The sequence below is a fragment of the Nomascus leucogenys genome, chromosome 23 (genome assembly GCF_006542625.1).
Source record: "Nomascus leucogenys isolate Asia chromosome 23, Asia_NLE_v1, whole genome shotgun sequence".
NCBI lineage: Eukaryota > Metazoa > Chordata > Mammalia > Primates > Hylobatidae > Nomascus > Nomascus leucogenys.
Genome location: NC_044403.1, coordinates 20,691,491 through 20,821,453, shown reverse-complemented (window position 1 = coordinate 20,821,453; position 129,963 = coordinate 20,691,491). Strand labels below are relative to the sequence as shown.

At 42.6% G+C, this 129,963-nt stretch overlaps 2 protein-coding genes across 15 annotated transcripts; one reads left to right on the top strand and one right to left on the bottom strand.

Moving 5' to 3' along the window:
* The first annotated feature begins 45,265 nt into the window (after window positions 1-45,265).
* FAM234B (family with sequence similarity 234 member B) lies at window positions 45,266-83,784 on the top strand. Its single transcript, XM_030804573.1, has 13 exons — window positions 45,266-45,413; window positions 56,030-56,425; window positions 58,944-59,042; window positions 62,053-62,241; window positions 63,345-63,475; window positions 67,137-67,284; window positions 67,653-67,794; window positions 68,796-68,939; window positions 69,122-69,203; window positions 71,678-71,833; window positions 76,366-76,483; window positions 80,100-80,320; window positions 80,932-83,784. The coding sequence occupies exons 1-13, from the start codon at window positions 45,377-45,379 to the stop codon at window positions 80,935-80,937; spliced, it is 1,869 nt and encodes a 622-aa protein (XP_030660433.1). The 5' UTR covers window positions 45,266-45,376; the 3' UTR covers window positions 80,938-83,784.
* Window positions 83,785-83,867: 83 nt separating this feature from the next.
* On the bottom strand, window positions 83,868-104,301 carry GSG1 (germ cell associated 1). 14 transcript variants are annotated; one of them, XM_030804580.1, is made up of 8 exons: window positions 104,081-104,259; window positions 90,854-91,172; window positions 89,550-89,618; window positions 89,073-89,249; window positions 88,243-88,395; window positions 87,483-87,594; window positions 85,489-85,578; window positions 85,097-85,408 (listed from the first exon to the last, which is right to left on the bottom strand). In XM_030804580.1, exons 1-8 carry the CDS (start codon window positions 104,126-104,128, stop codon window positions 85,366-85,368), a joined length of 1,011 nt encoding a protein of 336 aa, XP_030660440.1. In that variant the 5' UTR covers window positions 104,129-104,259; the 3' UTR covers window positions 85,097-85,365. The 14 variants fall into 14 exon arrangements, with proteins under 14 accessions (XP_030660434.1, XP_030660441.1, XP_030660436.1 ...); XM_030804574.1 differs by having other exon boundaries at window positions 83,868-85,578; window positions 104,081-104,301; XM_030804581.1 differs by having other exon boundaries at window positions 83,868-85,578; window positions 87,479-87,594; window positions 104,081-104,283.
* Window positions 104,302-129,963: the final 25,662 nt, after the last annotated feature.

The window sequence follows — 129,963 nt, the reverse complement described above, 5'->3', positions numbered from 1 at the left end:
GATCATCTCAGCAGTAAGCACACTGACAGAATTGAGTTCCAGAAAGGAAGCAGTTTCAGGTTCTTAGCACATATCCAAATCCATGCAAGTGGGAGAAAGTTCCAATGCACACTTTCCATGCTTCCGAGTCTAGGTCTCGTGGTGAATATTCAGTAATCATTCATAAGACAGAATGTATTTTGTTGACAGAAATGTATATGAATGTATTTTGTTGTTCAGCTTATGACAGAAGGGTTTACCAAGCAAACTGTGGTAAGCATAGTATTGAATATGTTGCATGTCCATGTTAGAAAACAGAACCCAGTCATCAGCTAATACAAATGATTTCCCAGAGCAGTGTTTGTTTCAAGCTTCTGTCAAATAGTTTGGCTTTTCTGCAGGGTCCCTGTAACTTCCCCACTAATGTAATTCTTTGTTAATTCACTTATTTTTATGGTGTAGCTCAGGAACAGGTCTCACGATGGAGAGCAGCATACAACCTGAGCAAAGCTTTTTCTTGTGCTCTGAAGGGTCCTGAGACATGAGGGGGATGCCTTCCATGAGGATTTTTATCTCAGTGAAGTGCGAGTGGTACCCAACTGTATTGTCATTAACATGATTATTGGCAGGTTTTTGACTCTCATTTTTCACAAGGGTGCAATGGGGCCACGGACCATCCCACGGGATGGTCCATAACTGTATGTTATATGGAAATAGTGTGGGAATAATGGGTTTTCCATGAAAGGTTGTGATGCTTCTGGAGATGGGGGCATAAACATGTTCATTCTTGTTGAGCAGCATTGTATTAAACCAAATTGTGTGAAGCGGAGGTCACCTGGACCACTCCTGGGAAATGCTCCAGAACACCAGTCTGTTCCTTGTAGATAATTTGTTCTCTGTGTTTATTTTTATTTTTTATTTTGAGACAGTGTCTCACCCACCCTGTCTCTGAGACTGGAGTACAGTGGTGTGATCTCGGCTCACTGCAACCTCCACCTCCTGAGTTTAAGCAATTCTCCTGCCTCTGCCTCCTAAGTAGCTGAGATTACAGGCGCCTGCCACCACACCTGGCTAATTTTTGTATTTTTAGTAGAGAAGGGGTTTCACCATGTTGGCCAGGCTGGTCTCGCACTCCTGACCTCAGGTGATCCACCTGCCTTGGCCTCCCAAAGTGCTGAGATTACAGGTGTGAGCCACTGTGCCCAGCCTGTTCTCTGCATCTTAAATCAACTGTGTGCCAAAGCAGTTCTGTCCCCTGACTCCCACCCCTACCCAGCAAAAAATGGTAGACATGAAGGGCAGGTAAGGGAACAGAAAAGGTCTCTTTGCAGATATATACATTTTAAACCAACTGTGTAATAAGTATGAGCTAAGGAGACAGAAGGACAGTAGATGAGAAGAGTACCTGTACCTACAAGGGGAAAAATGAATGCAATCCTTCATTTGATAAGAGAGAGCTGAAAGAGAATATTGTTTTTCTACAATAAAGCAAGCTGTTCTCTCAGGATAAAGTGGAATTTCAACATGGATTATGGACTTCTTCCAACTCCCATTGACGTTGCTTCTTACCATACATGGGGAAGGGCTGCCTTTCCTGAGAGGGGAAGAAGGCACTGTCCTTTCAGACAAAGCTTATACAAATTCCTGAACTGCAGATTTGCTAATGTGACTGCATATACTTGTATTCATAATTTAAGTGATTATTTATGGTCAGATACATATTGTTAAACTTGAAAATGTTTTATTACATCAAATAAAGTATATTTGTAGCTGAAAAAATTAAAAATAATAAAAAGGAGGAAACTGAAGCTCAAAATAATTAAGTAACTTTCCCAGGCAACAACTAATATGCGGCTTGGTGAGGATTTGAACTCATGTCTGTGGTGTCAGCGTCCATAATGCTTTGTACTCTGTCACCCTGGCTTTTCCTATCTGTGTCTACATCTACATATGGCACTGCTTTCCAAATACTCTCTGAACGTTCAGCTTCCCCCTTGGACTCACTCCTTGAAACTGACTTCCCTGAAAGTGTCCCTCAGACACTGTGTCCATGAACACTGTGTGGTCCTTCTGTTTGAACTCTCTTGTCATCTCATTTGTTCTAATATTCTGCCTGCGTAAGGATTCTTTCTCTTTTCTTTTTTTGATACAAGACCTCACTCTGTTGCCCAGGCTGGAGTGCAGTGGTACGATCTTGGCTCACTGCAGCTTTGAACTCCCTGGCTCAAGTGATCCTCCCACCTGAGCCTCCCGAGTAGCTGGGACTGCAGGTGCACACCTAATTTTTCTATCTTTTGTAGAGACAAGGTTTCTCCATATTGCCCAGGCTGGTCTCAAACTCCTGGGCTCAAGCAATTCGTCCGCCTTGGCCTGTCGAAGTGCTGGGATTACAGGCGTGAGCCACTTTGCCCAGCCTATTTTTCTTTTTTTGAGAGAGGATCTTGCTCTGTTGCCCAGGCGGGGGAGCAGTGGTGCGATTGTAGCTCACTGCAGCCTAGAACTCCTGGGCTCAAGTGATCCTGCCACCTCAGCCTCACGAATACCTGGGACTACAGGTGTGCACCACTACTGCCAGCGAATTTTTAATACATTTTTTCAGAGAAGGGAATCTCACTATGTTACCCATGCTGGTCTCAAACTCCTGCCTCAATTGACCCTCCTCCATTGGCCTCCCAAAGTGGTTAAATTAAGCCAACCTGCCTGGCCTTTATGAGGATTCTTTATGCATGTTTTACCCATTGGTTGCATTGTCATTTGAAATTGTTAACCTAATTGTCAGACTAATTTGTGGCAGCTGCCCTAAACCAGAGCTGACGGATCGCCTGCTGTGCTTTCATCCTGAGCAAGGGGAAGTTGAGCCAGAGCCAGGTAGTGGCAATCAATACTAGTGGTACTGTTGACCTCTAGCTTTGTGGTAAAAGATATTAACTTTATTCACTCCAGACAAAAAAGATTTGCCCTTTGACAAATATTGTTCATTGCTATAAAGTAAATTGCCATTTAATTATTTCATAGTTCCTTGACTCTAAGATGCTATTGATTATAAGACAGGCCCTGTTATTTTATGTGCCACCGAGAAAGAAAACAAATGCTGCTAAGTAAACTATGACATTCAATTGATTTTAAATGCATCCAGAGACATTAAAATGTGAAATAGGATGCAGCTTGGAATTCATAAGAGATTCTTAGGTTGCTTTGTAAGGGTCTCTGAGTATTTTTGTCTGCTCACAACCATACCTCCTTTATAAGAAACTAATGTTTCAAAAGGCAAGATCTATTTTTCTTTAGCACTTCCCTCACTAGCCACACTCAGAGGATGCTCAGTAAGTGTGGAATGATTTAAAACATTCTTGATATTAGATCTAGTCATCTATTTTAGTTACTAAACTAGATACAGTGCAATGGGCTCTATTACTCAGTATGGTCAAGTAGCAAAAGCATTTGGGAATCAGAAAACATCGGGTCAAAAGATGGGGATTCCAATCTAGCTCTGTCCTACCAGTGTAATGAATATTTCTTCTGCAAATTTCCTAACCTCTGCAGAACTCACTTTCTTTCTTTTTTTAAATTTAGAGACAGGGTCTTGCTATGTTGCCCTGGTTGGTCTCAAACTCCTGGGCTCAAGTGATCTTCCCACCTCGGCCTTCCACAGTGCTGGGATTACAGGTGTGAGCCACTGCACCTGGCCTCAGAACTCACTTTCTACATCTGCAACACCGGGGTAATAATGCCAGCTCACAGTGCTGTCGGAGGATTAAAGGAGTCCAGGCAATAAAAAGCACTGTATACACTGTTAAGGGCTAGATTCTCCCCACACCCATGGTCAAGTTTGTCCTGCTACCAAGGGCTGAACATTGCTGCTTCAAGAGCATTGTGGGGAAGCATCATTTTAAAGTCCAGATTATTTGGTGTCTTGCTTTTTTTTTTTTGAGATGGAATCTTGCTGTGTCTCCCAGGCATGATCTTGGCTTACTGCAACCTCCGCCTCCCAGGTTCAAGTGATTCTCCTGCCTCAGCCTCCCAAGTAGCTGGGACTACAGGCGCACACCCAGCTAATTTTTGTATTTTTAGTAGAGACAGGGTTTCACCATGTTGGCCAGGCTGGTCTCAAACTCCTGACCTCAGGTGACCCGCCCACCTCAGCTTCTCAAAGTGCTGGGATTATAGGCATGAGTCACCACGCCCAGCTATTTGGTGTCTTTCTTTATCTGAAGAATTTGGTATGCTGTGAGACATTTTCCTTTGCAATTTATTAGGTGTTATGATTGAATACTGTTGAGTGTGTATAAAGTGAAAGAAAAATTCTAAGCCCCCCACTCGACTGAATGGACCCCTCGTCTCAGCCAATTGGATTCCAAAGAAACCTGAAAAACTAGTTCAGGCCATGATGGGAAGTGGGGATCCCAGCATGCCTCATTACACTTTCCTCCTTTTGGAATTCAGGCACAACTGACCAGCATTAACATTAAATCTTAAGGCTGAAAACACAGACTCTTTGTAGCAATAAGATACCAAATTGTAACCTTGTATAGCATCATATGACAGATAGCAGCTCTGAAAGAAATAAAAATATTTTAGATGCCGGGCGCAGTGGCTCATGCCTGTAATCCCAGCACTTTGGGAGGCCAAGGCAGGCGGATTGCCTGAGGTCGGGAGTTCAAGACCAGCCTGGCCAACATGGCGAAACCCCGTCTATACTGAAAATACAAAAATTAGTCCAGTGTGGTGGCTCATTCCTGTAATCCCAGCTACTCAGGAGGCTGAGGCATGATAATTGCTTGAACCCAGGAGGCGGAGGTTGCAGTGAGCCGAGATTGCATCACTGCACTCCAGCCTGGGCAACAGAGTGAGACTCTGTCTAAAAAAAAAACCCAAAAAACAAAAAAACAAAATCAGATACGAATAAGAACATGGGTGGTTAGACATCTCTCCCATCATAGGAGGAGAGAGGGAGGAAAAGGTGGGTGTCTGCCTATGTACTTACGGAGGTTGGAGGTGGCAAGTTGTGGGAGCTCCTGTCAGAAGGCTTTCATTTTCTCTGTGAAATAGGTTATGAGAATGATGGAACAGGAAGCAGGAGAGAACAGCTACCATCATTCTTTCCTTATAGGTAAGACATGGGAAAATCAAATAATATTTGGCAATAAGGCATCAACACACAGTTGCATGTAATAAAGTAGCCTGGAATTTATTCTCAAGGTAACGAGGATCTATTCCATTAAGATTTTTACATACGGTGGCTAAATAATTAGTGTTTCTGCCTCAGTTTAGCAGTAGTATTTTCTGGTGCACCTGAGACTCTTCTGAGTTCTGGCCCAAGAGTATAAGGCTCACAGAGAGGGGGTATTTCCTCCACATTACCCCCTCTTTCCTTTGTGTAGTCTGCACGAAGACTGCCTTCCCAGTCAGCATTTTTTTTTTTTTTTTTTTTTTGAGACAGAGTCTGGCTCTGTTGCCCAGGCTGGAGTGCAGTGGCGCGATCTTGGCTCACTGCAACCTCCGCCTCCTGGGTTCAAGTGATTCCCCTGCCTCAGCCCCCCGAGTAGCTGGGATTACAGGCGCATGCCACCATGCACGGCTAATTTTTTGTATTTTAGTAGAGATGGGGTTTCACCACATTAGCCAGGATGGTCTTGATCTCCTGACCTCGTGATCTGCCTGCCTCGGCCTCCCGAAGTGCTGGGATTACAGGCGTGAGCCACTGTGCCTGGCCCCCAGTCAGCTTTTTAAATTTTTGCGTTCCTATGTTTTATTTTTAAGTGACATTCAAAATTGTATATATTTGTCATGTACAGCATGATGTTTTGAAGTATATACACATTGTGGATGACTAAATCTAGCTACTTCATGTATTCATTCCCTCATAGTTATCATTTTTGTGGTGAGAAAGCTTAACATCCACCCTTTTAGCAGTTTTCAAGAATATTTTGTTATAAATATAGTGTCCATGTTGTACAATAGATCTCTTGAACTTCTCCTTTCTATCTGACTGAAATTTTGTATCATTTAACAAGCATGATCCCAATACCCACCCCTCCCAACTGCCCCAGAGCCTGCTAACCACCATTCTACTCTCTACTTCTATGAGATCAAGTTTTACAGCATCCACATGAGTGAAATCATGCAGTATTTATTTTTCTGGGCCTGGCTTATTTCACATGACATAGTATCCTCCAGTTTCATCCCTGTTGTTGCACATGAGAGGATTTTCTTACGTTTTTATGGCTTAATAGTATTCCATTGTGTATATATACTACATTTTCTTTATCCATTCATCTGTTGATGAACACTTAGGTTGATTTCACATCTTGGCTACTTACTTGAAGTACTGTTCATTAAGCAAAGCCAATAGCTTTGATTCAAGTCAAGTACTAGGAATAGTGCTGCAATGAACATGGATGTGCAGATATCTCTTCAATACTGATTTCATTTTCTTTGAATATATACCCAGAAGTGGGATTGTTGGATCACATGGTAGTTCTAATTTTAATTCCATGAGGAACCTCCATACTATTTTCCAAATACACAAAGGATGGAAATTAATGGCTGTACTAATTTACATTCCCACCAGCAGTGTGCAAGGGTTCCTTTCTTCACATCCTTGCCAACACTGGTTGTCTTTTGTCTTTTTGATAATAACCTTTCTATGACGTAGGAGGTGACATCTTACTGTGGTTTTAATTGGCATTGCTCTGATGATTAGTGATGTTGAGCCTTTTTCATAAACCTGTTGGCCATTTGTGCCTTCTTTCAAGAAATGTCTAGTCAGGTCCTTTGTCTATTTTTTTTTTTTTTTTTTTTGAGACAGAGTCTCGCTCTGTTGCCCAGGCTGGAGTGCAGTGGTGTGATCTCAGTTCAATGCAACTTCCGCCTCCCGGGTTCAAGTGATTCTTCTGCCTCAGCCCCCGAGTATCTGGAATTACAGGTGCATACCATCATGCCCGGCTAATTTTTGTATTTTTAGTAGAGACAGAGTTTCACCATGTTGGCCAGGCTGGCCTCGAACTCTTGACCTCAGGTGTTCTGCCTGCCTTGGCCTCCCCAAATGCTGGGATTACAGGCGTGAGATACCATGCCTGGCCTGCCTTTAAAATTTTTTAAACTTTTTAATTTATTTTTATTTTTTCAGACAGTCTCGCTGTGTCACCCAGGCTGGAGTGCAGTGGCACAGTCTTGGCTCACTGCAACCTCCACCTCCCGGGTTCAAGTGATTTTCCTGCCTCAGCCAGTTGAGTAGCTGGGATCACAGGCATGCGCCGCCATGCCTGGCTAATTTTCATATTTTGAGTACAGACAGGTTTCACCATGTTGGCCAGGCTGATCTCGAACTCCTGGCCTCAAGTGATCTGCCCACCTTGGCCTCCCTAAGTGCGGGGATTTTAGGCGTGAGCGACTGCGCCCAGCCATATTTTAAAAATAAGATTATTTGTTGTGTTGCTATTGAGTTATTTGAGTTCTTTATACTTTTTTTGGTATTAACCCCTTATCAGATGTATAGTTTGCAAGTATTTTCCCCTCTTTTGTAGGCTGTCTCTTCACTCTGTTAATTGTTTGCCCTGCAGAAGCTTTTTAGTTTGATATAATCCCATTTGTCTGTTTTGCTTTTGTTGCCTGTGCTTCCACCAGCATTTCTCATCCAGGACAGGGCTCCTCCCAGGGTGTCTGACTGTGGACATGCTCCCCTCTTCAGGGCGGGCCCACTCCCTGCCCACGGTGGTGTGCTTTTTCTTCTGTCTCCCATCAGAACATAGGGTACCAGCAATATTTACTCACTAAGAAATTGTTTCCTTTCATCTTTCTTTCTAAATTATAAAATGAAAAGTCATCTTCTTTAATGTTCAACATTTCTAAATGTCTGATTTGTTTAAATTTATAAACAATTTATAGATTTAAATTTACTGATTTGTGTTAAATTTATTCACCACTGTTTATTTATTACCTACCCAGTTCCCAGGTAGTCTACGGGGTTCTAAACCGTAGCAGTGAACAAAACAGACGAAAACCCCTGCTTTACTGGAGTTTACATTTCGGCGTGGGAGACAGGCAGTAAATAAACACATTCATAAATATGTAATAGGTCAGGTGGTGTGTGTTGAAGGCCGACGTATGTCAGTGTGTGCCACTTTAGATAGGGTGGTGACATTTCAACGGAGACTCCCCATAAAGTGACGGCATCACTGAGAAGATAGCTAGGGGAGAAGTTTTCAAGTCAGTGGGAAAGGCACATGCAAAGGCCCTGAGGTGGGAGAGTACCTGGCGTGTTGAAGAAGGCAAGGAGGCCAGTGTGGCTGGAGTTTACTGAGAAGGAAGAAGGTTACAGGCAAGGGCTCCAGAACCAGGCTGCCTCGGTTCAAACCCCTGCTTACAAGTCGGGTGACCTTGGGCAACTTATTTACTCTCTCTTTGCCTCAGGGCTCTCATCTGAAAACTGGAAATAATGATAATATGTACCTCAGAGGCTTATTATGAGGATGAATAATTGCAAAGCACTTAGAACAGGGCCTGGCACATAGTAAGTGCTCTATAAGTGAATCTTAACCTAAAAAAGGGGAAGAATGATGAAAAATCCAAATTGAAGCAACTATTTCAATATCATAAAATTACTAATCTATATTCTTTTAAAATGTCAACGTCTTAAAGGACAAGAAAAGGCTGAAGAATTGATTCAAATTAAAGGAGACTAGAGAGACACTACAACTAAATGTCATCTGTGGTTATGGGCTGGACCCTCTGCCAGGAAAACATACTCTAAAGAACATTAGTAGAATTAAATTGATTAAATTAGAATACAGACTGTAGATTAGATAAAAGTATTATATCAATATTAAAGTTCCTGACATTGATAACTATATTGTGGTTGTGTAAGAGAATATCCTTGTTCTTAAGAAATACACACAGGGGTATTAAGGGGATAAGGGGACATGATATATGCAACCTACTATCAAATGGTGTAGAGATAAGCTGTGACACACACACACACAGAGCCTACTTCTTTAACCTAATATATTAGTATCCTTCTCCTAGTTTCCTGTGCCGTAGCCACGTTGATCTCCTTGGTATTCCTTAAGAATACAAGTATGTTCTAGATCAGGGTGTAGGTATTCACTGTTTCTTCGCTTAGAATTTCTTCTCCCAGAAATTGACTTGAATGGCTTCTTTTCATCATTCGGGTCTCAAATCCCCCGTTCAGGGAGAGCTTCCTCGACTCGCCAACCTAAAGTGTCCCCTCTCCCTAGAGCGCTTATCATTATCTGAAAATAATTAATTCATTTCTATGCTTCTTTTCCTTTTTGTCTTTCTCTTCCCACTAAATTGTGCATGTCGTAAGAGGAGAGATCTTCTAGATCACAACTCTATCTTCAGTACCCAGAATAGGGTCAGAAACACAAGCTCTCAATATATATTTGTTGAATGAATGGGACGGGATAGGGGTGGGTTGGTGTTGGGATAGAAGACTCTAGGAGGAAGGTCGGCAGCATGAACACAGTTACTGGAGAGACTGTGTGTGCGTTAGCGTCTATCATTCCATCCGACTACAGGTATAACTTTTTAAGAAGGGAGAGATGTTTAAAAGAGGTTGGGAAGAGAAAGAGAGAGAAAGCACAAAGAGGAAAAAAGTATAAGATATGCTTATTTGAAACTTAGAGGTTGATCATAATCAGCAATTTTAGAGAAAAAGAGGAATCAAAGGAGAGAAACTTTGTTGACATGTCCAAAACCATTGTAATGTCAGCTACTTCTTTCCTTTTTTTTTTTTTTGCCAGAGTTTTGCTCTTTCGCCCAGGCTGGAGTGAAGTAGCTCAAAATTGGCTCACTGCAGCTTCCGCCTCCCAGGGTTCAAGTGATTCTCCTGCCTCAGCCTCCTGAGTAGCCGGGATTATAGGTGCTCACGACCACCCCTGGCTAATTTTTGTATTTTTAGTAGAAACAGGGTTTCATCATATTGTCCAGGCTGGTCTCGAACTCCTGACCTCAGGTGATCCACCCCCTTCAGCCTCCCAAAGTGCTGAGATTACAGACGTGAGCCACCACACTCAACCTAATGTCGGCTATTTCTTTTTGATGACATAATCCACATTAAAATTGTATCTAGAACAGTAAGAGGAGCCAGTCTCCAATGACATCCACATGGGTGTATTGTCCTTTATTTTGGAAAATTCCCCTTCCATCTTGTTTAGGACAATGTTGTAAGTTTCCCACTCTTGGGATCGGCACCTGGATGTTGTCTTTGGCTCTCTGCATCCTTACATTTTCTTTTTTCCCTCCTAAATCCTCAGTTCTTTGTGATTCTTCTCTTTTATTACTCTCACATGTGGACCTATGATGTGGGTCAGTGTTTCTCAGTGTGCTCCTTGCATCTGCTGTATCACTTGGAGAGCCTGTTAATCATGCAGATTCCTTGGCCCCAAATCAGAATCTCTGGGAAGGGGTCAGCAGGGAAACTGTTAACTTTTAAAATTTTTCATTTTTTTAAGTAAAATATACATTTCAAAAATTCAAAATATATTAAAGGATATGAGATAAAGAATTTTTCTCCTAGACTCTGTTTCTCAGCTACCCTTTCCCCTTTCTTAGAAGTATGCATTGTTGCATTTTTTTTTTTTTTTTTTTTTTTTTGAGAGAGGGTTACACTCCTCCACCCAGGCCTGGAGTGCAGTGGCACGATCTCAGCTCACTGCAACCTCCGCCTCCTGGGTTCAAGTGATTTTTGAGCCTTAGCCTCCCAAGTAGCTGGGATTACAGGTGCACGCCACCATACCCAGCTAATTTTTGTATTTTTAGTAGAGACGGATTTCACCATGTTGGCCAGGCTGGTCTCAAACTCTTGACCTTAAGAAACCACCTGCCTCAGCCTCCCAAAATGCTGGGATTACAGGTGTGAGCCACCACGCCCAGCCTAAAAGTATGCATTGTTATATTACTTTCGTATATATTTTTCCAGAGTTTTTTTGTGCATAGACATACAAATACATGCATATATTTTTTTCTCTACTTTCTCATTACACAAATGATAATAGACTATACTTATGGTTTCTGTAAATTGTTCTTTTGTTGTCATGTGCCAATATATTTTGGAAATCATGCCATAGTGATATGAGTAATGATTCACGTTTTTCCCAGCGGTATGGATTTTCATGTATGGATGTGCCATAAATACTTAACAAGGAGCCTATCAATGGAGGTTCACATTGTTTTCAATCCTTTGATAACAGGAACAATATTGCAATGAATAACCTCCGACATATATCATATCCCACATGTATAAATATACCTGAAGAAAATTTTCCTGAGCCAAAGGATATGTACATTTAAAATTTTGACAGATATTGCTAAATTATTTTCTGTATAGGTTGGCAAACTCACCAGGGAAAACATCTGGGCCTTCAGATTTCTTTCTTGGAAGGCTATTAATTACTGATTCAATTTATTTAATAGAGCTAAAGCTATTCAGATTATTTATCCTTGTGTGAATTTTGGTAGTTTGTGTCTTTCAAGGAATTGGTCCATTTCATCTAAATTATCAAATTTGTTGGCATAGAGTTGTTTATAGTATTCTTTTTTTCTCCTTTTAATATCTGTGTGATCAGTAGTGGTAACCCTTCTTTTATTTCTGACATTGGTAATTTATGTCTCCTCTTTTTTTCTTGGTTAGTTTGGGTGAAGCTTTATCAATTTTATTGTTCTTTCCAAAGAACCAGTCTTTGGTTTTGTTGATTTCCTCTATTGTTTTTCTGTGCTTAACTTCATTGATTTCTGTTATAATTTTTATTTCTTCTGTTCCTCCATTGTCTTTCTTGCTCTAGTTTCTTAGGTGGAAGCTTAGGTTATTGGTTTTACATCGTTCTGTTTTTCTAATACATGCACTAAATTTCCCTTTAATCACTGTTTTTGCTGCACCTCACAAGTTTTGATAAGTTGTATTTCCATTTTCATTTAGTTCAAGATATTATAAACTTCCCATAAAAGATAAGTTGTTGTGCCTACATAACTTAAAAACTGACATATTTGCTGACTACCTGTGCTTAGAGAAAAACGCAGAGAGCAATGTGAGGCCGAAGTTGTGGAAACAACAGAGCTTGTGAACCAAGAAAATGGAACAGGTTTTAGGTTAGCAGGGAAAGGTGAGAGAGAATTCCAGGGAAGAGTTCAGACAGTAATGCCTATTGGGAGAATCTCTATTTGGAAAGCATTTTACTTTAAATATATAAAATACACAACAAAATTACCAATTTAACATGCAATTATGGGTATTCGTAATAATATTTTCTTTTTTTCTTTTTTGAGATGGAGTCTCGCTCTGTCTCACCCAGGCTGGAGTGCAATGGCGCGATCTCGGCTCACTGCAGCCTTTGCCTCCTGGGTTCAAGCGATTCTCCTGTCTCAGCCTCCTGAGTAGCTGGGACTACAGGCACGTGCCACCACACCCGGCTAATTTTTTGTATTTTTAGTAGAGACGGGGTTTCACCATGTTGGCCAGGCTAGTCTCGAACTCCTGACCTCGGGTGATCCACCCGCCTGAGCCTCCCAAAGTGCTGGGATAACAGGCATGAGCCACCAAGCCCAGCTCATAATACTTTCTGATTAATGGCTATAAGAAAGTGCTTTAAAATAATCAAAATATACCTTTTAAAATAAACAAATGAAAAAACAATAATATCTTTTGAGTTTCTCTTGAGCCTTATTCTTTGACCAATGTGTTAGTTAGAAGTATGTTGTTTAATTTCCAAATATTAGGGGGATTTCCTAGCTATCTTTCTGTTATTGATTTCTAGTTTAATCCCACTGTGGTCTGATAAATTCCTTTGTATGATTTCTATTCTTCTAAATTTGCCAAGGTGTGTCTTATGGCCCAGAATGTGGTTTATCTTGATGAATGTCCTGTGTGGGCTTAAGAATAACGTGTATTCTGCTGTTGTCGAATGGAATAATCTATAATGTTAATTAGATCAAGTGATTGATAGTGCTGCTCAGGTCAACTATATCCTTACTGATTTTCTGCCTGCTTGATTTATCAATTACTAACAAACAGTTGTTGAAGTTTCTAACTATAAATAGTGGATTTGTCTGTTTCTCCATTCAGCTTGGACTTGGGCACATTTAGGACTGTTACATCTTCTTGGAGAATTGATCCCTTTATCATTACAGAGTGCCTCTCAATCCCAGAAAATTTTCCTCATTCTGAAGTCTGTTTGTCTGAAATTAATATGGCTCCTCCAGTATTCTTTTGATTAGTGTTAGAATGATTTATCCATCTCTATTTTTATCTTTCTTTCTTTTTCTATTCCTTTATTTTTAATCTATCTGTCTTTATAATAAGAATGGTTTTCTTGTAGATAGTATATAGTCTTGCTTTCCTTATCCACTCTGAGAGTGTCTTTTTTTTTTTTTTTCTTTGAGACAGGGTCTTGCTCTGTCACCCAGACTGGAGTGCAGTGGCATGATCACTGCTTACTGCAGCCTTAACCTCCTGGGATAAAGTGATCCTCTCACCTCAGCCTCCTGAGTAAGCTGAGACTACAGACACATGCCACCATGCCTGGCTAATTTTGTTTATTTTTTGTAGAGATGGAGTCTTGCCATGTTGCCCAGGTGGTCTTGAACTCCTGGGCTCAGGCAGTCTGCCTACTTTGCCCTCCCAAAGTGCTGGAATTACAGGCTTTAGCCACTGTGCTCAGCCTCTGTCTTTTAACTGGTATATTTACTGATATAGTTGGATGAATATCAACTATTTGCAACTATTTTCTATTTATTGCCAGAGGCTTCTCTTTCTGCCTTCTCTGGTTTCAATCGAGCATTTTATATGATTTCATTTTATCTGCTCTCTTAGTTTATCAATTATATTTCTTAAAATTTTTTAAGTATTTTCCTTAGTTTCAGTATGAATTTTTGACTAATCTAAGTCTATCTTCAAATAACACTATACCATTTCACATGTAGTGCAGATACTCTCTTTAGGCTATAATCTTAAGCAAGTCTGAAGGGTTTTAGAGATAAATGTGTGGAGGACGGAATAATCTACCTTATCTTTCATGGGTGGAAAAAGAGGTTAAGGAGTCCCAGACTGCCTACTTCTCCCTGTATCACCTAAACGTTTGTTTTTATCACTTTTTGATGCTATGTGATTTGGTGCACAGATACATGTAACTCATATCTTTATTATGCATAAATCCTTTATCATTATAAAGTGCTTTAAAAATCTTGTTAATGTTTTTTGCTCTTAACTCTGATATTAAGATCATATCCCCAGCATTTTTACAGTTAGACTTTTCAGACACACTCTTGCTATCCTTTTATTTTTAATTTTTTTGAATTTTGAGCACACATATTTGACTATGGACAAAGAATTCCACCTCTGCCTATATGCTCTATAATGCACTCTACATCTGAAATCACACTTTTCTTGTGCAGAGATGCATTCTTATGCATATGATCTTTACCAGAGAAGTTTCCAAATTTATTTGTGATGCATGAGAATGTGTATTCAAAGGTAATATAGTACTGGAGTTATCTTCAGGGATATCATACTCCTGTTGACTCAGCCCCTACCTCGCCACTAAAGATTTGTTTTTAAATGAACAAAGCAATAGACAATAGAAAATCTCTTTTAGGTGTGCCCAAAACAGAGCTTTCCTTTGCAATCCAATTTGAAGGTTTTTAAAAAAGTGTATTTAGCTATTTCACATTAATTCCAAGACAAATGTTTGGTTTTTGTCATAAAATTTCAAGTTATATTTTTTATTTTTGCAATTTGTAAGCTCTTTGTTTTTTTGTGTTTCCTGTGCCAACACTAAAGAATTTGTATTTGTGTATGAATGATTTCATTTATAATTATGTTATTTATAACACCCTATTCCCCTGCATTTCTTGAGATAAGGCCAATTAATTTCCTACAATGAGCAGCAATAAAATTAGCATCTTTGTTCTTCCACCTCCCTCCTGGTGTTAGTTTGTAAGGGGTGCTATAACAAAGTACCTAGATGTGGGTGGTTTAAGCAACAGAAATTATTATCTGACAGTTCTGGAGACTAGAAGTTCAAGATCAAGTGTCAGCAGGGTTAGTTTCTCCTGAGGGCTGGGAGGGAAGGACCTGTTCCATGTCACTCTCTTAGCTTCTGGTGGTCTCAGGTATTCCGTGGCTTGCAGATGGCATTCTCCCTGTGTCTCCACATTGTCTTCACCCTGCATGTGGCTGTCTCTGAGTCCAAATTTCCACCTTTTTTTTTTTTATAAGAGGGCAGTCACACTGGATTAGGGCCCACCCTAATAACCTCATCAGCTTAACCATGTGGAAACACCCTATTTCTAAATAAGGCTACATTCATAGGCTCTGGGGGTTAGGATTTCAACATCTTTTTTGGAGGAACACAATTCAAACTATAATACTCTTCTACTGCTAGATTTTAGCCATATTGCTCACTTCCTAGTGTTTACCTTTGAACTAGTAAATGTACTATGGTTTTATTATTAATTTATTATTTTTAAGTTATATTTTTTACTTTTGACTCTAAATGATGGAGAAATCAAATTACTTACTACTTTCTATCTTCTCTCTTGGTCGCCACTCAATTTTTGCTGATTATATCGTTTATACACTGTAGAGCTTCATAACATTCACATTTTACTCTATTATTTCCACGTTTGTTCGGCTTTGCTTGCCTTTCTCATTCCTGCCTTCTTTTTCAGTTTCCTCAGTCTATTCTTTCCCTCATTTTTTTCATTTCTCTGATATTTTTATTTCTGCTTCTTTCTGAGCTCTCTCGAGTTTTTGTATTTCTGCTTTTTAGTTTTCTTCTACAGTGATAATTGTTTCATTAAATTTTTATAATTCATGACAAAATATTTGGCCTAAATTTTCATCTGCTCTACACAGGGATATTTTTCTGGTGTTTTTTGACTCATTCTTTTTCTGCTCCTTTTCTCAATTTTTTTTTTCCTCTTGTATTTCTGGACAGCTCCTGTGTTGGTTCTATTTTGAATACTTGTTTTTTTGAGACTGAATCTCGCTCTGTTGCCCAGGCTGGAGTGCAGTGGTGTGATCTTGGCTCACTGCAACCTCCGCCTCCTGGGTTCAAGCGATTCTCCTGCCTCAGCCTCCCAAGTAGCTGGAATTACAGGCATGCGCCATCACACCTGGATAATTGTTGTGTTTTTAGTAGAGATGGGGTTTTACCATGTTGGCCAAGCTGGTCTCAAACTCCTGACCTTAAGCGATCCACCCACCTCTGCCTCCCAAAGTGCTGGGATTACAGGCGTGAGCCACTGTGCCCAGCCCTTGAATACTTAGTTTTAAATAAATACAGTGTTTACTGTATCAGCGATTCATGGTAAGTCAATGTGGAGAAGGTGCAAGAATGTGTTTCAAGCTAGGGAAATTTTAAGAAACAATTCTCAGGTTTATATGGGAGTTTATTTAGCCTTCCCCACACCCAACCAGATAAAATCTGTTCACAACGTAAATTGTCTCTTTTCTTAATACCCCATGGACAGATGATGAGAAGGAGGAGAAGAGGAAGAGAATGTGGAGGAAGTGAATATGGCTGCATCAAGGAATTCTTCTTTTAAACCTACATAATTTTTAAAAATCAACCTGTGCATCCCAACTCCCATTGGTGCAAACAAGTGATTGATTTTGTACTTCAGTGCATGCCCTTAACCTTGGTGAAATGTCTTTGCCACTTCTTTCTGAGATGTACAATCCTGAGTGATTGCTCCCTCTCTGAATTTTTTTGAATCCCTGCTTAATCTTCTCTACTTTTGGCATTCTTTTGCATACTTTGAAGTTCAAGGTTTTAACTGTTAAGTATTATGTTTGTATTTGCGTTTCTCCTTCTCCTTGCTATTTTTGGATAATTTTCTAAGAGGCAATAGAGAAATTCTGCTTTTATACCACCATATTTAATTGAAAAGATGGAATCTGCATTTTTAAGGTTTCAGTGTGATAGATGACCTCAAGTTCTTTGATGTTCTTTCCATCGAGAGGTGGGGTCTACCTCCACTTCCCCTTGAATCTGGACTTGCTTCAGCCACTCACTTATATAACTAATAGAAGGTGGCAGAAATGACAGAGCATGACTTTTGAGTTAAGTCAGAGAGGCCGTGCGGCTACTGCATTATTTGCCGGTACACTTGCCCTTGGAGCCCTGAGCCATCATGTAAGAAGGCTGCCATGCTGTGAGAATGCCTAGGCCACATGGAGAGGCCACATGAAAAAGCTTGGTTGATAATCCCAGTTAAGCCCAGCATTTGAGTCATCCTTGCCCAGGTACCAGACATGTCAGTGAAGAAGACTTCATCCGCAGACATTTGAGACATCCCCAACTGCTTAAACCTTTCCAGTGGCGTCCCCTAGACATTGTGAAGCAGAGACATGCTATCCTCACTGCGCTCTGTCGGAATTCTTGACCCATAGAATCCTTAGACATAATAAAATGGCTGTTTTATGGCATTCGTGTGAGGGAGGATTATTATACAGCAACAGACAATCAGAATGTCTGGTGAATCTTTTGCACAATAAAATTTGAAAACTACTGTCTGAGATAATTTTCACTGTACTCAAGAAAGTTGACGTCATGGTCGTATGCTGTTTTAACCTAGCTAAAGTCAAACAATTCTCAGAATTTCCTTCCTTGTGTGGTTCCAGGTTGGAGCTGGCCACAAAAGAAATTTCTTCAAGATTTTAAGGGTGGAAATGAAGAAGCAGTCACCTTTAATGCTCTAAAGGACAGTGTAGGGCATCAATTGCCATTGCAACCCAGACACATTATCACTGATCTGCTGATTTACCTTGTTGGAATGGATCTGCAGCTCCTTCAGCTCATTTTTTTTAAAGTATAATTCCCATTTTATTTTTCTCCAGGGAATAGTCTGTCTTCATTCTTTAAGAACTCAGCTCCTTACATGGGCTTCGTGGGGGTCGTGGGGCAGCATCCACAGGTCTAAATCTGGGTGGGGGTATTTGGTCATTATGGGCTTCATGAGGTCAATTCCTGACCACTTTGCTCTGAATTACACAACTCACACAGTAATGCAGCTTCACATATAGCTTGGGAAGCACACAGGCATCAAAGATGCTGATTTCAGAAATGTGCCTGACTGTTGCAGCCTCCACTATGTTTCAAATGACGAATTTCTTAATGGCCTTGTCCTTGGGCACGCATTGGGCACGGTTTGTGCAGCAAATAAGCTGCATGTGGCCATGGCCCATTTTGGCACGACCATTGTTCCTTCTTTTCTTTGTCATCTTGGAGGTACAGACTGGAGACTCCTTCAGCTCTTGATGGACCTCTTTGAGTTTTGGGTCAGGTGAAAGTGCTGCTCCATGGTTAAATATGCCAAAGAGTAGGATAGTTAACAGAGCCCTGGGGCAAAACAGTAAAGGAGTATTGCTGCTCATCTCACATTAAAAGCAAAAACCTGAACAACATTTGGCCCTCTTTCTTGCTGAGGATTGAAAAGAATGCCCTTGCCAACTCAGTAATGTAGACCAAGCAACATAGAGCTGTGTTGTCTATTTCAGTAATATGTGCCATATTGCAATGTACCTGGGTTGCAATGGCAATGGTATAGCAGCTGTGTATGGGACTACAATAACTGTTCAATTTCTATAAGTTCATAGTAGTAGTCCAGCAGCCAGTTATTTTTTTTTCTTTTTCTTTCTTTCAGGGCCAGAAAAGCAAATTAGACTAGAATGTGATGGAGACCACTATCCCTGCCTCCTTTCCTTTTTTAAAGGTGGCGCTAATTTCTGTAATTCTTTCCAAGATGTGGCTTTCCTTCTGATATACCATCATGGCTGGAAGAGAAGACATGGGTGAGCTTAGAGGCTTCCACTTGGCCATTTTTGCCATAATAACTCTTATTCAACAGGTCAAGAGAGAAATCTGAGGACTTTTCCAGTTTTTAATTATAACCATCCCAATTATGCACTCAGGGGTGTAACCATCACTGGTAGGTTTATGTAGCCCATGTGAAATAGACTTGGACTGGGACTCCATATATCCCCTGGATTTCATAAGCTTCCGCTCTAACTTGGGGACTATGCTGGCATTTCAGGCCCCCTGGCAGAATTATCAGCTAAGACTGTGTGTCTAATAGCCCTCAAAAATCTGGGTATTTCCGTTTTCCCTAGTGTATCTGGGAAAAGGCTGCAGGTCCCTTTGGGGAGGGAATGGGGGCATGCTTATTGTATGTATTTGCAGTGGCATTGCAGGATTCTGTATCAAGGAGGTTAGACTTCCTTTTCAATCAGTAGGCTTTGGTTCTGAGAACTGGCCTAAGACCTGAAACAAAGGATTGCAATTACCCATTTGGTGACTGACATCAGCCTTTTGCTCACTAGCTTTCAATTTTTGTGTGGTCATATAAACCAAGTAGTAGTCTAATTGGTTGCCCTTCTGTATTGCTCTTATTAGCCATTGCCACAGATCCTAGTAGGTCAAGAAACCTTGACTGTCACTCTAGCTTTGGTCTATAATGCAGTAATTATGTTCCTCTTGACTCTTAAGATTAGACACCACCATCTGCTGTCTGCTATTCTTAAATCTTGTCATCCCCATTGATAATAGCACAATTCCATTGCAGAATCTCTTGCTCTCAAATGTGATATACAGATGTACTGAGGAACACTTATGGCTGACCTCAAAAGATGCTGGCGCCTCACCACCACTGTTATTACTTTCTGTACCGGTTATTACTTGGGCCTTCCTGGGGGACCTAGTCAGGTGGTAGGTTCTCTGATTCACATCACAAAGGATTTGAATATTTATACTTTTCTGGACTTGTTGACACCTTTCTCAACACTCTGTTGAGGCAATTCCAGCATCTCTATCTCACGGGAGACTGACACTGTATCCAAGCCTCGAAGAGTTATCCCAACAGCATTTTAGGACTGACTCCAAGTGTCCTTATCAGGACATTAAGTTCCAACTGAATTAATATATGTTTTATCTCATATACTTATTTTTTGTGGCAAGAACACATAAAATCTACTCTTAGCAATTTTCAAGTACACCACACGTTGTTATAACCATAATCATGTTCCACAATCACCATCTAACATCATCATATTCTATGATAGATCTCTTAAACTTATTCCTCTTATGAAATAGAAATTTTATATCTTTTGACTGACATCCTCCTTAATGATCCACCTACCCCTCACCATTCTACTCTCTCCTTCAATGAGTTTGATTTTTTTAGATTTCACATATAAGTGAGTTCATGTGGTATTTGTCTTTCTGGGTCTGGCTGATTTCATTTAACAAAATGTCATCCAGGTTCATCCATGTTATCGCAAATGACAGGATTTCCTTGTTCTGTTTTCAAGGCTGACTAGTATTCCATTATGTAGAGCTATTTCTAGTACCAACTGTTTAGCTTAGGTTTCTTCAAAATGCTGAGCCTGAGACAAGGCTTGTGTGATGGTCATTATTTTGGAAAATGATTCTCCAAAGAAGAATGAGGGAAGAATGAAGCAGGAAAGGAGGGAAAGATAACTTAAGAGCACCTTACTGAGTGGATGGCACTGTGGAGAACTGGAGATTAATCCTTGTTAGAGACGCTCTGGGAAGTCGTGTGCAGCGCACTTAAGAATCATCTACTTGAAGGGGAAGAAGGGAATATTTACCGCTGACTCCTATATGTTGCTGGCCGAGGATTGTCCCATGGGACATAACTCTCACATTTCCATTTTTGGAAAAAGTATTTGGTTCTTTTTTATCCTTTAGAGATGATCAATGAGACTTTTTTTAAAGTATCATTATGAACTTATGGATTTTAACATATTTAAGTCTCTCTGTTGTAATCATTATTCTTATTGATAATGTCCCATTTTGGCTATTGTGAGTGCCTTCAAATTGGTTCCTGTGACCTTTTAACATGAATCCAGCAGACTTTAGTAGCTTTCTTGTTTTCTAGTATGACAAGGTCTTCTAGGCTTATTCCTGCTCCATACATGAAATCATCCATTCCCAAGGAGCCCTTCAGAGATCACGATCTGGCACTAGAGGTCCTCGTTGCTGTTGGGTTGCTCAATGTATGAAGGCCTGTTCCCTGGACAGAGCTAGAAATACGTTTTTGTTTAATGAAAAAGAGAACTACCTCATGAGTTAGTACTCATATTTCTAATTCAAATAAAATATTACAGTTTTTCTTTACCTACCTTCTTTGATTTTATATTTGCACTTCTTTACTCTTACTAATTAACATAATTACTGATTTGCTTGTTAAAAGAAAAACTTTAGACATATTAAACAGTTTAGCTGAGCAAAGAGGGATGCACAAATCAGGCAGCGTTCCCATCTCCTGGAGCCAGAATAGATTTGGAGCAACTGTGGAGCTGTCACGTGGTTGGATATTTATGGACAGAAAAAGGAAAATGGTGGACAGAAAACAGAAGTGAGGTATGGAAACAACTGGATTGGTTACAATTCAGTGTTTGCCTTGTTTGAACATGGTTTCAACAGTTGGCGACCTGTGATAGGTTACAGTCTGTTTACATATCCAGTTAGGTTACAGTTCACTATATAAGGAGAAACCTTTAGGTCAAACTTAAAATATGTAAGGAGGCAGCTTTAAATTAATTTAACACAGTTTAACTTGTTCTATTTGTATATATAATTGTTTCAAACATCATTACAAAATTACTTATTTGCTATACCCTATGATATATGTGTGTATAATAGTTTCATACTCACCGTATCAATATTGTTATTAACAATATGATCCCTGAATACAATTTAAGATTTCTTTGCAATTCTATTTTTCCCTTAGAATATATCCCGCTAGGAGGGTACAGTCAAATTAATATGTTTTGAAGTTATTGAATTAATTGGATATCACATTCTCTGTATGTTAATAGTTAAACCATCAACTTGGTATTTATTTTGTTTTCAATTTTTAGGAACTGATATTTTCCCACCTTGATTTAATTTTATTTTTTAATTGTGTAAACCATTTATGTGGTTTGTAAGTCAAAAGCTCTAAAACAAAGTATATTCAGAGAAGTTTAACTAGGCTTCTAACCCTATTCCCTCTAGCTTGTTTTTTCCTTCCATTTTTCGTTAGAGTTTAAATTATTCTTCCAGTTTTTTGTTTGTTTGTTTTTGTAGACACAGGGTCTTGCTCTGTCACCCAGGATAGAGTGCAATGGCACAATCACAGCTCCCTGTAACCTTGAACCCCTGGGCTCAAGCAATCCTCCCACCTCGGCCTCCCAAAGTGTTGGGATTACAGGTATGAGTCACTGTACCTAGCCTGTTATTCTTCCATTAAAAAAAATCTATATATATGTATAGATAGATATATTCGCATTCCTTCCTGTCTTAGATAAAAGGTAGAATACTATACATCTCAATCTGCACCTTGCTTTTTTTCACTTAATCGTACTTCATGGACTTCACTTTGTAATGATGCTTAGAGATTGTATTCCTTTCTAGAGCTTCACAATTCTCCTTTTTGTGAATTTATTGAGATATAAATTGAAGATGGTGCAAGCAGATTTGGAAAGTAATGGAGTCCTTAACTAGAAGGATAGATTTATTGCTCATTGCAATGTGGAAGACTGCAAAAGGAACAAATTTTGGGAGAAATATCAGAAATTTAGTGGACATATTTTGCTTGAGATGCCTATTAGACATGCAAGAAGAACTACAAATAGACAGTTTTGGATACCTAGTCTAGAATTCAAGGGTGAGGTCCAGGCTAGACATATAATTTGGAAGTTAATAGCCAGGGAGTTTGGTGAAGGAATGGAAGAGTAAACGCTCTAAGCTGGTCATTTCTCCCCTGATTTTATTAACTCCTAAATGTAGGAGATTTGGGTTGCCTGTTTTGAGCCCCTGGACTCCTGTTTTCACTGATTTCCATGGTGAACAGGTATGCAATCATTGTCTCCAAGCAGAGAAGGAAAGAGGCAGAGGAAAATGCAATCTTGTTCTCGCTGACCTATGTCCCCTGCCAGTCTTCTCTTCTGGGCTATAGTCAACTCTTCTTCCCCCACCCTCTTCAGGTGCAGAACTTCCATCTCCCAGGGTTTCTTACTGTTGATGTAATTAGTTCCTGGAATCTATGTTTCCTTCTGAGCTTCTCGTTGTTTGATTCTGGGGAAGGAAGCCAGTAACTCATGCCAGTTTTCCATCTTTGCAGGAACTCGAATTTCTATTAGATTTTAAAAATTAAACAAGGGGAAAGAATATTTTTTTAAGAGAAAAAAGATGGGGAAACTGATTTATCATTCTTTCAAATGTTCTGTGAAACTATTCCAAGGAGATTGATTCTGATTAGACTCAGACTGGGGAAAATATGGATTCAGCAAAGCTGGGAACTGCATACTGGGTAAGAAAATAAAGAACTGACTACTTGCCAGGAAACAAAAAGTGTTCTATGTGAAGACATGCTTTAACTCTAAAACTTTTCTGAAATTCTACCTTGGGTAAACATGTACAGTATTTCCTCAAGAGCTACATTTCCCCAGCCTACGGTAAACAAGGGGAAAGATATCAAGTTCATCACAGATTATTTCTCTTCAATCTTGTATGACTCACTACAGTTATGTAGAGAAAATGTTTTAATATTATAAAGTCAAGCATAAAAACCTACAATCAAAGTTAATATGGTGAACATTAAAATAAACAGGAGAGGTAGTTTATACAATTAAACTAGATGACATAATTGGAAGTTAATACAACTTAAATAGATCTTAGAAAAGTTTTCTGATGAAAATTAATATCTACATTTTTATATAGTTTCTTTTGATTGATTATGTCCTTAGTATACTCTGTATTTTGTTTTCTATTTTTGTACTGGTGGCTTTTAAACAATTTTTACAAGAAATATGTTTATTATCTACCAACACAGATGAAAAAGGAGTCAAAAGTGAAAGTTCCCCTATGATAGCAGAACCTTCCCTTCATGGGTGCAAGGCAACATACCTCCCAGAGATAACTGCTCTTGACAGTTTAATATTTATCTTTCCAGACTTTAAAAGCACAAATTAACATTTTTACATATACACACATATATTGAATGCGTACATATTTCAGATATATGTAGAGAGATAATTACATCTCTATATATCTGAAACTTACGATTGGTATGTTTATATATTATTAGTACATTTAGATCTATGTCATTATTTGAAATAGCTGAAATTCATTTTGCACATATATTAATAAATTATATTTTATTTCATTGAAAAATACACACAAAAAGAGAAAATTAAAATAAACCTGCCTGTGGTCCCAGCTACCCTGGAGGTGGAGGTGGGAGGCTTGGGCCTGGGAGGTGGAGGTTGCAGTGAGCCAAGATTGTACCACTGCACTCCAGCTTGGGTCACAGGGCAAGACCCTGTCTCAAAAATAGAATAAAATAAAATAATAAAATAAAAATAAAATAGAATAAAATGAACCATATCTTTTTATTCCTTTTTAAATTAAAACATTATAAAAATAATCTGAAAAAGTAGTATCTGGTCATTGGTCCCAGTTGTATCACTTCTTTTCTATGTTGCCAGTTTGTATTTTTTGCACATTCACTAAAAGAGAGAAGAAATCCACAGATCTGTAAGGCTAAGGTGTAAAAAGGAATACATTCGTAACAGAAGCCAATAAAATCTTGAATGCCTGGTCTTTAAGACTGGTGAGTGGAGGAAAATATATTCAAAAATTTATCAGACAAGAGAACAGAGATGGAGGATTAAAATTAAGGTCAAAAAGAGAATTTGAAAGCAATTATATGAGACAGGCAGAAAAACTTCATGCAAAAATCCTTTCTTTAAAATGTTTACTGTTATTTAAGGTTGGCCTTGTAAGGAAGAAAATAGCTTCATTCTTTTTTTTTTTTTTTTTATACTTTAGGGTTTTAGGGTACATGTGCACAATGTGCAGGTTTGTTACATATGTATCCATGTGCCATGTTGATTTCCTGCACCCATTAACTCGTCATTTAGCATTAGGTGTATCTCCTAATGCTGTCCCTCCCCCCTCCCCCCACCCCACAACAGTCCCCGGAGTGTGATGTTCCCCTTCCTGTGTCCATGAGTTCTCATTGTTCAATTCCTGCCTATGAGAGAGAACATGCGGTGTTTGGTTTTTTGTCCTTGCGATAGTTTACTGAGAATGATATTTTCCAGTTTCATCCATGTCCCTACAAAGGACACGAACTCATCATTTTTTATGGCTGCATAGTATTCCATGGTGTATATGTGCCACATTTTCTTAATCCAGTCTATTGTTGTTGGACATTTGGGTTGGTTCCAACTCTTTGCTATTGTGAATAGTGCCGCAATAAACATACGTGTGCATGCGTCTTTATAGCAGCATGATTTATAGTCCTTTGGGTATATACCCAGTAATGGGATGGCTGGGTCAAATGGTATTTCTAGTTCTAGATCCCTGAGGAATGCCACACTGACTTCCACAATGGTTGAACTAGTTTACAGTCCCACCAACAGTGTAAAAGTGTTCCTATTTCTCCACATCCTCTCCAGCACCTGTTGTTTCCTGATTTTTTAATGATGGCCATTCTAACTGGTGTGAGATGGTATCTCACTGTGGTTTTGATTTGCATTTCTCTGATGGCCAGTGATGATGAGCATTTCTTCATGTGTTTTTTGGCTGCATAAATGTCTTCTTTTGAGAAGTGTCTGTTCATGTCCTTCGCCCACTTTTTGATGGGGTTGTTTGTTTTTTTCTTGTAAATTTGTTTGAGTTCATTGTAGATTCTGGATATTAGCCCTTTGTCAGATGAGTAGGTTGCAAAAATTTTCTCCCATTCTGTAGGTTGCCTGTTCACTCTGATGGTAGTTTCTTTTGCTGTGCAGAAGCTCTTTAGGTTAATGAGATCCCATTTGTCAATTTTGGCTTTTGTTGCCATTGCTTTTGGTGTTTTAGACATGAAGTCCTTGCCCACGCCTATGTCCTGAATGGTATTGCCTAGGTTTTCTTGTAGGATTTTAATGGTTTTAGGTCTAACATATAAGTCTTTAATCCATCTTGAATTAATTTTTGTATAAGGTGTAAGGAAGGGATTCAGTTTCAGCTTTCTACATATGGCTAGCCAGTTTTCCCAGCACCATTTATTAAATAGGGAATCCTTTCCCCATTTCTTGTTTTTGTCAGGTTTGTCAAAGATCAGATAGTTGTAGATATGCGGCATCATTTCTGAGGGCTCCGTTCTGTTCCATTGATCTATGTCTCTGTTTGGTACCAGTACCATGCTGTTTTGGTTACTGTAGCCTTGTAGTATAGTTTAAAGTCAGGTAGCGTGATGCCTCCAGCTTTGTTCTTTTGGCTTAGGATTGACTTGGCGATGCGGGCTCTTTTTTGGTTCCATATGAACTTTAAAGTAGTTTTTTCCAATTCTGTGAAGAAAGTCATTGGTAGCTTGATGGGGATGGCATTGAATCTATAAATTACCTTGGGCAGTATGGCCATTTTCACGATATTGATTCTTCCAACCCATGAGCATGGAATGTTCTTCCATTTGTTTGTATCCTCTTTTATTTCATTGAGCAGTGGTTTGTAGTTCTCCTTGAAGAGGTCCTTCACATCCCTTGTAAGTTGGATTCCTAGGTATTTTATTCTCTTTGAAGCAATTGTGAATGGGAGTTCACTCATGATTTGGCTCTCTGTTTGTCTGTTATTGGTGTACAAGAATGCTTGTGATTTTTGTACATTAATTTTGTATCCTGAGACTTCGCTGAAGTTGCTAATCAGCTTAAGGAGTTTTGGGCTGAGACAATGGGGTTTTCTAGATATACAATCATGTCATCTGCAAACAGGGACAATTTGACTTCCTCTTTTCCTAATTGAATACCCTTTATTTCCTTCTCCTGCCTGATTGCTCTGGCCAGAACTTCCAGCACTATGTTGAATAGGAGGGTGAGAGAGGGCATCCCTGTCTTGTGCCAGTTTTCAGAGGGAATGCTTCCAGTTTTTGCCCATTCAGTATGATATTGGCTGTGGGTTTGTCGTAGATAGCTCTTATTATTTTGAGATACGTCCCATCAATACCTAATTTATTGAGAGTTTTTAGCATGAAGGGTTGTTGAATTTTGTCAAAGGCCTTTTCTGCATCTATTGAGATAATCATGTGGTTTTTGTCTTTGGTTCTGTTTATATGCTGGATTACATTTATTGATTTGCGTATGTTGAACCAGCCTTGCATCCCAGGGATGAAGCCCACTTGATTATGGTGGATAAGCTTTTTGATGTGCTGCTGGATTCGGTTTGCCAGTATTTTATTGAGGATTTTTGCATCAATGTTCATCAAGGATATTGGTCTGAAATTCTCTTTTTTGGTTATGTCTCTGCCAGGCTTTGGTATCAGGACGATGCTGGCTTCGTAAAATGTGTTAGGGAGGATTCCCTCTTTTTCTATCGATTGGAATAGTTTCAGAAGGAATGGTACCAGTTCCTCCTTGTACCTCTGGTAGAATTCAGCTGTGAATCCATCAGGTCCCGGGCTCTTTTTGGTTGGTAAGCTATTGATTGTTGCCACAATTTCAGAACCTGTTATTGGTCTATTCAGAGATTCAACTTCTTCCTGGTTTAGTCTTGGGAGGATGTATTTGTCGAGGAATTTATCCATTTCTTCTAGATTTTCTAGTTTATTTGCATAGAGGTGTTTGTAGTATTCTCTGATGGTAGATTGTATTTCTGTGGGATCGGTGGTGATATCCCCTTTTTCGTTTTTTATTGCATCTATTTGATTCTTCTCTCTTTTCTTCTTTATTAGTCTTGCTAGCAGTCCATCAATTTTGTTGATCTTTTCAAAAAACCAGCTCCGGGATTCATTAATTTTTTGAAGGGTTTTTTGTGTCTCTATTTCCTTCAGTTCTGCTCTGATTTTCGTTATTTCTAGCCTTCTGCTAGCTTTTGAATGTGTTTGCTCTTGCTTTTCTAGTTCTTTTAATTGTGATGTTAGGGTGTCAATTTTGGATCTTTCCTGCTTTCTCTTGTGGGCATTTAGTGCTATAAATTTCCCTCTACACACTGCTTTGAACGTGTCCCAGAGATTCTGGTATGTTGTGTCTTTGTTCTCGTTGGTTTCAAAGGACATCTTTATTTCTGCCTTCATTTCATTATGTACCCAATAGTCATTCAGGAGCAGGTTGTTCAGTTTCCATGTAGTTGAGCAGTTTTGAGTGAGTTTCTTAATCCTGAGTTCTAGTTTGATTGCACTGTGGTCTGAAAGACAGTTTGTTATAATTTCTGTTCTTTTACATTTGCTGAGGAGAGCTTTACTTCCAACTATGTGGTCAATTTTGGAATAGGTGTGGTGTGGTGCTGAAAAAAATGTATACTCTGTTGACCTGGGGTGGAGAGTTCTGTAGATGTCTATTAGGTCCACTTTATGTAGAGCTGAGTTCAATTCCTGGATATCCTTGTTAACTTTCTGTCTCGTTGATCTGTCTAATGTTGACAGTGGGGTGTTAAAATCTCCCATTATTATTGTGTGGGAGTTTAAGTCCCTTTGTAGGTCACTGAGGACTTGCTTTATGAATCTGGGTGCTCCTGTGTTGGGTGCATATATATTTAGGATAGTTAGCTCTTCTTGTTGAATTGATCCCTTTACCATTATGTAATGGCCTTCTTTGTCTCTTTTGATCTTTTTTGGTTTAAAGTCTATTTTATCAGAGACTAGGATTGCAACCCCTGCCTTTTTTTGTTTTCCAGTTGCTTGATAGATCTTCCTCCATCCCTTTATTTTGAGTCTATGTGTGTCTCTGCACGTGAGATGGGTTTCCTGAATACAGCACACTGATGGGTCCTGACTCCTTATCCAGTTTGCCAGTCTGTGTCCTTTGATTGGAGGATTTAGCCCATTTACATTAAACGTTAATATTGTTATGTGTGAATCTGATCCTGTCATTATGATGTTAGTTGGTTATTTTGCTCGTTAGTTGCTATAGTTTCTTCCTAGCCTCGATGGTCTTTACAATTTGGCGTGTTTTTGCAGTGGCTGGTACCGGTTTTTCCTTTCCATGTTTAGTGCTTCCTTCAGGAGCTCTTTTAGAGCAGGCCTGGTGGTGACAAAATCACTCAGCATTTGCTTGTCTGTAAAGTATTTTATTTCTCCTTCACTTATGAAGCTTAGTTTGGTGGGATAGGAAATTCTGGGTTGAAAATTCTTTTCTTTAAGAATGTTGAATATCGGCCCCCACTCTCTTCTGGCTTGTAGAGTTTCTGCTGAGAGATCAGCTGTTAGTCTGATGGGCTTCCCTTTGTGGGTAACCCGACCTTTCTCTCTGGCTGCCCTTAACATTTTTTCCTTCATTTCAACTTTGGTGAATCTGACAATTATGTGTCTTGGAGTTGCTCTTCTCGAGGAGTATCTTTGTGGCGTTCTCTGTATTTCCTGAATCTGAATGCTGGCCTGCTTTGCTAGATTGGGGAAGTTCTCCTGGATAATATCTTGCAGAGTGTTTTCCAGCTTGGTTACATTCTCCCCATCATTTTCAGGTACACCAATCAGACGTAGGTTTGGTCTTTTCACATAGTCCCAAATTTCTCGGAGGCTTTGTTCATTTCTTTTTATTCTTTTTTCTCTAAACTTCCCTTCTCTCTTCATTTCATTCATTTCATCTTCCATCAGCGATACCCTTTCTTCCAGTTGATCGCGTCTGCTACTGAGGCTTCTGCAATCTTTGCGTAGTTCTCGAAACTTGGCTTTCAGCTCCATCAGCTCCTTTAAGCCCTTCTCTCCATTGGTTATTCTAGTTATCCATTCTTCTAATTTTTTTTCAAAGTTTTTAACTTCTTTGCTATTGTTTTGAATTTCCTCCCGTAGCTCAGAGTAGTTTGATCGTCTGAAGCCTTCTTCTCTCAACTCGTCAAAGTCATCCTCCATCCAGCTTTGTTCCGTTGCTGGTGAGGAACTGCATTCCTTTGGAGGAGGAGAGGTGCTCTGTTTTTTAGAGTTTCCAGTTTTTCTGTTCTGTTTTTTCCCCATCTTTGTGGTTTTATCTACTTTTTGTCTTTGATGATGGTGATGTACAGATGGGTTTTTGGTGTGGATGTCCTTTCTGTTTGTTAGTTTTCCTTCTACCAGACAGGACCCTCAGCTGCAGGTCTGTTGGAGTTTACTAGAGGTCCACTCCAGACCCTGTTTGGCTGGGTGTCAGCAGCGGTGGCTGCAGAACCGCGGATTTTCGTGAGACCACAAATTCAGCTGTCTGATAGTTCCTCTGAAAGTTTTGTCTCAGAGGAGTACCTGGCTGAATGAGGTGTCAGTCTGTCCCTACTGGGGCGGTGCCTCCCAGTTAGGCTGCTCAGGGGTGAGGGACCCACTTTAGGAGGCAGTCTGTCCGTTCTCAGATCTCCAGCTGCGTGCTGGGAGAACCACTACTCTCTTCAAAGCTGTCAGTCAGACAGGGACATTTAAGTCTGTGGAGTTTCTTGCTGAGTTTTTGTTTGTCTGTGCCCTGCCCCCAGAGGTGGAGCCTACAGAGGCAGGCAGGCCTCCTTGAGCTGTGGTGGGCTCCACCCAGTTCGAGCTTCCTGGCTGCTTTGTTTACCTAAGCAAGCCTGGGCAATGGCGGGCGCTCCTCCCCCAGCCTCGCTGCCGCCTCGCAGCTTGATCTCAGACTGCTGTGCTAGCAATCAGCGAGACTCCGTGGGCATAGGACCCTTCGAGCCAGATGCGGGACACGATCTCCTAGTGTGCCGTTTTCCAGGCCCGTTGGAAAAGCGCAGTATTAGGATGGGACTGACCCGATATTCCAGGTGCCGTCTGCTTCCCCTTTCTTTGACTAGGAAAGGGAACTCCCTGACCCCTTGCGCTTCCCGAGTGAGGCAATGCCTCGCCCTGCTTCGGCTCGCGCACAGTGCGCTTCACCGACTGTCCTGTACCCACTGTTAGGCACTCCCTAGTGAGATGAAACTGGTACCTCAAGCAGAAATGCAGAAATCATCCGTCTTCTGTGTCGCTGGGGCTGGGAGCTGGAGACCGGAGCTGTTCCTATTCGGCCATCTTGGCTCCACCCTAGTGTATATCTCGAAAATAGCTTCATTCTTAGAAATGAGAACACACTTCAGGTTTTTCAGGCCAACCAACGTAGAAAAACAACAAGTGAGTTCTGTGATGAGATAGGTTGAAGTAACCCCCAGTACATTCACTTCTCTAAAAATAGCCATTTCTTTCATGACGAAATAGCTATAGAAAAATAATGAAAATTGCCATTCTTGGTCTTTAAGCCTCTACTAGTGGAAATGGAAATTTTCTCAGCTTTTAGAGTCCATATCTAAGGTCTTTAAAGACTTAAAGCCCATGCAGTGAGAGAGAAAACATTTGTGAGAGGCAGGAGGAATTAACTCCATAAAGAAATACCTCTCTAGGGAATGTAAGGCTTGATTGCAGAAGTAAATATTAGCCTCAAAGGAAAACCTTTTGCAGTAAAATGACAAAACTTCATGTACTTAAGGCAAAGGGAAGGGGAATTTCTTTTTTGTTTTGAGACGGAGTCTTGCTCAGGCTGGAGTCGCTCAGGTTGGAGTGCAGGGGTGTGATCATAGCTCACTGCAGCCTCAACCTCCCATCTCAAGCAATTCTCCCACCTCAGCCTCCTGAGTAGCTACGATCACAGACATGTGCCACCATGTCTGGCTAATTTTTTTCTTTTGTAGAGATGGGGTCTTGCCATGCTGTCCAGGCTGTATTTTTGATAAAAAGAAGAAAACAACCTCAAGCAAAATTTCCTAAGAACACTGCATCAATATTTCAGGCATTTTCAGGGTTGATGTATGGAGCAGGGATTTGGCCTTGCTCCCTCTGGCTTCAGAAGACAGCATCAGTTCTCCTGGAGGCAGTCACAGGTATAGTCTCAAAGCCCTACAATGTGGCTATCTGCCACGTGCCCTGAGCTCGGGGGAGCTGAGAATGTCCCAGCAGAGATAACATGACTGAAGATTAAAGAAGCAGTTGCTACTCGCTGGAGATTAGATTTGCAGACCTCTGAGATCCCTTCCAACATTGAGATAAAATGTTATTAAAAGAAACAACCACACATACACACAAATCCCTTTCAGCAGGGCTGAAATGGGACATGGGTAGGGGTGAGGTGGGGTGGCTATGTGGGGTGGGAAGATGGCAGGGATGGGGGAAGACCTGGGGAAGTGTTTCTAGTAGAGCCTCATCAATAGAAACAGTTTGGTTTCAAATGCATGGCTAAATTCACCAGCATGTGCTTGGGGCAGGTTCCCCAAGGAGAGAAACAGGAAATAGCAGGGGCATGCTTCAGTCAACTGGCATTGCAGCCACTGGAGGGGACTTAGATTTCAAGGAAGACACCCCATAGCGTGGCATTCTCTGAGGCATAATGCTCAGAATTAGGGCCCCTTTTTTGTGAGGGCTGTACTGCTTGATCTTCACTCTGAAATTGTCATTCTGGATTTACTGAGAAGGCATGAAATTAAAGTTGATAGGTGAACAATACCTCTGGCAAATACATTGTATTTAGGAGTAAAGAAGTTTTTTTGTTTCTTATTCCGTCTTAAACTAAATGTTTACCAAATTTTCTCCTTCATTTTTCACTTAAATTAAAACTGAAGAACATGTACATTTTTGAGTACCAGAAACTGGGAGAGATGATAGATCACCAATGAGATGAATATTTTAAAACCTGAGTAATGATGTAATGGAAGATAGATTGAAAGTTAAATTGTTATTCTACTTGGAAAGAATTATGTAATAGGAAACTAAAGGGTAATACAATTCTTCAGTGTCTAATATTTTAGCCCCTGTTTCAAGGTGAAAGAGAAAAGATGTATACAGATTTTCTCAATAAGAAAACTCAATTATAAGTTTTTACAGCTGAGAAAAAAATTTGTAGTCTTAAAGAACAAGTTTAGGTCACATGAAAGTTCTTTATGAGAAATCTATTTGTCTTAGAACCTCTATTAGTGAAGGAGGGAGTAGCTTTAGGTAAATAAAATCTCTGGAATAAGACAACAGAGTTTCATGACTTTCAGGCCAAGGCATAAAAAGAAATACAGAAATAAAATTTTTTTTTCTAACTGAAATAAGTAACTTTATGCACAATCTCCTGAATAAAAGAATAAAATCTTATATTTTTGAGGTGGAGGGTGATGGGGGGTAGGATGAAAATAAAGTATTTGTGATGGTAATAAGAAAATAGCTTCATGTGAATCTCTCTAAGAATCCTACTTAAAAATCTTTAAGGTATTGACAAGGCAAAACAAACAAACAGCCAAAAAACCAAACAAGTCTTTAACTCCAGGGTAAAAGAAAGAATGAAAATGAAATGTCTAATTTCATGGAAAGGAAACTCCAGGCAATATCATCTCTCTAAGAAATTCTCCTGGGTTTCATTTTTAGGCTCTTCCAAAATTAGGACAAGAGCCCTTTCTTACCTAGGCTGTACCTTGGTTCTTTTGATCTTGAGATAGAAATTTCAGACACGGAGGGACAGAGGCCATTAGAGAATTTCTTATCACCTTTATCCTCATCATACAGTACCAGGTATGACCCTCGTGGCTCCTGTCCTCTGCCTGAAGAGGCCTTTTTGAAGTTTCCAGTGGTCTTTGGCTCACATGTAGTGTGTCTTTGTTTGTCAGGACATGGATGAAAGACAGGTTGCCGACCCCTTGCAATTAAGTGTCTGCAGGCACGACCTCGTGACTATTTCAAGAAGGATTGCTTTTCGCTTCAAATATATTACTTTGTTCAAAGCAGATCCTGTGGACTTACAGATATCACATCTTATCCCCGACTTCATTTGGTTCACCGAAGGACAAGTGTATGCCTGTTCTCTTAGAAACAGGAAAAAATACAAAGCACAATTTCTCAGCAAAGAGGGACTCCTCATGGTGAAGTTGTTAAAAAAAAAAAAATAGTCGACATTTTCCTCTTTGTGTCAGATGTGCAGCCTGGCTTTTGGGAAGAGGTTGATAAATCTTGCAGTGCCTTGTTTAAGAACAATAATTAGTAATGGTCTGTTAATCCCATCTGCTTCCCAGAAGGAGAAAGAGTCACTACAGGGATGGATTAGGGCCTCTCTCCAATCCTCCGTAGGGACATCTGCAAAGACTCTCATAATAGATGTTAAAAGCTTGACTAGAGAAGAAGAAAGTTGCCTTAGAGAGAATCTCTCTAAGATAGAGCAAGAAGTAGATAAGATAATACTACTGAGAAAATCTACTGTGTAAGAGAACAAAACTTCACATCTACTAAGCAGAGATAAATAAAAGGAATACTTACGATTACTGAAGGTTCAGGGGACTCAGTAAATTAATACCCATCTTCTCTGCATAGCTCTGATTGATCTGGGAATAGACTGAAGAGATGGACAGATGGAGATAAAATATCAGCTTCACTATTGAAAGAAAGCTACGCTGAATGACATGGTTTAGATCTGTTGTAAAAGGGGCTTGCAAATTCTTTCTTTGAATTAGAGAGGTGTACCCAGGCTAGCACAGCGGGACAACTGCAGGCCCTTAAACCACAGCAGAGTAGAACAAAGTGTGTGCTCTCTGCAGGCAGGCACGTTACTCTTCAACCTTTTTTCTTCCTTGATCTCTCTATGGCATTTAAAATAATTGACTATGCTTTTCCCAAAAACACTTTTTTTGCTTGGTTTCAGGGACACCAAACTCTCCTGGTTATCCTCTGATCGTACTGGCTATGCCTGCTGCTTTCTCTGGCTGTTTTCTCCTCTTCTCCCTGAACTGTGCATAGTGAAATGCTGCAGCGTTCACTCTCCCCTCCCCTCCTGCACCACACATGCTTTTTGTGATATTATTCCATTTCCCAACTTTAAATATGGGTTATGTGCATTAGCTACCGAATTTACTATCAAATCTACCAAATGACTACCCAATTTATATCTCTACCTAGGACTTCTCCCTGAACTCCTGAGATTCATACATGCAACTGCCTAGTCAACATTTCCACTTGCATGTCCAATTGGATGTTGAATTTGACACATCCAAAACCAACCCCTGATGTCTGCTTCCCATCCCACTCCTCTCTGTTTTCCCCTTCTCTAGTCTTCTGGTTGCTAGGTCAAAAGACTCACCACGGTCCCTGACACCTTTTTCTCTCATGCCATACATTCAGTTCTTCAACAAATCCTGTGGGCTCTACCTTCAAATTAAGTTAAGAATCCTACCACTTCTCCCCACCCTCACGGATACTACTCTAGTCTAAACCACCATCAGTTCTGGCTTGGGTCATTGTAATAGTTGAAAGTGATTTATCACTCCCAGTACCCCCACAGTCTGTTCTCAAAACAGCAAAGTGATCTCAAGGGACACTTTTAAAATCTAAGTCAAATAAACACTTCTGTATCTCAAAGCTTTCAAAGTCTCCCTATTTAATCTAGACTAAAACCCAAAGTCTTTACTTTTCCCTAACAAGTCTACAGAATCTGTTCCTACTCTGGCCATATCTGACCTCATCTAATCTCTAATCTCTCCCTAGAACCATCCTTTCCTGGCTGGGCGTGGTGGCTCCCACCTGTAATCCCGGCACTTCGGGAGGCCGAGGCGGGTGGATCACTTGAGGCCAGAAGTTTGAGACCAGCCAGGCCAACATGGTGAAACCTCATCTCTACTAAAAATACAAAAATACAAAAATTAGCCAGGTGTGGTGGTGGGTGCCTGTAATCCCAGTTACTCGGGAGGCTGAGGCAGGAGAATCTCTTGAACCTGGTAGTTGGAGGTTGCAGTGAGCGGAGATAGCACCACCACACTCCAGCATGGGAAAACAGAGCGAGATTCTGTCTCAGAAAAAAAAAAAAAAAGAACTGTCCTTTCTGGCAACCTTTTTGCTGGTCTTTGAACAGAACAGGTATGCTTCTGCCTCCAAGTTCTTTTTATTCATGATGCCTCTATTAGATCTTTCTTCCAATATCATCCTCTTACTGAAGCGTCCCCTAACCATCCTGTTTAAAATTGGACATCTGCCCACCACTCCCTGCAACTTCCACATTGCATCTCCCCTTCTCTATTCTATTTTTCTGTAATACTTATCACCATCTGACACAGCATATATTTTACTTAACTATTTCCCTCCTCCTCTGCTTGACCTCATAGCTCCCACAAACATACATGATGTGGACAAAGACTTTTGTCTGTTTTGTCTGGTCTGACATCCCCAGCATCTAGAACAGGGCCTTCCGGTAATGACCGCTCAAATATTTGTTGAATAAATAATTTTATTTTTTATATTATATGATTTTATTTTAGAGATGGAGTGTCACTCTCTCTGTTGCCCAGGCTGGAGTGCAGTGGTGCTCACTACAACCTCCGCCTCCCAGGTTTGACCAATTCTTCGGCTTCAGCCTCCTGAATAGCTGGGATTACAGGTGCACGCCACCATGCCTGACTAATTTTTGTATTTTTAGTAGGGATGGGGTTTCACCACATTGACTAGGCTGGTCTCAAACTCCTGGCCTCAAGTGATCTGCCTGCCTTGGCCTCCCAAAGTGCTGGGATTACAGGCGTGAGCCACTGCGCTCAGCCTGAATAATTTGAAAAATGAATCAATGAATGAATCTCAAGGGGAAGCAGCTATGCTAAGCATGACTTGCTTCCTTCCTTTGAACACTAGTCAGGAGACTCACAAGATGCTCTAGTGAAAACTCCTCCACATGGGAATCTGAGGGTTGGGGAATAAGTGTTCCCCTAAAAAATGATGGGGAAAAATTTATCACAAAATGTCTCTTCAAATCAGACCAGTGTTGCTCTTTAAGATTGCGGAAGGGGAAAAAAGATCAGCTTCATGCAAAACCTCTCAGGAGAAGAATAAAACTAGGGTTTTAAAAATTGAGTCAGAGAAAGAAAGAAAATGATTTGTGTTAGGAAATACCTTTCAGAAAAATCTAAACAATCCTCCTTTGGTCATTAAGGCTGGGGTAAGAGACCAAAAATTAATCATTTGATTAAAGAATAAAATTCCCAGATCTTGAAGACTAAAATATAAAAGGAGAATATTTATGGTAAGAAAGAAGAAAAAGAAGTGAGTGAGATTTTATGAACTGGACAAGTAAAAAGTAGCTTTTCGTACAGAGGTCCTTGAAAAATTTTCCAGAGCCTTTAGTTCCTTAAAGATAAACTCTTGGAAGGAATAAAACATAAAAGAAGAAATGAAAATATTTGCAGTGGCAAAGTTACAGTAGATTTATTTGTCTCACAACTCTTTTTAGTCTGTGGTTACATGCATACTTTTAGCTCTGCCATTGTGATTATTCCTCTCAGAACCTCAACTGGGTCAGACATGGTGGCTCACACTTGTAGTCCCAGCTACTTGGGAGGCTGAGGTGGGAGAATTGCTTGAGCCAGGAAGGTCAAGGCTGCAGTGAGCTGTGATCGTGCCACTGCACTCCAGCCTGGGCAACATAATTAAACCCCATCTCAAAAACAAAAAACAACAACCAAAACAAAACAAATACAAAAAACCCTCAAATGTCATCCTAGAGAGAAATTAAGCCTCACATGAAACCCCAGGTTGACAAACCAAACTTGCTTCCAAACCCAGAAAGCGGCCAGAAGTTAAAGATGATCAGGTTTTATTAGATTATCTTGGAGGCAAGATTATAATAAAAAATATTTAAGAAGTATTTCTTGGCTGGGTGCGATGGCTCATGCCTGTAATCCCAGCACTTTGGGAGGCTGAGGTGGGCAGAACACGAGGTCAGGAGATCGAGACCATGCTGGCTAACATGGTGAAATCCTGTCTCTACTAAAAATATAAAAAATTAGCTGGGTGTGGTGGCAGGTGCCTGTAGTCCCAGTTACTTGGGAGGCTGAGGCAGGAGAATGGTGTGAACCTGGAAGGTGGAGCTTGCAGTGAGCCGACATGGTGCCACTGCACTCCAGCCCGGGCGACTGAGCGAGACTCCGTCTCAAAAAAAAAAAAAAAAAAAAAAGTAATTCTTAGGTCATTCATAAAATTACATTAAACAATGTGCTGCAAATAAAGAAAGATGAAAGTGTTAACTGTGTAGGAGTGAGACTATGGATAGTATTTAGCATGACTGTGTGTTAGGGAGAATTTATTTTTATATTTCTTTCTTTCTTTATTATTTTTTGAGATGGATTCTTCCTCTGTCACCCAGGCTGGAGTGCAGTGGCACGATCTCGACTCACTGCAACCTTCACCTCCTGTACTCAAGCAATTCTCCTATCTCAGCCTCCCAAGTAGCTGGGATTACAGGCACCCGCCATCATGCCCAGTTAATTTTTGTATTTTTAGTAGAGACAGGGTTTCACTATGTTGGCCAGGCTGGTCTCCAACTCCTGACCTCAAATGATCCATCTGCCTTGGCCTCCCAAAGTGCTGGGATTATAGGCATGAGCCATCGCGCCTGGCCTATTTATTTATTATTTATTTTGAGACGGGTTCTTGCTCTGTTGCCCAGGCTGGAGTGCAGTGGTGCAATCATGGCTCACTGCAGCCTTGACCTCCTGGGCTCAATCAATTCTCCTGCCTCAGCCTGGGGCTACAGGTGTGTACTACCATGCCCAGCTAATTTTTAAATTTTTTGTAGAGATGGAAATCTCCCTATGTTTTCCAGGCTGGTGTTGAACTTCTGGCCTCAAGCGATCCTCCCATCTCAGCCTCTCAAGAGTGCTGGGGTTATAGGTGTCAGCCACCACAGCTGACTGATAATTTACTTTTATATAGTATATCTCAACTGATGGCTGTTTACCTTCCCTTCATGATAGCTCAATTTAGAGGGAATTTATTTCCATATACTGTGTATTGGGCTGTCACCTAATGCAATGGTTCTAGATGGCCATGGCATCTCTCAGGGGAGAAGAGAGCCAGGAAGCCTCAGTGTCCATACAATTTGGTTCAGTCCCCAGGTGAAAGCTGACGGAGGCTGCAGGAAGACCAGCTGCTGGGGTGGCAGGAATGTGTCAGGGTAGGTATGGGTGACTGTCTCATTTGCAGTCAGGCTCGCAGGAGAAGAAACAGGAGTTCTGTTAGTCTTAATAGTTTGTGTAATAAGAGAAAAATAAACAGGACCCATATTTTCTTTCTTGTCAGAACAAGAAAGCAGGTGAAAAGTGAGAATTTGTGCACACGTTGTGTCTGGGAGACAAAGCATAAGTAACTGAATCCACCACCAGGACCTTTTGCTTGTAACTATCTGGTCTTCCTGTCTCCATTCTTGTTCTCCTCCAGTTTATTCCCTGCATAGCAGCCAGTTGGATCACATCAACTTTGCTAATTAAAGTCCTTCAGTGTCAAGGCAACTGCATGATCAGGTTCCTGTCTGCCTCTTGCTTCTCAGATTGAAACTATCCTCAGGCACACTGGTTTCCTCCATAGAATCAAGCTTTTGTCTTTCTTTCTTTTTTTTTTGAGATGGAGTCTCTATCACCCAGGCTGGAGTGCAGTGGTAGAGTCTTGGCTCACTGCAACCTCTGCCTCCCAGGTTCAAGCAATTCTTGTGCCTCAGCCTCCCGAGTAGCTGGGATTACAGGCATGTACCACCACGCCTGGCTAATTTTTTTTATTTTTAGTAGGCACAGGGTTTCACCATGTTGGCCAGGCTGGTCTCGAACTCCTGATCTCAAGTGATCCGCCCGCTTCGGCCTTCCAAAGTGCTGGGATTACAGGCGTGAGCCACCGTGCCCGGCTGAACGAAGCTTTTTTCTGACTCGACCTTTACACGTCCTGTTCTTCAGCCTTTACGTGAACAACTTCTACCCATTCTTCAGGCGTCAGCTTAAGTATGGGTTTCTCAGACAGCCATTCATTTCCTCACTCCCCAAACTAATCTATGATGTCCCTGTGATTCTTTCTCACAGTACTAGGTTCTTTTCCTTCATTGTGCTTGCCACACTTTGTAATGATACATTTATTTATTGCTTGCTTAATGTCTGTCTCTCCCCTAGATTGCAAGGCCTTTGAAGGAGCTTACGTGATTTGTTTACTATTTTATATCCAGCTCCCTGAAAGCATTGGCTAGGAATGGCTTCATGAGAAGGCTATAGTCAGTGGACTCCAGGAGCAGTAACTTGATACTAAGTGTCAACTTTTCCTGTTTTGTGTTACCATTCCTTTTTTTGTTTTGTTTTGAGATGGAGTTTCACTCTTTTTCCCCAGGCTGGAGTGCAAGGGGCGATCTCGGCTCACTGCAACTTCCTTCTCTTGGGTTCAAGTGATGCTCCTGCTTCGGCCCCCGAGTATCTGGGATTACAGGTGTGTGCCACCATGCCCGGCTAATTTTGTATTTTTAGTAGAGATGGGGTTTCACCATGTTGGCCAGGCTGGTCTTGAACTCCTGATCTCAGGTGATCTGCCCGCCTCAGCCTCCCAAAGTGCTGGGATTACAGGCATGAGCCACCGCACCCGGCCTTATAATTCTTTACAGATGTGCAGACATGAAATGGGCAGAGGTAATTACCAGAAATGCTGAGTCCACCTAACAGGAGGGATAGGGAGAAGTGACAGCCACGAGGCATACATGGAGCATGCGCACACTGCTGAGATTTACAGGCAGAGGGACGGCGTTTCCCCAAGTCATGCAGCCTGGGTGCTTGGACGATAACATTGGTATGGAGAAGAGTGGTGAAAGAACATGAGAATATTTGCATTATCCAAAGCAGGGAATATGAGCGTAGGAAAAAAGTTTTATTAATTATAAAGTCCAGCTGGGCAAGGTGGCTAACGCTTGTAATCCTAGCACTTTGGGAGGCCAAGGTGGGCAGATCACTTGAGCTCACAAGTTCAAGACCACCATAGGCAACATGGCAAAACCCCCATCTCTACAAAAAATACAAAAATTAGCCGGGTGTGGTGGTGCCTACCTATAGTCCCAGCACTCGGGAGGCTGAAGTGGGAAGGATTGCTTGAGCCTGGGAAGCAGAGGTTGCAGTGGGCTGAGACTGTGCCACCGCACTCCAGCCTGGGCAACAGAGCCAGACCTTGTCTCAAAATAAATAAATAAATAAAATGAATAAGGTCCTCCCCCTTTTTTTCTAAATTGATTTTATTCTTTTCTCATAATGTGATGGCTATTTATTCTTACATTCACATTTATCCAATACACATCTGGGGCCATATTGCTATGCATTATGTAGGGCTAAAAAGATACAAAATTTCACTTCCATTCTTTAAGAACTCAACATTTAGTATGGGAGTTTTAATATAATAGATATATATTCAAATTTAATATTAGATATTCAAATTTAATATGGTATATATATTCATATTACAACACACAGCTGCCTATAATACATACTTTAAGATGTGCAGAAAAATGAAGTGTTCCAAGAACTTCAGTCACATAGCCAGTGGTAACCTGATTTACTGACTTTTAGAGGATTACTTAGGACTTAACCAGTGAGCTAGACATGCAGAACTGAGAAGACTCAACAGGGATATAATCTAAACATGAAAAACACTATGGAACAAGACCTTGTCTCAAAAAAGAAAAAAATCTTGGTTATATTAAAAAAAAAAAAAGAAAAGAAAAACACAGTACTGCATAGGTCCTGACTAACCAGAACACGTCTGACTAATCAGCTAGCACTCCCAACCAATGAGAACAAATGTTGGCCAAATATCAGCTACATTCGACACTGAAATCTGTCATGAATCAAGTACTGTCACAAAGGAGTTTACAGTCTGGTTACAATGCTATAAGTGAGGCAGGGATTACAAATAGTTTTCAATTTTTGAGCTGAATCCAATTGATGGCTAGTGGCCCCCTGGATAGTGGAGTGAGAGATTCTGAAGCTATGTCTGGGCCCACTGTCAGAGTGTGGTGATTGGCATGTGCCCTGGAAGCAGAAAAGACAAATTGGAGCACACATGCCATGCATCTGACGTCACTGCTTGTGATTAAAAGACAGAAAAACCTGCGTTCAAATCCTTCTTCAAGTCCTTGGGAATTGTGTAACTTTGGGCAAATGGCTTTATCCATCTGAGTTTACCTTCCATGGAAAGTTTCTGCCCATAGGATGGAGGTGAGACTATAGCCTCATGTTGAAGCTAACGGCAGCAGAAGGCAGGAAATAAGGGAGGAGGAGAAAGCCTGAGAGTGGAACTGACCCAAGAGGTCTTAGTGGTGGGGAAGATGAAGTGATGCGGCCAAGAGCAGAGACCTGGGAGAAGAGATGCATCTAACAGAGCTTTTTTTGGGGGGGCGGGGGTGGGGGGAATGCTACGTGCCTTGATCCCTCTCCCTTGCCCCTTGAATCTTCAGGAAAACTCCCCAAGTCACAATATACTTGGCCCATTGCATTTTTTTTTGGAAGCCAGTGAAGGGGCTGATCAAGACTGGCAAGGCTCCCAAACACTGTCTTCTCTTCTAGGTGATGAGTGCTCAGTGAATGGGGGCTGTTACCATCTACACTGCTACTACAGGTCCTTCGGTCAACATGAACATGCTAGAATGAGGGATGGGAGGACCAAGAGCTCATTTGGCTTGGGTGTGTCTGTCCTTAATTACACTGTTCTCAAACATATGTTCCAGCCAGAGGCTTTTTAAGAAGAAGCCTTTGTTTAAATTTCAGGGCCCACAAAGCATTTTATAGTCTAGACTCTAGAAAGTTTTATAGGCTGGAAGTCTGTATGATCTGAGTGAGATGAGCCCTTGTGTTTTATCAAAGGACATTCTGGGAACATAAACCTGTTTGTCTTCATGACAAGCCATGCAACTCCTGGGCACAGTTCAGTTCTGTGTGAAGAGAAGTGAGTATGCCACCGGTACACATGCGTTTCAAACTTCCTGATCCCCACGCAGGACTGATTTCACAGGCTCCTTGATATCTGCATTTAACCCCCAAATGTCCTCTGCTGTGCACCTCTTTGGTTTTTCTCAATCTCACTGCCCTCATTGCTATTTGCTATGACATTTTCTTTTTGCTTTTTAATCTCATACTAATTACTGCTTCCTGACTTTTGTCAGGAAGTGTAGCAGAGGCTTGGCTACAGTTGGCACCAGTGTAGCAGAGGGTACTACCTTCAGCTTCAGATAAGTCAGTGGAGTTCAGATTTGTCTATCCTCTGCTGATAGATGTAGGAATGGCTTCCAGAAATCTCTCTGCAGAGGGAGTGAGGAGCCTCCTGGGAGAGCTTCAGCTTAGACCCATAAGTCATTACAAGAAACTTAGCTCAGGAACAAAGCCTTAATCCCTACAGGAGAAAGGCAGTCCTAAGGAGAGCAGCGCCTGAACCCTTTCCCACCATCAATAACTCAAGAACTCAGGTCTGTAATTTACAAAAGCATGGGGTGACCAGTGTCACAGACATTGGCTAGATGCTCCCCAAACTCGTCTCCTTTTCTTCCTGGGCTCATACCTTCCCGGCACACATATTCTCTGTCTGAGTTCTAGCCTAATAAATGTGGGCAGAAGTCACGTACACCAGCTCCAGGCCTGGCCCATAAAACTTCCTGCATGATTTGGGATGCAAACGATCCAGTGGAGGCCTCCGAGGCCCTAAGGATGAAGCAGCTGGAGACAGAAGGGCCTGGGTCCCTGAATGGCTGGGAGGAATACAGCCCCAGTGCAGTCTACTTGCACCCCCACCTTGACTGTGACACAGGCAGAAATAAACTTTTACACTCTAAAATCACTGAAATCTTGACGTTGTTTGTTACAGCAATTATCTTGCTCTGGTTGACCCGCTAAGTAAAAATAGAAGCTCTGTCTAATGAAAATACTGCATTCAACCTGAAGGAGTAGCAGCATAGCACTGGCAATTTCCTAATAAAGTGTAACATAAAAAGGAGAGAGAGGCAGTATTCCCTAGTTTCCTTTGCCCTTCACAGCTCTGACATTTTAGGAGCACTAAAATACGAGGTGGCATTTAGTGGGAGATACAGGAAGAGGCAGCAGTTTTTGAGAGGAGGCAGTTTTTGAGGGGCCTGGCAGCGCAGTGGAACCAAGGAGGAAGGGAGGTGGCTGCTGGTAGATACAGTGGCATTGGTTCCAAGAGGAGGTGGTGAAATCTAGTGGGGGTAGTCAGGACCAGCAGAAGTGGCCACACTGCCCAGGGAAAGGCAAGCATTAGAGGGCCAGATTTGATCAGAAGTCCATGCAGGACACTTAGAGATTTTGAGCAGTACTTGGAGTATTACAAAGGTAATAACCAGCAATATGGGTTCCCTCTATGAGTTATGGGAACTTGAGAAGGTTGGGGAAGAACATTCTCACTGTAGATCAATGTAGGAAAAATAGAAGCTGATTTTCTGACTTCAGTTGTGATTTTTCAGAAAAGTAATTTCTTCAAGAAGGCACGGCCGCCAGGCAGGTTAGGCTGTTCATAGGCATCCCGCCCCTGTCACTCTTGTACTTGTCAGGGAGGCAAGCCAAGTTCAGAAGTCAGAGAGGGCCTGGGTGTTTGCATTTTCCACAGTGACCTCAGTGGGTGTTTGGGCAACAAAGGTATTCACATTCCACTAGGTAGCTAGAAAGTAACTCACAGGTATTCTCTATGTAAAAGGCAAGGATCCTGATTCATTTGGCAGCTGCTTTGAATTTTTTTCTTTAATTGAAAAAAAAGTACATTAAATTTGAGAAATACTATTCTGAGCTGCAGTTCCTATGTGAAAATGGAAAAAAGTTGTGGAGGGATGAAAGAGATTTCCAGAGGGACAAGGAAGACAAAGTGGGGCAAAGCTCAGGAAGCCAAGGAAGGAGGAATTCCTGGGCATCGGCCTCTCCGCAAAAATCATTCGGGCAAAGCTGGGGTGATTATGGGGAGCGTGCAGATGCCTTAAAGGTCAAGCATTGAAATCTGAGGAGCTGGAGATGCTGCATCTATTGGATGTCTGTACACAGTCAGTTCCTCCTGCTACACCCTTCAACTAGAAGCTGCAGCGTAGCGTGCTGAGTAGACAGCTGTAAAGAACTGGGAGGGTTCGAGCTCCAGGAAACTTCAACTTCTACCTAAGAAGCATAATAGAAACACTCTTACTAGGTGCCTACTGTGTGCTGTGTGTTTTAAACAGGTCATATCATTTAATTCTCACTGCAAGCTTGTGAAGTAGGTAGTATGTCTTTAATTAAAAAAAAGCAGCTGCAGCTCAGACGCCCCAAGGGACTTGCCCAAGATGGCCTAGCTAGTAAGTGATTCAGGCAGGATTCAAATCCAGTTTGCGTGATTACAAAGCCCATGCACATTGCACAATCCACACCTCCTTAAATATCTCGTTCGAATCATTTTCACTGCAAGCTTACGGGGTATTTTCTCCCCATTTCACTGACGAGGCAAGTGAGACTCGGAGTGGTGAGGTGACCTGCATAGGTAGGGTGGGAGAAAAGCCTGCGGAGCGTGTGCTCTGGCTTGGCCTCCCGCGGCTCTGTCTCCAGCAAGCGGGTCCCACCTTTCCCGGTCCCAGCCCCATGCACCGCCCGCCCGGAACTACACTTCCCGGCAGAACGCGGGCGCGCGCACGCGCACCGGGGCCTCCGCCATGGCGACCGTGCTGTCCAGGGCGCTCAAGCTGCCGGGTAAGGAGTCGCAGCCTTGCGACCACCCTGTCCCCGCCGGTGTTGGAATAAGGGGAGGCGAGACTCTGGGGGCGAGGCCGGTCGGGCCCTGGCCTCAACGCAGACTCAGCTGCAGACGCCGGGTGGCGAGGAGGGTGCAGTCCCTTGGGGCTGGGGTCCGAGTGCCACCAGAGGGCGAGAGGGGCTCCCAGCGGGGCAGGGGTCGCGGGCGCGGGGCGAACCCGGAGACGCGCGGGGAGAGGGCGCCGAGCAGGTGTTGCGGCGGGGAGTGTCAGAACGCCGGTCGCCGCTGTCCCGAGGGGAGGCTGGCGAGAGGAGCATCCTTCCCGAGCGCCGCGGACCAGGCACCGCGGGGACTCCGGCGCCTTCTGTCTTGGCCGGACCTGGGCGGGGGCGGCGGGAAGGCGAGTGGCCCTCTGTGGATCATCCCTTTCACCTAATGACAGCAACGACGCATCCATGAGGCAGGTGGGACAGGTATTTACGTCCCTTCCTAGTTTACAGAAGAGAAAATGAGAGTTATTTGGCTAATTGAATTGTCCAGGATCTCACAAGTATTGGGAAAGCTCGGCCTTGAACGTCAGGGGTCTTTTCACTCTAAATCCTGAGCTTTTGATTCCACTTGGTCAGTCTCCAGCTGCCGACATTAAGCAGGGGAAATGAGTTGGCACCTATAAATGGAAGATAATGTATGGAATCTTCTTTAAGGCAGCATTAGGGGTGATGACAACTTCCAGAGCTGATTCAGTACTTCGGGCAGCAGCTCCAAGTTTTTTTTCCTTTTCTTTTTTTTTCCTCCTAAACCTCCAGGGTAGGATTGTACTGTTAGAAACTTGATATTTTAATAAAAGTATATTTATTCCACCCAAGTAAATTTTAAACATTAGGCTTTAGAAAAATTAATGGCTCTACCTAGATAAGTTTTAAGCATTAAGCTATAAACATTTATTTGCTGATAATTTGTATTAGAGGGAAAAGCAGTTGCTTTCATAGTTATCTCTAGAGAGGGCTATTTGGGTTTTGGTTGGAGAGCTAGTTTGAGGTTGCAGGGGGATTACAGGGTCCTTGTTCTCAAGGAGCTTCCAGTATGCTACCCTGAAGTGAACCTTGCCATTTGGATGACGCTAGGTTGGATATTAGTTTGCATTTCTGTCCCCAGACTTCATGACCTCAGACAGATTTTTTTTTTTTTAATATGGGCTCATTGGAACATTGGAAGGAACACTGATAGTATCTGCCTTGGAATGTGTGCATAACACCGGAATTAAATGAGAGATGTGGCCCTTTACCTGCAGGATTAATTTTTTACTTTTTTACTTTGTATGTCCTTTGTGTAGAATGATATCCTCCCAGAGGGGTAATAAGATGTCAGACACATTTAGCTTTATTTCTTTTTTTTTTTTCTTTTAGAGTCCTTTTTTTTATTTCAGTGTAGGTCATTGTTATTCTCTAAGAATGAGAATGCATGAAAATCTTGCTTGAGCAACTCTTGAGCTCTTTTGTGTTCTTATGCCCCATGGCTGTGGTGTTATCACTCCCTGGAGTATTAGTTGTAGGAACTGGTTGGGGTTCCCATAGCCTAGTCCGTGGGCCTGTTTGGCAGGCAGCTTGGCCCTGAGCCCTGAGGTATGCTTGATGCTTTTTTAGGCCCAGATATAGTAGGCATGTGTTCTTTCATGTGATGTGGGTTTTAAGAAAATGTTCACTTGCATTTTTCCTTGTCTCCTTCTTGCCCCTTCTTCCCTCCACCCAAAATACTATTTTTAGTTTTTGCATTAGGTACAAGTTGTTTTGTATAGCTCTTTTTGGCTACCCTGTAATTGGGGTCCTGAGACTGCTGTCCTGTTGGGGCTACTGTGTTATGTTCTCGTAGTTAACATCCCCACTGTTTTGTTTGTTTGTTTTTGTTTGTTTGTTTGTTTTTTTGAGATGGAGTTTCGCTCTTCTTGCCCAGGCTGGAGTGCAATTGTGTGACCTTGGCTCATCACAACCTCCGCCTCCTGGGTTCAAGCAATTCTCCTGCCTCAGCCTCCGAGTAGCTGGGATTACAGGCATGCGCCACAACGCCCGGCTAATTTTGTATTTTTAGTAGAGACAGGGTTTCTCCATGTTGGTCAGGCTGGTCTGGAACTCCTGACCTCAGGTGATCGCCTGCCGTGGCCTCCCAAAGTGCTGGGATTACAGGCGTGAGCCACTGCAGCTGGCCCCAACATCCCCACTGTTTTCATGTGTGAGGAAGTCAGGATGGAGTGGTAGCTGAGAGCATGAGACAGGCTCAAGTTCAAATCCAGTCTTTACCTAATTAGTTACTTAATCTCTTTAAGCTTTAGTTTCCTCATCTATAACAATAACATTATTATGGAGCATTCACTCTATGCCACACATTCTACTACATATTTACCTCCTAGGGTTATCTGAAATAGTAAAGGAGATGGATGTACTTAGGAGGTCTAGTAACCTCTGACATATGTTAGTCAGTAAGTGTTGGCTGTTGTCATCAGCACTGTGCTCATTTATGAATGTGATACCTGAAGGAAGGCTTGATGTAATAGTGCGCTATTGACAGATCTCAGCAGCCTTTTTATGAAAGAGCAGTTTCGCTAAGCTCAGGAAGGAAAGATGTTTGGCTCACATGCATAAAATGAGGTTAATTAGTAGCAGAAGGCCAATATGACATTCATAAAGCCTGTAGGACAGCTTATCTCCTAAGTATATGTTTTTTTTTTTTTTCCTTAGGCCATTTTAAAGTTTGCAGGTCAAACACTGGAGGGAATATCAGAGCAAAATGATTTTTTATGATTTATTTGTGTAACTTCAGAGTCTTTATATGCTCTTGAGTAAACTAACCCATGATATGAATTATTTACCTTTAGTTGCAGTAGAGTCTATTGTATAGTATATGCCCAGTATAGTGTATACTATAGTATAGTATATGTTATGGAATAGTGTATGTTTTAGTATATTTCCTGAAAACATTTGGGTATGGTATAATTGCATCACTTTCCTATTTGTGTTTTCCTCTCTACCATTTTGGAAATCCTATTATATTTAAGCAGCATCTTCAGTCTTCCTAAGAGGAAAAGCAATAGCTGTGGAAAGCTCATTTATAATGATTTGTTATGAAATCAGTGCCCTCTCTCTTATTCTTTGAAAACCTTTCATTCATTAAAAATTTGGGTGGTGGCTGAAAGTAGCAACGAAGCGAGTGAGTGCTAAGTGCCCTAAGCTTGGAAGCTGGATTTGACGCCTAGCTCCTCAGCCTGAGTAGGACTTAAGGCAGGTTGGTGGACTGCTCTTAAGGCAAGTTGGTGGACTTCTTTTACTTCACTCTCTCTTATTGTCTTTCTGTAAATAGATAGAAAAAATATTATTAAAGACTTCTCTAATCAAAACTTGCAGTCTGTAATCCTTAAGCGGAGGTTTGTTTTTGCACTATCTGAAAAAAAAAAATTAGTATAAAAGTATTTATTCCTCTCAAAAGGCTGGCCAAGAACTGGCCCCTAGTCTTCTGTGATGTAAAGAAAGCATAGGAGTATGATAACTCAGAGCGCTTGTGTGCTTGTCTTTATATTTCGGTGATGTCATGGCTGGGTCAGAATGCTTGGACATCAAATTGCATGTTCTTTCTCTGAGGACTTTTTAGATATTGCCCCGCTATCTTTTAATAGTGTATGTTACTATAGCGAAACAGGGTTCCCCTTGTAAAACCATCAGATCTCATGAGACTTATTCACTACCATAAGAACAGTATGGGAGAAACTGCCCTCATGATGCAATTATCTCCCACTGGGTCCCTCCTACAACACATGGGAATTATGGGAGTACAATTAAAGTTGAGATTTGGGTGGGGACACAGAGCCAAACCACATCCGCTAATTACTTAAACTAATGAGCCTCAGCTTCCTCATCTTGAAAGTGAAGACAGTAATGTGTCTACCTCACATAGTTGTTATGAAGATTTACTGAGATAAGAATTTTTTTTTGAGACAAAGTCTTGTTCTGTCGCCCAGGCTGGAGTGCAGTGGCATGGTCTCGACTCACTCTAACCTCTGCCTCCCAGGTTCAAGCAATTTTAATGCCTCAGCCTCCTGAGTAGCTGGGGTTACAGGCACCTGCCACCACACGTAGCTAATTTTTGTATTTTCAGTAGAGACGGGGTCTCGCCATGTTGTCCAGGCTGGTCTTGAAGTCCTGGCCTCAAGTGATCCACTCGCCTTGGCCTCCCAAAGTGCTGGGATTACAGGCGGGAGCCAGCACCCCTGGCCTGACATAAGACATTAAAAGGGCTTGGAAGAATGTAGGATGAGTGTTCAGAACTGCCAGCTGTAGTTATTTCCATTACATTTTGCTTGATTTTCACTAGTCTATTCTTTTTATGTCTCTGACTCTGTTTTCAGCAATATCTGTTCCTTTAGCTGATTCCAATGAGGATTTCTTTTCTAAAATTGGTTTGTTATTTTTTCCATTGTTTTCCTGAGTGCTTATTTCAGAGAAGACGATTTTCCTAAATTTCTCAGACTCCATGGGGAAGTATATGTTCATTATTTCTTCCACCTTGTGGTGTGATTTGTCCAGCATTTGTTCTTTAGCTAATTGTTTGTTATGTTTTGTTGTTACTTCTTTCTTGAATATTTGTAGAGCTTTGTGGTATCTTGTGGAATGAGTACTAAACATGGCTCCTTTCTGATTATTACTTATATTTAAATGGGGCAGTTGTTTGACAGCCTGGCTATTGCCAAAGGGGTGATCTAGGGCCGTTGGAAGCAAGAATGTAATCCAGGCCTGTTAAGTCAGCTGGCTCCACACCAGCACTCTTCCTGTGTGGATGTCTCTATCCTGGCTAGGAGGAGGCTTTTCACAGGACTGTAGGCTGCTGGTTTGGCATTTCCTTCACTGACTTTGTTGTGCCAGTTATCAATTTATTGCCTCTGAACTCCAAATTCACCTTTGTTGACTGATCTGTGAAAGCGGGTCTGAGCCCTTTTAAATATCAAGTTTGTCCTGCCTTGGATATTGTCTCTTAGTCCTAGGGGACATTTTAGAGTTCTCTTCTCATTTTTATGTTTACTCTCCTGTCATTGCTTAGTAATTTTTTTATGTTAAACTTGTCCTCTTTGAACTACTGTTTGGCTTCTGTCTCCTGACTGGGCCCAGTCAGAGTGATTATGCCCAGTTACTTTTCTAACCTGCTGTCCTTACAGTGTGCTTTTTGTGAAGATGTCAGCTTGAACTTTTCCTCATTCGGTCCTACTTCCCTTTGAGTCTGTGGTGTTGAATTGGGCTCATTGGTGCCTCTGTGACCCCAGACTTTGTCTTTCCAAGCAAGCAATTACTGGTTTGGCTCTATTTGTGGAACAAGGGAGGTAGTATAACTTGTTGGTTAGAACAACAAGTGGACTCTGCAGTCAGATGCCTGGGTTTGAATCCTGGCTTTTCTTTTGGCTAGTTCTGTGATCTTAGTCATTTTACCTCTTAAATTTTATTTTTCTTGTTGATAAAATGGGAGATAATAATAATAATAATATCTACCATATAAGGTTGATGTGAGGATTAAATGAATTAACACATGCAAAATGCTTGGATCAGTGCCTGGGACAGTAGGCACTCAATACACTTCCAGTTGTCATCATCGTAATCATCTTATTGTTGTCATGATTATTAATTCTGTGAACTCTGCTCATTGCTGAAGATCTGCAATATATGTGCAATATATATCTGCAAGATGTATTTGCCTGCTCTTACTGAGCTTTCTCAATTGAGTGCAAGTTTCAGTGCATTTAGTTCATAGATTGTGGTTTGGGAATGCGGCTGTTTCCTATTTTGTGTTCTATTTTTATTTTTCTTTGTTTTTTTTTTTTGAGACGGAGTCTCGCTCTGTCGCCCAGGCTGGAGTGCAGTGGCGCAGTCTTGGCTCACTGCAAGCTCCGCCTCCCGGGTTCACGCCATTCTCCTGCCTCAGCCTCCGAGTAGCTGGGACTACAGGCGCCCGCCACCACGCCCGGCTAATTTTTTTTTTTTTTTGTATTTTTAGTAGAGACGGGGTTTCACCGTGATCTCGATCTCCTGACCTCGTGATCCACCCACCTCGGCCTCCCAAAGTGCTGGGATTACAAGTGTGAGCCACTGCGCCCAGCTTTTTTTTATTTGTTTTCCTGGTTTGAGGAAAGATAGTGTGACAGAAATGCCCACTTTTGCCGTCATTAACTAGAAGCATGTAATTTTGCTAAACGGACCAATTTGACAGCAGCTTTTTTCTCAAAGAATGCTTGCAAATTGTTTTTATAAATTTCTTACAGATTTTATAAGTTCCTGTAGCATATGCTTCTCTTCCTCCCTGCCTGTGATAGTACATAGCATGATAAAAATGAATTTCCTTTAAACTGTTTTGTTGGGCAGTATTTTATTAATGATTTCACTTTGACAAAGGTGCTGTTTTAGCCTGATATGTTTGTTGCAAGGTGGAGACTGACTAGCAAGATTGAATTTGATGTTCATGCTAAATTTTTCACTTGGTGCTAAAAATCCAATTGCACAATTATAGAGTGGCTTAAGTATGTGTTCAAAATGCTTGGAAGTTTTAATTGAATCAGTAGGTGATGTGAATGCCAAGAAAGCTCTCAAGATCTTACGTTATAGAAATTGAATTGTTGTTGCTATCTGGAGTAGGTAGGAAATAGCTCTGCCCTCCCTTTCTCTGGTCAGACTGTACATGGGATTGTATCTAGTTCCAAGAACCATACTTTAAAAAGCACAGACATATCACATTGTGTCCAGAGGAGAATGACCAGGATGCTGAGGACACCTGAAACAATACTTCTTCAAGTAATGGGTTGAAAGAGGTGGAGGTGTTTAACTTGGAGGTGAGAAGAGTGAGGGAGGGCACTGGGAGATACAATGCTAGCACCAGTGATGGTAATGATAATAATAGAAGCTAAAATTTATTGTGTGACTATAAGCCAGGCACTAAGAACCAGACATATATTATTTGATTCTCATCACAATCATATGAGCTAAAAAGAATAATTATTCCATTTCATAATAGGGAAATTGATGCTCAATAAAATTAAGAAATTTGAGATTACATAGTTCATAAGAGATATAGCTAGGATTTGGCTTGATGTTTGATTGTGAAGACTTGAGCTCTTAAATACCATATCATATGTCTCTTATGATTGATACCTTTGAGTGTTTGAAGGACTTACATGTGAGAGAGGGATCCCAGAAATTAAAACTAGGACAGATAATTGGCAACTTCCCAGAAAAAAATTTTTGAATCAGTGTAAAGAATTGGTTTCTAGATTGGAGGCCAGTGGATTCCCTAATACAGGTTACATTCAGGTGTTTGCTAAGTAACTGGTTGGTAGGTCTTTGTAAGTAGCTAGTTGTAAGTTTGGGATAGGGGTGGGGATGGATTATGTGATCTTTAAAGTCTCTTGCTGTGCTTTCTCAAGTAACTCTAGAGTTGAGAACTCTGTGTGCTTTCCTGTTTTTCAGAAATATATATATTTAAACATTTTAAATTGTCAAAAAATACATACACCATAAAATTTACTATCTTAACCATTTTAAGTATACAGTTCATTATTAACTGTATATACACCCAATCTCTAGTACTTTTTCATCTTGCAAAACTGAAACTGTATACTTACTCAGTAACAACTTTTCCTTTTACCTCCAGACCTAGGCAACAACCATTCTACTTTCTGTTTCTGTGAATGTGACTACTCTAGATAACTCATATAAGTGGAATTACACAGTATTGTCATTTTGTGTATGGCTCATTTCATTTAGCATAATGTCCTCAAGGTTCATCCATTTTGTAGCAAGTGTCAGAAGTTCCTTCCTTTTTAGAGCTGAATAATATTCCATGGTATGTACATATCACATTTTGTTTATCATGTCAGGTGTATTTTAGCTAAAAAACAAAACAAGAACAAGCAATCACTTTAAAAAGTAATAGAGTTAATATTATTCTAACAACCCATGGCTCTGTGTGCAAATTATTATGTGTAGAGTTATCTGGGATGGTTAGGGAATGGTGTGCCCTAATTAACCAAATAATTTGGTTCATGGAGTAGAAATACAAATTGTAGGAGATTATCTGGAACCTGTACTGACCCCATGGCATATTCTGAAAGTACTATTTTTAATTAAGTTTCTAATAATTGATTTATTTTCTTGTAATTTGTGCCTTTAAAAATCAAATCTGATATTTATTGGGCAAAGTGTATAGCTTTGAAAATAAAAATAAATAGAAATAATTTCTAGCTATTAGGATGACAGATTATTCAGTATTTTCTTTGGATTTTTTAAAAAAGTACTTAATGTTATAATTCTGTGGAATATTCATTTTAAAAAATCTAAAATTTATTGATTTTTTTAATATACCAAATACTAAACTTTAAACATCAAAGGTTTTACTTCCAACATCTGGTATTGGGGGAACCAGCCCCCAGTATTTCAACGTAGGTTCTTTCTATTTTCCTTAAGTGTCGGCCGGTCTGAGAAATAAAGAGAAAGAGTACAAAGAGAGGAATTTTATAGCTGGGCCTCCGGGGGTAACATCACGTATCGGTAGGTCCATAATGTCCCCTGAGCCACAAAACCAGCAAGTTTTTATTTGGGATTTTAAAAGGGGAGGGGGTGTAGGAGCAGGGAGTAGGTCACAAAGATCACATGCTTCAAAGGGCAATAAAGATCACAAGGCAAAGGCAAAATTAGAATTACTGATGAGGGTCTATGTCCTGCTGTGCATGTGTTGTCTTGATAAACATCTTAACAGAAAACAGGGTTGGAGAGCAGAGAACCAGTCTGACCAAAATTTACCAGGCTGGAATTTCCCAATCCTAGTAAGCCTGAGGGTGCTGCAGGAGACCAGGGCGTATTTCAGTCCTTATCTCAACTAAAGACAGACACTCCCAGAGCGGCCATTTGTAGACCTCCCCCAAGGAATGCATTCCTTCCCCAGGGTATTCCTTGCTGGGAAAATAATTCGGCGATATCTTCCCTACTTGCACATCTGTTCATAGGCTCTCTGCAAGAAGGAAAATATGGCTCTATTCTGCCCGACCCTGCAGGTGGTCAGACCTTATGGTTATCTTCCCTTGTTCCCTGAAAATCGCTGTTATTCTGTTCTTTTTCAAGGTGCACTGATTTCATATTGTTCAAACACACACATTTTACAATCAATTTGTACAATAGTGGTCCTGAGGTGACATACATTCTTAGCTTATGAAGATAATGGGATTAAGAGATTAAAGTAAAGACAGGCATAAGAAATTATAAGAGTATTAATAGGGAAGTGATAAATGTCCATGAAATCTTCACAACTGTGGTCAGAGATTGCAATAAAGACAGGCGTAAGAAATTAAAAAGTATTAATTTTGGGAACTGATAAGTGTCCATGAAATCTTCACAATTTATGTTCTTCTGCCGCGGTTCCAGCCGGTCCCTCCATTTGGGGTCCCTGCCTTCCTGCAACAATCTGGTCTCTATATAGTGTTTTATTCTTTCATTTTATTAATTGAACAAACTGAGATATAATGTATGAAATGACATCACCAAGGCCATAGTGACCCAGAGGTAGACACTAGCATTAATAATTATTCTTTTCCCCTTTTTAATTAGCTGGGTTATGTGGTCTTTTTTATATTTCTTCTGAACAAAAGATTTAACGATAGAGTTTACATTAGTGATAGATTACCACATAAAGTCTCCCCAAAAGAAACATTTTCTTGGTTGTTACTTGGTGGTAATATGAAATAAAGGCATAAAATCATTCAGTCATTGGCAGTGAGGCCAGGGGGTGGGTGGCTTGGGAGGAGGTGTACCTAGGCCCTTCTGTAATTTCTCTCTCAGCTATCCCAAATCAACACTGCAGGCTAAGTAAAAACAAAGTGCTTGCCATGCAAAGCAGCTTCAAGACAAGTCCCCTACCTCTGTATACTGGCTAGATCACCACCCCTCCCAGAATACTTGCTCAGAAGAGCAGTTTTTGGGGTAAACACCGTTTACTAAAAGATAGACTGAAAGGGCATTCAAATCACAGGATGGTTCTTAGAAGAGAGATTTCAATACATCTTCAGATGAACATTCAGTGTTCAACTTTCTAAGTTGTTTCCATAGAAACAGTTGGGAAGCCACAGATATTGGGCTGTGAGAAGCAGCGTATGGAGAAGAATTGTTCTAAAAGTTTACCAGGAAAGATTAGGACGTCACAGATCTAACAAAATCTGAGGCAATGTGCACATTAGGCACATGGAGAGTTGATGTGGAGCCATGATCTTTTTCTTGAGTGAGATTCAAACACATTAAGAGAGCTTTCTTTTTAAACTAGAGACATTTTTAATTTGCTAACTTCTGCCTCGTTTTCCATTGTCTTAAACTCATGCAGGCAGTGATCCTGGAGCACTGTGCTTTTGTTTTTCATTCCATTCCTAACCCCTGCTTCACTGGCCTTTATTTTACAGATAGCCACCAAAGTTTAAACTTGATGTAAACCTGGGTTTTTTTGTTTTAGTTTTCCGTGTTCTCCTGGGTATTTACAGTTGCCATATATTTGGTGAGGGTGTCTCCTTCCCAGTTCCCCTTGACTCTCTGTTTTTCTGTTTTTTCAGGGAAGAAGAGCCCAGACCTAGGGGAGTATGATCCACTCACCCAGGCTGACAGTGATGAGAGTGAAGACGATCTGGTGCTTAACCTGCAGAAGAATGGAGGGGTCAAAAATGGGAAGAGTCCTTTGGGAGAAGCGCCAGAACCCGACTCAGATGCTGAGGTTGCAGAGGCTGCAAAGCCACATCTTTCAGAAGTCACCACGGAGGACTACCCCTCGGAACCCCTTGGGGGCCTGGAACAGAAGGGGGCCTCCTCCCTGGTGTCATATGTGCGCACGTCTGTCTTCCTGCTGACTTTGGGGATCTCGATGATCCTGGTGCTCCTGTGTGCTTTCCTGATCCCCTGTCCTCCCAGAGATCTGCACAGCACCTGGAGCCGCCACTTGGGCTCCCAGGGAGGTGAGCTGCAGAATCTTCAGCCCTAATCCTGTGAAACTTCATGCTATGTCTGATTACATTTAAATTTTCCTCCAAATGTTAAAACTTAATATGTGTCATGCAGCGTTCCCCACCTTACCGTCCCCGCTGTGTGGAGGTGGCAAGGAGATTAAGATTTGAAAGAAAACAAACACCTCCAAAAACCTGGGAATCACTGCTCTGTTGTGTCTGTTGGCATTGGTCTTTATTAGATCCACAGAGGACAGGGCTGGTTTGCTGGGTTCCTGCTGTGGAGCCAGCACTGTATCAGGGGAATGCAAAGCTGTAGGAAGGGCTATTTACAGAGAAAAGCAAGGTTGAAGGCCTGGCTGCACCAGGGATAGGGCTCTTGTAGAACCCTTCAACATTCTTTGGTGATAGAGGTCTGACCTAATTTAAATTATAAAATAATTTCATTTCCTATAAAAGATAGTTGCTATCTTTTCTTTCTTGCTCCTCATGGTTACGGTGGTGCTGTCCGAGTAATTCCAGCTATTCTGTCTCCTTTTGGAGCAGGCTTCTTTAAAACCTCTTGCTCTGGAATGGGACTTATGTCTCACCTGTGTTGAGTAGTCCTGTCTCTTGTGAACTGGATTAAGCTATCCTCAGACCCCTGGCATCCTCTTGATCTAGAAATGTTTATCTCTGCCACTTCTCTGATCCCAGTTGAATTAGCTTCTGATGAGTTCTGTGTTCTCATCTTTAGTTTCTCTGAAGGCAAGTTTCATTTACATATATTTATATACAGTTTAAAGGTAACAAATTGTTGGTGTGTTTACCACCCAGCTTTAGAAATAGAACATCATTGAGACCTTCACAATCTCTTGTGTGTCCCTCCTGACCACATCCTCCTCTGCCCACCAAAGGCCTCTGCTATCCTGAATTTTGTGTTGATTATTCCTTTTTCTGTAAAGTTTTACCATGTCAATATGTACCCCTAAACTATATATTCATTACTTTTGCTGGTTTTAAAATTTTACATGAATTTAATCATGCAGTCTTGTGTGAACTGCCTTTTTTTTTTTTTTTTTTGCGACAGAGTCTTGCTCTGTCATCCAGGCTGGAGTGCAGTGGTGTGATCTCGGCTCACTGCAGGCTCCGCCTCCCAGCTTCAAGTGATTTTTGTGCCTTAGCCTCCCATGTAGCTGGGATTGCAGGAGCTCGCCACCATGCCTGCTAATTTTTGTATTTTCAGTAGAGACAGGGTTTTGCCCTTTTGGCCATGCTGATCTTGAACTCCTGACCTCAGGTGATCCACCCACCTCGGCCTCCCAAAGTGCTGGGATTATAGGTGTGAGCCACTGCACCCAGCCTGTGACCTACTTTTTTGTGCCACTTAATTTTTTGTGCCACTCAATTTATTGAGATTCATCTATATTGATGCATTATACCTGGAGTTTATTCATTTTCACTACTGTCTGATTTTCCATGGTATGAATATCCCATGATTTATCCATTTTACTGTTGATGAACCTTTAAGTAATGCTTCCAGTCCTTTTTTTTTTTTAATAAATAAATGGTGCTGCTAAGAACATTTTTGTATATGTTTCCTATTGCAGTGTATAAGAATTTCTCTAAGGCATAAACCTAGGAGTAAAATTGCTGGATCATACCATAGGGTGTGTGCATGTTCATTATTAGTAGTTTATGTTAAATTATTTTCCAACATGGTTGTACCAATTTACATTTCCACTAGCAATGTGTGAATTCTCTCCAAATTTGGTGGGCATCCTCTGAGTCCATGTTGTTGGGTGGTGGGGGGATGGAAGTCCAGACTCCTCACTAGGCCTCTGCTGACACCACCTCCGTGGAGAGGAGGGAGAGGGCTACCTTATTGATGCTAGTTGGGGTGGAACTCCTTTGGTCCTGCCATCCTCCTTTGGTGAGGGTGACAGTCCTGGCCCCCATCTGGCTTTCTCTGACATGACCCTGATGGTGGTGGTGGTGGTGGGGTGCCTTGTTACATCCAGGAGAGGGTGGGAGCCAGGCTCCACATTCAGCCTTTGCTATATGGGTGGGTGGAGCTGGGCCCATAATTTTATCTGGGGTGTTTGGTTGGAGTAGAACAGTTATTATCTAAAACTTTCCTGTCTTGCTGGACTGCACCTTTCCTGGGCTTTTGGCTAGGGAAGCCAGCCTTTTCTGGGGCTTTTTTGTCTGTACCTGTGGTGTTTCTGGGTTGCTGGCTTTTCCAGCACCCTATCTGGGTATTATGAGGCCAAAAGAAAACCCAGGGGACTCATCAGCTTGTCATTCCTTGGGTCTTGCAGTCCCTAGCTGGTCTGCTTCCTTCTCTCTGCCTTTTAGAGTTGTCTTATGTTTGTTTTATATAGTGTCCAGGGCTTTTCCATGCACTTAGCAGGGGGAGTAGGGAGAGGTGTGTCTACTGTACCTAGTCAAGGAACTGGAGTCTGCTTGGTGTTTATAGAGCTACTGGCAACAGAGAACTGGTTTGTGGTAACTTGCTCAGGACCTTTTTGGTTTTTTATGTGTATAACAGGTGGAGACCTGTCTCCATTGGAATTGGCTGATGTGAATGGAGATGGCCTGCGTGATGTGCTTCTCTCCTTTGTGATGTCAAGGAACAGGAGTGCAGTAGGTAAGAGACATGTTTTTTCAAGGCTGCTACAGGGGCACTGTCAGCTAGGAGACAACATCAGAGCTGTGTCCCAAGAAGGATCTGCAGTGAACAGAAAGTTATCATGGTTCTGGCGTACATGAAAACCCTCATCAGAAAGCTTCCACATATAAATAAAGCTCAGTCTAAGAAATCGGAGGGAGTTATAGCTGGAAGGAATTTTTAGTGGTGACCAGGCCAGTGAAGAAACTGTGATGCAGAGAGGAGGTGACTTGTCCACATACTTTGCAACGAACAGTGTTAGTCCTCGGGTTTCATGGGTTTTCTCCTGGTTTTCCACTGCCTCTTAGATTATAGTGAACAATGACTTTATGCTACCCTCCTATCCCTGGCAGAAAACTTTTGTTCATAGACTTACACATCTTTACACAAATACCTCTTGGCCGGGTATTTTCCTTTCCTCCTTCAGTTTACACTTGTAGACCTGCTGTCCATCCTGCTCTCTGCATGGGGAAGCTGAGCTGTGTGGATGGTATCAACAGGCTTCCTTGCCTGCTGGTCTCCTTTCAATGGGGAGCACAGCTCAGGAATGGGAGGGGAGGAAGAGTGTGAGGGGAGGTATTCACTCCCCTGGCTCTCTCCCCTCCGGGGTCACTGCAGGATGGCTGCTACAGCCTTGACCCTGGGTCACAGCTCGTTTCAAGGTGGCCCTCCTATAGGACTTTCTTTTCTGGATTCCAGTAATTGCATCCTCTCCTTGTGTCTTTGTTGGGGAGCCTAACAGTTCTGAGGGTCTGCACTATGACTTGTGGTGTTTCTACATGCTGGCCACATCTTTGTGAATAGTCTCCTTATGAAACCGTCCACAACTTACCCTAATTTAGGGTGCTGTTTCTGGGATCCCAGCTTTTACACATGTCAGCTGTAGAAAAAGAAAAAATGCTTTCTGATTTCAACCTAAGTACACAAGGCTTTTGGTTGGTCCTGCAGCCTCCACTACAGTGGAGTCGAACTGCAGCCTGTGAGCTGATGCAGGGACCTAGTTTGATGCTGAGGGTGCCCTAATGACTGCTTTTAAGTCATCTAGGCCTTGGAATACATGTCTAGGTGTGTTTTAGAGAATTCTAAACCACATCTCTTACATTAGTAGGAGTGGCTTTCTGAGGCCCACGTGAGATGTGGAAGCAATCTGGGTGGAGATCTGCTGTAGAGAGCATCTCCAGCCTAGGAGTAGATTTCCGTGCAATTAAAACTTGATTACACTTTTCCTGCCCGTGACTTCTGAAGTAAAAATCTTCCCCATCTACTTAGATTTAGAGATGTTTTTAGTCATTTGGTATCTTACGTGGTTTGCTTCATATCAAGACTCATAATGGCAAGGCCGTGGGTTTGGACACAATATGGACCAGGATGATTTGGCCACAGACTGTACAAATAAGGATATAGCGAACATATGATGCTTTCTATGTGTTAATGCACCATCGTCAGCGTGTAACATATGAAGGAATTTATCCTTCCACACGGTCCTGTGAAGTAGACTCATTATTATCCCCCTTTTGCACAGGAGGAAGGTGAGACATCGTTAGGTTAAAGAACTTGCCCAAAGTCCTGCCGCTGGTAAATGATAGAGCTGGGGATTCAGATCCAAGGAGTCTGGCTCTGGAGTTCATGTCCTTGACCCTCATGCCAAGCTGCTGTGCCCATAACCCACAAAGCTGTGTGCCACTGGACACAGAGGGATTGAGTTTTTTGTCTATTCACTTGTTCCTTCATTCAGCAACTGTGTGTTGATACTGACAGTGTGGCAGCCACTGTGCACCTTCTCTAGAGTTCTGCTGGTTACACACAGACTGTCGAACAAGAGGAGCCTGGCCTTGGCCTCGAGGAGTCATGGTCTAGCAGGAAGGGGTAATCCATCACCACCTGGGAAAAGACGAGTCAGAGCATTGTAGGATGGAATAGGGTCCTCCAGTAGGAAGAACCGCACAGGATAGGGATCCTAGCACCTTTGAGAAGCCTGGAAGTTACCATATACCACCTCTGTTTGTCATCTATGTCTTCTGGAAACAAGGTCTGAAACAGCCAGCCATTGTTTGTCACTTGTTTTTAGGTTGTATATTTAATTAGTCGTACTGAGGAATAGGTAGAAGGAAGCTCTAAAAGCTTTGTCTCCTTATCCGTATTAGTTGTTGCTGAAAGTGGGAACTGTATGAAATGAGTCATTTGTCCCTATCCTAAGAGTGAATGTGAAACTGACAAGGGAGAAAGTTCTGAGTCTGATGTAGTAATTAAGTGACATAAAGGCTTATTTACTAAGGACATGGCTACTGTAATCCCTTACCAGGTGTCCTTGGACCTAGGTATTAGGTCTTCCCAAATATTTTTTCCTGACTGGGACCAGATCAATTGATTCCATAGAACTCTAGACTAGCAAGACCCACTCATCATTGCTATATGTAATCTTCAAGTTTATTTTTTCAAAAAAGAAAATATTTTTCTGCTCTCAGGAAGCATTTGTTAGTGATGATTAGAATTCAGGTATTTTGCTCCCTGCTCTGCACACGTTCTAGATCGGTCTCATGTTTCTGAGCATATCTTTTCCTCCTGGTTTTTTGTTCTTAACTACTTTTTCGTATTCTTGATTTTGCTCCTGTCTCTTATTAGGCAAACAGTTGGTTGCTATAGGTGCAGAGATTAGTGAGACAGTCTTTCTCCTTAAGGATATCACCATTTAGTTGGGGCCGAGGTGGCAGACATGTAAAGAGAAGTGTTGGGAAAGGTGCAGAAGTGGAGATGCATTTGACAGTGTAGAGGAGGCCACAGCTCTTGTCTTACATGAGAAGCGTGTTGAGCAAAGATGACAGGCACTCTGTGTTTACACCTTGCTGCCAGAAGTGTGCAAGGGAGCTGAATACACAATTGTGGCTGCTGCCTTACCACCATCCATTTGCAGTTTTCTGGCCTGTTGTTCATCTCTGCCTCTTATCTCCTCTGCCTGCTTTCCTTTTTTATCTCTCTTGTGTGCTTCTAGGTGTCTCAAGGCCAGCTGCTAATCTTGTATGCCTTTCGGGGATGAATGGCAGCACACTGTGGTCTAGTCTTCTCCCTGAGGAAGTTCGAGATATCACATGTTTGGAGCTGATGCCAGGAAGCCTGGCTGAAACCACCTGCCTTGTGACAGGGACACACAAGATGCTCAGCGCATTCAATGCAACGTCAGGTAAATACCGTTTACCACAAAAGAACTTCGCTCCTATGAGCCATACTTTTGGATTAGAATAATCTGTTGGGTAGGGGACCTTTTGACTCTCACATGGTGGAATGTCTGATTTACTGCTCTGGAATATGGTTATTAAGAGAAATGAGAGAAAAGGTTTGGGCAGATTGAGTAAACAGATCCATGGTTCAACCTGTTTGGTGACAGGATGGGGCTGGAACTGAATTACCCAAACAGAAACTACCCTGAGGCCTTTGGTGTGTAAATAGTCTCCCGACTCTGTTCTTTGTACAAAAGACGACTGAACTTTGATTTTTCATATTTGATATACATGGGGTCCATGTGTAAACTTGGCATTAACTACTTAAAAAAATACGTCAGTGAAGAAATAAAGGTTTGCTGAGGCTTGTTGACTGGCCTTTTAGCTTCTTACTGCATTCAGACATACATGACAAAGGGAATGAAAAAGAATCACATGTCCTGAAGGCTCTTACAGAATCCTAAGTATACGGCCCATAGGCTTAGTACTGCTGGGCCGTGTGCTCACGTGGAGTGGAATAAATAACATCCTTCCCAGGTTTAGAGGTTGGAGTTTGGTCGCGGGGTGCTTCTGAGTGAAAAAAAACTGGGATTTGAGTTAACTGTAGAACTGAAGCCATCTTGAAAACTTCCTATGATGCTGTGGTGCTTACTTATGTGACCTTGTGGGGGAAGGAAGCAGAGTGGTCTGGTCGGCTGCCCCTGGATGGTTCCTTAATAGTTGTTATAATCTCTAACAGATCAGTTCCCTCACCCCAGGCGAGTGAGCCCTTCTTTGTTGGAAAGCATCTCCATTTTATCTAAAGTTTGTTAGCATCTCCATTTCATCTAAAAAAATCCAGGTGAGAAATTATTGCATGGATTTGTTAGCCAGATACTTGAGGATTCAGATCACACTCCCTGCTCCCTCCTCCTCAGTAAGACAAAAACGAAAGGCAGTTAGTAGGTAGGAGTTGCTGTCTGTTGTTCAGCCCATTGAGTCTTTCTTTTCTGGCCTGGGAACATTGCATCTGCCTTTCCAAAGGCAAGAAACTGTCATAGTGACAAGCCTATGTGTCCTTCCTTAGGGAAAGCCATTTGGACTTTAAACCCAAACTACTTGTCCAACGGTACCTTGGCTGCCCCAGTTGTGGTGTTGCCAGACTTGGATGAAGACGGCGTTCGAGACCTTGTGGTTCTGGCCATCGGGGAATTGCAGGTATGATCTCTAGTAAATGGTTTTTGTTTCTTATAGGGAATGCTTCTATTTTAGTTGTCTCAGCTCCTAGTGTTGCGTTATAAATGCTGCTTGAAATGTTCTTTTTACAAGGGTTTAGGTTTAAGTAAATTCTCCTTGTGAGGTTAAGTGAATACATGACCATTATGAACCCATTTTCTCTGGCAGCCTTATGGCTCCATGGACTGGGGTGTAGTGGAGCTTTAGAGTTAGATGGGTCTGTATGTGAATTCCACCTCTACCACTTTATATCTTTGTGGCCTTGGGCAAGCCGTGGATCCTGTCCAAGCTCTGGTTTCTTCATATGTAAAAAAGGCATGTTATATCTACTTACATCATTGTTATGACAATTATAGCTAACATATTTAAAGTGCCTAGAGTAGTGCCTAATTTTTACTGTGTATATGTATTTTTAGTTTTACTATATTATATATATGTACATTTTATGTCAATTATAAAACAATAGAACAGGCTGATACAAAGTTCGTGAAAGATACATAGGAAAAAATCTAAGTCAAGCAATAGTAACAACAATGACCAAAGAAAGGAGTGTTGTAATCTAGGCTGTGACAAGGCAGACTTTGATTCAGGACAGTGGCCCTTGAATTATGGTCCTAAATTATGATTTGCAGGAACTTCGGTGTACTGGTTACTCTGCACACAGATAAAATAAGAGTAGTCTTTCTCCCAAATCACAGGAAGGAATAAATTAACAGGATGATCTCAATTTTAAGTTTTTATTCTGGAAGTGTTTTTCAGAGCTTTTGTCAAAATTTCTCTAAGACTTTTTCTCAGACTTCCTAGTGTGTCTGCCAAGGAAATGCTTGTGCACAGAAGAGTCAAACAATCAGCAAAGAATGTTTGTGGAAAAATGTGGATATGGCTAATTTTGCCTCATTTGATAACCTATTTTAATTTTCATAGACCTAGTGTTTGCTGTTGTGATCTTTGTATTGCATATATGGAGTAGAGTTGTAAATTCTGGAGGTGAAATTATGTAGAATGGAATGAAATCTGTTAAGATTTTGTGGCTTTCTGCCAAGAGTCCCCCAAACTTAAGAGTGCCCCATTAGTCATGAGTTTTGAGGAGCACTGCTCTAGCACACTAAACTCTCCCTTACATTTGCAAGATAAAGGCAAGATTCAGAATGAGCTAAATTTCTGAAGCCTACTTAGTTTTAAGGGTTTTAAGCTTTAAGGGTACTTTATGTTCGTTTTCTTCAGCTAGCCAGTTGGTCTCAAAGTGGACCCGAACCAAGAATACAGGAAGTATTCATGTAATCTTTTTTATCCTAGCCATTGTGAATAAAGTGATTGGGGACTAGGGAAAATTTGAATTATTACTTCCATCAGGGAGCAATTCTTTGAAGGGGAACATATGGGGAGGCACGGCAAGCCATTGAACAAGTTTTTATGTCATGATTGAATTTAGAAATCTTGGTCTAACCATCCCGTCTGGCCGCTTATTAGCTGGTGGTGGTTGGTGAGATAGTGGCTCAGGCCCTTGGGGACCCTCCGTAGTAAGGAGGTCTCCACTGGAGGAAGCGGCTTCTTGCCCACTCTTACTTTGTGCCCTTTGTGTTAGTCTCTACCCAGTGTATTGCCCATCTTGCCCTACAGAATTTACTTGTTTTCACAATAGGGTACAGCTGGGGCATAGTCTCAGTTCTGCTTGAAAAGTGGTAGACAGTTCTAGGAAAACCTTGTAGAGGCACTAGGTATATAGCGCAGCAGCTTCATCCTTGTACTGACCTCTTTTGACCTCTCTGCCAGCAGCAAGGGACCCCAGGAACCTGTATAAGCTCCTGAGATGGAAGACTCTCTTTTCACAAGGAAGGAAACCTAAGTCTGTGACTTGTAGTGATTGCATTCGTTGATCTGGGTTTAGAGTGAAGTGGGCTTGGAGAACTGGACCTGGTTTTTGATTACAGGAACTGATAAGGTCTAGAACGTTAGTGGGAAGGGACCTTGAAGACCATTTGGTTAACTTTCTCACACGTGCTATGATCTCTGGTTCAGCATTACAGACATGTTGGCACCCCTACTCTCTTGGTGCACTCAGGCTGATGGGAATAACATTAATTTGTGAGGTGGTCCATTTCATTTTTGGGCCAGCTCCAGAAAATTCTGTCCTAAGCAGAAAGAAATCTGCTTTCTCATAGCTTCCACTCATTGTTCCAGCTTCATTCCCATAGAGCTACTGTGAATGAGTCTAATCCCCTTTCTATAGGAAAGCCCTTTAACCATTAGCCTAGTCCCTCTAAGCTTGCTACTCAGGACCAAATATCCCCATTTCTCATACTGTTCCTCATGCAACCAGGAAGTCCAAACTCCTCTTTTTCTTGATTTCTTTCCCTTTGCATTCTAGTTTGTCCAAATCTCTTTTAAAATGTGGTACTTATATCTAAAAACAGCATTTTATTTGTAGTATAATTAATATAGCAACCTAAGGGAATTGTTACTTATTTTGATGTAGACTCTGTATGTCTGTTTTTGCAGCCAAAGATCGTAATATTTTTTCTAAGATTTGCTTTCTGTTTGTAATCAGCTAAAGTACCTATATCTTTTAATGATTAATTATTAATAGACCAGTTTATTTTTTTCTGGCAGATTTTGACTCATCTTCCAGCCTAAGGTTTTTTTGAATTTTGAGTTTGTCATGTGCCATATTAGCTATCCCTCTCAGCTTTGTGATAAACTTGAATTCTATTCTTTCAAGTCTTTGACAAGAATGTTTAATAGGAATGGGGCAATAGCAGAGTGCTATGACATTCCTCTAAAAACCTCCCTCTAGGCTAGTATTGATCCCGTAAGTACCTTTTCCTGGTACGTGGCAAACCACATTTCTTTATCTTGTCCATAGAGTTCATGATGATAAACTTTGTCAAAAGCTTTACTGAAGTCAAGATACCAGTAAAATCCTCATATTTCTTAACTGGTGACTCTACCCCCAAAAGAAATCCTCTAGAGCTGAAGTTGGCAACTGTGGCTTGTAGGTTAAATTTGGCCCACGACTTGTTTTTATAAATAGAGCTTTATTGGAACATACTCACACCCATTCATTTATGTGTTGTTTATGACTGCTTTCACACAAGAACAGCAGAGTAGAATAGTTGCTACAGAGATCATCTAGCTGGCAAAGCCTAAAATATATACTATTTGGCCCTTCACAGAAAAAGTTTGCTGTTCTCTCTTTGAGAATAAAGTTGATGGTGTCCAGGCCAGACATCTAGTGTTCCGATGGGAGAGCACTGCCTGGATTAACTCTAGCTAGAACCAGATATTACTGGGGATTTCTGGTATTGAGGTAAAGACGCAGGGGCCAGCCATCCTATGTTTAGCTGTAGGCTAGAATTCTGTGCCTCAGGAGACTGCTCAGCAAGCAACAATTCTGCTTCAGAGAAACTGTCTGAGGTGCTTTGAAGATGCCCTTTGCCTGGCTCTAGTGAGGCAATGGGACATTTGCTTTACTTGCTTACTTGCAGGGAAATAAAGCGAAGCAGGTTTGGCTTTGTGCTTTCCAACTTGGGGGAGTGTTTCTGAGCCCGTGGCTTACGAGGAGGCAGTGACTGTCTGGAGAAGCCATTTAATTAGGAAACGATAGGGCTTCTATTGACTCCACCCCCCTCTCTTACTTCCTCAGCCAGATCTATGCTTTCTGCTGGTGTCTGGCCGGACCGGAAATCCAGTGGGTCGACCTGTGAAGTACAACATCGTGGGAGTTGGGAATCTCATTGGTCCTCAGGTTTACATCACCACAAACGGGGCTGTCTACATCCTGTTTGGCTTTGGTAAGAAGCAAGGCTAGTTTTTGCCCCTGTTCCCCACTGGCGTATGTGATGCGGCCTTCTTTGTGAGACAGGGTGAAAGCTCAGGAACTCCTGACACCAACCTTCCCGTAGCCTTCTAATGCAGGGGCCTCTTACTGTCCCCCACTGATCACAGGCTATTTACTCTGCCTTCCCTTGCTGCCTCCTCTAAAGGGAAAACTCTTGTCCAGCACCCACTTAATCACCTCCCCACTTGTTCCATGTTGTCCAGTCTGGGCGGGCTCTGTTAGACCCATCTGGTCAGGCTCTGTGTCTCTTGCTCAGATCCTCACCATGGGACAGTTCTGTTAAATTCAACTTCTCAGTGTTGCTTCTTCCTGTGGTGCTAGGAAATATACAAGCTGTCGCCCTGCGGGACATTTTTGTTCAAGCCCAAAATCGAGACAGCTCACCACCTTCTCTGCAGATAGAAGAGCCAGAATGGGAAAAGCGAAGATCCATCAACCTGTCTGAGCTCATTGATGTTTACAGGTAGGGCAGATGTCTGTCCTTGGTCACAGTGAGATCTCTTGTGAACTCACGTGCCTTTGAGTCTCTAAGTTTGGTTGGGCTGGTGAATATGTGGGTAGAGGTTTAGGGGAAACAGTGCTTATCTTAATTTACCGTCTTCTGATCTGGTTAACATGAGTTAGAAATTTTCTTCTCTTGGTAACGTAATGCGTTGATTTCTGTGTTGGTGACCACATGTCATCACTCCTCAGGTAGGATGCAAGGAAGGATACTTAGGGCTCTGAGTCAGAGTAGGGAGGGAGATAGACTTATCTAACTGTTTGTGAAACTGTGCTGAAGGATCTGACCTACTCTTTTCTGTATTTTTCTCTTAGTTGAAGCATTTTGACAGAAGCAAGGACAGCGTCCATGAAATCTTATTTTTTATTTTTATTTATTTCCTAACTAGAAGCATGTAGTTTGTCACATGCAGGGGATTTTACCCATTTAACCCTAAGCCTGGCTAATAATTGTTTCATTCTTTCCTACCAGAAGTTCCAAATCATTTTCTAGCATTTTCTTGGGCAGTATCATGGTGTTTTAGTGAATTTGACAGGTATGAAATAGAATGGTCCCAGTGGCACCGAGCAAGAACTAATTCAGTGAAATGTATGCCATGGGCTGCTGCCCAAGCTCATTGGCAACCTCTGGTCTCCTGTCCAGATATCTGTCTGCCTTCCCTGTGATTATCCTTGGCTCTGTTGCCTTCCCAGAATATCCAGTGTGAGAGATATTGCACTGTAGCACTTTTCCTGTGAGTTCCTTTTGAACTTGTATGGAAATTTCTGGGGATCCTTGGTTTCTAAGGTCAAGAAAATGAGATTCAACTGAAACAACAGTGTGTCCCACTTGATGAGATAATGGTGGGGCATGAATACAAGAGTGTGTACAGGTGTACGTATACTGAGAGAAAAAGCCAAAATAAATGGCTCAGAAATCTTGTCCAAGCCAGAGACTAACTGTTGGGGTCTTATTTAACCCAGTGATGGTGTTGAGCTACTCCAGATGGTGAAGGCACCAGATTCCAACTGCAGCAACCTTCTGATTACAACCAGACAAAGCCTTGTGCTGCTTCGGGGGCAAAATCTGACACCTTACTGGGCATTGAGACTTCAAGGCCTGCGCAGGTTTGCATTGTGTTCCTTCTTGTGTTTGCTGTTTTGATCCACTTTCCCATGTTTAAAAATTGTCCAGAACAATTGCTTGCAATTCTTATATCTGGGGCCAGTGCAAGAGAAGGGAAGGAGAGTTCTTAGTTTTCCTGTTTTTCTTGTTCACTATTGATTGCTTACTTCGTCCTTATTTGCAGCCAGCCTACTCCTGGATATTTCACTGATGATCAGACATTAGACTTCCTTCTACAGATACAGGATGGAGTTGGGATGAAAAAGGTAAAACTTTGGGCTTCAGATCAATCAAAGCATATGTAAAGTATATACTTCGTGTCCAACCCTGTGCTAGGCACAGCAGGGAATAAAAAGAACCTAAAATATGATCTCTACCTTCAAAGAACTCAAACTCTCACTGAGTGGATAAAATGAAAACTCGCAATTCATTGCTAAAATCTGTAGCACTGGAAGCCTTTCTAGGATAATCTCCTTCCTATATAGGAGTTTCTTGTTCTGGATCCCTAGCTTACAGTTAGGCAGTGGGAGCCTTCTGAAATCTCTTGGTGGGGAAAGACAGGTATAAAGAAATGTAATGCTTTAACACACAGCTATACCTAAGATTTCAGAGAAGTCTGTGGTGACTGGAGTTTTATGGAAGACCTTATAAAGGAGGGAAATATAAGCAGGGCTTTTTAAAGCTGAATCGTATTTATGTGGACAGGAAAACATGCCAGGTCAGAGGTGCCAAGAGCAGAGGCCCAGAGACAGAAAGGATAGAGCATGTTCCAAGGACACTGAATAGATCTTTGATATTACATGAAGTTGTATACTGTGAGGATATAATGATTGGATGGATGACTTTCATTTCTTTAACATTACAGCAGAATTACAGTTACAAATTTTTTTTTATTATCGACCTTGCATTTTGGTTTATTTTCACTGTGAAATATATATCTATTTCTATACATTGCACATTGTTCCCTGAGAGAGAAAAAGAATTCAACAAACACTTTATCATCACCTCTAATGTATGCCACCTTCTATGCTGAATGCTGGAGACACAAAATTAATGAAGACAGAGTCACTACATAGCTCTACTACATGGTGGAAAGTGCTGTTGTGGAGGTTCGCACCGGGGTCCACTGGGAACACAGGAAGCAGATGGAGTGCAGGCGAGCTGGAGGGCCAGGGAGGCAAGAGATGCCTCATGTTGGTCAGGGGTTGTATGTGCAGAATCATGAGAGCAGAGAAAAGGTTTGCTGAATAGATAAGGGTGGGCTGAGGTGCGCTCCCACCAGAGAGATGAGAATGAAGTCAGCTTACAGAGGGCCCCGAAAGCACAGCTGCAGGATCTGGAGGAGGCGTTGGAGGCCATAGGGTATTTGGTTATGGGCAGAGGACAGATACATTGATAAAAACATCATGTTAGGGAGAGACTTCCAGCAGTGCTACTATATAGGAAAAGCCAGTGCCTGCGTGTAATTCGAAGGAATTTCTGATACGTTGGTGCTGGCAGGATAACGGAAGAAGGGTGTGTAGTAGGTATAGTAGGTTGAAGGTGGAGATGCTGAGTTTCAGCCCTGGGTTTTAATCCTGACACCATTACTTATTGGAGACCTTGGGCATATTACCTAATCTTGCCTCGCTGCAGTTTCTGCATTTATAAAACAGGGGTAATCATATTGCCTGCCTTCATAGGATTATTGTGACAGTTAAACGAACTTAAAGTATAATAAAAAAATATATAAAATGAAATACGTGTTTGAGTGGATACAAGTTTCTAGTGCAGTGTCTCTAGACTTCTTTTTTCCCCAAGATTGCCAAAGGGAATCTTAAAATGCTTGTCTGTTTTTCTTTCTCTGCTGGTTGAGAAGATTTTGTCTCTGCTGGGTCGGTTCCAGGACCTGGTGGGATGCAGTCTGAGCAGGGCTCAGGGGCCTGGAAGAATAGGGCAAGCGGTTGTCCACAGAGGTTGGGTCCTCCACCTACAGAAGTGTGGAGATGCTGGGCAGGAGGGAGGGAAGACACTTGGGCTGGAGGAAATTGGGGAACTTCTTGGGGATTTTGGTAAATGAGAGGCTCCAGATTTGTGAGGCATTTAGGATGAAGAGCAGACATATGCCAGGATTATGAATTTGAACCCCTTCGTCATTATCCTTTGAGAAATGCAGCTAAGCAATGAATCCCCTCTTGGATTATTTTTTTGCCTGTTTCAACAGCGCCGCTTTAAATTTGAGACTTCCCAAGGTCCATATGCCACGACACCAAGAGTCGGATCCATAAAGCTGGGAACACCATGCCCCAGGACAGTGTTCACTGGGCCATTGTTTTCTGAGTGACTGCGTGTTGTGGGGAACGAGGTGCTGCTGTTGGCATTTGCAGAGTGGCTGCTCTCTCTGTCTGAGGACTGTCCTAAACGTGGACAATCCCTGCGTCCACGTCACTTCCTGTCTCTCAGATCCTCCTTTTCTCACCTGTAAAATGGGGTGGACTACATGATTTGAATGTCCCTTTCCCACTTGAGAACTTTGCAGTTCTTGAAATCTATTAAATGGGAAAAAGGGCTGCAGAAGCTTGGGTCCTGGTCCTTAGCCATTATTCATGCTCTCTGAACACCCAGTTTGCCTGCATCTTAAAAGTGCAACGTGTTAATATTTGTGTTATTTGAATACCTGTGCATTTTTGTGTGTGCATTTTCTGGGCCTGCTGCTTTTTTGAGGCCTGGCCGTGTTTACTCTCTGTCTTCTCTTTTGTAGATGATGGTTGTGGATGGTAACTCTGGCTCCGTTGTTTGGAGTTACCGTGCTCCGTGTCACATGAAAGAAACACCAGCCACCTCAGCAGTTACTTCAGACCAGAAGTCTGTCTTCCTCTTCTGGGCCGAAGGGCTGTCAGCTGCATCTCCCAATTCTGTGAGTGAGCCTGGGAGGGTCCTTTTTTTACTTTGTCAGATGGCAGCTGCTGTGCAGGGCTGACTGTGTTCTGGAGATGTTATTTGACCCATCACTTTCCAAGGGGTTGGAGTAGAAACAAGTCAGCGCTCGCTGGAGAAAAGCAGGAACCCTGTGTCCTCCTGAGCCACACCTTTGCCTTTTAGCAGAGAATGTGCAAGCTGACAACAGCCCCTAACTGCTGGCTACAGACAGTGGGAGGCTGAATAAAGAATAAAAAGTCCTCGCAAGATACTAGATCCAAATTTACAGATAATTCACATATGCTACAGTTGTTGAAGAGGAGAAATCATTATGACTGGTCTGAAGTGGGCAGAGAGAATTTCAAGGAGGAGTAAGGCTGGGCTTTGAGGCGCATGCCCTGAGACTGAAGGAACGGGGATGGGGGAGGGTGGCCAGCAGGTGGAGAGGGACATTGACCAGATAAAACTGAGAGGTCATTTGAGGAACTATGGGAGAGAAGGTCTGACACCTAGAAGGCAGATTTTAGAAAGTCTTAAATGTTACACTGCAGTATTTTCATGGGGTTGATGAGGCAGGGTGCTACCTGTTTTAGGTACCGGGGAGTTTTTAGTAAGACCCACCCTGCCTTAGTTCAATGAAACACATCTTGACTCAGTACTTTCTGTGTGCCAGGCACTGTGATCTCTGTAGGGACTAAGGATAAACTGAAAAAATCTTGGCCCTTTAGAGAAGACAGATGGTCCACAGATAATGGGGGAGCCTGATGGAGGCAGGATCCCAAATTCATCAACCAGCCTCAGTCAACAAGTCACTCAACTGCTCTGAACCTCATTATCTTTATCCATTAATGGTTAATGAAGATGCTAATATATTTACTCATTTTGAGGATCAGATTTACCTAAAATCTAGATTGTATTTCGAACTCTGACATGCCCTAACAGTGTGACCATGGGCAATTTACCTAACATTTCAACTTCCTCCCAGCATATGAGGGGACTTCAGAAAGTTCATGGAAAAATGTAATTAAAATATAAAAAAAAAAAATGTCGGCTGGGCGCAGTGGCTCATGCCTGTAATCCCAGCACTTTGGGAGGCCGAGATGGGAGAATCACGAGGTTGGGAGGCCGAGATGGGAGAATCACGAGGTCAGGAGTTCGATACCAGCCTGGCCAACATAGTGAAACCTCATCTCTACTAAAAATACAAAAAATTAGCCAGGCATGGTGGTGGGCACCTGTAATTCCAGCTCTCCGGGAGGCTGAGGCAGAATTGCTTGAACCTGGGAGGTGGAGGTTGCAGTGAGCTGAGATCATGCCATTGCACTCCAGCCCAGGTGACAGTGCAAGACTTCGTCTCAAAAAAAAAAAAGAACTTTATTTCTTAACATAAGCTCCATCAAGTTCAAGACAGTTTGTAAGCATTGATACCAGCCATTTAGTCCATCCCTAAAGAACTGAGGGTCCTGGGAATTTCACCATGTCAATGCAGTCTTTTTTTACATTATAAACTGAAGAAAAATGAGAGCCCTTTAAAGATTTTTTAAGATTAGGAAACTAAAGAAAGTCACAAGGAGCTAACTCAGAACTATAAGGTAGATGCCTCATGATTTCCCATTGAAACTCACAAAATTGCTCATTTAATGAGAGGAATGAGTAGGAACGTTGTTGTGGTGGAGAAGAACTCTCTGGTGAAGCTTTCCCAGGTGTTTTTCTGCTAAAGCTTTGGCTTTCCCAAACACTCTCATTTTAAGCAGATGTTATCATTCTTTTTTTGTCTTTTTTTTTTTCCTTTTTGTGGAGAATGGGGTCTTGCTATATTGCCCAGGCAGGCCTCAAACTCCTGGGCTCAAGCTGTCATCCTGCCTCTGCTTCCCTAAGAGCTGGGATTACAGGCGTGAGCCACCGCACCCGGCCAATGTTATCATTCTTTAGGCCTAAAGTCAACAAGCAAAATGCCTTGGGCATCCCTCCAAAATACTGCCATGACTTTTGCTGTTGACCTTTCCACTTTTTCTTTGACTGGACCACTTCCACCTCTTGTAGTCATTGCTTTCATTGTGCTTTGCCTTCAGGAGCACACTGGTAAAGCCATGTTTCATCTCCTGCTACAGATCTTCAAAGAAATGCTTCCAGGATCTTGATCCCACTTGTTTAAAATTTCCATTGAAAGCCCTGCTCTTGTCTGCAGCTAATACGTGCCAACAGTTTTGCCACCCATCCAGTGGCAAGTTTGCTCAACTTTAATTTTTCAACCAGAATTATGTAAACTGAACCAATTGAGGTGTCTTCAATGGTGGCTATTGTTTGTGCTGTTAATCATTGGTTCTTTTCAGTTAGGGCATGAACAAGATTAATTTTTTCCTTACAAATTGATGAGGATGGTCTGCCATTGTGGGTTTAATCTCTGACATCATTTTGTCCCTCGTTAAAATGAGCTATCCACATCTAAGCTGCTGATCTCTCTGGGGCATTGTCATCATAAATTTTTCAGAAAGCATCAGTGATTTCACCATTCTTCCACCCAAAATTCACCATAAATTTGATGCGTGTTCTTGCTTCAACTTTTTGGCAGAATTTGTGTTACTTTGATAGGGGCTGTTTTCAAACTGATATCTTACCCTTCTTGGTGCCTCAGAGTGGCTCCTTTTCAGGCATGTTATAACAAGTTAGTATGAGTTTCCTTTGGTGCAAAAAAAATTTTGAAGTCCATGCATAGTTTTTTCATAATCTGCATTTCCATGAACTTTTTGAAGACCCCTCCTATAATAAAATGAGGGTATTGGACAAGATAAGTCTCAAATGTAGTCTTCTATAAATAACTACAAAAAAAAAAGAGCCATGTTAAAATGCTTTAATAGAGGTACAAGTAAGAAGTTTACATGGAAGCACAAAAGAAGGGAGGTGTTAACTTTGCCTAGGGTAATAAGGGAGCTTTTCCTCAGAGGGGGGCGTTCAAGGTGGGCACCTAAGGATGAGAAGTGTAGAGATGGGGTAGAGAGGATGGTTAGACAGTCTAAGAGGCAAATAAGATTGGCAACAGTTAGGCAGAGTAAGGTGAAGCATGGATTGAGGGTGATGATCAGACATTTGTGCAGCATGGGGTGGGCAGGTGAGTCATAGCAGCTCAGTCTGGAAGAGGCATATTTTGGTTAAATGGTGTAAGACTGGTTTTCATGCTAAGGAATTTGTGCTTCATTCTGTAGGCAGTGAGGAAGGTGTTTGGCTGTTTTCTTCTCATGTTAGCTGAGCCGGAGATCTGTCCCTTCATCCCTGGGATCCTAAGGGTGTGTGGAAAATGCCCTCTTCTGCTTTGTGGGCATGTGTTGAGAGTGAGGTTGCAAGCTTCCTGCTCACACTTCTCCTCACTTGGGGACTTCTTCCCATGCAGCGATATGGAAGCAGGGGTAATATTCATCCCTCAGAGCTTCCATTTCCTCTACTGCAGGAGGCCCAAGGTAGTCCCAAGGGAGGAGAGGCACTTGGGAAGCTCTGGAGAGCAGCCACTTACTAACTAACATGGGTGTACTTCTGTGCTTTAACAACTGCATGGCCACACACTCATGTACCTGCCAAGTCTCAAGTCCCATCCCCACATAGAAGTCATACTGATAAAGATAGTCCCAATGTGCATTTCTTCTGCCGTAGAGAGTTTGAAGACTGACACTCAGGCCTTGGAACTTTTGTTTTATAATTGATGATTTGCCTCTGTCTGGTCGACATTCCACTCATTTCAGGAACAGATAGATTTTTGTAATTTTTAGCCTGATGCTTGCAATTGGCTTTGACACCCAGTGAAAGGAAATATATTTGGCTTACTGTGTTTTCATAAATAGATTTCATCTCCACAAAGCCCCATCTGCTGCAAGGGACGAACCAGTATTCTAGTACTTCCATGGGCAGAAGACTGGGACATCTTGTCACATTCCTCTCTTGGGGTCTGCACATTGCCTTTTCTTTTCCTTTTTTTTGAGACAGAGTCTCTCTCTGTCACCCAGGCTGGAGTGCAGTGGCATGATCTTGGCTCACTGCAACCTCTGCCTCCCAGGTTCAAGTGATTCTCCTGCCTCAGCCTCCCGAGTAGCTGGGGCTACAGGCACATGCCACCATGCCCAGCTTTTTTTTTTTTTTTTTTGTATTTTCAGTAGAGACAGGGTTTCTGCATGTTGGCCAGGCTGGTCTCGAACTCCTGACCTCAGGTCATCTGCCCACCTCGGCCTCCTAAAATGCTGGGATTACAGGCATGAGCCACCGCACCTGGCCTGCTTTCCTTTTTTTTCTTACAAGGGAGAAAGCATTTTCCAGCTGTAGATTGTGGTTTGAAAGAGTTAATGATTAGTATTTTGAGCTCTTTGAAGTATGTCTCTTATACAGGGGACTTACTTTCAAACACGTTCTTGTAGTTAGGATCAGGCATCAGCATCTGAGAGCAATGAGTAATCACCATTTTCTACTCTGCCTTTTCACCTGAAGACTGTTGTGTGTGGGAATGTAGAGTTACCTTTGCTCTTCCTTTTTGCGGCTCATTGTCAGGATATCATCCTAGGAACTGAGCCGCCCAGCCTTCACCACCTTTACCTCCTGCATCCTGCGTTCCCCTCCATCCTTCTGGATCTGGCCAACACCACCGGCACAGTGACGGCTTCAGAGGGTGAGTCCCAGTGCCAGCGGGGGTCTGTGTATACAGATGGTGGGAGAGTATATGCTGGCTGTGTGTGATGAGACCATTGCCCCACCCAGGGAAGGATGTGTGCTTCTCAGACGACAGCAGGGCACTTTCCCTGGTGTCCCTGGTGCCTCGGGCTTTGCTGGAATGCTCCTCTGGGTGGAATCCCTGGATTCACAGGGTGAGAACCCGTATGCTCTGAATGTGGAGGTGAAAGTACATCCCATTCCAAAGGGTCTGTAAGGTGATGATTCATCCAGCCACTCCTTCAGCAGGCATTTAATGAGCATCAACTGTATGCCAGGCACTGTGCCAGGTGCTGGGACTACAAATAAGACTAGTTTCTTGACCCACTGAGAGATTAGGATTTGGAATTAACTGTGAAGGACATGATGGAGATAGAATGTGTTTTGCCGGGGCATTGATTTAGAAAACCTTTTTTTGAATATAACTATGCCCCTTGCATAGAAATTGGAGAAAGAAGAAAAATCAAAGGAAGGAAGAAAAATTGGCCATAATCTGGCCACTCATAACCACTTAACGTTTTGGAAGTGTTCTTCTACTTCACATATCTGTCTAAATAATACTGTAAATAAAATGGGATCCTATATGGGAGACCCTCAACTCAGGAAACCAAAGCATTGGGATTGCAGCCTCTGCTGCCTGCTAGTCTAGGTTGTCTGGTGATCTGCTTCTCAGCGATTCCTTCCCTCATGGAATTTGCTGTTCCTGTTGGGAGGTCAGGGAGTGCAGGAGTGGGAGAGGACCAGATGGTCACATCTCCTTTCTTTCTTTCCGCATTCTCTGGCTACTTATGGACTTGGCTGTCTACTTACAAACTCATTGGCCTTGGGTTGCAGCTGGTGTTTGTAGCTCTCTCGATTTATTGGGATACATGGGGAAGAACAACTTACCTGGAACTTGCAGGCACACCTGTCCACTGATTGGGGGCTGGGGGCAGGGAGATGTGAGCTTGGAAAATCCTGTGATTAGATCTGCCTGAGCTGTTTTTTTCAACAGTAGCATAAAATATTCAGTGAACATCAAATAATGGTAATTAAGAATCTTGACACCATTTTTATTATAACTTGTATTTTAAAGATGAGGCGAAATAAACACTGGCAAGGTAAATCGCCTCTGTGACTGCACACTGACAGTCTGGGAATTCTCAGGCTCCCTAGCGTTTCGGGCTTGCTTTTCTACTGAATTATTTTTTTTTAAATTTTGTTTTATTATTATTATACTTTAAGTTTTAGGGTACATGTGCACAATGTGCAGGTTTGTTATGTATGTATCCATGTGCCATGTTGGTGTGCTGCAACCATTAACTCGTCATTTAGCATTAGGTATATCTCCTAATGCTATCCCTACCCCCTCCCACCACTCCACAACAGACCCCGGAGTGTGATGTTCCCCTTCCTGTGTCCATGTGTTTCGTTGTTCAATTCTCATCTATGAGTGAGAACATGCAGTGTTTGGTTTTTTGTCCTTGCGATAGTTTACTGAGAATGATGATTTCCAGTTTCATCCATGTCCCTACAAAGGACACGAACTCATCCTTTTTTATGGCTGCATAGTATTCCATGGTGTATATGTGCCACATTTTCTTAATCCAGTCTATCGTTGTTGGACATTTGGGTTGGTTCCAAGTCTTTGCTATTGTGAATAGTGCTGCAATAAACATACGTGTGCATGTGTCTTTATAGCAGCATGATTTATAGTCCTTTGGGTATATACCCAGTAATGGGATTGCTGGGTCAAATGGTATTTCTAGTTCTAGATCCCTGAGGAATCGCCACACTGACTTCCACAATGGTTGAACTAGTTTACAGTCCCACCAACAGTGTAAAAGTGTTCCTATTTCTCCACATCCTCTCCAGCACCTGTTGTTTCCTGACTTTTTAATGATGGCCATTCTAACTGGTGTGAGGTGGCATCTCATTGTGGTTTTGATTTGCATTTCTCTGATGGCCAGTGATGATGAGCATTTTTTCATGTGTGTTTTGGCTGCATAAATGTCTTCTTTTGAGAAGTGTCTGTTCATGTCCTTCGCCCACTTTTTGATGGGGTTGTTTGTTTTTTTCTTGTAAATTTGTTTGAGTTCATTGTAGATTCTGGATATTAGCCCTTTGTCAGATGAGTAGGTTGCGAAAATTTTCTCCCATTTTGTAAGTTGCCTGTTCACTCTGATGGTAGTTTCTTTTGCTGTGCAGAAGCTCTTTAGTTTAATGAGATCCCATTTGTCAGTTTTGGCTTTTGTTGCCATTGCTTTTGGTGTTTTAGACATGAAATCCTTGCCCATGCCTATGTCCTGAATGGTATTGCCTAGGTTTTCTTCTAGGGTTTTTATGGTTTTAGGTCTAACATGTAAGTCTTTAATTGATCTTGTATAAGGTGTAAGGAAGGGATCCAGTTTCAGCTTTCTACATATGGCTAGCCAGTTTTCCCAGCAACATTTATTAAATAGGGAATCCTTTCCCCATTTCTTGTTTTTGTCAGGTTTGTCAAAGATCAGATAGTTGTAGATATGTAGCATTATTTCTGAGGGCTCTGTTCTGTTCCATTGATCTATATCTCTGTTTTGGCATTCCGTTTGAAAACTGGCACAAGACAGGGATGCTCTCTCTCACCACTCCTATTCAACATAGTGTTGGAAGTTCTGGCCAGGGCAATTAGGCATGAGAAGGAAATAAAGGGTATTCAACTAGGAAAAGAGGAAGTCAAATTGTCCCTGTTTGCAGATGACATGATTGTATATCTAGAAAACCCCATTGTCTCGGCCCAAAATCTCCTCAAGCTGATAAGCAACTTCAGCAAAGTCTCAAGATACAAAATCAATGTACAAAAATCACAAGCATTCTTATACACCAATAACAGACAAACAGAGAGCCAAATCATGAGCGAACTCCCATTCACAATTGCTTCAAAGAGAATAAAATACCTAGGAATCCAACTTACAAGGGATGTGAAGGACTTCTTCAAGGAGAACTACAAACCACTGCTCAATGAAATAAAAGAGGATACAAACAAATGGAAGAACATTCCATGCTCGTGGGTTGGAAGAATCAATATCGTGAAAATGGCCATACTGCCCAAGGTAATTTATAGATTCAGTGCCATCCCCATCAAGCTACCAATGACTTTCTTCACAGAATTGGAAAAAACTACTTTAAAGTTCATATGGAACCAAAAAAGAGCCCAAATCGCCAAGTCAATCCTAAGCCAAAAGAACAAAGCTGGAGGCATCATGCTACCTGACTTCAAACTATACTACAAGGCTACAGTAATCAAAACAGCATGCTTTTCTACTGAATTCTTGCCACAAGGGGCACGTTCTCTCAGTTCCTGAGTTGGGCTTTTTTGGAAATAGCTTCAGAGAAGTAAAGGTGCAAAGACCAGGAAGAATGTGCTGCCTTACTGGTGTCCAGTCCTTCCCTAGTTTGCACCCATGGGCTAGCTCACTGCCTTCTGTTTATTCAGTGCTCAGTACATTTCCTGTGTGAACTAGTGAGTAAATAAATGTATTGTTGAACCAAACCCCTCTCCTGTTAGTAGACAGTATGTGTCCATGTTAACTGCTCTTGTTTTTGTCCTTCCTCAGTTGGAATTAACGACCTCTGGAAAGATGCCTTTTATGTTACCAGGACAACAGGGCCAAGCTCTGAAGGCCATCCAGCAGCCCTGGTGGTCAGCAAGCTTAGTCTACGGTGGGCACTAATGGAGGGCCAGATGGCTCAGCTACAGGAGTCCACCCCCAAAATTGGCCGTGGGGAGCTGCGAAGATTTCTTTCTAGGATAAAGTTTGTTGAAGCTCCCTACGAGGTGAGTGGCTGCTGAAATACTGTTCCTCGAGGGTTTAGGACAAATACTGCCAATCCCAGCTTTGTCCTTTAGAAAGTAGGCAGAATGGGGAGCTTTCTTGAGTAGACGTGTATCAAGACAGTTGTTTTGGACCAACACTATTTCCTGTGGATGCCTTCTGACCATGAAGAAATGATTCTCAGTTGTTTTCAGCTGGAAATAATAGCATCTTCCTTAGGGGACATTTGACAATGTGGGGTCGTGGTTTTTATTGTCCCAGTGACTGACGGGTGGCTACGACTGGTATTTTCTGTGTTGGGGCTAGTGATGCTAACATCATGCAGGGCTTGTAGCAGTTACATACTACAAAGAATCATCTTGCTCCAAATGCTAATGTTCCCTCCCCACCCCCACTCCCAAGAAATATTATAGTCTCATTCAAAGTTCAAAAGCTTATCATGGAAAATAACAGTTTCTGGGCCTTTCTGGAAGGAGAAGATGTTTACAGACTATTGGGGCTAAAGAAAAGGACAGGAAAATAGAGGAATATTCTGACCTTTAGTTTTCCTGATTTTCTTTGAACATCTCTACCATGAAAAACAATAAAGTCACTGATAACTCTTTTTCCATAGATCTAATCTGATGGAATCTTCAGTTGCAGAAGAAGTGAACAGAGTGGATACCCTCTCTACTCTCCTGTCACTGTAAAATCAGTTCTATGGAGAGAAGACTTCTTCATCCTCATTTACCACCTCCCTGATGGTTGCAAAGGCTTGGGAAGGCATGTTGGAGTCTTTGACAGCAGCATGATCTATTTGGCTGGGGCGTCTTACCTACCTTTTCATTCCCTGCATTAACCCCCTCTAGGAACTCTGCGTGGATCATGTGGAAATGTGAATCTCTTAAGTATTTAATTTTTTTGGTATGTCTAATTTATGAAGTCTTGCTGGGAAAGCCAGTGAAGTCTATGACTAGGAAACATTTTGTTGTACGTGTGTATTTTTTAGTGTTGTGGTGAAGTTATTTTCCAGGTATGTCCTAAGCTTCAGGGATCCAGTTTCTTGTCCTTCTGAAATATATCTGGTTTGTTTGGTCATTTTGAGACTTCCAGATGCCCTACCTCTGATTTTGAGGGCCACTTATTTCTCTCCTTATTCTTTCCCACCTGTACCTTGGCTACTTCAAAATTGTAGACAGAGTGAGAAAGATTTATAGTGGAAGACTGAGTTAGCCATCCAAGCATTTTCATCTCTTTTGTTTTATATCCTATTTCCTTAGATTTTCCATCCATGTCTATTAAGTGACCACAAGAATAACTATATTGCTATCACAAGGGGAGCAAGAGGATGTAGTCTCAGTGACCCATCTCTGACCAAGTCCACATATTGTGTTATATGTGGCTCTGATGGTTCTGCCAGTCATGATCTTTTTTCTGTGGCGACATCAGAAGTGTATGTTTGCATGCTGTCTTCAATTTAGAAGAGAACTGGAAGTCAGGAGCCTTTGATGTCCTTATCCTGCTGTATCTCTTCTCTGCATCTTTTTCTATAGGGCATCCTCCTTAACTCCCCTCACTCTGCTTTCTCTTCTATTCAGGGATATGTTTCTGGACTTTTGCTTCTGCTACTTGAGTCCAGGATGCAACCATTTTGTCCTGCATCTCTCCTTTCCTGTAGAGCCTTTGAAGCATTGTATTTTGGGAAAATTCTTCTGTAAATAGTATAACTTTTATAAATGGTTAAGTTATTTAGAATTATCTCCAGTGCTTACTTCCTTCTTCTGTATAAATCTGCTACTTCAATTAAGTTCTTCTCTAAACTTTTAGGTCATTGTTTATATAGCAGAAAATTCAATGTTAGCGGATAGAAAACTGCTTCTTGAATAACCTTGATAGGTCATCCCTGAGTGCAACTCAGGTTCTCTCTTTATCTGGGCTTGTATCTTTTTTTTTTTTTGAGACAGAGTTTTGCTCTTGTTGCCCAGGCTGGAGTGCAATGGTGCAATCTCAGCTCACTGCAACCTTCGCCTCCTGGATTCAAGTGATTCTCCAGCCTTAGCCTCCCAAGTAGCTGGGACTACAGGTGCCCACTACCACGCCTGGCTAATTTTTTTTTTTTTTTTTTTTTTTTTTTGTATTTTTAGTAGAGACGGGGTTTCACCATGTTGGCCAGGCTGGTCACGAACTCCTGACCTCAGATGATCCACCCGCCTCTGCCTCCCAAAGTGCTGGGATTACAGGCGTGAGCCACCATGCCTGGCCGGGCTTGTATCTTTTAGCTTGTGTTAGTAAAAGGATTCTAGAAAATTATGAAGTCCAGATTTAAAGGGATCTCTGTTAATTACCCACTCACAGGCATTATGACCTAACAGGAGGTTGATAGCAGTAGATCCAAACAGACATGTTTCCTGGCCTGCAGACTGGCCTTATCAGGTTTCTGGGTGCCTCTGCCTTAAGATCCTGAAGGCAAATTTTGTTTCAACAGTTTGGAAGTCATCTGTGGGTCCAGCTTGACTTTGGAGGATTAAGAAGATTAAGAGTATGGGAATGATTCCAGATAATATTCCATGGTGTGTATGTGCCACATTTTCTTAATCCAGTCTATCACTGATGGATTTGAATCTACTTGAGTTTAAGGGCCTGGGACCTAGTTTGGTTTAGTATAGAATTTGAAGGATTAATTTATAGGCAGCTGAATACCCAAAACTTGGGTGGTGGTCCTGTGGTCTGGCTGAGCTGTCCAGGCATAACCTGGTTCTCTGTCATGCTAAGGCTTTCTGGGAAGCCAGCCACTCTATGCAGGAGTGAAACATGAAGTTGTTTACTGAGGACCTGTTTTGGTGGGATTGTTTGGGCAGGGGACTGTGTTTATGCAGGGCAAATCCCAGAAAGAGATGAGAGGAAGCTAGAGAAACTTAATGTACCTGAATTCTTCATGGTGTATTTACAAACTTAACATAGATTCTTTTGACTATGATAAGTTTGAGTCTCTCCTTGCCAAACAACATTATAAGTTTGGTTTTCTTCTTCCTCTTGCAGCCGGTACAGAAAGGTGTAAGTGGTGGCTGAAAATTGAGGAAGCTTCATCTGACCAATGTGGGTGCTGGTTTCTTGTGAAATGTGTCCCTAAGCCTCCTTCTCCTTGCAGGCAGCCACCCACCCAGGTGTCTAAGATAGGACATGCTCCTTTCTTTCTTTAATCCCATCCTGAGGTTGCCGGCAAAGCCAATATGACCACTACTGAGAAATAGTAATGACTTCTACAAATGCAAGGGTCTTACCCTCCTCTTTCCCTTAAACACCCTCCCTTTTCCTTAGACCCCGTTTTTGCCATCCCCCAAATGTGTGGTATGGTGAAACTAATCCCCCGAATGTGAATTGCTATCCTTATTGCCCTTATTAAAGAAGAGCCAGCTGGTGTATTGTCAGGAAGCACTATTTAAAATGTGAACTGTTACAGAGTAAATAAATAAATACTCTATGGGAATATACTTGTGTGCCATTCTCATTCGTCTTAGTCATCAAGGATGGTTTGTTTCCCCATATGGAAAAGAGGACAGGCAAGTTAGATGGGTGGCATTCTTTTTTTTTTTTTTGATTTAAGTTCTAGGGTACATGTGCACAATGTGCAGGTTTGTTACATATGTATACATGTGCCATGTTGGTTTGCTGCACCCGTTAACTCGTCATTTACATTAGGTATATCTCCTAATGCTATCCCTCCCCCCTCCCCCCACCCCATGACAGGCCCGGTGTGTGATGTTCCCCACCCTGTGTCCAAGTGTTTTTATTGTTCAGTTCCCACCTGTGAGTGAGAACATGCGGTGTGTGGTTTTCTATCCTTGTGATAGTTTGCTCAGAATGATGGTTTCCAGCTTCATCCATGTCCCACAAAGGACATGAACTCATCTTTTTTTATGGCTGCATAGTATTCCATGGTGTGTATGTGCCACATTTTCTTAATCCAGTTCTATCACTGATGGACATTTGGGTTGGTTCCAAGTCTTTGCTATTATAAATAGTGCCGCAATAAACATACGTGTGCATGTGTCTTTATAGCAGCATGATTTGTAATCCTTTGGGTATCTACCCAGTAATGGGATGGCTGGGTCAAATGGTATTTCTAGTTCTAGATCCTTGAGGAATTGGATAGGTGGCACTCTTTATGGAGGAAATAATAGGGTACATTTCTCAGAAGAGATGAAAAGGTGGGATCCAGAGAGGAGCCTATGCCCCCTTGTTCACTGGGAAGTCCCTGGTATGACTGTCCAGAAGGGAACCACAGTCCCATCTGAATAGCCTTGGTGGGCTATTTATAGAAGTGACCCTGACCCTGTGTGCTGTTGGTGCCTTCTCATGTTAAACCACTCTCCTAAGGGCTCCTGGGACAATATTTAATAACACTTTTACTGGGTACCTACTGTGTATGCAGGACACTGTCCCAGGCAGTGTGGAGGACCTCTGTGCTATATGATAAAGCACTCGGGTGCTTCTGTCTTCCCATCTGTGACTTCCAGAACAATTCGCGTGTACCATGGAAAGTTGAGCCACAGTCACACTACCGCTAATTTGCTCTCCTCCATTTCTCCAACTTCCAGACCAATAACTAGATGTATCAGACCCTTAAGGTCAGGAAGTGTATTTTACTCTTCTTTTTATCTCCACAGTTTAGCCCAGAATCTGGCACAGAAACTATCAGTAAAGAAGGGAATTCTGGATGTGTAAGATGTGGGGTGGGTGAAACAAGATGGAGCTGTAGAGGAAAAGAGAGCAGTGGCACCCAGGAATCCCTTAGGACTTAAAGATAACCTTATCCATAGCCTTATTCATAGCCTCTAAAAACCATGCTCAGGAGACAGACGTTGGCTTAAGCACATGTTGATAATCAGCAGACGTGTAAGGTAGGGCTCAAGCCTACTCCCCAAACCCGCTTAACTCCTAACACTGCTCTTCCTCTACAGATGATCTAACTGCTTCTTTCAGCTCCTGGCTGGCCCCTCGTTGAAATCCCTTGTTCCGCAGCTCGGAGTAGAAGTCGACTCCCTCAGAGACAGAGTGGATGGGCTGACTATGATACTGGTGGTAGCTGGTCAAAGGACCCGCGGTGGGGGCTGCACTTGACAGCTGCCGAGGGAAACACTGGTGGTGATGTGGTAGGCAGTTCGGGTTTTCCTTGAAGCTCTTACTATGCTTGCACTTGAACTCCAGCACCATCCTGGTGTACGTGTTGAAGGTGGTGACAGCCGATGCCATGCAGCAGGTGAAGGAGAGCCAGGCCATGCTAGGGACAAATGCACAAAAAGATGGGACAGTAAGAACAGGACTTTCTTGAGAGAAAAATGCCATGACCTCTTCCTACTAGTGGACTAGCTTAATGACTTGTGGGGATTTAGGGACTTTCCACCATGTTTCAGGTAAAGAACTGTGGGAAGAGAACTTACCGGTTTCTAAAAAGAGAATGACTCATGTAGTCATAGTATCAGACAAGGAGCTTAATGGATTTGTTTTCACTGAATTGTTGAGTTGTTGGTGCCATGCCCTTTTCTATCTGGTGTGCCTATTTTGTGTGTGTGTCTGTGCATATTTGGACTCCTGTTTCCCAAGCTGCATTGACCCTTGTAAAATCTCCAAGATTCCCCAGGCCTGAAGCTGAGCTGTATGCAGTGGACATAACCTACTGCATACCCTCCCTCTCCCACCTCAACACACACACACACGCCCTGCCAAAGATGTCCCCCGGCTCAGATGCTGGGAGGAATCATCCCTCTTCCATCTTCCTTTGTTTTGAACTTAGCAGTCTTAGGGTCCACAACGTTGAGCCTCTGAAAGTCATTCAGGAAAACATTTACTACAAATCAGGAGGTATTATAGGTTGTACTAGTGGAATTTGCTTCATATGGAAACAGTGTGGTTTTGGCTTAAGGGAGTTTGTAATGGATGGGAGAGGAGCTGGAGATTAAGAGAATGTGGATGGATTCAAGAAAGGAAAAGAAGACACTAGGGAACCATATTAAACACATTCCTGAAAACTTGGAAAGTCAAATCCCTAAATCTCCCTGTGGTTCTGGGAAGCTCAGGAAACAGGAAGTTTTGTGAGGTTAGGGAGAGATTTCATGAGGCCAAGTGATGGTTAAAGCCAGGTCACAGGTGGGCCCTGTGTGTTCATATCTGCTGCCTCTGACAAATGCAGTAGGTTCAGTCTGGGATGCTTCTGGGAGTTGATTGATGGGCGTTGCCTAGCCTGAGCTCCACAGCCGTTAATGCCAAGAATGGCCTGAAGACAGACAAAAGGTGAGAAATGCTGGATCTGGGAACTGCATTGAGCTGATGCCCTGGCTGGTGTAGTAGACTCAGACTCCCAAATTATTAGCACAGATTGTACCACAGGAAAGGGGATAGGGCCTCACAACAGACGTGCAGGCTTCCTTCCCCGAATGGAAACTTGAGCCCATCACTGTGTGTTTTCAGTGCTCTCAAAGTACTTAGCACTTAGACAGTAAATATCAGTACAAGTTGGCAACTTGCTGTGAATAAAGAGTGCTCCTTAAGGGAGAAAGTAAGAGCTCTCAAAGATAATATTTAACTTGTATGTGATGCTTTGTGATGGTTGCTGTCGCTCTCTTTTTAAGAGAACTCTAAAATGACTGACCCCTTAATTCTTTAAGGGTTAGAGAATGACTGTGGTAGTGAAGTTTTATTTCCAACATGGTTCAGTAGAAAAAGAATGGATATAGAAGGAAGTGAAGAGGAGAGGAGTAAGCCATTTACAGAGAATGCAGTTCAATCCAAATTTCAAAGCAATTTCTCTATTTCTCTGTTCTCTAATACCTTGAATCATTTCAAAAAAAAAAAAAGCACATTTCCATAAGGCCTACAGAATCAGTCTTGTTTCCCCAGGGTGACAAATATACCAGGTGAAGAGGCAACTGCCACAGCTGATGAGCAGGAAAACTGGACAAAATAACATCCTCCCAAGACACACTCGAGGAATCCTCCCTGTACTCCCTCAGAAGGCGGGGAAGAATGGATGTGTCCTGATGATGCAGCCCTGTGTGGTTGACAGGCTCGGGATGAGGGATGAAGAGAAGGCAGGGCTTCCTTCACCGAATAAGCATCTAGCTGAGGGCAGAAAATCTCATGAAGGTTGGCTGGGGCTACAAAGGTTCAGGAGATGACAGCACTTACTAGAAGGCCCAGCCATAATTCCAAACATGTGGTCTCCAGTCTTCCGGACCCAAGTTGGCAGTTGCCTGGAAGACTTGTGAATACATCATGTGGGCCACCATCCCCAAGAGACCTACGGAGGAAACAGGAAGGCAGAGTCCTTAGAGAAAGGCTTTCATGCCATCTGCCAGGAGTATGATTTTGGATCACCCTTCTTGCAGTCAGGCGCAGCCTCTGTTGGAGTAGCCCATTACCTCATGCCACCACATTTCCCGAAGACTAATTCACAATGGGGGCTTCTCCTTAAATGCACATCTTTGCAATAGGTGACCCCAGACTGTAGGCTGAGAGCTATGGAAAAAGTCTCTGAGTCAAGGCTGCACCCAAGGCCACTGCACCTCACCCCTACTCCTTCCCACCCGCACCCCAATGTTGGCTTAATTCTTCGTCTTATATGTGCATCTCTCACTTTATCCAATGGAGACTGGTCTTGAAAAGCTGTATATATGTCACAGCTGAAAAGTAACCCAAACAATAGATTTTACCTATTGAGAAAGCTTGCAAATAAAGGAACCTCGGGGTAAATCATTTTGTAAAGTACATGGTGATCCAATATACAATTTCGTATGTTACTTCAATTTAAAATTAAAGATGCCTACCTCCATTCTTTGTACTGCCTTTGGGCTCCTTCTGCCCTTCAGGGCAAAGACTCAAGCCCTCCAGCTAGGACTTCAAAAGTGGCCAGGGCCAACCACCCTCTCCCACTCCAGGAGCAACTCACCTGACAGGACAGAGGAAACAGCAGCAAAGGCGCTCAGTTTGAGCCCACAGGCAGGGTTCCCAGTGAGTAGCAAGTCTGTTAGTAGCAGGAGGAAGCTGATGAATTGAAGTCCGATGTAGGTGATCTGCGTTCCCAGGGATAACCATAGGATTTCTGCCAGAAACCAGAGGAAGAGGGAGCGCTCACCCTGACAGTTAAAAAACTGAACAAGCGGTGAGCATAGGATGCCTATTAGGAGTTAAGACCCTAGCTGCATCCGAGAAGGGGAGAACGAGGCACAGCTGAAACCAGGGAGGAACATTACTTCATTTCTAGTCCTTTGACGTCACTCACAGCTCCCACTCCATAACCAATATATACCCAAGTAAGCTTGACTGACTGTAAATACTGTTGGGGAGATTTGAGAAGAAATCATCGAATTTTCATAAATCCTGCAGGGAACTAATGTTGCTCTAGTTATCATTTTTTGTCTCTCTTTTTCCTCATTTAATTTTGGGATGGTTCCCTCCCTGCCTCCCTTCTTCACTCCTTTCCTTTCATTTTACCAAATAATAATAATAATAGTGGAGAAAAAGGAGGAAAAAGCTAAGCCTTCCTACACGGTTACTTGGCAACAAGAGTAGGTTAGCGCTGTTGGTGGTTTTCTATTTGTGAATGGTATTTATCCCTGCTGTTTCATTTTTGCATTCCTGCATGTGAATGAAAGTCAGCTCAAGGAGGAATTTGTGTCACCCTGTGGGGCTCAGAAAAGTGGGAGATCACAGTGCAGTTTAGATCCGGAGAGGCCCAAGTCAGTGGTAACTACTGTAAATTCCTTATCAGACACATACTTCCCACAAAGCCCCAAGGGGGAGGAGGGGAGGGGAGGCAAGCCTTCTCCATCAACCGCTTCCCTCCAAATCGGAGAGTGAGGTGACATGGGCCTTGCAACGTGGCAAATTCCAGTAGTCCTTTCTCACCTCTCTCGGTTGGTGGTGTAAGTTCAATGAAACTTCGGCACCTCTCCCCTGAAACATACAAGGTACAACGTCATGGAGCTATTCCCTGGGATGGTTGGAATGAAAACCTTCCCCACCCCATAACTGGCACTGCTCCCTCTGCTCTGACAGCACCTGCCCCGCATAGAGCAGGAAAGCAGGAAAGAATGCCTGGGTGAATGAATGGCAGAGCCAAGAGTCAGCCCAGGTGAATTTCTCTCTCTTCAATATCTGATAATGCAAAAGATGTTTCCCTGAGAGCACCTACATAGCTTAATGTTCCCATTTCCCGTGTCCAGAAGAGTTAATGATCTTAGTGTTAACTAATACCTTTTGCTGCCGCTGTACCACTGGACCGAAGGGCTCTAAATTGTTTCCAGGACTGGGGATGGAGCAGTGCTAAGTGGCACAATAATAAATATAAATGTAAATACACACATTTTTAAAATTCCTCTTCCATCTCCCTTTTAGTTCAGATAGGGAGAAGTCGCAGATATCAAATTGTTCATGATTCTGGGCATTAGAAAAGCTTCACTACCAGGTGCTTTCTTCCCAGGCCACAGAGTCACCTTTCAGTGCTCTTGGGCAGGGAAGAGGAGGTGTCTTCAGCTCTTTCCTCCAAACCTGAGGAACACACATCGACCAGCGCCTGCCTGCTTTGCTAGTGCGCACCGAGGGTCAGGAGACCTGGCAGATCTGCCTTCAGCTCCTTCAGGGCTCTCTTACGTGATCTAGTTACCCTGGCTGGCTGGCTTCGGTTCCCCCACTTTTAAATGGTAGCGGTAATACTCAGAATGAGAAAACACTGTAAGGCCAGGAAGAGGCTGTAAGATGATCTGCTGTGATGCTTTCATCTCACAAATGAGCAAATCAAGGCCTATAGAAACGAAGTTATAGGCTGGGCATGGTGGCTCATGCCTGTAATCTCAGCACTTTGGGAGGCCGAGGTGGGCAGATCACCTGAGGTCGGGAGTTCGAGACCAGCCTGACCAACATGGAGAAACCCTGTCTCTGCTAAAAATACAAAATTAGCTGGGTATGGTGGCACATGCCTGTAATCCCAGCTACTTGGGAGGCTGAGGCAATAGAATCGCTTGAACCTGCAAGGCGGAGGTTGTGGTGAGCCAAGATCACACCATTGCACTCCAGCCTGAGCAACAAGAGCGAAACTCCATCTCAAAAAAAAGAAAAAAAAATGAAGTTATTTGTATGAGGTCATGGTTGAGCAGAGCTAGGGCTTTCCTACAATATTCCTCTCCGTTCGTTTTGTTTCTAAACAGCAATTCTAGCTCCCTAGACTGGAAATTCTCATAATGTGAAAGGTCTAAATGAAACTTTTAAGGTTAATTCTATTTATAACATGCTATTTTGAACCAATAAGTCTACTACAGAGGGAGGAAGTAAAAAGCCAGAGGACTTTCAACCTTATTAAAAGGGGCTCCTATAGAGAAGGACACTGGACAGAGGTGGAAGGTTCTGTGCTGGGAGAAGAGAGTGAGGCCCACTGGGGTGTGGGCAGTGCTGCACTTCCAGGGCAACCCCAGCCCTAAGCGGGCCTACCTGATTTCCATGCCTGCATTAGATCCCTTGCCCGCCCTGACCCCGTTGCTCTTATATCCCAGAATGTAGGCTACCTGGTTCTTCCACAGTTTCCTCACAGGATAGCCACATGCCACTCCGGAAGCTCCGGAAGGAGAACCGGTCATCCCCAGTCTCCCAGTTGTATTGTACCACCTCCTGGGTGGATGTGTTGGTGGTGTCTCCATCCAGGGACACCGGCATGTCAAAGCACTTGGCTGCCAGACCTTTCTCGCACAGGGGCTTGGGCACCTTCTGTGTACCCACAAACCAGTAGTTGCTGAGCAGGGATGTTGTGGAGAAGCTGAGTGATAGCATGCTGAGGATGGCAGACAGGAGTGTCCGCTGGCCAGAGAAGGCCTTCGCGAGCTCCATCTGTAATAGATAAGCACAAGTGGAAGGGAAGGGAGCAGGGGAGCTTGACTCAGAGCCGCCTCGGAGATGTGGCCATCCTTCCCTGCGCTCCCTCCGCTCAAGCCATACTCCTCCAAGGCGGATAGGCACAACCCGCCTCTGACGGTTTTCTCCAGGGGCCGCGTGGAAGCCCGGCTTCAGGAGTGGTCTGCAGCAAGCACCCGGAGGGTGTCAGAAAACCATACGCCCAAATGGGGGCCTCAGAAGCAACTCTCTCTGACCTTCTCCTGTCCTCCTGTCTCAGTCCCACTCTTTCCCAAGGCTAGCCACAGAAACTAGAATCCCTCTTTCTCAAGGTGGGTTGTAGAAACCGGAGCCCCTTTCCCCAGAGCCAGCCATAAAACCTAAAAATATTACTCTAACTCCCTCTGCCTTCCCGTGTCCAAACTGGCCCTAAAGAAGTTATCTGGCCTAGCGTGTGTGACTGTAGGTCATAAGACTCCCATTCCAGAGTGGGTCCTGCCCCACACCCAGAAGGAAGAAATGCACGCTCAGAGAGGCCAAGGAGAAGCAGGCCTTGCTGGGCTCCCCACTCAGTCTATTGATGTTATTAGATCAGGCCAGATGCAGTGGCTCATGCGTGTAATCCTAGCACTGTAATCCCTTCCAGAGGTGGGAGGATCGCTTGGGTTCAGGAATTCATGACCAGCCTGGGTAACACAGTGAGACCCTGTCTCTATGAAAAAAGAAATTAGCCGGGCATGGTGGCGCACGCCTATAGTCCCAGCTACTTTTGAGGCTGAGGTGGGAGGATCACCTGAGCCCAGGAGGTTGAGGCTGCAGTAAGCCATGATCATGCCACTGCACTCCAGTCTGGGCAACAGGGCTATCTGTCCCTAAAAAATAAATAACAGTAAATAAAAAAACAGTAGATCATGCCCTTGATGTCCAATCATATTTCTACGTGACTGTCCATACTTTGTTGAACCTAAGCATAAAAATAGACAATTTTCCCTGCATCTTTGGGTCTTCATTCGAAGGTTCCCACGTCATGTGAAACTACGATCAAATATACTTTATGTTTTTTCTCCTATTAATCTGCCTCTTGTCAGTGATTTTCAGTGAACCTTCGGAGGGCAAAGGGAAAGTTTTCCCCTGGCCTCTACTCAACGCAGGGATGATGCTTCCTTATGTTGAACCTTACACAGATCCAACTACAGAAAAGCGGTGATTTGCATAGATTGAATGACAGGGGCTGGCCTCTGGGCATGATATGCAGCAATACACAGAGGTAGGATAAAGGTGATCCACCAGATAGGACAAATTAGAATGAGGAATGCAGAAGTCAGAATGAATTGGACGTGAACATGTTAAAATCTTCCATTTCTGCCTCAAATGGTGAGAGTGGAATCAACATAGCCTCCAGCTGGCAAATCCTAGGGAGGATGTATGTGTGTGTGTGTGTGTGTGTGTGTGTGTGTGTGTACCTTTATGGTGAGTGCCGTAATGACCCCACCAACAAACAGCAGGGGGATCATTCTGAGTAGCAGTGATGGATCTGCCAGCAGCCACTACCTGGAGTTCTTGGACCAGTAGATTGAGCGAGAGAGAGAGAAGGTGGATTGCTGCAAATTTCATACCACTGCTGGCCAGGCCCTGTCTACTGAAGTCCTGCCCCTTCTGAGGCTCACCCCAAGTACCAACTGCTTCAGGGAGGTCCCCTAACCAGCACCTTCCATGGAAAGTGAGGCTTGGAAGGGCTTCAAGGACTGTGGTGTGTGCCTTCTTAGTAGTACTCTTTTCACATTTATTTTTGGTCATGTCTTATCTTCCCTCCAAGATTTCAAGCTGCCATTAGGTAGCAAACGTGTCTTTGTGATTTTTATCTTTCCCACAGCAACTAGCACAGTATTTTACACATTAGACACTCAATACTAAACTGCTGAGTAAATTGAGGGTGTTCTGAATAAGCATCAGATAGCAATAACCTCAGTCAGAGGATATATAAACTTTTTCTTTTCTTTTTTTTTTTTTTTTTTGAGACAGAGTGTCACTCTTGTTGCCCAGGCTGGAGTGCAATGGCACAATCTCAGCTCACTGCAACCTCCGCCTCCTGGGTTCAAGAGATTCTCTTGCCTCAGCCTCCCGAGTAGCTGGGATTACAGGCGGCTGCCACCATGCCTGGCTAAATTTTTTTTGTATTTTTAGTAGAGACAGGGTTTCACCATGTTGGCCAGGCTGGTCTTGAACTCCTGATCTCAGGTGATCTGCCCACCTCGGCCTCCCAAAGTGTTGGGATTACAGGCGTAAGCCACCACGCCTGGCCGGTTATATAAACTTTTAACTTTATATAAAATATGAATACATATAAATAATTATATAATTAATAATTGACAAGGCAATTGATAACTTCTGGAAAAGTTTTATATAAAGTCTAAACTTTATATAAAAGTTTAGAAAAAGGAATTGGGAGCATTCCAAAGGCTCTTTGTGGTAATCGTTTTTGGCTTTGTCTTCACTGACAGGTAGTAGCACTGACTTGCTGAAGCATTTACTATTTTAACAAAGTGAGCTATTGGTGTCCTCTTCCCTGCATTACAGATTCCTCTGAAAGGAGTCATAGCAATGAATATTAAACTGGAAGTCTCCAGGGGAAGCAGATGGATGCTTTGGGGCCTGGAGGATAAAAGAGGGCAGTGAACCTACTGGGATGTGGGGCTATTGAAACCTTTGGAGAGGAGATGGGGCTTATGGTTCTGGGAGAGTTAGCAGTCGGGCCCAGCTTCCATCCACTGCCACAGAGACAACAGAGTTTCAAATGTGAAGTGGCTGTGTGGTGCCTGTGTAGGCTGGACACCAGGTTTGGTGTCCACAGAGCCATGGGTAGGGTGTCAGCAGCCAAGCCCTTGGTTGGTGGAGAGGAACCCGGAGGGCCGTGTCTTCCAGCCTGGTGCAGAAGTGTCTGCCTCACAGTGGGGACATAGGGGAGGCTGCCGAAAGAACTGAAGCCCGGGATGGCTCTGGCGGGAGCCCCTACTCTCCATGTCATTTTCAGCCTAAGAGAAGAGGAGGGCAAGCTAAAATATGACTGATATTAGACTGCCAACTTTGTTGAGTGGTGGCTTGGAGCCAGATTTAATTTGATTTAGAGAAGTAAGTCTCTCACTTTGTGTTAGAGCAGTTTATACAGTTATATTAATGCACACTGAACAGAAAAGAAGCCCATGGTTAGTCGCTGACAGACGCTTCTTAAAGTAAACCTCCTTGAGCTTTCCAAGGGATCCTTCGTATCAGAATTAATCACACTTAAATCTGCTTAGCTTAAGAGCCATAAATAAAACCATAGCTAAATGGACAGGCCCATAAATTTCCCTCCCTTGTCACACCCAGCTTAATGTTTCTACATTTAACAGAGAACTTTACCTTAGAAATGAAATGGTTGTTCTTCAGAATTTCCAGAGACTAAGACAGTGCATATCACAAAGTGCTTATTATTTATGGCAATAAGAAATACACAAAGATCATATGTATGTAAAACCAATATATAAAACATGATAAAGACAACTTCTGAAAAGCAATCTGCTAATATGATTTTACTTTTAAAAGCACTCAACAAATTAACTCTGCCAAGAATTGTCAGTTCTTGCAAGACTCTGGGTGACCTTGACTAAGGACAAAAAATCCGCAGCATCTGGGGGGAGGAAAGATTTTCTGTTGCTAGACACTGAAGTCGTATGCTGCCCAGTTCCCCTTTCCTAAAATGTTTTCATCTTGGTTTTAGTTATGAAAATCCTATTGGTTTTAGTCATCATTCTCTTACTGTGAGTCATCCTTCCTAATAATTCTTACACTGCTTGAATAAGAAATGGACTTCCAGGTAAAACATCTTCACTAACTATTCGGTGTAAAGACTGACCTAAAGACAGGCAATTCTAACTTTTGTGACCTCAGCATTCAATTTTCAACAATCATTTTCAGTCTGGTTTGGAAATTTGTCTATTATCACGTCAGATTTTAACTCCACTCTCAATCCATTTCAAGTTATACTTGCAAGATTTTTACTCCACATTCAATCCACTTCAAGTTATATATATTTGCAAGTTATTCTCGGGGTGATTCAGAAATAAGAAAGAATAACGAACCCCATACTAAGATACACCCACTTTGTGGCACCAAGGTGACAACCAATTTAAGGAAGAGGCAATTTGAGAAACAAAGAATAAAAAAGAGCTTGGACTGAAGCTCAAAGAGGTTCCTTCCAGAAGGAGCGTCCACCAGGGAGAGACACAAGGAACCTCATTCAAAAATCATCTTCTTGATATCGAATGATAATCTCATTCGAGAATTTTCAAGAATTATCTCCAACACCTATAGTACCATGCCCTTTGTCACATACTTTACTCCTTTCCCCAAACATGCCTTTTCCTGCTAGGATCTGGATACCTCTTGAATTGGAAGAACAAATCTAATTTTGCAGTGGTTTCCATAAAGTGATCCTGAAGAAGTAATGGCCATAAGAACAACTGTCTTTGTGTATGCAACAGATCCCATGACAAGGTGACTCTTTACTCTCTAGAAAAGGGACAGAGTGGTTTCTCTAACACTTGGGCCCTTAGATCATTAGGAAGTGCGTAGGTGCCAATGTATAATCAGTAACCCTTACATCAACATATATTAACAGAGTAACCCAGAATTAGCACAGGCTAGGAAGGACAACAGATCGATGAGCAGGTGCACTTCTTAAAAGAGCCAGGTACAAAATAGCTGTAGACTGCATCCTTTGAGGAATAAGAGGGGAAGCCGGTTACCTTGGCCATGGTCAGCGTCTTGCAGCTTGTCTGGAAGGACCGAAGGATGCCATCTGCACTCCAAGTCCCTTTGGTTTAATGTTGCAAGAATGCAAACTGTCTTCCTACCCTCCTCCCTCTCCTCCTACCCCTCCCCTTCTATCTCATATTCTTTGGAGTGCCTCATGATTAAATGCTGCCTTACAGGGAACACGGGCATTTAATAATTGACAAGGCAATCAGGGCCCAGCTGTTCTGGGAGATTACACCAGAGAGCTTGCCAATGGGGATCTGAGATTAAGCACAAAGACGCAAGGACCTGCAATTTGCAGAGGAAATTTTCTTTAAAAAGTAAATGATGGTTTAGTTTCCACTGCCTGTCATTCCCTAGGTAACTGGTGTGAATGGATTGGGCTTGAATTTATGGCAGACATGAAGATATGGCAGATCACCATCACTGCAGAAGTTTACCTTCCCTCGAGTAGGGTTTCCCTTCTCTTTGAAGAAACTCTGTTCTCTGCAATGTCGGGGCCTCATGGAGCCATGAACAGGAAATAGCTTCCTTGTTCCATGGGTGGTCTCCACCTTCCAGTTCGAACATTAGAATAAGTAGGCCGGGCGCGGTGGCTCACGCTTGTAATCCCAGCACTTTGGGAGGCCGAGGCGGGCGGATCACGAGGTCAGGAGATCAAGACCATGGTGAAACCCCGTCTCTACTAAAAATACAAAAAAATTAGCCGGGCGTGGTGGCGGGCGCCTGTAGTCTCAGCTACTCGGGAGGCTGAGGCAGGAGAATGGCGTGAACCCGGGAGGCGGAGCTTGCAGTGAGCCGAGATTGCGCCACTGCACTCCAGCCTGGGCGACAGAGCGAGACTCCGTCTCAAAAAAAAAAAAAAAAGAACACTAGAATAAGTACTGTTGCCGGGCGCTGTGGCTCACGCCTGTAATCCCAGCACTTTGGGAGGCCAAGGCAGGTGGATCACAAGGTCAGGAGATTGAAACCATCCTGCTAACATGGTGAAATCCCATGTCTACTAAAAACACAAAAAAATTGGCCGGGCGTGGTGTCGGGCGCCTGTAGTCCCAGCTACTCGGGAGGCTGAGGCAGGAGAATAGCATGAACCTGGGAGGTAGAGCTTGCAGTGAGCCGAGACTGCGCCACTGCACTCCAGCCTGGGCAACAGAGCGAGAATCCGTCTCAAAAAAAAAAAAAAAAAAAAAAGTACTATTAAGTATCTCCCTCTACACATGGAATGCTGAGTGAGAATGTTGGCTGGGGATGGGGCAAAGATGCAGATAGAATAGGATTGGAGATCAATGAATTCCAGGATCTGGAATGCCATGGCTATTTACCATTCCTCTCCCAACCTTCAGGCAAAGGAATGACAATATTTTATATTTCAAAAAAGAGTTTCTAAAACGTTGAAAAAGTGATCTAACAAACCAGTAAGGAGTCGTTTGCATATTTTCTTGCCACCAGTCAGCCAGAAGTACAAGTTGTTCTTTCTCTCCTCAAAATTGTACAAATAGCTGGGCGCGATGGTTCATGCCTGCAATCCCAGCACTTTGGGAGGCTGAGGCAGGTGGATCACTTGAGGTCAGGAGTTCGAGACCAGCTTGGTCAACATAGTGACACCCTGTCTCTACTTAAAAATACAAAAAAATTAGCCAGGCATTGTGGCAGGCACCTGTAATCCCAACTACTTGGGAGGCTGAGGCAGGAGAATCTCTTGAACCCGGGAGATGGAGGTTGCAGTGAGCCGAGATTGTGCCACTGCACTCCAACCTGGGCCACAGAACGAGACTCCATGTCAAAAAAAAAAAAAAAACGCAAATTAATTGGGACACCAACGTTGAAAGAGATTCTGCCACTGTTTGTGAGTCCCTAAACCCTGCATGGACTTTCATCCTCCAAGCCTTTGCTGATGCTCTTCCTTCTGCTGGAATGCCTTCAATCTCTTTTTACCTGGTGAACTGCCTGCCTCTTAATGAAATTAGTCTAAAAAGTCATCCACTCTTTGAAAATGTTTCTTTTCTCCCTAGGACAGACAGCTCCCTCCTCATGATCCTGGTCACACTATACCTCTCTTGCAACACTTAATTTTTTTTTTTTTAATTTTAGTAGAGACAGGGTCTCACTATGTTGTCCAGGCTGGTCTCGAACTCCTGGGCTCAAGCAATCCTCCCACCTTGGCCTCCCAAAGTGCTGGGATTACAGGCATGAGCCACTGCCCCCGGCCTTCTCACAACACTTTCTATATTCCATTATAACTACTGCATTTGTCTTAAAGGTAACTTCCTCAAAGGTCTCACTTTCATTTTAGAGCAGTCGTTCTCAGTTCTGATGGACTATCAGAACAATCTTTGGAAGTTTGGCAAATATGCCGATTCCTGGACCCACCCTGAGATTTCATAGTAGTTCTGGGTGAGGCCCAGGAATTGGTAATTTTAGAAAGTTCTTAATATATACCCAGGGAATTCATGTAAAATGGCACCTGTTCGACTCATTTTGGGCTTACATTTAATAAAACCCTCTGTATCCCACCCGGCCCTTCCTCCCTCTCTTCCAGACTAGCCATGAGGTCATGTTTTTCCCATTCTATATTTGTGCAGTTCGTTTAGGGAATCAAAGGCAGGTTCTTCTGAACTTAATTGTTTGAATTAGTCCACGTTCTAGCCAAATGAGTTGCTTTGGATCCTGCTTTTGTCACCTGTAATGTCTGCTCTCAGACTGATGTTAACAAGCAAATTTGATAAACATGTGCCATGTTCAGGTACATTTTCTGCATCACCCAAACAACCCTTTATTTGTTGTGACAGAACTCACTCTCCTTTGGGAGGAGAAGCAGGAATTTTGTGTTCTTTATTTTTTTTTTACAGTTGCATTGGCTGTTGGTTTCCTGGCTAGTAGTTTCATCACAACGCTGGGTGGCGCTATCTCCTCATCGTTTCCGCTTCCGTCACGTGCTTCCCCCACCAGTCGGCAAAATGTGGGTGGAGGTGGCTGCTCCTCCCCATAGGATCCTTTTTTTTTTTTTTAATTTGGCATCCTCCCTGCCTGCTAATCTACAGAATGCCGTGTGTCAGCTCTATGGAATTCAGGGCTCAGGCTGAACTCTGGGGCATCCAGCCACTCCCTATAGGAGTCTTGTAGGATTGTTTTCCTGTAGCACTTTTTGTGTGTGTGCGGCCAGTTCCAGCTTCAGTGACTCAGTAGATCCTCAAATACTTCCCATGGGAAATACAGCTCCACGGTATCAGAAAATACAGTTAGCCAATGTTTCCTGATGAGTTTTGTGCACATTTTTCTTAATTGTATCTTCATTCCCTTTCCACCCCAGAACAGTGAACAATTATTTTCCCCTCTCTGTGCTTACACCCTTCAGATACTTGCAGACACTTCTCATAGCCCGCTTGAGTCACTGTTTGGCTCGGCCTTATGTCTTTGGTTTTTATTGCCTCTGCTCATAAACCGCACCCCCTGTGCCTTAATAGCCTGAAGTTCCCTTCTCCAGGGAAATGGGGGTGGGAGTGGCAGACTCTTAAGTGTGTTATATGAGGAGGCTTAGGGGTGGATTTAGAGTGAAGCTAATGAAACTTCAGCTTCCATGTCCCCTACTCACTCCACCTCTTCTAAAACCTTGTTACCTAATTTACACTTGTAATTGTGTACTCTTTTTCTTAAAGAGGGCCTCCAAAATTATATTATTTTAGGCCTCCACAAAGCCTGGGTCCACCCCTTAGGAAGCTGTGCATTTTGTGTGTGTACTTGGCTGCCTGGCTGCTGAATGTGACCAGTCTTGATCTCCCCCTCCCCAAGGACCCTGGGCCACAACGTCTAATTTCCTCTTTTTGACAAAACATGAGTTTCTCTGCCTGGCCACAAACTTCAGAGCCCAGCATCCCACTCACTTCCTTTCATTGTAATTTGGGCATGTTAATATTTTTTTCTTCCCTTTCCTCTCTTAGAACAGAAGAAGTAATTGCTAGTCAATGCAACATAAATATAATTAGGTTCGGTTCAGAAGCTCATGACTCAGCACAGACACGAAGATTCCACACCTAAAAACAGTACTTAGCTCTGGCATGTTGGACTGTGACTATTCCAAGATGACCTCCGCAGGAATATATATGCACTTCACCATTTATGACACCACAAGGCCAACGGTGGGGACTAACCCATATTTGCTGAGGTCCTCAGTCACTGTTCCCTGTACTGGACAAAACCACATTTACTAGGTTGTGCATCAAGAGAAAACAGTGGTGGTGGGACACCTACACATACTTTGTAAATGGGAATGCAATTTATTGTTTTGTGAGTTCACTGCAGGTTAGAGGTGATGAAATGACAAGCGTGAATGCCGAGCCAGAGAGCAGGTTATATACCACACCACTTCTCTAATGCCAAGGCCTGGGGCTAAGGGATCCGGTTATTTTTGTTTGTTTGTTTGATTTTTCTTCATGTCATCCATACTGGCATCTTCCCGGAAAGGTTTGTTTGCCCTCCCTGGCAGGAGTAACTCTGTCCTCCCAGGAGCTAGATTTCTGACCCACGCGCCATTAGCTCCTTTCTGTTACTCATTAGACAAAGGCTGGAGTCGGGTGTAAATGTTTCGGCTATCACGGGTCTGATGACCATGCATGCCCCTGGCCCTGTTCTCTGCTCCTGCATGTCCTAGCATGTGCCTTTCTCGTGTAACTCATCGCATGGCTTGTCTGTCATGCTCATTTGACTTTAAGTTGCTTGATATAGTAGCAGCTATGTTTTATTCATTGTTGATCCTCAGAGCCTAGCAGTGTTTTAACATCTATGAATGAATGAATGAATGAATGAATGAGATTTGTAATGCAAAAAGGCTTATGGATACAATTAGGAATGCTGAGTGAAGATGTGAATAAAGAATGTGTCCAAACAGCCTTCTGTTGCTAAAGGAAACAGGATGCTTCCGGATTCACATATGTAAGAGCAGTGAGAAGCTACAAAGGAAGCCCTGGGTCCACAGGCACACCCTAAGCCTTTCTACGCAGATGCACCCAGAGTTTCATCAAACAGATTCTCTGCCAATCCATTTCCTCTCACCTGTGGAAACATTCCTGCTTTTAAATGAGCAAAGCCCAGAAAACAGTGATGATCTCATGAAATAGTATATTATTTTTAGTGTACAGAGATCAGGGGACAAACAGATTGCTCAAAAACCAGTGACAGATTGGAAATGTTATGTCCTTTTCCAAGCTGGGTGGTCCCCTACTGATTAGAGCCATCTTGGATGATGTATCTCCAAACTTCTGAGCTTTTGCTGCTCTAACTGCAGTGTTTCCATCAGTGCCTGACCTTCTTCTCCTTCGCTGATAAAGACAAAGAAGGTCTTCACACGGGACATTTTCACATTTGTTTCCCAGCCCGGAAGGGAAGAGTAATGCCACCAAAATGCCCGTGCTTAGTGTTCAAAATGACTACATCACTGTAGGACACTTAGCTCCGGGATTTATTCTCAGCTGTAACCACGTTTAAGGGGCTACATCACCTCAAATGGTCGCACAATCAAATGACTCTAGTCTTCCTAACGTAGGTCCCGAGTTTTGAGAACACTTCAATTCAGTGGGAAGGACCCTGGAAAAGCGTTTCGGGGCTTCGTTCTCGTCTTTCCCTTTCCGCCTTTTAATGGAATTGTTTGAGGACTTTTGCTAATGCAGTCATTTCCAGGAGAGGAAGCCGCCTTTCTTCCAGGCCCCAAGCAGCTGGAGTGAATCAGAGGGGCAGCCACATCTGCACATCCTGTGGGGCAATCGCTCACGCGCGGGTGACGGCGCCCGCGGGCCGGCTGGGGCCGGGGTCTCTTGGGGACCGCGGGGCGGGGCGGGGGCGTAACGGGTGGGGCCTCTCGGGGGTGCCTCGGCCGCGCCTTCTCCACTTCCGAGCGCTCCCTCCCACCCCGATGAGTAACGCGCCGCCTCCCGTTTACTACGGCGCCCGGTCGCCTAGCAACGGGGCGCGTTGCCGCGGCGACAGGCCGGGCGTGTTTGGCATTGTTTGCGAGGCCCCGCCCCGCGGTCGCCAACTACCCAGGGCTTCCTGACTGGGTGGGGCGGGGGAACCCGGGCTGTTTCTGCCTCTGGGTCTTCCTGCGTCGGTTGAGAACGGTGTTCCGCGGGCCCTCCCAGAGAGCAGGGACTGCCAGGGCAGGCCACGGACCCGGCGAGCCGCGGAGGGCGGGGCCACGTGTGTCCGGGAGCTGGGCCGGGGCGCTAGGCCACCTGAAGCGCGGCCCCTCTGCTGCCTGGCGAGGCTGCGCTGGAGGGCGGGAGAGACGGGGTAGTCGGAGGGATTCCTTACACCCAGGCCGGTGGGCCAGGGCTTGGGATGTGTCGGGCTGCTGGGAGTCCAAAGTCAGGCATTTCCCTGCCTCTGCCCCGTAAAACTGTGGGTCCCAGGCTCCCGTTCTGAGGGAAGGGGATGTCTGCGTCTCATTGGGAGGACCCGAGGGGCGAGACTTCGCCACCCAGACCCCTCAGCAGATCCGAGTTCTGTTTAGGACCCTATGCACGACGGCACTGAGGATTTTGGTCAAGTTACTTAACCTCCCAGAGGGTTAAATTTACCCTCGGGTAAATGAGGGTAAAGAGTTGGCCTTCTTAGTTCTGTGAAAATCGAAAACAGTTAGAAGAAGTGTGCCTCTAAGCAGAAACGAAGGGGAAGGGCACCTGCGCTACCAGGAGACACTTTGCTAGACCCTTCAGACAACTTCCTTAATCCTCACAACCAGCCTGAAAGAGACGTGGCATCCCCATTCTACAAGTGAGGTTCCGATTAGGAGGGTTTGACTTGCTCAAGGCCACAAAGCTAGTAAATGGTAAAGTCAACATTGGCAATCTTTGAGGACTGTTCACCTGACTCATCACCAGGCTGCCACTCAGTAAAAGCCAAGGCACAGTCACCTTTAACAAAATGTACAGATTGCAGGCCAGATTTATGGGACCTCCTGCAGATTGAGGCAATGGATTAAGTGTACTTTATACTTCTCAGGTACATATTAGCAACCAGACGCTCCCATATTCCCTCTGTGTCTCTCCTAGAAAACCACTGATAAAGAACAATAATAAAATTTATTCTAAGCCATGACTGGCTTTTTCTGTTATGTTCACATCCACTTCTTTATCATCTATTCATCTGTTCACTTTGGGCTGCTTCTGAATTAGGGAAGCTGCCTGAGCCCACACTCCAGTGGCTCTTCAGAACCACCAACTCAGCTCTGCAGTCCCAGAAGTGCCTCTTAAGTTATCCTGTTCTTTCCTTTGAGATCCTAACTTCCAGCTGGTCAACAACACACCACGTTGCTCCCTGTGTTGGAGTGTGTGTATGTACGTGTGTGTGTGTGTATGTGCTAGTTTGCTGGCTAATTGCAAGCTTCATTTTTCTCTCCTGAGAAAGGCAAGATATTTGAGAATGAATACCATTTTTTTTAAGTAATCCTTAGAGCTGCAAGTTGGGAGGCTGGTCGTTTCTGAATGTAGGTCAAATGCTAAACAAGCCGCAACTTCTCTGCAGAGTGTGAGAGTCTTCCTGGGTCTGGAAGGATCCCGGAAGACTCTCTTGGATTCTCTGAGACCAGAAAGAGCTGGACTGTGTGTTGTCCTTCCCAGTTCCAGATCAGAGCTGGCTTCCAGCAGGACCTTGGGGATGCCCTACTGTTCTCTGGCATAGAGCTTGATGTCTGCTCTTTCAGCTCACTGGGGTTGACACACAGCTCTATTACTGCCACCACTACTGGGCCTTTACCAGGCTCCAGATTTTGGCAACAGGAATAATACAGATGAAAGGAAAAAAGGAGAGGCATAGGGAGCCCTGGGAACAGAGAGGAGAAGGAAGATGATGAGGCAAGGGAAGAAGAAATGGAAGTTTTAATGAAGGAAGGTGAAAAGGTAATAGGCCAAGGTAGGGACATACCAGTTTTATCTATGAAAACTGGGCTAAGTAACACATTTTCATTCCATTTTGTAGAACCCTATAGTGCATTTCCAAGCTCTTTACTGTGACCATGTGAAATACATGAAATTGATGAGTTAGTGTAACCTGTGTTACAAATCCAGCAGTAAGTGTATGCATATGAGATGTTCATGAGATTTCAAAATCAATGTACCTACCTCCTGGGTGAGGCAAACATTCTGAGTCAGTTGAGAGGGATCGCTCATTCACTCTTGCAGTGGGAAGACAGAGAAGTTTCAGTTTATCTTCTGTTCTGTCTCAATCAGTTGGGTAGAATGAGTGTTTAGTGTGAGGATGAATCAGGTCCCCTCTTGCCAGCAGAGGGGTAAGGTGGTGTATGGTGGATTGGAGAGGATGTCCTGAGGGCAGGACACCAGCCAGGGCAGGGCTGGGTGACCCATGGGGTTTACTCTGTGATGTCACAATGGCAGTCAGGGGTCTCCCTGTTGCTCCCTCAGCCTCCTCCTCTTTCCAGCCCCAGAAGGATTGGGGGGGTCACGCTGGGTACCTACCAGTGGCTGGATGTCTTCTGAGGTCGTCCAGATCAGTGCTTATCTTATTGTGCATAAGGTTCACCTGGGGAACTTAGTCAAGGGCAGATCCTGAAGGTCTGGGATGGCTCTCACGTGAGTCCAGCCAGACCACACTGAGTTGTGAAACTCTAGACCAGTGCTGTCGAAGCAAAATGCAATGTGGGCAGCATATGTCATTTAAAATTTTCTAGTAGCCACGTTAAAAAAAGTAAATTGGACACACATACTGTGATACAGCAATCATATGTTATACAATACTATGTTTAAAATGTAGCCCTCCCCAAACAATAAAGTTGGGTTTAATGAAAAATATTTTATACTACTTTCATTTTAAAATTAAAATTTAATGAAGTCAAGTTACATAAAATTAGAAATTCAGTTGCTCAGTTGCGCTATCCATATCGTAAGGGCTCCACAGCCACACATGGCAAGTAGCTACCATATTGGATGGCACAACTCAAGGCCATTCCCTGAAAAGGTAACAATGTACAGAAATTACCATTCTAAAGGACTAGTATCTGGAAACCCAGCAAACATTCACTAACATCATTTTAATGAATACATAATTAGTGTTTGGGGACTGTTAATATGGAGGCATAACTCTCGGAGACTGGAAGAGGGCTTCACCCAGGATTCCAGCTAACAGTCTGGATGGGGCCCTCTGCCCTGTGAAACCTGTCACACTCAGTCCTTCTCTGAGCTTTTGCCAGGGTTCCCCTCACTGGGATCCATTCCTCCTCCTTGCTGCCCTGCGTAAATCTTATACAACCTCAGGGCACGTGATTCCATTCTCACTACCTTGTGGCTCTAGCCCTCCTTACTCCCCATTTCCTCTGTGCTCATACAGCATGCCTGCTTTGCTTTTGGTGTGTTAGTCTGTTTCTCTCATGAAATTCTAAGCTGCTTGAGGACAGAATCTGCTTTTTTACTTCTATCGTGCTTAATATAGTGCCAAGGGCATAGTAGCTGCTCAAGAAATATTTATTATTTTATTTAATGACCTAAACTACCTAAGGAAGTATCTAAGAGAGAACATCGGATCTTGAAGTGCCAATAACTTGACCAGTGGAACAACATGCCTTATTTTTGGCACATCTTAACTTGATCAAGATGTCCGTTATATTTATAAATTTAATGCAAATAACCATGAATATTTTTAAAGACCAACACAAGTTGATATTAAAGTTCACATGGGAAAAAAATACACAAGACTAGCTAGGAAAACCCTGAAAAGGAAGAGCTCTGAGGTGGTGCTAGCCCTAATAGATATAAAGGTACTACAAAGCCTCTATGATTAAAACAACATGGCACATGTATACATATGTAACAAACCTGCACGTTGTGCACATGTACCTTAGAATTTAAAGTATATATATATAAAAAAAACCCCAAAAAACAATGTGGTAAAGGCGCATGACTAGACAAATAGGCCAATGGAAGAGAACAGAAAGTCTAGAGATAAACACAGCTATGTACAGACTTCCATTATAGGACAAAGGTGATATCTGTAATCACTGGGGCACAGAGGATCTTTTTAAGAAATGTTGTTGGGATAAACTAGATAGCCATTTAGAAAAATATAAATTATATTTATTTAAAAATCATATACAAGAATAAACTCTAGATGGACTAGAGATCTGAATTTTAAAAATGAAATTATGGCCGGTTGCGTAATCCCAGCACATCAGGAGCTGAGGCAGGAGGATAACTTGAGCCCAGGAGTTCAAGACCAGCCTGGGCAACACAGTGAAACCTTGTTGCCACGAAAAGTACAAAAATCAGCTGGGCGAGGTTGTGAGTGCTTGTAGTCCCAGCTACTTGGGAGACTGAGGTGGGAGGATTGCTTGAGCCCGGGAAGTTGAGGCTGCAGTGAGCCATGATCCTGCCACTGAACTCCAGCCTGGGCGATGCTGGGTGACAGAGCAAGACAGCCTCAAAAAAAAAAAAAAAAAAAAAAAAAAAAGAGAGAGAGAGAGAGACATATGAACGACCCTAAAATATATGAAAAAATGTTCAACTTCACATATAGTAAACATAATGCAATTTAAAACTAGAATGAATTATCACTTCTCATCCATCAGACTGACAAAATTATAAAGTTTGACAGTGCAATCTGTTGATGATGCTGTGGGGAACAGACGCTCTCACTGCTGGTGGGAATCCCAAATGGTGTACCCCTTTGGTGAATTTGTTGATATCTAACACAACTGCATGTGCATCCCATCACCCAGAAATCCTACTTCCAGAAATTTGCTCTGAAGATACACCTCCAACAATAGGCATGAAGCTATTCATTACAAAATATTTGTAATTGTAAAATATGGAAACTACCTAAAGAGGAAATTGGTGGAATTAAATATGGTTCATACACACAATGAGGTACTATGCAGCTATAAAAAACAAAGCAAACAAGGGAGATTCCTATGAACTGATATGGAATGCTAAGTACATAAGAGAATATATAGTATACTGTCTTTTGTGTAAAAAAGAAAAGAGGGGAAACAAAATGTACATCTATCTGCTTATTGTTACCAAACGAAATTCAGGAAGGATAAACCAGAAAACAATAAAGCTGGTTATTTACTGGAGGCAGGGAATGGAAATGATTCTGGAAGGAGTAACACTTCTTTGAGAAGTTTTTGTGATATAGTTTTGACTTTTGGGAGCATGTTAATGTTCCACATGTTTGAAAATAAAACTATAACAAGTTGAGAAGGAAAAGAAAAGCCTGAAACCCAAAGCAAATGGAAACAAGTGACCTCAGTTATATTTCAGATAAAAACTATAACCACGCAGAAAGGGAAAAAACAAAAGGAAGAACAAATCCAAGGAACTCTTGAATACAGTGCTTGACTATCTACTGGTCAGTCTTGGGTAAAGTTGAGTGGGGGAGAATTGCAAACAACTCCTGAATGCTTTTTATTTATTTATAACTGTAAAAAATTTATTTTATTTTAGATTCAGTGGGTACATGTGCAGGCTTGTTACATGAGTATACTGTGTGATGCTGAGGTTTGGGCTGCTAATGATTTCTTCACTCAAGTAGTGAACATAAGTCAACGTGGCAGCTGATAGATAGTTTTTCAATACCTGCTGCCCTCTCTCCCTATCCCCCTTTAGAATTCCCAGTGTTTATTGTTCCCATTTTTGTGTCCATGTGTACCCAATGTTTAGCTCCCACTTATAAATATGCTGTATTTCGTTTTCTGTTTCTGCATTAACTTGCTTAGAATAATGGCCTCTACCCGCATCCATGTTGCTGCAAAGGACATGATTTCCTTCTTGTTTATGGCTGTGTATTAATAGTATTCCACGGTGTATATGTACCACATTTTAAGAATCTAACCCACCCTTGATGGGCACCTGGGTTGATTCTATATGTTTGCTATTGTGAATAGTGCTGTGATAAACACATAAGTACCGGCTGAGTGAGGTGGCTCACACCTGTAATCCTAGCACTTTGGGAGGCTGACGCAGGAGGATTGCTTGAAGCCAAGAGTTCAAAACCAGCCTGGGCAGAAAAGTGAGACCCTCTCTCTGAAAAAAATAAACAAACCCCTCAAGTCAGCTGTGCGTGGTGGCCCTTGTCTGTAATCCCAGCTATATGAGAAGCTGAGGGAGGATGGCTTGAGCCCAAGAGTTTGAGGCTGCAGTGAGCTATGATCATGCCACTACATTCCAGCCTGGGTATCAGAGCAAGACTCTCTTAAAAAAAAAAAAACAAAAAAAACCCCAAAAAACATACAAGTGCAGGTGTCGTTTTGATAGAATGATTTATTTTCCTTTGAGTGTATACCCAGTAATGAGATTGCTGGGTTGAATAGTATTTCTAATTTTAGTTCTTTGAGAAATTTCCAAACTGCTTTCCACAGGGGCTGAACTAATTTGCATTCCCAGCAACAGTGTATAGGCATTCTCTTTTCTCTACAACCTTGCCAACATCTGTTATTGTTTGATTTTTTAGTAATAGCCGTTCTGATTGGTGTGAGATGGTATCTCATTGTGATTTTGATTTGCATCTCTCTGATAATTAGTGTTTTATAATTTTTTCATATGTTGGTTGGTGGCTTGTATGTCTTCTTTTGAGAAGTGTCTGTTCATGCCTTTTGCCCACTTTATAATGGGATTATTTGTTTTTTTTTTTTCTTGTTGATTTGTTTAAGTTCCTTATAGATTCTGGATATTAGGTGTTTGTCAGATGCATAGTTTGCAAATATTTTCTCTCATTATGTAGGTTATCTGTTTACTCTGTTGATAGTTGCTTTTGCTGTGCAGAAGCTCTTTAGTTTAGTTAGGTCCCAATTGTCAATTTTTGTTTCTGTGGCATTTGATTTTGAGGACTTAGCCATAAATTATTTGCCTAGTCCAATGTCTAGAAGAGTACTTCCTAGGTTTTCTAGGATTTTTATAGCTCGAGGTCTTACGTTTAAGTCTTTAATCCATCTTGAGTTAATTTTTGTATATGGTGAGAAATAGGGGTCTGGTTTCATTCTTCTGCATATGGCTAGCCAGTTTCCCAGCACCACTTACTGAGTACGTTATTCTTTCCCCATTGTTTAATTCTGTTGACTTTGTTGAAGATTAGTTGGTCGTAGGTATGTACCTTGGTTTCAGGGGTCTCTATTCTGTTCCATTGCTATGTGTTCATGTTTTGTACCAGGTACCATGCTGTTTTGGTTACTGTAGCCTTGTAGTATAGTTTGAAGTTGGGAAATATGATGTCTCTGGCTTTATTCTTTTTGCTTAGGATTGCCTTGGCTATTTGGGCCTTTTTTAATTCCATGTGAAGTTTGAAAAGTTTTTTTCTAATTCTGAAAAAATTAATGTTGTAGTTTGATAGGGAATTGAATCTGTAGTCTGCTTTAGGCAGTATGGTGATTTTAATGATATTGATTCTTCCAATCCATGAGCACTGCATGCTTTCCCATTTGTTTATGTTGTCTATAATTTATTTTAGCAGTGTTCTATAATTCTCCTTGTAGAGCTCTTTCACCTCCTTGGTTGGATGTATTCCTAGATTTGTGTGTGTGTGTGTGTGTGTGTGTGTGCATGGCTATTGTAAATGGGATTGTGTTTTTGATTTTTTGATTTGGTTCTCAACCTGAATGTTATCAGTGTATAGAAATGTTACTGATTTTTGTGCGTTGATTTTTTTTTTTTTTTTTGAGATGGAGTCTTGCTCTGTCGCCCAGGCTGGAGTGCAGTGGCATGATCTTGGCTCACTGCAACCTCTGCCTCCTGGGTTCAAGCTATTCTCCTGCCTCAGCCTCCTGCACGTAGCTGGGATTACAAGCATGCACCACCATGCCCGGCTCATTTTTGTGTTTTTAGTAGATACAGGGTTTCACCATGTTGGCGAGGCTGGTCTTGAACTCCTGACCTCAAGTGATCTGCCCACCTGAGCCTACCAAAGTGTTGGGATTACAGGCATGAGTCACCACGCCCAGCCTGTGCGTTGATTTTATATCCTAAGACTTTGCAGAAGTTTACCAAGACTAGGAGATTTTTGGTGGAACCTTTAAGGTTTTCTGGGTATAGTTTCGTATTATCAGCAAAGAGATAGTTTGACAACTTCTTTTCCTAGTTGGATGCCTTTTATTTCTTTCTCTTGCCTGATTGCTCTGACTGGGACTTCGACTAATGTGTTGAATATGAATGGTGAGAGTGGATATTCTTGTCTTGTTCCCATTCTTAGGGGTTTCCCATTCAGTATTATGTTGGCTGTGGGTTTGTTTTAAGTGGCTGTTATTATTTTGAGGTATGTTCCTTCGATGCCTAGTTTGTTGAAGGTTTTTATCATGAAGGGATGCTGGATTTTATCAAATGGTTTTTCTGAATTTATCGAGATGATCATATCATATGTTTTTTGTTTTTAAGTATGTTTACATGGTGTATCACATTTATTGATTTGCGTATGTTGAGCCATCCTTGCATCCCAGGAATAAAGCCCACTTGATTGTGATGAATTAACTTTTTGATGTACTGCTGGATTCAGTTCGCTAGTATTTTTTCAAGGATTTTTGTATTCATGTTAATCAGGGATATTGGTCTGTAGTTTTCTTTTTTTGTTGTGTCTTTGTCAGATTTGGGTGTCAGGATGATACTGGTTTTGTAAAATGAGCTAGTGGGGAGTCCCCCCTCATTGATATTTTGGAATAGTCTCAGTAGGATTGGTACCAGTTCTTCTTTGTATGTCTGGTAGAATTTGGCTGTGAATCCATCTGGTTCAGGGCTTTTTGTGGTTGTCAGTTTTTTTTATTATTGATTCTATTTAATTACTCATTCTTGGTCTGCTGAACTATTTTTAGTGTATATACCTTATTCATCTTGGGGTAGATTGCAAAACAATTGTGGAACTATTTTGGATGTATTGTGGGATTGGGCACATGAATAAATGCTGTTGAGAGCCAGAGTTCTCATTATGGGAAAGGAACATCAACATATGGAATGGAGGAAGGCAAGAAGGAACCTATGGGTTCGATTGGAATTAGGGGCATCAGTATGAAGTCATGATTTCTTCTATTTATGTATGAAATTCACACATATACATACATGCATGTACACATAAACATGTATGCATGTATATTTGTCTATATATGTGTATTATATTTGCATATATATGTGTAAATAAATGAGTATTTTTTTTCTAGTTTTATTTACTAAAAGGACTTAGAAAGAAAGACTTTCCAGTAGCAATGAAAAACTAGCACTCAAATCTTAGTCTCTAATACTAAGAGGAACCAGAGCTCCTCAAATAAATGTCCAATTCCAGAGCCCGGATAGGGCAGGTAGAAGATGAACCTGGAACATCTTGATATGCCAAAAAGTAAAGAAATGCCTATGAAAAAATGATGGGGACATTTCCCAGGGATACTCCAGCCCCCTGAAGGGATTCCTACTGGCTAAATCTGGTAGAATTTAAGCACCAAAATAATTAAACACAGTATTGAATTATAAGCCACTGGAAAAAAAACAGGACTTCGTGCATCCATATGGATGATAAATAGATAGGCAGATAAATATACACATAAATGAATGAGAAGAGAAGACTCTTGCTTACTGTATAAAGCAAGGAGCTGACTGGTGAATACGGAGGGTGTGCTGAAGTTGGAAAATTGTGATTTTGCAACTATTCTATTAAATATGAATTTAGACACGATCATCAATGGATGCTAAATACAGAGGAACATTTTAATGAGGAACAGGCCAGTTGCATGGTCTTAAACTGTCTCCCCACAGATTGCTTATTAGTTGTAAGGGAAAAAGTAGCCCTATAATAGGGAACCGAGATAACACTTTACACAGTCAAGAAATCGAATAACAGCTTGACCAGGTAATTAAAATTGACTTCAGCTTGAGGAGGCAGATGGCCATTGTGTGTCTCCTGAGAAGAGCACAATGTATTTATGTAGTATTCAGGCAGTGACTGTATAACCTGAGTCTAAACGCAAGAAATCATCATACAAATTCAAAATGAGTAAATACTCCATTTTTAAAAGTTGGATTTGTATTCTTCAAAAATGTCAACGTCAAGACAATATTAAAAGCATCTAGGGACCCCCTATACAGTTCTCAACTATTTTCTAGGGGTAAATGTGAATATGTCTGGAACATCTGACATTAGATCCTTTTGGGACTATAGGCTCAGGTCCCACTGTGGCTTCCAGGTGTTCATTGCTGTTGATTTCTTGTTTACCCTCTTATTTTTCATATAGGGCAGTGGAACGCTGTTTTTTCTAGTTCCACCTGGTTCATTCCTGGGGGCAGAGAACATATCTCACTCATCTCTGAAATTCCCACAGTGCCCGAAACACAGGTGCATGCTCAGTTAACATTTGCTGACCTGAAATGGATTGGATGAATCCAGATTGTTCTAGCATCAGAATTTTTGTCTGGAGGTCTGGGGGAAAAACCGCTTCAAAATCAAGGAGTGTAGTCTAATCAGCAGTATTTCCAAGATCTCCTTTTTTTGGATCTGGTGAAAGAGGTATAAGCAAAGCTGGATAACGAGTTTAGCAGAAAAAGTGGTTGTGGTAGGCTGAAAATACTCCCTGCGACCCCCTGACCCAAAACATATCCATATCCTGGGACTGTTATCTTATTTGCCAAAAAAGGACTTTGCAGATGTGATTAAGTTAAGGATTTTGAGGTGGAGATTATCCTGGATCATCAGGGTGGGCCCTAAATATGATCACATGTATCCTTATGAGAGGGAGGCAGAGGGAGATTTGACACATACCGAAGAGGAGCAGGCAACACGATTGTGGAGGCAGAGGATGCAGCCACAAGCCAAGGAATGCTGGCAGCCACACGACATCAGAAGAGGCAAGGAAGGATTTGCTCCTGAGCCTCCAGGGAAAGTGCAGTCCTGCTGATACCTTGATTTTGGCCCAAGGAAACAGATTGTAGACTCTTGGCCTCCAGAATTTTGAGAGAACAAATTTCTGTTGTTTTGAGCCATGAAGTTAGTGGCAATTTATTACAGCAGACTTAGGAAAGTAATACAGTGGTAAAATGGAAATTACTTCAATTCCCTTTCTACTAGTAACTCATACGCATACTTTCAGGAAGGCATGTTCTCTCTGAGCCTTATTGTTTTAATTTATGACACAGAAAAATTGAACACATAAAGATATAGTGCATAAAGGAGCACAAGTATGAAAAACACAACTTCTTCATGCAAACCTCTCCTCCCTCTAATAGATAAAAGCAAGTGGTTCCCATCCTTACCTTCTTTCCTTGACCCATTCCAGTATTATGGACCACAACATGACCCAGAGTGACCATATGAATAATTCTACCTCTTGCCTTTTCTTTGTTAAAGGATTGTTAGTCTGAGAAAGGATCCAACTCAGACTTAAAAAAAAAAATCCCATTGCGTGTTCTGATTAGTCATACTCTCCTTAATGAAATTGAACAGACTTAAACTCCTCATCCATAATAATAATAATATAATGTTGACTGGCTAATATTTATGGACTACTTAAAATGTACCAGGTACTATGCTATAAACTTTTTTGCTTATTGTCTCATTTAATCTCCATGGTGCAGTAAGGTAGGTCCTATTAATATTATTTTACTGAAGAGGAACCTGAGGATGTGGCTTTATTGATGGTGACATGTGACTTTCTGATCAATTACAGCAGGACCACAGTTTTTATGGGGATTCATGCGAGCGGGAGTACTATGGCTGAGATACACATTTTGTCCAACTTGCTATGGTGATTAGCAAATATGTCAGAGTTTCAGAGAGGGTGACTCTCCATGGAGGCAAACCCACAGTGGGCAGGATGTATGGAGAGAATTTCCAATGGAGTTTGGACTCTGCTGAGTCATCAGGGACCCAGACATAACTGCTATTTTAAATTGGATATTGCTCAGGGGAGTCTGCTCGATTATCCAACCACCTCTTGCATCATGCAGCTTTGAGAAGCGGCCAGGGCAGGACTTTTCTCAAATGTAGGTCATTTCCAGCGTGGCTTTGAAGATTCCAAACCATCTGCATTCTCTATTGAGGAAAAGGTAGAGTTTTTAACCTTTGGTTGTGATACTATCCATGAAGCAAAGAACAATTAAAAAATGCACAAATTTCACTCCTGTTTACATTTCAGTCTCAAGGCTAGTTATGACACTCTTGCTTTTCCTCTAAATGCAAGTAGTTGCTGTTACCTTAGAAAGATGATGGGATGGATTGTAAGTAGAACTGAGTTGCAGAGTTTGTGGCAGAATTCTTGGGTAAGTCGTGGAACCTTTTGGGTGTTGCCCCTTTAAAAAGTGAATTGATACAACCTTCCCTACTCACTGTATAAAGACATCATAAGGTTAAAATAAGGAAATATAAACTTCTTAAGAGCTTTGGATTTAGACCGATCTTGGTTTAAATTCTGCCTTTTCCACTTCTATGCTATATGACTTTGGGGAAATTTATTCAAAATCTCTATTTTGAATACATTTAGTCCTCAGTTTCTATATGCAAAGAATGGAGATAATAAAAGCTACTTCATAGAGTCTTAGAGGGAATTTAATGAGATAACAATTATAAAGCATTCACATGTGCACAGAGTAAACATTTAATGGAAACTATTATTATTAGTGTTCACAGTTTATATGTTTATATAAAAGGAATTAAAAGGTGAAAAAGAGGTGGGCGGATCACGAGGTCAGGAGATCGAGACCATGATGAAACCCCGTCTCTACTAAAAAAAATACAAAAAATTAGCCGGGCATGGTGGCGGGCACCTGTAGTCCCAGCTACTCGGAGAGGCTGAGGCAGGAGAATGGCGTGAACCTGGGAGGTGGAGCTTGCAGTGAGCCGAGATTGCGCTACTGCACTCCAGCTTGGGCGACAGAGCGAGACTCCGTCTCAAAAAAAAAAAAAAAGGTGAAAAAGAATTATACAGTATATTAGTTGTAGTAGTAGTAGAATATGCAAGGCTTGCGAAATTAAAGCATGCGTCTGAATCTATGCAAGTGTGTTTTAATTTACTAATGACAGTAAGCAAGGTGAATATGCTTGTTCCAGTGATTGGCTTCAGATGTAGGAGTATGACCAAACTCTAATGAGTTTTCCTTGGTGGGGACATAGCACACCTATGTTTAGACTTCATGTACTGGAATTTGGTGAAGCATTTTATGTCCTGTTAACTTGATATGCATCTTCTTCTATTTCCTCCTGAGACTGTAAATTCCTTGAGCATAATGACAGCATTTCCTCTGTGGCCATAAAGCCCTGAAGGGCTTGGCGAGGACTGTGTGGGTTTTCAATATATTAAGTACTAATTGGTGCCAGAGGAAAGCTGAGATTGTTATAAACTTTTCCACCCAATATGGTTCTGGGGAGCTGAGTGTGGTGCACACGGGGAGCGGGCTCTAGAAAGCCTAATAATTTGCCAGGAATTCAGGGCCGCTTACAAAGGAATGCTTGAGCGGTTCTCTCCCCAGGGCGTCCATCGACAGTGGCGTGAATGAAAGTACATTCTATAAAGCAGAGAGGATTGGTTCTGCCTCCTTTAGTTCTCTTTTGAAGTGCTGCCTTTCATTAATTTAGACACCGAAGTCCATGCCTCGCCACTCCCTAGCCGCGGGAGCTTGAGTATGTCATTAGGTCACTTTGAGCTTCAGTTTTTTTATTTTTAAAACAGGAGTGATAATATCAGTTCCGTTTACTTCACGGGGTTGTCATCAGCATCCGATGAGATAGTATACAGACAAGCTATGCACATGGTCAGGCATGATACACATGGAAGATACTATTATGATGTCATCAGCTAGGGCCTTGGTCTTTATTGGTGGCTTCCTTCCTCAGAGACGGCAATCAGCTGTGTTCAAAGCTTTACATGCTTCCTTGGCTTCTAGGAGGGATGGCTGTACAGAGCACTCTGGGGGCTGAGCCCCTTGGTGGCCCCAGTTCTCCAGTGCACGGACTGTGCTTGGATTGCCCCCAAACAGCACAGATGCAAACCTGTCTGTCCTTCAGAAGTAAAGGAGATGTGCATGAATATATTCCCCCATTCCAACACTTGTGTGTTCACACGGACTAGCCACTGTTTCACGCAGGGCCCCTGGGAGCACTGGCAGGCATTTAGGAAATGGCTGGCTGTGAGTGGGGTGCTTTTGAGGACCCCAGAGCAGAATTTCCCTGTGGGAAGGTAACCAGCCCCTAGTGGTTCAGGGTTCCTGGTGTTTTCTGGGTCTTCTGCTAGTATTTCTACCCTGACACATCCCTTGTCTACTCCACATTTTGCCAGATTTCTCCTTTGAGTGTCTCTACTTTAACTTAAGGTATGGGGTAAAAGAACGATAAGCCACTGGTACACCTGGCCCATGGAGCTTTAAGCCTGACTTGCCTAGTGACAAAGTCAGTTGCTGATGCCAGATAGGTCTCCTATCCATGCCTCCTCAGGTCCCTCGGGAAGGGGACACCATCAGCTCTCAACATTACACCCACCACCTCTCATTTTTCTGGGAGATTTCCGAAAGACAACAGGCATCTGAGCTTGCTTTTGCCCCTCCTGTTGGTAACTATAAGACACAGAGAAAGACAGAGGTGGTTGGTCCCCTAGAAAAGTCTAGGGGCTTCCTTGCTTACATTTCTCATCATATGTGTTCCTATTAATATTTACAAACTCTTTAAGCAGCTCATGAACAAATTCCCTTCTTGCCACTTTGTCCATTTCATTGCTTTACCTGGAGGAAGGTGTTTCCAGGGCAGTCACAAACTCCTTTAAGCTTAAATCACAGCATCACTGAACTTCAGAGTAAGTAGGGGCCTTGGAAATGTCTATCCTAAAAACTTCATGTGAGCATGTGTGGACCCTGAAGCTCAAAGAGGCGAGATGATTTAAAGTCCCTCAGCTGAGCCGGGCAAGAGAGACTCCCATTCTGCACTGGACTGAAGTTCCTCTTTGCAATAATCAAAGAATCATAAACTAGAAAGAAACTTGAAAGATCCTTGCTCTACTCCTTTAATTGAGGCAGCATTACTTCATCTTGGATGATTTCTTTTACTGAGATCCCTTCCAAGCCTCTCTCTCTTTCTCTTTTTGCTTGCTTTTTCTCTTAATTCCTCCCTCCTTATAAACTGTAACTAAAAAATTACTGTTTTAGCCACGAGGTATGTGATGCATGCAAAAAATAAATTAGCAAAACAGAACAGTGCTGTAATCTGAAAGGACAACTGTGTCCTGGACACTGTTTCCTACCTGGCCCACAGGGACACCAGCCTGGGCCCTTCTCACGCCCCTCCTGCCATTGCTGCCCATTTGTTTTGAACTTAGATCCCTTCATCAGGTCCCCTACGCCCCAAAGAACACGCTGTTCAGAAGGCTCTATCGCTCCTCCACCCTGCCTGCCCCAGCTGCAGAATTCCAAGCCAAACAGCGCTTTCCTGCCTTTTCCATTCTGTACAACATTCCTGGGCTTGTTTCCACTGCTGGCATGCAGCTCATAGGTAGAGGAAAATGGAGCAAAACTTTGAAGGAATATGTTCAATCATCACAATGGAAATGATGAAAAGTAGATAAAAAGTATAAGCCATGTAGTTACAAATCCTTAAAAAGATTGCTATCTCAAAACATCTTGTATATGCAAATTTAATAATTGCAAGCTTGGAAGTGTTGCGAAGCCAACACAAGCCATTTGGGAGCTGAGGGGCTGTGGACCCTCTTTCTGGTGACCAGTAATTGGGACCCGAACCAGGACTCCTTTGAGAGTGAAAAGGTGTGTTACTGACGAGGATGCCAGTGGGCTTCTAGATGGTACTTAAATAGTTTACTGAGATCAAGAACTTCATTTGTCTTTGAATATCTCTGAGCATTTGCTGAAATTAGCATCTTTGCCTTTGTGTGACTTCTTCCCCTTGGGATCACCAGACAGGGAAAGCCTCATCCCTCTTCCCAAGAGGACAGCTGGGCTATTTGGGAACAGCTCTCTCGTCTCCTGAGTCTTTTCTTCTTCAGGCTAAACATCTCTAGGTCTTTCAGCAGTCCCTTATTTGGGGTAGTTTTCTGACCTTTCATTGGCCTGGTTGCTCCTCTGCATGAGCTGCCTATGGTCTGTGTTTTGCAGGGTCTGGCCAGAGCTTGGTGCAGCTTCCTTCAGCCTGTAGTTCTTGTGTCTCTCAGCCTGACCTGACATAGCCGCTTCTTAGACTCAGGGAGTAGACGCTCAGCCCCCTCATTTCCTTGAGCTTCTTTTCACATACTTTCTTGGGCACAGCAGATGGGATTGGCGCTCATCAATGACAAGACCAGAATTAGGGGGAGGGACAAGGGCAGCAGTATGGGGGCTTTATTCACATCTCAGTTGCTCAAGGGCTTTACGAAATGAGTATGATTCAATACCTGTGTCTCTTTTGCTATGTCAAGAGCTTCATTTCCAGAATCAGGCTACTTGGATACAAATCCTGTCTTGTCCCACTTAAACAATGTTTAAATTTGAGCAAGTTACTTCATTCCTCTGTGCCTCAGTTTCCTCCTTTGGGAGATGTAAAATCGTACAGGATCAAATTAAAAGTACTGAGAACAGCATTTGGCAACATGATACATCTCAACCCATGCTATAAATATTATCATTATTATTCTCCCCACCCTTTTCTCTTGGTGCTGTTGGTTACTCTTGGGGAGATTTTCCAGAGCAGCAAAAACTGCACCTTGCGTGAGTGCTTCAGGCTGAAAAGTCACCTCTGCCCTCTAGATTGCAGGTGTCTCTGGGGGAGGAGAACAACACCTAAAGCCTGTCATTAATGCCTTTCAGGCTCCTGAGGCCTTTCATCCTGAAAGATTCAAAGGCCCTCGAATAAAAGAAGCAAAAACATTCATTAAAACATTAACAATTGCATGGCAGGTACAACAAGTCATCCCGATACAGCCCATTATGAAACATGCTCGTTGTCTGGAGCATTGAAGCAGTTTTAAGAAGTTTGCTTATTCCAAGTAATCTTTGAATTTCAGTGACCAGAAGAGTTGAACCCAGAATCTCCTTTCCTTTCCTTCTTTCCCTCTCCCTTGGCAAACTAGAGACAAAGCCTTGGTCTGAAGGTCCCCTCCAGCTCTGTTTTCTCAGATGGGGCAAAGTGGAAAGCACAGGACAAAAGAGGGAGAGGGCAATCATACTGGATCCCCGCAAAATAACACCACCAGCAGCAGAGAGAAATGGACCTTTCATCTGAAGGTCTCAGATCTATTTATACTCAACATATCTGATATCTGCTGTTAGGCATAGTTGTGCTTAATTTCTGACTTGACCTAGGTTAGAGTTTCATTTCTTAGGTGTAAATAGCAGCAGCAGTAATGTGTTGGCTTGTGAAAAGATCAGTCCATTGTTTCTGATTTTTAATCAACTCTGGAACATTCATCAATTGAGGATGTGCAAAAGATCTGCTCCAGTCTCAGTTCTGGGCTGCGTGGTTGGGCTGGCTGACTGCACTGTAGTGACCACATAGTGGGTCATTTGGAGGTTGGCACATGCACAGCTATGAATGGTCCAAGGCTGACTCAGTCACTAGCATCCAATTGCATTGAAAATCCCTCATTTTTGGTGAAAGAAAGTGATGGCAAAATTTTATTTCCTGATCACCCATGTGAATGGTCTCAATAGGGTGTGCCATCTGCTAGAGATAACCTGAACCTATCAATCAGAAGGATTAGGGTTCATTGATCAGGGCAGATCTGTTCACCACACAGGCTTTTAAAGACATGCATTCCTGGGCTGGGTGTGGTGGCTCATGCCTATAATCCCAGCACTTTGGGAGGCCGAGGTGGGTGGATCACTTGAGGTCAGGAGTTCGAGACCAGCCTGGCCAACGTGGCAAAACGCTGTCTCTACTAAAAATAAAAAAATTAGCCGGGCATGGTGGTGGGCACCTGTAATCCCAGCTACTCGGGAGGCTAAGGTAGAAGAATTGCTTGAACCCGGAAGGCAGAGGTTACAGTGAGCCGAGATCGTGGCACTGTACTCCAGCCTGGGCAACAGAGTGAGACTTCATCTCAAAAAAAAAAAAAACATATATATATATGTATGTCTATATATATGTATGTCTATATAATCATGTTTTTATATATATACACACACACACAAACACACACACACTCACACATATATATATGATTCCCATTTCCAGTGGCAACAGATGCCACTGGATTTTCCTCTTGCCTGCTGCCCTCGTCCTCTGCACCGATGGGTGTTCCTCTTGTCCTCTGCTCAATGCATGGTTGGCAAGCATGGAGGTGGCACTCAATGAAACTGGCTGTTGCCTCTCACTGTCACCACTCTCTTGGGTTTGGTGGCACATCTTATCCCTCATTTCTAGTTTCTTAAGGGAGATGGAAAGAGAGAAGCGAATTAACATTCAGTGGGTGCTTATAATGAATGAGATGCATTACATACATGAGTTCAATTAATTTTGCAGGTTGCAATGTGACCTGAGAGCTGTGGTGTTTTTGCAAATCCAAGTTAAGGAACACAGTGGGTAATATACATATTAATATACATTTAGACCAGAACACAGGAGATAAGAGGGCAGGGAGATCCCCTGTAAGGCCTCCTCTATTCTTTCTGCTCACAGGGGATGAAAGCGCGGAAATGTTGTCAGATTCTAGCATTGGTATACTTCCACATTTGGGTACTTTCTGGGGTTATACAAATTCTTGTTTGCAGGTTCCTGAAATGATTTATTTACATTCTGGACTATCATACCATTGGCAGTGGCATTTTGGATCTGTGTTAGCGTCTCTGTAGAAACACTTTAGTATCTTTAGACTAACTCATTGGAAGAACATCCTCAGCTCTTAGTTAGCCACATGTCTGAGGATCACAGCTGTTAGACCATGAGGCTATAACCAAGGCATCTCTCTCACCTTGCAGACCAAACATCTTGGAGGAGGAAATAAACTGCTTGTATTACCGCCAATCTGTAAAAATGCAGGCAATGGCATAATAACCATTTGCAGTATCAGCTGATTTTGGTTCCCATTGCTTTAGTTTTGCTTTTGCTCACAAGAATTATTTCTTGCTGATCATAGTAGCTTAGACCTTAATTTCATTAACATGTGTTTGGAATAGATGACATGCTTGGTGGCTCAGGGATCCTAGGAACGGGGCAAAGATGTGGCTTCTGGGGTTAGACCCTGACTGTTTTCTGTAGGTGGGCAAATGGCCTGTTCCACATGATGAGTTACTGGAAAGAACTAACATGAATTATTGCAGTTGACTTTGCATACATAAATACTTAAGTTGTGCTTAATAATACACTCGATGCAAATATCCTGCAAACACATTTACTGCTAAACCAGCCTCAGATAAGTTCAATGGGCTTGCCATCCCACAAACAGTTTTTACCAGCCTGCCCTCTCTCCACGATATAAAGCCTGTATCACAGAGACAGTAAAACTGAATAAAAATGATTAACATTCTTTCCTATTGACTTTTCTTAAGCTTCCCCTGGAAATAGGTATGTAGAATGGTGATGTATGAGACTCAATCCATACACAAGTGTTTACTGGCATCTTGTGTGTTCCCACCATAAAGCTAAGCATAGATGCTTGATCCGGAAGAGGTGAAAGATATGATCCCTGCCTCCCTCGTGCATGAATCATCAAGTCAGAGAGCTAAAAATAACACTCAAGAAGCAAGCATAAAATTTTTGACAATATGTATAAATGATGTGACTAATCTCTGTCCTGGAGTATTTGAAAAGGTCACCATGAAGACAAAGGGATGAGCAGGGCCTTGAAGAAGGTTTGGATTATTAATAATAATTACTTATAATGGAGTACATTAGCATTTACAGTGAGCTCTTTTTATAATCCCTCTGAGAGAGGTGACAGAAGGAGGGAAGACAATTTGTTGAGTAACTATGCAAAGTGGACCAGATGAGACCTGCTTAGGAAACAGGGTTCATTCTAAGAACTTACAGAACCCAACTCTTGTTTTCTTTTTCTCTTCCTTCCTCCCTCCCTCCCTCTTTCTTTCTTTCTTTCTTTCTTTCTTTCTTTCTTTCTTTCTTTCTTTCTTTCTTTCTTTCTTTCTCTCTCTCTCTCTTTCTTTCTTGTTCTTTCATTTCTCTCTCTCTTTCTTTTTTTTTTTTTTTTGAGATGGGGTCTTGCTCCATTGCCCAGGCCGGAGTGCAGTGGTGTGATCTCAGCAGCCTCGACCTCCCAGGCTCAAGCGATCCTCCCACCTCAGTCTGCTGAGTAGCAGAGACTACAGGTGTGCACCCCTATGCCTGTAACTTTCTTATTTTTATTATTGTAGAGATGGGGTTTTGCTATGTTGCGTAGGCTGGTCTGTAACTCCTGACCTCAAGTGATCCTCTTGCCTTGGCCTCCCAAAATGCTAGGATTATAGGTGTGAGCCACCATGCCTGGCTTCCCAACTCTTTTATAATGGACAGTAAGTCTGCTTGACTTCTGTTCCAAAGGAAAATTCTACTGTGTCTTCCAAGGCTTCTTACTGTACAAACATCCTTGAAAAAGTAATCTGGAACAAAAGATAGTCAGTGCCTCTCTCACAAAACATGGAAAAATGTGAGAGACCTATGGAGAATTCTCTCCTAACAACTTGCTCAATGTTCCCAAGCTAGCAGCAAGCATCTGGACTAGGATTAGAAACCAAGCAGGCTGAGGAAAATTTAATGACCTCACTGACTCCCTGTCCAAGATCATCGACTCCAATCTATCCCAATTTCTGGGACCACCTCTCTTCCTGTTTGGGCAATTTTGGCATTTAAGCAACACGGCCTTTATGTTGCTAGCCTGGCGCGTGTGGGGTAGCCCTGTGTCAGTGATTATGCTCCTTCTTTGTCCCTTGGGGCCACGCCCAGATCCTGGACTCCACTTTTGTGGTGTTTCTTTCCTAGTTCCCCAGGATGTATGCCTGCCTTGTTCTTGACCTAGTCCCACAGTCCCAAGAATTCTGCTGCCACGTTCCAGGCCACTCTTGGCCAGCATGATACCTGGATCTTTGTGTCTTCTATCCCAGATGTGCTGCTGTATGTGGGCCAATTGTCACACTTGCAGGAGCTCCTCCATGTTGACCTACCCACCGAGACCTTTATCCTGTCACTTCCTCTGCGGACCTGAGACTGCTCCACAGGTTCTGTTGGATTTCAAGTATCTTCTTCTATAACATCTACTCCCATGTGCTTGTCTCACCCTGTACCATGTATTTTGTTGCTGGATCATTGTCTTGATGCACTCAGGCAGCAATAAAAGAATACCATAGCCTGGGTGGCTTATAAACAGCAGAAATTTATTTCTCACAGTTCTGGAGGATGGGAAGTCCAAGATCAAGGAACCAGAAGATTTTGTGTCTGGGGAGGGCTTACTTTCTGGTTCAAAGACAGCTGTCTTCTCACTGTGTCACCACACGGTGGAAGGGGTGAGGGAGCTTTCTGTTTTTATTTTTATTTTTATTTTTTTATTTTTTGTAAGGGCACTAATCCCATTCAAGACCTAATCACCTATTAAAGGCCTGACCTGCTATTGCCATCATATTGGGGGTTAGGATTTCAGCATATAGATTTTAGAGGGACACAAACATTCAGTTTCCAGCAGTCATTTGTCTAGTTGTTTATGTGGTTTCATTGCATTGAGGGGAGGGAGGTGGTGATGCGCGCTTCAAGGGTGGACAGCATAAGCAAAGTGCTGCAGGGAAATGAGTGTATAGGGCCAACCGGGAAGCCAGTCTGATCCGACCCAGGGTAAAGAATGGGAGAATAGAGACTTTCAATGCCAGGGTGAAGAATGCAAATAGAACTCAGTGACTGAATCATCAAACATCATAAGAGACTTCATAGTAGTGTGGACTGGTGGATAGAGTGTGGCTTGGGCATTGGGTAGAGATGAGTTTGACTCCTGGATCTGCTACCTATGAGGTGTGACATTGGAACTTTTACTCTATGTTTCAGAGTTTCTCATCTAGAAAACCGTGGTAATAATACCTATCCAATGGGGCTGTTATGAAGATTGTTGATAAAACAGATACAATATTTAGCACAGTGACTTTGAATTATAAATGCTTGATAAGTGGTAGCTGTTATAGATTGATCCTGATGGAATGCTAGCCCTGGAAGGGAACTTACAGCATATTTAATCTAACCTGTTTATTTTAGACATGAGAAGAAATGAAACTCAGAGCAGTCAGCTAAGTGACCTGTTTACTCAACCTTGCCAGGGGTGACAGAAACTTACTCATTGAACACTGATTACTTATCGAGGGCTTGATCGTGTGCAGTCAGACATTTATTGGTTGCTGACTCGCTGCCAGCAGACAGACAGCAGCATCCTCTGGAGACACAGGTGATGTGTTTGGTTATGGCTTGCCCTGTAGTGGGGGCACTGTCCTCTCTTAGCTATGGACTATCTGGATGTAAACCAGTGAAGTCCTCTGTGATATAGCCAGCCTACCAGCCCTTCAGCCTCACTGCCTTCCTTCAGTTTCTCAAAACTGCTCTACCCTTTGCTGCCACTTAGGGCCACTTCACTTAGCCAATTCCCAGTCATTTTTTTAGGTCTCAGTGTAAGTGCTGTTTTTCCAGAAAAGCCTTCCCAGATGCCAGCAGTGAGGTGAGGTTGCCTGTCATCTGCCCCCTTAATGCCTGGGGCTCCTCCTTCACTGTGCTTCTCCTGACATCATCAGTACCCACCTTTTCCACTAGGGAATCTCTGTAAGAGCGGAAGTTGGTTGGTGTTGTTCAGTGGGACGTCCCCAGGGCCTGGCAGAGAGTAGATGCTTAGTGAATGTTGGTTAAATGACTGATTGAGGTTTGCTAACTGCAATTGTTGTTCCAGAATTTTGGGGTTGCTGCTTGAGATGTAAAAAATACACTAAAAGTGGAGTAGTTCTTAGAGTATTTCTTCCCAAGAAAGGCAATGAGGAAGATTATTCTGATAGGTACATATTGAGGTAATATGTATTCTACCTACCGGCACAGAAACAGGCATTGCATTGCCCTTATGCTTCTCAGTTTATCTTGCAGTGACACTTCATCATGGACCACTTGGTCCAAGGACTGGTATTTGGAAACTGCTCTCCTAAAAGTCACAGCCATTAATTAGCTGTAGCAATTGCCATTGCTCTACATTGCTAAGGAAAGCAAATTTCTGAGTCCCAAAGGTTTCCACAACAAATTTACCAAATATACATCCTTCTTTTATTTTTTCATGGCTTAATTTTTACCCTAGCTCTACTTTTTATTTTTTAAATGAAAATCTTACCTTGTCATGGTGGCTTATTTAGTTCCCAGGTCAGTTCACACTGTCCAGTGCACAGTGGTGCAGGTTGCACCCTGCCGAGGGTCCCCAGCTGAGGGAAGAGTGGGCTGCCTCACCAAGCGATGTACCCAAGTGGGGTCTGGGTCTGTTAGGGAGACAAGGCCACATGTTTCTAGTTCACACAAAGAAGAAAGGGCAGGAGGTGATGGCCGTCCAAGGAGTCAGTAGAGTGGATTAATTTGGAGCATGTGGGCTTTGCAGGAAGATATGCATAGGTTTAGATCTTTGCCCCCCACCACTATCCGTGTGACTTTTGGCAAGTTTGTAAGCCTCAGTTTTCTCATCTGTAAAACAAGAATAAAAACAACAGCAACAACAAGATCTGTTTTATATGGTTGTTGGAAGGATTAAATGAGCTAATGCAGCAGGAAGGCTCAGCAGAGTGGCAGGGCTTCATAAATGCTGCCTGTGTTGATCTTCGACGGTTCCAGGAAGCCCTGGGTCATCCAGGATGTCTTATGGACAGAGAACTCACGCGCTCTTTCCTGTTTCCTCCTCCTCACCTTATTGCCCTGTCGGAACAGGTGACTCCCTTCATGTCCCCACCATCTCATTTGCTAAAATCAGAAACCAAGACATCACTCTAGACTTCTTTCTCTCCTCCTCCCTCACTTCAGCATCTAAGCAGTCTCTAAAATCTATGAGTTCTACCAGCTTACCCTCCTTCCCCCGACCTTAGCCCAGCTGCTTGGTCCAGAGCAGCCTCATTCCTATTTTGGACAATGGCAGCACCCTCAGACTGGCCCCCGCCCCAGTTGTTCAGAAATGCAAATCTGAGCTCATTGCTTCCTTGCTTAAGACTATCCACTGGTACCCTTTTTATCTACAGGATAAAGCCTGCATTTCTTTGGGATTAATCATGGTTTTGAGAGACCTAGCCTGTCTCATTACTGCTCCTATTACAATTCCTGTGTCCAGCAACAGGGCATTCTCTGTGCACTTTCAACAGCTTCATGGCATTTCCTGTCTCTGTGCCTTAGACATGTTGTTCCACTTTCTAGGAATGCTGTTGATGATGATGATGAAGAGGAAGAGGCTGAGAGTAACAGTAACAGCTGACATGCATTGGCGATTTACAGCAATAACCGTTTTCTGTGCTCAATGCTTTGCATTCGTAATCTGTCTTTCCCCAACCTTGGTTACCTGGTGAACTCCTCAAATAGAATTATGATTTTTCTTTTTTGAGATGGAATCTTGCTCTGTCACCCAGGCTGGAGTGCAGTGGTGCGATCTTGGCTCACTGCAACCTCCGCCTCCCAGGTTCAAGCGATTCTCCTGCCTCAGCCTCCTGAGGCATGTGCCACCCCGCCCAGCTAATTTTTGTAATTTTAGTAGAGACGGGGTTTCACCATATTGTTCAGGCTGGTCTTGGACTCCTGACCTCATCATCAGCCCGCCTCGGCCTCCCAAAGTGCTGGGATTACAGGCGTGAGCCACTGCGCCTGGCCATAGAATTATGATCTTTAGAAATAGATCGTGTTGGTTTATGGGAGTGCTTCACCTGGAATACAGATGGCTTGACTTTACTGGGCCCTTATTTGAGCCCACATTGGCATGCGTGGTAGTCAGTGCTGCCCTCCTACTCATTTTAAAAAGTAGACTTTGGTTTTTAGAGCAGTTTTAGGTTCACAGCAAAATTGAGCAGAAAGCACAGAGTTCCGATATATCCTCTGAGCCCTTGCCCCAGCCTCACTATCAGCATCCCAAGCCAGAGTGATACATTTGTTATGATTGATGAACCTACAATAACACATGAGTATCACCCCAAGTCCCTAGTTTACATTAGGGCTCCCTCTTGGTGTAGTACATTCTATGGGTTTAGGCACGTGTGTAATGACATGTATCCACTATTATAGTGAGACAGAGTACTTTCCCTGCCCTACAAATCCTCTGTGCTTCATCTCTTCATCCCTCCCTCCAACCCCTGGCAACCACTGATCTTTTTATTATGTCCATAGTTTTGCCTTTTCTGAAATGCCATGTAGTTGCAATCATATAGTACATAGCCTTTTCAGAGCAGCTTCTTTCACTTAGTAACATGCATTTAAGTTTCCTTCATGTATTTTCATGGCTTAATAGCTCATTGTTGTTTAGTCCTGAATAATATTCAATTGTCTGAATGCAAAACAGTTTTTGAAGGACAAAACTGAAGGACATTTTGGTTGCTTCCAAGTTTTGGCAATTATGAATAAAACTGCCATAACATCTGTGTGCAGGTTTTGGCATGGACATAAGTTTTCAACTCATTTGGTTGAAACCAACCAAGGAACATGGTTGCTGAGTCATTTGATAGGAGCATGTTTTGTTTTTTGAGAAACCGTTGAACTGCCTTTCAAAGTGGTTGTACTGTTTTGCATTTCCACCAGCTATGAATGAGAGTTTCTTTAGCTCCACATTCTTGTCAGCACTTGATGTCATCACTGTTCTGGATTTTGACGATTCTATTAAATAATAAGTGCATGGTAGTATCTTATTTTAATTTGCAATTCTCTAGTGACATATGATGTTGAGCACCTTGTCATATGCTTATTGCCATCTGTATATCTTCTTTGGTGAGGTGTCTGTTCAAATCTTTTCTCCATTTTAAAATCAAATTGTTGAGTTTGAAGAGTTGTATGTATACATATATATACAGATGTATATGTATATGTATATATGCTCTGTCACCCAGGCTGGAATGCAATGGCACAATCTCTGCTCACTGCAACCTCTGCCTCCTGGGTTCGAGTGATTCTCCTGCCTCAGCCTCCCGAGTAGCTGGGATTGTAGGCACCTGCCACCATGCCCAGCTAATTTTTGTATTTTTAGTAGAGATGAGGGTTCACCTTGTTGGCCAGGCTGGTCTTGAACTCTTGACCTCAGGTGATCCACCTGCCTCGGCCTCCCAAAGTGCTGGGATCACACGCATGAACCACCACACCCAGCCTGCATTTTGGATGACAGTCCTTTATAAGATATGTCTTTTGCAAACATTTTCTTTCAGTCTGTGGCTTGTTTTCTCATTCTCTTGAGCTCCTACTCATTTTTCTTTCTTTCTTTTTTTAATTTATTTTTTTCTACTCCCCAGATTGGAAGAGCTCCTACTCATTTTTAAAGCACAGCTCGGGGCTCAACTTCTGTGATACTGGAACTGTCTCTTTCTGTCTCCAGAAGTTGATCACTATTGACTCTGTGCCATTACTGTGCCTTTTACAAATATCCATCATATTGTAAATATTTACCCATCAGACAGTAACATGCTTGGGAAGAGGGACATGCCACTCATTTTTGCATTTCTGGAGCACAGCATAGTATCTGGCACTAGCTAATGTGTGTCGTAGTATATGTGTGTCGAGTGAGCTAAAGGTGTAAAATGAGGACCCAAGCGAACAGGGCACCCCTGCTTCCCTGAAAAGCACTGGGTGAGTTTTCCTTTAGCAGAAGTGGTGAGAAGCATGCTCTGTCTTTTGGTCTTGTTTCTGTTACATCCTTACCTGGACACAGGCTTTTTTTTTTTTTTTTTTTTGATGGAGCCTTTTTTTTTGATGGAATCTTGCTCTGTCACCCAGGCTGGAGTGCACTGGTGCCATCTCGGCTCACTGTAACTTCCGCCTCCCAGGTTTAAGTGATTCTCCTGCCTCAGCCTCCTGAGTAGCTGGGATTACAGGCACAAGCCACCACGCCTGGCTAATTTTTGTATTTTTAGTAGAGACTGGGTTTTGCCATGTTGGTCAGGCGGATCTCTAACTGCTGACCTCAGGTGATCCACCCATCTTGGCCTCCCAAAGTGCTGGGATTACAGGCGTGAGCCACCACGCCCGGCCTGGACACAGGCATTTTTGATGGATCCCAGATGTAAGCCATCCCTCCCCACCGGAAAAGGAGTGGGTGATTAGAGGCCGAATTCCTCCCCAGTCAGGGCAAATACATTTGTAAATTGCTCTGGGGGTCTTCGTGGGCAAGAAGCGTGTCTGTCGCCTGCATATAATTTTCTAGAGTGTGTCCCGACTCAGCTCTTCCCACTCCTTTTTCCATTTCTGCTTATCATTTAGCTAGAATCCTCACTGGGAAGGAAAAATTACCATTCTGTCTGCCTCCACAAAGTCTTGTCTCCTGAATGGAGCTGTAAGAGCGTGTGCATGTGCGTGCTCAGGGTGGTGAAATACCTTCTGAATTCTTCCACGGGTCAGAATCTTGCAAACTTAAGTCAAAACCCTTTCCTTGCTCTCTTCTCCCTCTACCGCTACCTTCCTTCTGTTATTTTGTTACTTCTCATCTCTGCCTCCCTCTTTCCTTTGGCTTGCAGTGTTTTTGTAAAATTCTCCCCTTCTTGACCCCATATAATCCCTGGCATTTAGCTCAGAATGCATTCCATTATATCTAAGAACACTTTTCTCTCAATGGGGCTTCTATTAAGACCAGACCTTGCATCCAGATTTGGTTTAAGCCCTAAGGGGATGAAGTTGGGAGAAGAAAGAATTTTCACATGATTTATAGGCTTGTGACCATTTGACTTATAGACATGACTGCTGAGACATTCAAACGAAAAGTAAAGAAAAATCCAGTAAAAGATCAGCAGATGTTTTGTCTGTAAGGCTTGAGGCTTTCGATGTTAGGCAGGAACAATGTGGATTCTTGACTGAACTTTGCAATTTTCACAGGGTGTTTTAGGGATATTTAGGTAATAGTCATTATTAGCATCTTGAGTCAGTTTAGATAATTAAGAAAGTTAGCAAACTATTGCATGATTGCTGTAAA

Excerpts from the sequence above, each read along its gene's own strand:
- FAM234B (XM_030804573.1), top strand. The coding sequence starts at position 45,377 with ATGGCGACCGTGCTGTCCAGGGCGCTCAAGCTGCCGG. Across the intron at positions 59,043-62,052 it reads AAGGAACAGGAGTGCAGTAG|GTGTCTCAAGGCCAGCTGCT; the intron begins GTAAGAGACATG and ends GTGTGCTTCTAG. Across the intron at positions 67,795-68,795 it reads GAGCTCATTGATGTTTACAG|TGATGGTGTTGAGCTACTCC; the intron begins GTAGGGCAGATG and ends TATTTAACCCAG.
- GSG1 (XM_030804574.1), bottom strand. The coding sequence starts at position 104,128 with ATGAGCGATCCCTCTCAACTGACTCAGAATGTTTGCCTCACCCAGGAG. Across the intron at positions 89,619-90,853 it reads GGAAACTGTGGAAGAACCAG|CACTGCTCCATCCCCAGTCC; the intron begins GTAGCCTACATT and ends TGTGCCACTTAG. Across the intron at positions 85,579-87,482 it reads AATTATGGCTGGGCCTTCTA|CATGGCCTGGCTCTCCTTCA; the intron begins GTAAGTGCTGTC and ends ATTTGTCCCTAG.